At 41.9% G+C, this 144,179-nt stretch overlaps 1 protein-coding gene across 1 annotated transcript; it reads right to left on the bottom strand.

The window, feature by feature from the left end:
- Nucleotides 1-27,942: 27,942 nt before the first annotated feature.
- On the bottom strand, nt 27,943-141,819 carry SLC6A2 (solute carrier family 6 member 2). Its single transcript, XM_014572550.3, has 14 exons — nt 140,969-141,819; nt 113,156-113,287; nt 106,333-106,570; nt 96,879-97,017; nt 95,185-95,319; nt 89,756-89,859; nt 82,493-82,617; nt 79,195-79,307; nt 75,986-76,114; nt 64,191-64,290; nt 51,799-51,899; nt 38,510-38,677; nt 31,590-31,661; nt 27,943-29,588 (listed from the first exon to the last, which is right to left on the bottom strand). Exons 1-14 carry the CDS (start codon nt 141,420-141,422, stop codon nt 29,565-29,567), a joined length of 2,034 nt encoding a protein of 677 aa, XP_014428036.2. The 5' UTR covers nt 141,423-141,819; the 3' UTR covers nt 27,943-29,564.
- Between the last annotated feature and the right edge of the window lie 2,360 nt (nt 141,820-144,179).

Genomic DNA, 144,179 nt, shown 5'->3' with positions numbered 1-144,179 from the left:
TGACCCCAGAAAGGTTCCTCAGTCCTGCCTTAGACAGATTTGTGCCTTTCTCACTCTTACAGTGCTTCTAGTGTTGACATTCTCATCTGGCATGTAGATTTTCAGCAATAATTTCTTCATTCCTCAGATTCCTTTCTATTATTTGCGGCCTGTTACTAGTTTCTTTGTCATTGTGCAGCTTATTAATAACAGGAGATAACTTTCTCTGTGTCTCCTTTTACCTTGGGGGATGATGAGCCATTACTTATTGTCTAGTAATTGACAGCAAGGTGGAGGCTTGCTTATAATATCTCAGCACTTCTGGTTCTCATGCATGGAAAAGTACGAGGATGAAAAATAACTGGGATCTTTTTTAAAAAAGTTTTCTTAACATTAACTTTTTTAAAAAGGTCCACTGTTCTTTCCATACTAGGAAACACAGAAGTTGCCAATATAGAACAATTGGAAGAAGGAAATTCAGAAAAGAAAGGAATTTGCACTTTTGCGGGGGAGCAGAATGTAAATTGAGAGCAGTGTGAAGCACAGTAATAAAATGAAGGATGAGTTGTGACTTGCAGTTATTCTTATGGTCCTTATTATATGGTGTGATGTGGTTGTAGTGACTCAGTGGTTAGGATCTTACACTGGGACTTTGAAGACATAAGATCTATTCTCTGCTCCATCGCTACCATCATTGGACATGTTAGTCAGTCTCTCTGTGCTTCATCTGTAAAATGAAGATAACACTACTTCTTTGAGTTATGAGGGTGTTATGAGAAGAAATACATTTAAAAGAGATTGTGAGGGTGCTCAGATACTATGGTAGTAGTGACCATATAACTATCAAAGATCAGAGATACTATTTAGGTAGAATGAGGGGTGAAGTCACCCCCCCCCCAAAGTTTGAACCCCTAAATTTCACACATGAGGTTTGCTTAAAATGCACCTACTAGCTCCAGAGGCAGCTCTTAACTGCAACAGAGCTTGTGCTACTCCCAGCTTTGCCTTTGGGGCAGGGAGTTTGTTTATGAATGGAGGAAGGAAGAGAGATTAAGATAACAAAAGGCTTGTCATTAAATTAATTGAAGGATTGTTAGATGATCATGAAAACATTGCCAGCAGTCCACTTTAAAGATAGGAAACAAAAGGGAGGAATGAATGGAGAGAGTTAAATAGTGGCGTGCTCCACCTGCAATCTGTGTTATTTAACTTGTTCATAAATGATCTGGAAAAGGGTAAACAGTGAGGTGGCAAAATGTGCAGAAGATACAAAATTATTCAAAATAGTTAAGTCAAAAGCTGACTGCAAAGAGCTATAAAGGGATCTCACAAGCCTAGGTGATTGGCCAACAATGGCAAATGGAATTCAGTGTTGATAAATGCAAAGTAATGCATATGGCAAAATATAATACTATGCATACAAGATTTGTGAGGTCTTATTTAGCTGTTACCACGGAAGAACGAGATCTTGGAATCATTGTAGACCATTTCCTGTAAACATCTGCTCATTGTGTAAATGACCTTCTAAAAAGCTAACAGAATTTTGTCACAGAAATATCATATTGCCTCTCTATATATTCGTGGCATGCCCACATCTTGAACACTGCATGCAGACCTGTTTGCCCCATCTAAAAAAGATGTATCGGATTTGCAAAAGGTACAGAGAATGGAAACAGAAATGGTTAGGGGTAGGACACAGCTTCCATCTGAGGAGAGAGTAAAAAGACTGGGACATTTCATCTTGGGAAAAAAAAGATGACTAAAGGGAGGGGAGAATATGTTAGGTCTATAAAATGGTGTGGAAAAATTGAACAAGGAAATGTTATTTACTCCATCACATAACACAAGAAGGTTACCCAATGAAATTTATAAGCAGTAGATTTAAAACAAACAAAATAAATGATTTCTTCAGTCAGCCTGTGAAACTCTTTGCCAGGGGATAATGGAAGTCCCAAACTACAAAAGGGTTCCAATAAAAACTAAGTAAGTTTACTTGATGATTGCCTCTTCTATTCATTCCTTCTGAAGCACTTGGCATTAGCCACTGTTGGAAGACAGGGTACTAGGCGAAATGGACCATTGGTCTGACCCAGTATGGCCATTCTGATCTTATCTAGAACCCAGATGTATCTGCCTCCTGCTGTAACCCACTAGACCCCACTCCCCTCCCAGAGCTAAGATAGAGCCCAGGAGTCCTGACGGGGTCTGTCCGCAGTTAGTAACAAAATGTAAGAATATACATTAAAATTTTAAGCCTAACCAATGTCCCTTAAGTGGCTTGCCACAAGACATCAGAACATGCTAATTTTAGAGCTGAGTGGATCCAATACTTATTTAATTTTCTGTCTTTTACATGGGAATTAGATACAGTGGTTCTGCCAGCTAATATCTAGGTTATCTGCCAAAAACACTTAAGTTTCAAGTGCCTTAGTAGCCTCTAGAAAGAGGTGAGGTGTGTGTATGGGGGCAGCCAGGGTCAGTTTCCTCCAGATTTGCCGCTTGGCTTGTACTAAGCATGCTCAGTAACACTGCTGAAGCATTTGCCCTCACTCTACTCCCCTCTGTCCCCTCCCCCCACATCACGGCATGCCTGAGTCTCCCCTCCCCCAAATCTAAAATGGTGCTGCTGCCTAATATAAATCAATTGTTTTAGAAATAGTGCTCCAGGGAGAGCTAGAAGATCTGAGGGCCGTGGGCTTGTGGCAGAGGAAGGAGCAGAGGGCCTGAGGAAGGAGGGTGAGATTCCTTCATGAAAGAGTCTCTGGCCTAGGTTTTTGCACAGATTGTTGTTTTAGAGACCTAGGCTGCATTTTCTGAGCAGACAAACTCAGGCCCTTCAAAGTCTCTGTTCTGCCTCCTCTGTATGGCTTATAGTTTAATGCCTTTGAGAAAATGTCCTTCTCTTTTAATTGCAGACTGCATTTTCATTTCAAATGTAAGGAAAGGTTCAGTTTGAGGCTATGTGTACACTATTCCACATCTTAAGAGCAAGCCTATTATATTGAAATATATCAGGCTCGCTATTCCGACGGCCCTGTAGACCTCATTGTATGAGGGTTAAGGAACATTTTGGAATCGTGCCTTATTTCGAAAGCTGGTGTTGTGTAGACAGCACTACATTTCAAAATGAGCTATTTGGAAATTACCTCAAAATAAGCTACACAATTTGCTTAGCACAAATTGCAAAGTTTATTTTGAGGTAAGGGTGCTGTGTAGACGCACCCTCTGAGTGCTGTGGCCTCCCAGTCCCTCCAGGTACCGCATGTTTGCAGGCAAGTGCAGCAGATGCTCTAACCATGGCAGGCCTCAAGCTATCAACTCAGGAATCCGACCACACATTTCTCCAGCTGCCACAAATGTTTCAGTGCCCCTGGTGTCGTATATATGTGACTCGCTCTACATCAATTTTCCCGCCTCTTCCTGACTTGTTGCCTCGCTCTCCTCCTCCTTGCTCCCTGAGCAGGACAAGCAGAGCAGCACATCTCACTCCTCATATCAGGGCTTGTAAAACTCAGACATTTAGTATCGAGCATTTGGAATAGAGGCCACTTCAGTATGCATATGTCAGACATTAGTACTGTTTCCATTAAAAATGTGCTACAGCAAAATAGTACAAAGTGGGCTTTGAAAATGGTCTTTTTCTATAGTTTTCACAAAATTAAGCTTAGAATCATAGACTCATAGGGACCTCGAGTTAGTATACTTTGTATACGACCTTGTTAGTATACTGTGGAAGTAGAAGCAGAACAAGTTATCTCTCCTGCCGAGAGCTAAAATCTGGAGAATGTTGGTCTGCATTAAAGTGAATTAGAGAGCACACAGGCACATAAAAACATTAAAGGAGATTTGAAAGGTGATTTCAGTGTCACCGCCTTGGGGCACTAGGAAAGCGTGACCAGGTAATTTGTTCCCAGTGGTTAGATTGCACTAATAAAAACTCTCTCACAAACAAGAAAGATTTTGATGGAAAAGCGCCTTAAACTTATATAACACAAACTTGTGCAGCCATCTCTCTGACTGTTCTTGCTGTGTGTTGTCAATAGACTCCGGTATATGATACGGGGGTGATCTCCTTTGTCAAGGCCCAGTGCTATTAGATCATAATTGTCACATTCTCCCTCCCTGATTTTCACATAATCTCAAATGTGGGTGTATGTGGCAGCTAACACAATTGCCCCCGGGCACAGTAGAGATGGCCCCAGCTCTGTGCTACTGGAAGGGGCAGGGCTTTGGGTGGAAAGGGTGAGGCTGAAGCTAAGGCTCCAGGGGCAATTTAAAGAGCATGGAGCTCCGGCCACCACCACTGTCATAGTAGTGGTGGTGGCAGTCGGGACCCCCAAGCCCTTTTGAATCACTGGGGCCCAGGGCAGTCATGCCATCAGCAGGCCTGATATACAAGTGTGATATAGCGGGCATTGGATGCTTTGTTGTGCTTTGTGTGATCCCTACTGTCCTGGGTGCTGCAACTAGGGTGGACAGATTATTTAACCAAAAATACCGAACTCCCCCCCCCCAAAAAAAACAGGGAAACAATTTTGTTGAAAGAAGGGCGGGGGAGGTGGAAGGGGAGGAGACAACCAAAGTTGTTGAGCAAAAAAACCCAAAAGGACCGAGAGAGTTATTAAGCAAAAAAATTACAAAATTAAAAAAAACAGCATGGCCCCTTTAAGAACAGGAAGGGCTGGGCTCTGCCTCTCCTAACAGGCTGGCCATCTCGCCTCCCTCCCTGCTCTGGGCCAGACAGCTCCCCAGCAGAACCCAGTAAGCAGTATGGGAGGGGGGGGGGCGCTGAGCCCAATTGCTGAGTGTGTCGTAGGGTTACCAGGTGTCAGGTATTGACCCAGACAGTCTGGTATTTTTGCCCCCTGGCTGGGAAAAAAATCAGAAGATACTGGACATTTTAAGTGTCCAGTATTTTCTGAATTTTTTTTACCGGACAGGAGCCTAAAATACCAGACTGTCCGGGTCCATACTAGACAACCCTACTGCAACACTGTCTGGAGAAGTGTATTGGGCCTCTTAAGGCCAGACGTAGGGGATAACAACTCCTACCTAAGAAGGAGAACAAAGGGTAGGCGGGCTGCCACCAGCTGGGGACTAGGGCCTGAAGGATGGGTCAGTCTTGGCTGGGTTAGGATGGGAGAACATGCTTAGAGCTGGAAGGGGGGAGAAGGGCTGGGGAGACACTCTCCCCAAGAGGAATAATAGTGCCTGCTCTTGGTCCCTGTGTTAACATCGATCCTGTGCTAGGCTGTGTCCCTGTCAATGAACAAACCCTCCATTCTACCTGGTGGCTGAGAGTCAAGTCTGACTGTGGATGGGGGTGCAGGGCCTGGGGACTCCCCCACACTCTGGCTCCGTCTAGACTGCAAGCCTCTTTCAAAAGAGGCTTTTTCAAAAGATACTTTCGAAAAAGCCTCTTTCGAAAAAGAGCGTCTAGACTGCAAGCAGTACTTTCAGAAAAGCCAGCCGCTTTTTCGAAAGAAAGCACCCAGGCAGTCTGGATGCTCTCTTTCGAAAAAGCACAGTTTGCATTCAAGAATGCCTTTTTTCGAAAGAGCACTTTTGAAAAAAGGCGCTCTTCCTCGTGAAATGAGGTTTACCGCCGTCGAAAGAAAAGCCGCGTTCTTTCGATTTCATTTCGAAAGAATGCAGCTGTAGTCTAGACGCAGATGAAGTTTTTTTTGAAAAAAGGCTCCTTTTTTCGAAAAAGCCCTTGAGTCTGGACACAGCCTCTGTGACAACACGCATGGGAACTTGTTACTTTGCATCAAATTCAAGGGCCTGCTCTCGGTTTGTATAATGTTTACAGCCAACACAAAGGGTGGAAAGCTGCATGTAAGTCGATCACTCAATTGAATTCCAGCTCTTATTCGTGCCATCCTAAGGTTCTGCTATTAACAGCCCTGCTAGATACCTGAACGTTTTGCCAATACCATTCTCTTGCTAACGTTGATCGCAATGGATGGTTTATACAGTTTTGTGCAAGCACATTCAAACGCAATAGATCAGTCGTGGCTTAGACTTGCAGTGGCTCTGTGCTGAAAAACCAAGCACCAACCCCTGGGGTCGAAGCCAAAGCTTGAAGGGCTTGGGTGGGCTTAGTTTTAGTTGAGGGCTGACAGAACTACCCAGTTCTATTGCCATCTCACAGTTAATACTGCTAACTTTTCTTTAGAAACATATGTGAATAATCAATGCAGTGGCCAATTTCAAAATCTCGATCTGGTGTTCCTATCAATATTTGTAACAACTGCATCTTGTCTTTAAACTCGCCATGAAATGTACCCCTACTGCCATACATATTAACCACATTTATTTAGAACTAGCTAGACTGGTGGCAAGCTGGGGCGCCTTGTCTACAAAGCTGTTTCTTTTATTGTTAACTTTTCTTGCCTCTTCATCTGCCCATTGCATCTGGGCAACTAGATCCCAATCCTGTAAAACCACTTAGGCACACACCCCATTTTATGTTCATCAGTAGTTCTATCAAAGCCAAAGAATTTACAGGAATGGGGGGGGGGGGGGGGGGGGGTCCTAAAATGTGAGTTCTGTAGGGTAGGGGGCTGTATTTTTTGTTATGTGTCTATATAAAACTTTGCAAAATAGGGCCCTGCCTTTTTATTACAATGCCCAGGAAGTACTGTTATATACATACACAACAAATGCATGTTTTTAAGCATATTGGGAAATACCCTAGTGGTGTAGCAGGAAGCAAATACATTTTAAACTAATAATTACTGTTGGTTGTATTAAATAATTAATGGTGGCAGGTAATGCAAATGGCATGTTTAATTTAAAAACTGAAACAAGGAAATATTGATTAACCTTCTATGTAATATAAATATTTTAAACCACAGCCCTAAACAGATTAAAAAAGGTGACGATAGAACCACCAAAAACAATCAAAATTTGTAAGCAATCCTGGACAAGTCTCACTGGAGAACAGGTGAAGGCGAGTAAACATTTTTTTGTAATAAAATAATCTATGCTGGGGCTTTTGTTGAGGAAATCACAGCTGTGACAAACATACAGCCTTACTCAGAATCAATGATATATTTAGCATTGGTATAAATGTTTAGCAATCTCCTTCCACGTTACATCTGTGTATATTTCATTTTCTCTGCCAGACGATGTTACTTTGGGCATGTTTTTGTTGTTGTTTATAAAGGCCTTCAAAAAGCTCTTGGAACTCCTTCCTGCAGAAAAATGGCACAACCCAGCTCCCACAGTGTGCTTACTGGCTACCACACACATTATTTCTGATCGTATGGAAGCAATCCTATCAAGGGCTGGAGTGCACTGCATAGCTGGTTGGGTTTTTTTCCTCTTTTAACCAACTTCCTCATACAGGAGACTACTTGTTATTTTCATTTAGTGCAGGGGTGGGCTGTAATTTTTGATGGGGGCACTCCAAGAATTTGGAAAGTGGTCAAGGGCTGCACTCTTCCATGATATTAATGGCGGTCGGCCCAGCCAAAGAGTTTGTGGGGCCCAAGGTGGCATGTTGTGGTTGGCTGCACTGCAAGGCCAGGCGGCTCCCAGCCAGGGCAGTGAGCAACCAGCTGGGTGGGCGGGCACTGGGCAGTGCAGGGCCCTGAAGGGGTGGGCCCCAAGGCAACCACTTGGCTTCCCTTGCCCTAAGGCTGGGCATGAGTGGAAGGAGTGCGGGGTCTGGGATGGAGGTTGGGTTCAGAAGGCAGGTTAGGGTAAAGGATTGGGGTTCAGAAGGGGTGTGGGATCTGTGGGGGAGTTTGGGTAAAGGAAGCAGTTGTGCCTGGGACAGGAGCCTGGGATGCAGGGTCTGGGAGGAGGTGCAGGGCTTTGGGTTGCGATGTAGGGCAGAATGGGTTTTGACCTGGGGCAGGAGATTGGGCTGCAGGGTCTGGGAGGGGATATGGGTACAGGTTGGGGGAGGTGCAGGGGTTTGGGCTGTGACTTAGGGCAGGAGAGGATTGTAACCTGGAGCAGGAGACTGGGGAGCAGGAGTGGGTGGGCAGAGCGTTGGGGGGAGGGAAGGGCTAGGGTGCCAGAGTCAGGATCTGGCCAGAAGACTTACCTGGATGACTCCTGGTCAGCAGCTCAGCACATTTGTCAGGCAGGCTCCCTGCCTGCCCCTCCCCCCACCGGCTGCAGGGGCTCTGGTGCATCTGTGAATAGCTGTGTGCTGGAGGAGAGAGGGGAGGGGTGCTCCATGTGCTGCCTGTTTTTCAAACGAGGCAGCTCCCATTGCCTGGAAACCAGCCAATGGGGAGGCAGGGGTAGTACATGAAACCTCTTCCCTTCTCCCGCAGGCTTGCAGCTGTTCAAAGCCAAACAGTCCCCCGGTGTGCAGGATCAGGGCAGGGTGGATTCAGATAAATGATAGGGATTAAATCTAAGGGTCACAGTGATTCATACATTTTAAAAGAGGCCAAGAGAAATAAAACTGCTCCTTCAAAATGCAATAAACACCATATAGTGTTACCATTATCAAGTCTTCAACTTGGGAAAGACAAGGCATTTTAATTAATTAATTGTAGATTTAGCTTCTCTAACAGAAAAGACACAACATAATTGGCCAGAAAACTGAGGAGAAATAGTTACTTCTCTCACATCTTTAGGAGGACACACAAACTGGACTTGCTTCAGTCTATCTGGGATCACTGCAGTAGTAGTAGCTATTAATAATGCTGAGTTTAGAGGCTTTAAAACAATGTACAGAAGTCTGACACAGAAATTAATATGGCAAATAGACATTTTGGACAGCAAGAGAAGTGTGGCCTGAAAACAGATCGACTAAGCGAAATAACGAATATCAACAACTGGTACCTGCAACTCTGCTACCTAACTAGCTGCAAAAACACTGGAGGAAGGAGTTTTCCTAGCTAGGCTTACTAGAAATGCTTGATGCCATAGTATTTGACTTAAGAGAGATAATCTCTCTGGTTCAGAGCATTTTAATGAAATTCCAAGGAGGGAAATCAACTTCTACAAAAAGGGTCAGCTTTTGAGTTGCCATATTTAATACACCACAGGGGAGAAAATATTCTTCCCTTCTTGTAAATTCCCATCAACACACAAATTCTGGGCTCACTTACATTTCTGCCATCTCCCTGAAAAGGAGAAGGTAATTGGGCAGGATTGATGGCAGAATTTGTACCTGTAAACTAGAACAACACCATAATCAGACAGTTCGGGCCAGTTATGTATCTAGAAGTAGACAGACGTTTGTGAAAGGGTAAAAATAAGAATTTTTTTCTCTTTGTTTTGTTAAGTCAACTCTCTAGTGAAGGTTCCCTTGCTCTGGGCTGCGTCTAGACTGGAATGATTTTGCGCAAATACTTTTAATGGAAAAGTTTTTCCGTTAAAAGTATTTGTGCAAGAGAGCGTCTATACTGGCATGTTCCTTTGCGCAAAGATTTGCTTTTGCGCAAAAGCATCCGTTCCAGTGTAGACGCTCTCTTGCACAAGAAAGCTCCCATGGCCATTTTAGCCATCGGGCTTTCTTGCACAAGAAATTAACTTGGCTGTCTACACTGGTCCTCTTGCGCAAGAATACTTGTGCAAGAGGGCTTATCCCTAAGCGGGAGCATCAGAGTAGTTGCGCAAGAACCACTGATTTTGTACAGTACAAAGTCAGTGTTCTTGTGCAAATACTTGCAGCCAGTGTAGACAGGTGGCAAGATTTTGCGCAAAAGCGGTCTAGACGCAGCCCTGTTTTTACCGTGGAAAGCCCCCAAAACGATCAGTTATAAAGGCATCCAACACTTGACATGTTAGCTAGTGATTAAGAAGCTATTTCCTCATCTGCAGACTGAAAGAGACAGTTCATTTTTTCAATCATAAAATTGATCTCAGCAATGTAAACTAATTGCAGTGGCATAGCAGTGGGTTCATTCCCCCTGCAGACTGCTGTAGTGCTTCAGCATGTAGTAGGGCAGAAGGTGAGGTTTGAGAAATAAGGCTGCAGTTCAGCAAAGCACTTAAGTAAGTGATTAAGTTCCATGGGATTTAAACAAATACTTATTTAAAGCCAAGCTAGTGCTTAGGTGCTCTGCTGAATAGGGCCTGGATCTGCAAAGTATGTGAGCAATCATTCCATTCAGTAAGGAATACAAACAAATGGAATGTGATTTGTATTTGTTTATATAAACTTATATAAAATAAACTCAGTTCATTGTTAACTTTTCCTGTAGCATTTTTATTATCATACAACTTTATACACGATTGTTAGCAACATAGAGAATAACTCCAATATTTAGAGCAGCTTAGAGCTCTATAATTATTGCCACAGTATTTCTCACCTTGACAGGGAAAGTTAGATCTCTCAAAATCTCAATGTATTCTCTCAGCCCTGGCTGGTTATATTTTGGGCTGTGATCCTCATCTTGAGGCATAAATGCACATAGCACATTCCTATCCCACATCAGTGCATTGATTGTCAAGGACAAGGTCAAATGTTCCTTTTTGTAGGAGAAACATCAAGGCTGTGTCTACACTGGGCCACTTATTCCGGAAAATCAGCCGCTTTTCCGGAATAAGCTGCGAGCTGTCCCTTGAATTTCCGGAAAAGCAACGATGCTCTACTGTACAAAATCAGCCGCTATTCCGGAAAAACTATTCTGTTCCCGCTCTGGCATAAGTCCTTATTCCGGACACTGTTCCGGAAAAGGGCCAGTGTAGACAGCCCAGTAGTCTTTTCCGGAAAAAAGCCCCGATCGCGAAAATGGAGATCGGGGCTCTTTTCCGGAAAAGTGCATCTACATTGGACACAGACGCTTTTCCGGAAAAAGGGCTTTTCCGGAAAAGCAGCCTGCCAATGTAGACGCTCCTTTTTTGGAAAAACTGAAAACGGAATAGTATTCCGTTTTAAGCATTTCCGGTAATTCATGCCAGTGTAGACACAGCCCAACAGTAAACTCAGCACAGTTTTGACTGAGTTGTATTGTTGCTCCCTAATCTTGGGAAAATGCAATTTCTCTCCTTCATGCTGCCTTCACCAGAATTCATTTCCATTTGACTCTCAAAGCTCACCGTTTCTTAGGCCTCATTATCAGTCTTGAACATGGGTGGTGGTGAGTTATGAAGAATTTCATAGCACAGAGGTCTGCGGACAATAGTGTGAGTGAATGCAAGATGGGTGATATACTACGGAGAGTTTAAAAGCTTTAACGTGGCTGACTTGCCATATCTAGCCAGTCATTCAGTACTAGAGACCAGATATGTTTTTACTGAGCATATTTTAGCCTTTATGCACAAGCCAAGATATTTGTGCATCTTGCTGCATTTTGGCATTCAAATATCCCTACATTGCAGATGTGTGCTGTTATGTGTAACTTCTCTACCACTGAAATGCACTGTGATCTCTTAAATATCTATGCTGCAATACATCCAGAATGAATCACTCGCTAAAATCAGATAAAAGCCTCCCCCATCTACATTTCTGCATTTAAGTGCTTACAAAAGTATGATTCTATAAATTGACCCAAAATATTGTATTTTCTTTATTAGTTGAGGCTCTGGTCTTATATAAACTCCACACAAAAAGACATCCATCCAGAGCCTTAGGCACCCTTCCCTTTCATATATGCTTATACAAGCAAGAACAGAAGAGATACAACATTAAAACTAGTCCAAAGCCACTGCACTTCTTTTCACATTTCATAGAATCATAGAATACTAGAACTGGAAGGGACCTTGAGAGGTCATCGAATCTGAGTCCAGTCCCCTGCCCTCATGGCAGGACCCAGTACCATCTAGACCATCCCTGAGAGGTGTCTATCTAACCGGCTCTTAAATATCTCCAGAGATGGAGATTCCACAACCGCCCTAGACAACTTATTCCAGTGATTAACTACTGACAGGAAGTTTTTTCTAATGTCCAACCTTTCATTTGACCACCATTCAGATGACAATTTCTGTTTCTTGACCATCTCTACTAAAGACACAGACATTTTGACAACAAAATGAATATACAACCCACTTGAAGATCCAGCCTTCAACCAACATTTCATGACTCTGGCTGGAGTGGACTATCCATTAGTAATTTAGATTGTAAGATTCTTGGAGAAAGAACATTTTCTCCTTTGTACCGCACCAAGCACAATAAATTCACTTTCAGTAAGTAGTACTCTGGAAGTGGGCAACTTTATGACATGGTACATCAAGAAGTGGTTAAACTAACTTCAACGTTGCAAAATCCATCAGAAATGTGGTATCTTTTCCCTAATGATTTTACCCAACCTTGAACTTTTGTAGTAGCTATGTATATGCTGTATCTATCTAGCACTATTTATTTGTCATGCTATTCCCAAGTGTTCACCATAACAACATGAAATGTGTGATAGTAGACTGAAGAGTGTGCTGTAATGTGACACATGATATATGTATACACACACACCTACAGTCTATTTGTGTCTAGCAGTTCACTTTTACCATGTGTAAAATGGTGTTGCTCTAATTGTAATGTCTTCTCTGGATGTAGTTGCATTAATGCCTGAAATATTACTTCATCTAGTCAAAATATCCTTTACTTTGGATCTGAATGAAACAATGAATGGAAGAAAGTTTAAAAGCCTAAGAGCTGTGGAAGTTTTGTGATGGTTTTGCAAATCATTTGGCATTCAGCATAAATACTTCACTAAACATTTCATAACTTCTGGACCGACCCTTTTGACTATACATCCTCATTAAACAGAAACCACATGTTGTTGCAAATATTTATCATGTACACTAATCCTCTCAGCTATAGATAGAAACAATGGTGAGAATATTGGAAATATTGTAGTATCAAAGTTACAGTAGTGAAATGAATAACAGCTTTTTTCTCTTCTGAAAAATATAATTAACATTTTTTTCTGTACAATGTGATTATTGCACATTTGTGTCCTTTCTTGAGCACTAGTATTGGAATCCTATATTCTGCTAATTAAATGACAGCTTATTAAAATACACTCAGTTTAAGCTTCTTGTTTTACATGCCTTACAATAAATCTGGAAAAGGAGCGATAGGCCCTCTAGAGTAAGCACTAGTGTCCTGTCGCCCTGCTCCTGACTGAGGTAGTGCAGGGAGGCAACCTGCCTCACACAAGAGAGGCCCTTGGGTGTATAGGGGGAGCCATTTATGGGGTTCAGTTTGTTCTTCCTGTGCATGACCATACTGCAGACTTATGGCTCCACTTTGTCTGACTTTCTGGGGCTCCATATAAAGCTGGTTGGAACAACGAGGAACTAATAGGGAAAGTGGAGGTGGGTGACAACCTGGGAAGCAGTGATCATGAGATGGTAAATTTCAGGATCCTGACCAAAGGAAGAAAAGAAAGTAGTAAAATACACACCTTGGACTTCAGAAAAGCAGACTTTGACTCCCTCAGAGATCTGATGGGCAGAATCCCCTGGGATGCTATGCTAACATGAAGGGGAAAGGAGTCCAGGACAGCGGGCAGTATTTTAAAGAAGCCTTACTGAAGGCTCAGGAAGAAACCATCATGATGCGCAGCAAGAGAAGCAAATATGATAGGAGACCGGATTGGCTTACCGGGGAAATCCTTGGTGAACTTAAGCACAAAAAGGAAGCTTACAAAAAGTGGAAAATTGGACAGATGACTAGGGAGGGGTATAAATGTATAGCTCGAGAATGCAGGGGAGTAATCAGGAAGGCAAAAGTGCAATCAGAATTGCAACTAGCAAGGGATGTGAAGGGTAACAAGAAAGGTTTCTACAGGCATGTTAGCAATAAGAGTGTGATCAGAGAGGGTGTGGGGCCCTTACTGGATGAGGGAGGTAACTCAAATGTCATTGAGTTGGCAAATGTCATTGAGGAGCCTTTGGCCATTATCTCTGAGAAGTTGTGGCGATCAGGAGAGGGCCCGGATGATTGGAAAAAAGGCAAATGTAGTGCCCATCTTTTAAAAAGGGAAGAAGGACAATCCAGGGAACTATAGACCAGTCAGTCTTACCTCAGTCCCTGGAAAAATCATGGGCTATGTCTACACTGGCGGGTTCTTGCACAAGAACCCGCGAACATCCACACGGCCTGCCTGCTCTTGTGCAAGAAGTTTTACAGTAAAGTGTGGGAAGAGAAGGCTTCTTGCGCAAGAGCTATACTCTTTTCTAACAAGTGTAAGCCCTTTTGCACAAGAGCTTTTGAAGCCAGAGGGCAATGTGGCCGCGCAGCAGGGATTTCTTGCACAAGAAAGCCCTGAGGCGAAAATGGCCATCAGAGCTTTCCTTCAGAAGAGCGCGTCTACACTGCCATGGATGCTCTTGCGCAAAAGCTCATGGCCATGTGGATGTGTTCTTGCGCAAGCATGCTCTTGTGAAAGAACCTGCCAGTGTAGACATAGCCCTGGAGGGGATCCTCAAGGAATCCATTTTGAGGCACTTGGAATAGGGGGAAGTTATCAGGAATAGTCAGCAGGGCTTCACAAAGGGCAAGTCATGCCCGACCAATCTTATTAGCTTCTATGATGAGGTAACTGGCTGTGTGGATATGAGAAAGTCAATGGATGTGATATACTGTGACTTTAGAAAAGGTTTTGATATGGTCTCCCACAATATTCTTGCCAGCAAGCTAAGGGAATATGGATTGGATAAACGGACTGTAAGATGGATAGAAAGCTGGCTAGAAGGTTGGGCCTACTGGGTAGTGATTGTAGTAAGTTGAGGGTCAATAACATGACTGACATGGAGTCAGCAGGCCTAAGGCCTGCAACATGGAAACAGCAACAGGCTTGCAATCTAGTGAGCAAGACTTCAGTTCAGTAACAGGAGCCAAGAAAGAGGCCCTATTGATAACTGTGTGATTGTGTAAGTTAGGTCGAGCATGGAAGGACATAGGGAGGCACTAGGTACAGACTATAAGCCAAAGGGGAGTAACGGAACATCTTAATAAGAAATGTCTTGGTACAAAAACTCCCTAAAAACTAATGCACATACCGACCTAGGTTCAGGACCAGGTCGAAATTGACAGCATGAAGGATAGTAACTAAGCCCCCCCCTTCCATAAGGTGAGGGGTGGTAACTAGGCAACAGAGGGTGGTAACCTGATATGTAAAGAAATGATGTAAGTTGTTTGTACCTGTCTATAAAAGGACACCACAGAGGGTGCTCTCCGGCCGACCTGGGGGGGGGAGGGGCACTAGGCGCCTTAACGGCAGGTGTCATTGCCTAAACTTACAGAGTGCACAGTAGCTTAACTTTGACTAACTGCTGTTAATATCTGTTATATGGCAATAGGCCTGCCCGGTGTTGGTACCTTGTCAACGCGGGCCATAGTGCCCAGTGGTGTAACATTGTACTGATCTCTGTTACCAACTGGTAGAGCTTCGCATTTGACAATAAACCTACTCGATTGATTTCAAACCTTGCCTGCATCTGTCGTTTCCAGGGCCTCTCAGAGATCTCTTGTGTTGACCCAAGTGCACGGGGTCTAACACTCTAGATAAAGGGAGTACCGATTGTTACGCACGCAGCCGTGAGTTTATTATCACCGATGGAGTAGAGGTCCTGTCAGGAGCGCGCCAGGACAACCCTGACCAGACGACGCTGACACTGACAGTACAGACCACCGAAGGTACCGAGGTACGAAAACACTGAGGTACGACAGTGATCAATGGAACGATGTCAGGTTAGCAGTCAGTTTCTAACAGTGCCCCAAGGATCAGTTCTAGGACCAGTTTTGTTCAACATCTTTATTAATGATGTGGATGAGGGGATGGATTGCACCCTCTGCAAGTTTGCAGATGACACTAAGCTAGGGGGAAGAGGAAGCTATGCTGGAGGGCAGGGATAGGGTCCAGAGTGACCTAGACAAATTGGAGGATTGGGCCAAAAGAAATTTGATGAGGTTCAACAAGGACAAGTGAAGAGTCCTGCACGTGGGATGGAAGAATCCCAGGCATTGTTACAGGCTGGGGACTGAATAGCTAAGTAGCAGTTCTGCAGAAAGGGACCTAGGGATTACAGTGGACGAGAAGCTGGATATGAGGCAACAGTGTGCCCATGTAGCCAAAAAGGCTAATGGCATATTAGGTTGCATTAAGAGGAGCATTGCCAGCAGATCTAGAGAAGTGATTATTCCCCTTTATTCAACTCTGGTGAGGCCCCATCTGGAGTATTGTGTCCAATTCTGGGCTCCCAACTACAGGAAGGATGTGGACGCATTGGAGAGGGTCCAGCGGAGGTCGACCAAAATGATTAGGGGGCATATGACCTATGAGGAGAGGCTGAGGGATTTGGGTTTGTTTAGTCTGCAGAAGAGAAGAGTGAGGGGGGATTTGATAGCAGCCTTCAACTTCCTGAAGGGAGGTTCCAAAGAGCCTGGAGAAAGGCTGTTCACAGTAGTGACGGATGGCCAAACAAGGAGCAATGGTCTCAAGTTACAGTGAGAGAGGTCTAGGTGGGTGGTCACTAGGAGGGTGGTGAAGCACTGGAATGGGTTACCTATGGAAGTGTTGTAATCTCCATCCCTAGAGGTTTTTAAGTCTCAGCTTGACAAAGCCCTGGCTGGGTTGATTTTAGTTGGGATTGGTCCTGCCTTGGGCAAGGGGCTGGACTTGATGACCTCCTGAGAGCACTTCCAACTCTATGATTCTATGAATTGCCACTAAATTACATTTCATTTCAATATGTTGTTTTACCAAGAGATCTGTTTTGACTAAATTTTTTATTAGAAAAGTGCTATGAGTCTGGGACTCTCTGGTCACTTCTGACCAGATAGAGCAAGAAAAAAACTCTTACACTGTATAACCTAATGATCCAGAGATTGGCCTGGATGAAAACCTACTCTGATTAAGGTAGAGCAGCACCGTCAACCGTGTTCTCCTACGCTGATGCCCTGACACCCTACAAATCACCAGATTTTGATTTGAAAATAAACATTTCAACATAATTTCATTTTTTTTGTGAAATGTTCAGAAAGGGTTGCTTTCATACCAATGCAGAATACATTTTAGGACCCTCAAAAGTTGCCACAAAACTGAATTGTTTTCTGGCAGCTTGCTTTAGTTCTACACACCCTGGAAGCTAAAACACCTGGTGACTTCCTCAGTTCTCCGGGGCTTCAAGTCTGTGTGGCCATTACAGAGGCTAGGAGGGAAAACTCCTTGTACCTTATCTCCCTCCCTCATGGCACAACCCAGTCTGTGATTGTCAGAGACACTTTGGATGAACATTATGTATTTACATAGGCCAGACCCTGAAGACTGTATTTTTGTGCATCTAACCCCCATTTAAATTCATGGGAAGTAATTACACAGAATGCAGCCCTGGATGATAGTGGACATGTTTAATTACGAACTAACATCTCTGCTTTGGCTTTCAGAACAACGTCCATACTGTGGAGGATGGGGGGGGGGGCAAAAGGGTATGGGTGCAGATGTAGCATCATTCTGCCTCTAGAAAACAAGGAAGCTAGAATGCTCCTGGGCTGTGTCTAGACTGGCCAGTTTTTCTGGAAAATTAGCTGCTTTTCCGGAAAAACTTGCCAGCTGTCTACACTGGCCGCTTGAATTTCCGCAAAAGCACTGACTTCCTACTATAAGAAATCAGTGCTTTGGCGGAAATATTATGCTGCTCCTATTCGGGCAAAAGTCCCTTTTGCGAAAAAGGGCCAGTACATACAGCTGAGATTTGTTTTGCGCAAGGAAGCCCCGATGGCGAAAATGGCGATCGGGGCTTTTTTGCGCAAAAGCGAGTCTAGATTGGCATGGACGCTTTTCCACAAAAAGTGCTTTTGCAGAAAAGCATCCGTGCCAATCTAGACGCTGTTTTCCGAAAATGCTTTTAACGGAAAACTTTTCTATTAAAAGCATTTCCGGAAAATCATGCCAGTGTAGACGTAGCCCTGGGGTTTGGGAGGAGCATGCTTGAAAACAGGCACAATACTCATCTCTTAAGTGACTCCCACAACCAACCTCTTGCTGCAGTGCAATGAGCCATGGCTGTGCCCACCATGCCCCATTTTCAGTGTGAACTGGCTTTGACTTCTCTCTGGGGTTATTTATCTCCATTTCCCAGCTGAGGCAGCAATCACATGAGCTTTATATTCTTGATGAACACATCTGACATTCTGATTTAAGAGAGGAACAGTTTTTCACAGACATTTATATTGTTGAAATAATTCTATCACGTCATTTTAAACTTTGAGTAGAAAAGATATTTTGTATCCCTCTATTGAGCCATTACCCTATTAATGACTGCCTTGTTGATCACATAATCATAGAAGATTAGGGTTGGTTTAGTCCAACCCCCTGCTCAAAGCTGCAATTGAGAAAGGTTGTCATCTTCTATATTCCTCCAATAGCTGCGTTGGTCAAAAAAGTGTGGGAAACATTTCACAGCATTTAAATTGGACCCACTTTGTGTCGGCTTTAAATTATTTGAAACATTTAAAATATTTTTCAATAATATATTTGATTTTTTGCCTGTAGCTGAAACCAGCAAACTATACTCCATTCCCTCTTCCCCACCCCCACCTCCTTTATGTTTTTTCCCTAAGTGATGACAATTGAGGGAAAAACAAAGTAAATAAAGTTTTCTTCCTGGTTAATCCATCGATAAAGTTTTTTTTGGCATATTTTATAAGCAGAAGATAAATGACATCAAATAAAAGGTTAACCACGTGGACGTCAGGAAACTGAACATCTAGCCTGTATTTTGAGAGATTTTTAAATCATTTGATTTTCACACAATGTGTATTTAGAATGAGAGCTTTACAGAGTTACTTGGATTATGTTCACTCTAGGAATTAAAAATCACTTTACTCTTGCTAATCCATTGATTAGCCGAACGGTAAAAGGATGTGGGATATAACTGAGCAAAGATAAGCATTGTGGGCAGTTTCTGCTTTTGGTCTGCTATTTTTAACTGGCTACTAGCCTGGAGGATCAGCTGGAGACAATTTTTGATAAATTGGCTAGTTTGCATACTTTTGTAGGACTGGTGTTTCTGTACCCCACCTCACATCACCGTGCAGTTTCTACCTGTCTGGAGAATGTTGCAGGATTACCCATTCAGAAAAGTTTAGACATCTTAACTCAGTTTTCATGTTAACATCTTCAACATCCTGCATGTAATAATACCATGACTAAATTGTTGATACAGAAGATACTCTTTATTGTTTATACTTTGTTTTTGTATGTGCATATTTGTCAGATTTTTTTATTCATTTAAATAATACTTTGTACATAATATTGAAATAATCTATTACATTTATGGTGCACAGCTTAAAACAGATCTTATTTACACTGATCACAGAAGGACAGAAAAATGAGGACAATTACTTTACATTCATCAACTTTATCAACATTTTGAACATAGTTAACCAGTGCAGCTATCACACGTACATCCATATTTATAAGAAATGTCGCTGTTTCTTATTACATACATATGTAGCTCTGTCTCTCTTTTTTGAAAAATGAAATTGAAATACAGTTTCTTCCCAGACAATGAAAGGGGTTAATGTATGATTTACAGAAATGAAATTGTTGACGAAGGTCTCTGCGGGTTGCACAAACTCATGGAAATAAATGTGAAAGTCTTGTGGCATTATTCAAATATTTGTGGCCACTGGGATGCTTTGGAGGATGTTCAATTACTGGAAAATTGTCAACTACTATGATTTAAAAAAAAACCCGAAATAGCATTTCTTGATTTGGATTATGAACCTAGGTTAGAAACTAAATTATTTTTATTTAAAGTGCAGTTCTCCATAACAAAACAAAATTACAGACAAAATATGCTCTAAGCGGTTCTTCAGACTATAGACTACAAAAGCATGATTTTCTTTTATGAAATTAAGGCAATTTTGGAGAATATTGTTCTACAGTACACTTTAGCTGTAGAGAAAAATGCTTTATTCTCCTTTATCATGTTTACGTTTATAATCAAAAGGCCAACATACCTTAGAACTAGACGAGCTGATTACACAGACTTACAATGGAGAGACAGATTCTATGTGATATCATGACTACACAAGAGCTCAATTCCTCGCCTTACGATATACATTTACATTTTGTTAAAAATAAAAAAAGATAAAAATATTAAAATATTAATATACAGAGGTACCCTTATTTAAGATAAATTCTAATCACTGCTATAAAAAGGCATTACAAATTAAGTAAAACATTTGTGTAAACCAAGTAAACACTCACTATAAAGCTTTCATTGTAAGGCAAACCTTGATAAGTTACTTTTAAAACGCAGTATTTGGAAAAGCTCCCTAAATAATATTTTCCCTACATGCACAAATATTAAACTAGCACAAATAGGCTCAAAGAGAGGGTGCAACATACTAAATGATAGATGCAGGTCACCTGCAAATTTAACGCTGTCTTGGCAGTGATCAAGAAATAACATGACACATTTACCCAGAGACAACTTAATGCTTAGGGATTTTCTGAGTTCACTGTGTTTTTTGCATGTTTCCCTGCTAAAGAAATCTAGCACTTTAAAGAACCATTTGAAATTGTAGTAAAAGAGGAATGTAAGCACCTTTTACCAAAGGAAAACAAACATCCAAGTAATACAGTCTTGCAGTCAGTACTTAATAGGTCAGTTGATCTCAACATCAAAGCTGATGCCGATATAAACTTTACCTATGTAAAACTGTAGGGTAGCACTGAAAGACTTTAAAATGTTACACATATGGTCTGATCCAAAACCTACTGGCTTTGAATCAGTCCCATTAAAATGATCTAGCTCAGGTGTAGCAGTTTTCTTCAGTAGCTCTCAAAGCACTTTACAAAGAAGTTGAGTATAACTGAAAACATTATTTTACACTACATTTGGTTATTTCTGTCTTCTCTGTCACTGCCTGCTTCTCTCCTCTACATCAATTTCTTTAAATAGTGATTGCTATGTGACTAAATAAGATTGCTTTTTGCCACTGGTGGTAAGGACCAAACAAACAAAGAGACCTCCTATCATTGTAAGTTGCCACTTAACTGAAACTCAAGGAAAATTCTTATGCTTGTTGAAATTTATTTATCTCACCTTGTTCTCTCCAGTAGCCCAATGTTTGATGGACATAAAGAAAGAATTTCAATTGGCTGAATCCAGCGGTGTTCTAATTCTGATAGTATAGATCCTTAGGTGTTGAACAATGGACCGCTGCAGATTTACATCTAATTGAGGATATGGCCCTATGGTTCAATGAACGTGTCATTCTTAGTCATTAGTGTGTGCTTGGCGAATAATTTGAAAATGATCTGAGCGCATAAAACCCACAGGTTCTGTCCCTAGTGCTCATACTTCACATGTTTTTCCTGCATAAATTCTAGGCATCAAAAGATGTGCACTGGGCTATGTAGTTATCCACATTTGAAATGTTTTCAGGAATTAATGAAATTTGGGGCAGAGACTAAAAGAGAAGCAGAGATGATTCACATTTTTGGTCCTACAAAAGGAACCACATCTTCCTGACAAGTGAATGTTATACAACAAGCAGCAAGTAACACTCACAAGAGCGCAGCATGCACAAATTGGTTCACTTCATATTGTGGTAACATAAGAACTAGCTAAAAAACTGCTACAGATTCCTTTTGGTGTTGGTGTCACTACATGATCCTATGTGATGATGACACTAAAAGGCACAAATCATTTTAGCCCATCAGAGGCTAAAATGAGAAAAATCCCTGTCAATATCCAAAAGTTTGGGTTACTAATGGAGAAGACAGGCCTCATCTTAGTGGTGCTGAAAAACAAGTGAATACATGCAGCACCAAAGTGGACAGGATACTTGCAGATACAAGAATCCTGTTGGCTGTGTCTCACACAAAATGCTACTGATGTCTCCAATACTGCTCCCAAACGGCGCTGCCCAGATTTAAAATAGAGCTACACCACTTCTTTCACACAGTGCAAACTTTGTACACCAGCAGAGTTGATGAAGTATCCTCTTTTTGTTAGTATGATACAGAATGGCTAAGTCTACACTGGCCCCTTCTTCGGAAGAGGCATGCTAATTTCTAACTTTGGAATAGGGAAATCCGTGGGGGATTTAAATATCCCCCACGGGATTTAAATAAACATGGCCGCCGCTTTTTTTCCGGCTTGGGGAAAAGCCGGAAAAGAGCGTCTAGACTGGCGCGATCCTCCGGAATAAAGCCATTTTCCGGAGGATCTCTTATTCCTACAAGTAGGAATCTCTTATTCCTTGAAAGTAGGAATAAGAGATCCTCCGGAATAGGGCTTTATTCTGGAGGATCGCGCCAGTTTAGACGCTCTTTTCCGGCTTTTCCCCAAGCCGGAAAAAAAGCGGCGGCCATGTTTATTTAAATCCTGCGGGGGATATTTAAATCCCCTGAGGATTTCCCTATTCCAAAGTTAGAAATTAGCATGCCTCTTCCGAAGAAGGGGCCAGTGTAGACGTAGCCAATATGTCTTTCTGCTGAAATACTTTGCCAGACAATAGGTACTAGACTATTTCTCCTTAACAGTGATATTTTTGGAAGTGGAAATGAATAATAATGAAATGAAAGATAATACTCTTTGGCTACGTCTAGACTGGCATGATTTTCCGGAAATGCTTTTAACGGAAAAGTTTTCTGTTAAAAGCGTTTTCGGAAAAGTGTGTCTAGATTGGCACGGATGCTTTTCCACAAAAGCACTTTTTGCAGAAAAGCATCCATGCCAATCTAGACGCGCTTTTCTGCAAAAAAGCCCCGATTTTTCCATTTTCGCGATCGGGGCTTTTTTGCGGAAAACAAATCTGAGCTGTCTACACTGGCCCTTTTGCGCAAAAGTTTTGTGGAAAAGGACTTTTGCCTGAATGGGAGCAGCATAATATTTCTGCAAGAAGCACTGATTTCTTACAGTAGGAAGTCAGTGCTTTTGCGGAAATTCAAGTGGCCAGTGTAGGCAGCTGGAACATTTTTCTGGAAAAGCGGCTGATTTTCCAGAAAAACTGGCCAGTCTAGACACAGCCTTTATGCCTAATAGATTGAAAAGTTGCCAGGTAAAAATCTACTCATTAATGTTGACATCCACAGATTTGGATTGGTTGGGATTGGTTCTGCCTTGGGCAGGAGGCTGGACTTGATGACCTCCTGAGGTCTCTTCCAGCTCTATGATTCTATGATTTCTTGAATCACAACTTGGTTTTAGTGCCAGTGTAAAAAAGTAAGTCAACTTCCGTTCACAAAAGTCCAGAGGTTCAGATGAAGGAAGTGCCTGTTCTTGAGCCAGATAGTCTACCTTTTCCCCCATTCCTTATCAGATCCATATAGTCAATCAAGTGTGATATACAAAGAGCAAAAGTCCTAGGTGTTCACTCCCATTATGTGACCTTCATGCACTGTAAGTGGGCGAACCAGGTTCAGAAACATTTTTATCTAAATAATAATTTTAGCAAATCAGCTATACATGCACCACGTTCCCTCTCAGAATAGGCCATTAGGCCACCTGCAAAAACAGGTTCATTTCATTTTTCATTAAAGCTAAAGAACAAGTGCACACGTGGTTAGTCTTATTTACTAATATTATCCCTACCTCAGCCTTCAAAGATTCTTAGAAAACAACAAACCAAAACAACTCACTGTAGTGCAGTCCAAGGCGCTGCATTCCAATACCTTGATTGAAATAAAAAACATGACTGCAAAAGTATGTCGAGTTCTCAGTTCTAGAGCACAGAAACCCCCCCCAATGGACTTTTTTAGATTCATTTCTTTTCATTAAAATACGCTCCTTTGTCAAAGAAAGAGAAATGGGGATGGGGGAGAGGAGGGATCAGAGGACTGAGTTTAAAACTAGGTGGGTTGTTTTTATTTGCCACAAATTAAATGCCGAAGAATCAGGTTTTGCAACTACTTTGCACTTCTCTCCTGACATAATCTGGTGCAGCCAATACTTGGCTCCTCATCTCTGTATAAAGATGACTCTGACACAGAGCACAGGTAGGTAGGAGTGTTTATACCATTCCTAAGCTCTCTCTTTACAGTGTGACAGATAAAAGGGGCCATGGCCTGATGCTCAAGCACTGTACGGATCCTCTCCTTGGAGCTATTAGCCCTGTTATAAAACAGGCCTCATGCTGTTGAAGCAGCTCTTAATGCAGACAGACCAGCTCTGCAGAAGCAGCTCTAGAAGGTGTAGGTCATTTTTACCCCTCCTTCTTCTGAACTGTGTGTATTCCAACAGCAAGAATGTCATTCTACAGTTCACAGTTGCTTGATGTCTAACTGAATAGCTGTCACAGTTACAGAATGAGTCATGCCAATCAATACAGAATGCAAAGACATTTCCCTTTGGATGAAAATCTCCAAGGATTTTATTAGAAAATCTGCTTGTGTCTGTGCTGTGGCCAAGAGTCACAAAATCAATGATTCTGGGAGCCCAATTTGAGACACTTTATCGAGTCCTATCTTAGGATCCTTTTTAAATGTCTGAACTCAAAGGAGAGCAATAATCACAAGTGAAATCAGAAATTCTTGGTCTATGTTTCTGAGTTGATTCACTAAATCTATTCACTGTGTTTAAGGAAATGTTTGACAAGGCTTAAAAACACACAATAAGACAACATTTTAAACACCCACCAATTGAATCCAGTCCCTCAAAAACAACTGTAATTTATCTGTCTATCTTATTCATCCCATTTGAATCCAAATTAATGTTAAATGAACAACTTTTTGTTTGAGAAATTAGATCATTTTCTATGTGCCATTTCTCCTATTAAATTGTGGAAAAAATAATTTAAACTCGTCTCTAAACAACAATGTAAGAAGAGAAATGTATATGTTAGATGTTTGAATTTGGCTGTTTTATCGCTGTTTCATCTTACTGTGGAAAGGTCAACTGAGGGAGCTTCCTCTGGGAAAATTACATACGACATGCATTACACGGGCAATTGCAGAACACTTACAATAGCAATGACCAAGTGTTTCTATCCCTTCACTTTATATTTATCCTAGATTTCCTGCAAAATCTCTCACTAGGGCAAAATACCTTTCAAGTGTTGCCAATGTGTATGCCCCAAAACATGAGAGAAGGCAAGATACAGCTTTGTGTGGTTCAAACAAAGGCTAAGCATTCAATCATACTGGTAATTTATAGACTGCTAACTTAAACAGCTCACTGGGTTTCCATTAGAAATCCAGATTTTGAGGGGTTTAACAATGGTGTGGTGGAAAATAGCAGATATTTGCCAAACTCACAGTGCTGCTAAACTACAATAGGAGAATAAGAAGGAAAAGCAAGTTCTCTTCTTACCTGCTAGGTGTTTTTACAGCTTGTTGAGCCAGTGTGGATCCTGACTAGATCCTAACTCACAGTTAGAACTGGGAAAATAATGCTGAGGGGAAGAGAGGTTGATGGTAATTCCAAAAATTGGAAGAAACGAGTTTAGTGTCATATGAAACGTCAACAAAGCTGAATATTCAATGTTGATTTTGACCATTTAATAGTGTTTAAAAACAAGAAATAAAAATAAAAAATTAAATGAAAAGTAGTTATGAACCAAAAAATTGAATTATTTTGTTTCATAAAAGCCAAAATGAATTTCAGAATATTTTCTTAAATCAAAATATTTCAGGGAAACTGAGATTAATTTGCTAAATGTTCTGGTGTCATCAAATTTGTATTTTTCCCAGAAAAGGTTTTGTATGAAAAATTTTGCTCATCTCTAATTTCAGTCAGACAGTGAAGAACTATCCAGGAGCATGAGACATGGCACTGAGCTCCTCACCTAGCTAGCCCTGAAAGAAGCATTTCTAAAAACAAGTCACAGAGCACAAATAGAAAAAAAGTGTGATTTTTTTTAAGTTGGATTAGCTAACACATGTTAGCTAACTTGGGTTCAAATAGCAATGTACATAGCCAATTGGTTTGTAACTCAATTTAGCAGCTCAAGTTGATGGCTATATGGGATCAGGAGTTGAATCTGGGCTAACTTAAAAGCTGAGCAGCAATAATTTTCACTGAGATTTTAACTTTAGTTAGCTGATGCAGTAATCCAGGTCATGTGATACATGACTTTATGTGCTCCCATTTAATGTAAAATCAGGGACAACATTTTCTGTCTCTGGGACAGAACAAATCCGTATATTCATTGTGAAAAAATCCTTCTGGCTGACACACTGAAATAAGGATCAATCATGCAATCACTTATTACCCTGAGTAGAGCCATTAGTAATAGAATTGCTTTCTCTCTCTCAGCTCTGCCTATTATCTTTTAATACTTAGGCCTAGTCTACTCTAAAAGGTTAGGTCAATCCAACTGTGTCACTCGGAGATGTGAAAAAGCCACACTTATATGCAACATAGTTAAACTGAGCTAACCCCCAGTATAGATAGTGCTAGGTAGATGACCAACCAAGCTACCATTCCAGGAGGTAGATTACTATGCTCAGGGGAGAACCCCTCTTGCCAACATAGGGAATGTCTACACTGAAAATCTACGGCAGTGCAGTTATATCACTGTAACATGTCAAGTTTAGGCAAGCCCTTAAATTGTAACATCTTTAGACAGGAAGTGTTTTCTTGTTCTGTTTGTATGGTGCCTAGTCTGCTCCATAAATGGAGTCAGAATATGACACCACAATACAAATCAATAATAATTTCCACCAATGGAGATTATTCACAACAGTAGTAAGAACTACCATTATTAAAATAATAAGAACCCAGTATTTGCAAAATCAGGCCCTAACATGCTGGTTGGAGCCAATATCCCTCATGTAGAAAAAAGGAAAATTACACTAGCTTTAGCTGCATGTTCATTATATGTGTAGCCATTTCACTGTATATTGATAGATTTTCACAAATAAACTTTTCTGCAGGTTGTTAGCATGGAAGTTTAACACTTATGTGCAGATCCAAAGGAATATGATGTGATGACATATTAAGATCTGTGCATTTAGAAATGCCTCAATATTTCTCAATTTGATAGCCATAAGCCTGCTCTGAGAAGCTTTTCAGTCCCCTCAGAACAACGATTGTGCAAGCAACTTACGATTTCTATCTACAAAATAAGGACCCCAGCATAATTTTTAGAAGCAATGTTAGAGTGACTAAATGATGACTATTTGAAAAAGAATCCTTAATTAATTTTCCTCTTTATAGAAGGTATCATTTAGACTCTTCAGTACTTACAGAACTTTTAATTTTAGCATTTTAAACTCCTTGATTTTTGTATATAAGTTATTTATCCTACCAGATTATTGTCCATTTGTTTGGGTAAAAAGCTGGCAATGGTTTTAAAACCCTGTATTTTCAGGGTGTTTTCAGGGTGACACAATGTCAACACTTTGTCACTTAGACACTGAAAATAGAAGAGAAGCTTTTTTTAAGAACGGTTAAATATTTTTGGCTTTTCAATCATAAATGATAAAGTAAAAAGAGAAGCAGATATATTTCAAGTCTATTAAAACATTGGGTGTTTGAAGGAAGTCAGCGATTGTTAAATGGAAAAAGACAAAAAGGAAAAGTTTTATTTTCAGACTTCCAGGATGGTATTATAAAAATGAAGAATTAAAAAAATATAAATAACCATTGAAAAAGAAAACACTTCATATATTTAAAAAGCCATTAAACTGAACTGAACATATAAAGATAAAGAAATTCAGCATTACGGTGCTAACTCCAGACTAGATTCAACCGAGAACCTGCTTTCTTTAAAATTTAGAATAGCTTTTGTAATAAGTAATTTACAGTTACTGCAATCTACGGTATGTCTAGACTGCACCCCTCTGTCGCAGAGGGATGCAGATTAGACAAGTTGAAATTGCTAATGAAGCGGGGATTTAAATATCCTGTGCTTCATTAGCATAAAAATGGCTGCCACTTTTTTTGGCTCGGAGCTTTGTTGGAGAAAAGCGGCAGTCTAGAGGCTGACCTTTTGCTAAAGAAAGCCTTTTCCAACAGATCCTGTATACCTCGTTTTACGAGGCCTAAGGGATCTATCGGAAAAGGCTTTCTTTAGCGAAAGATCAGTCTCTAGACTGCCACTTTTCTCTGACAAAGATCTGTGAGAGGAAAAACCGGCATCCATTTTTATGGTAATGAAGCACAGGATATTTAAATCCCCACTCGATAAGCAATTTCAACCTGCCTAATCTGCATCCCTCTGCCGGCAGAAGGGTGCAGTCTAGACATACCCCTAGTGATCACCGGGAAGATATAACTTTAAAACATTGACCATTCAAAACAGCACCCAATCATACTAAGTTTGCTCTGTATTTTCTAGCTTGCATAAAACTACTTGAAACAGACAAGCGAGGGAGTATGCCTAGATAATAGAGTTATGCCTAGAAGACCCCTCCATCCAAGATGTTTTACGCAATCTGACAACATTTTGGAAGTTGAACATTTGGAAGAGGACATTTATTATAAATAATGCACTCTCACATAGCCACATCTGACATTTTGGTGCCATTAGATAGAGTGGCTTATTCTAAAAATCATGGTCTCTGTTCCGATATATTTATATATACTATACATTCTTTATCACACAATATAACAGAATGTAGAAGGAAAATCTGACAAGTAAATATTTTTGGCGCTTAATTCAGAATCTATAGAATATGGATCATCTGATAAAGCCATTTTAATAGTTGGCATATGGGAATATGCTTGAACTGTAAAAGTAAACTCTGTTGTTAAAACTACGGATTGAAGATCTCTAGTCCGGGACCCTGGGGACCTGACCTATGCTGAACTTGAGAATTTGCCGAACCACGGGAGGACCATATTGTTTAACTGAAAAACCAACATTTCCACTGCTTACTGAGATCTCAGAAGACATTTAGGGATAAATTAGAGCTAAATAACAGCACAAAACAGTGAGAGCCAGGACTGGTGGCTATAAACAAACTCTATGGGACCAAGGGAAACTTGGCCACACCCATGATAAGCGGACATTGGCAAATCAGGTCAGACCACAGATGTTGCTTGACCCGAGAGTACCAGACTAGAGAAGTTCAACCTGTATTTTCTGCACTCAGTAACCATAACAATAGGAATTTAATTCCATACCTGTTACTTTTCAGTATGTATAGTTCAACTGCACGGAAAATGCCACACACATATACAGTAAAGACAACCTTCTTCACTAAGAGAAGAGACTAATAACAAACCACTGAAAGTGAAGCACTGATTCTTCACTTCAGATGGATGCAAAATTATATCCAAAAGGATAGTATTGAAAGAAAGCAAATGACATGATTGTGCACTTAAAGTCACTCTTGTCTCATAACTGAGATGCATCCACCTCCATGTATATAGTTGGTCTAAACAAGGCTATGGCAGGAATATTTAAAGGAACTCGGTTATTTATTTATTTCTCCAAGACAAGAGTTTCTTTAATTAATGCTCATTTTTCTGCTCCCTTCTCCACTTCTATTTCTGTCTAAGTTCACAAATTTGGTCAAGTATAGATCTCATGGCACTGAAAGGTCTAAGGAAATGGAGAACCAGCCTGTAAGTTCATGTGAAACCAAGTAAGAGAAAGGAGGCATGGGAAACAGAGAGCAGAAGCTGCTTTCCCTCAAAGGAATCAGTAGATGACTCTAAGCCAGACTGGTCCAAGCACAATCAGGAGAGCTTTGAACTTGACTTTTCATTTACCCCTAGTTTCGTTTAATGCATTGGCTTTTTCCTCAGTCAGTCAGTAGTCAGATTGCTAGCCAGTGCTGAAGCTGAAAGGAAACAGAAGCAATTATTTATTTGATAATGTTATTATTGAGCTAAATTATATTGATAAGAGCAGGTATAAAATAAGGGAGATGACAAATCTTGAATTGGGGAAAAACCAGGACAAGGTGACTACCAGGACTATCAACAAAAAGAATCCCAGTTTCTGTTAATAACCAGCTTGTCTCATACATTGATCATTTAATAATCAGACAGTTTAAAATGGACAACAGTTGGACATTAGAGAAACATAACCATGATACTAGTTGCATCATAAGGTGGGCACACTGCTTAATGTTTTGTTAAGATGCTTAAACAAGGTTAATGTTCAAACAACCATGACTATTTTTCTGCTATTGGTGGTGGTAGCAATGTGGGAATCAATAACTCAGGCCTCAGTGATTGACACATCATCCAAGAACTCTGCTGTCAGAACCCCATTCCTGTTCTGTTCAAATTTACCTCTAGTTTTTGTATATTTCCCCAAACTCTGTAATTTAAATCCAAAATTGATGAAAATGTACTTTTAACTATGATATATTTGGGTTCAAATTTTCAGAACTGTGCACATAACACATGTGTGCATGTATGTGTGCAATAAATACAGAGAAAGTATCAAAACACACATTTGAAAACTTGAGTCAAAATCACTGACAGAGGCATTAAAATATATAGGAAGATATTTATATTATAACTCTCTACAATATATAGAAAGAATTCTCATTCACATATAACAGGTATTTTGCATGTTCCATTTCTTACTTTTGTTTCAAACAAAGCCAAATTTTCACATTATATTTATAGATCAGGTCAGGTTTTGACTCACTGTGCATAATTCCATGCAAATGAAGGAACATGTTAAATCTATAAGCATATACAGAAAACCTGTTCTCTCTCAGAATCAGGTCATCTCAGCACGACCATTTTGTAAGTGAGATCTTATCATAGAATCTCTGCTCACTTCTTTGTCATATTTGGAGTTTGAGGTAGAAACCATCAATCTAGATCCCTATGAAAAAAATTCTGGGAGGGGAGAATCGTCTCAAAACCTTTTTTAAACTGCATGATGGTCTGGAATCAGTCATTGCAAAATGTCCTTTGATGAGATTTCACCATGATCACATATGACCAAAAATGCTTAAAACTAGATCGCTGGTGGGTTCTAGAAGGTTATATTGTTACAATGGTAAAAGACAGGTATCAGAAGTCGTACTAGGCCAGGAGTGGGCAAAAGGGCCTCCACACGCTGGATCCGGCCCACCAAGTGGGTTGATCCAGCCTGCAGAGGCCCCAACGCTCTCCCAGCCCCAGGCCAATTAGGACCTGGGGGCAAAGGAAGCGCATGAAGTTTCCTCTGCCCTACCAGGAGCCTGATTGACCTGGGGGTGGGAGGAGCAAGTGAAGTTTCCTCTGCCCTACCCCCGCGCACTCCTGGCAGGGCAGGAGGAGGCTACACACTCTCCCCTACACCCCAAGGCCAATCAGGGCCTGGGGACGGGTGGAGCGGGCAAAGTTTCCTGTGCCCTGCCAGGAGCGTGCGGCACTTAGAAGCACTGCACGCTCCTGGCAAGGCGGGAGGAGACTTCATGTGCTCCCCGGTCCCTAAGCCCTGATTGACCGGGGGTGGGGGAAGTCTCCTCCCACTGCCAGGGACATGGGTGCCTAGGGGGAACCTTGTGGGGGGCAAAGAGGCTCCCCTACCTCCAGATCAATCATTGTCTGTGGGGGGAGAAGCCCGGAAACATCCTGGCCCTGCCCATCTGTTGAGGCCCCGCCTGCTCCAGTGTGGCCCGGGTCCATCTCAAAAATTTTTTAAGTGGCTCCTGGCAAAAAATTATTGCCCACCCCTGTATTAGGCCAACAGACTTGGAATTTTCTCAGCAACAAAGCAACATACTGACAAAAAGGCAGAAAAGAAACAGACCGATTTTCATTTGCTAGTCAAATTTGCTAAGCATGCAAAAGGTAGCAAAGCAGGGAAGGAGGTATGGAGAAGGAATACATACCTTAAACTGCCTCACGTTCCCTTGTGCCACAAGATGGTGTTCGTTCTCAGGTGTGATGCAGTAAGCTAGCCTCTAAACAGGGAGGAGGCAGAGGGAAAAATTAGCCACATTTAATGAGTTAGAGCTGCGGATCATGGCAGATTTACAGGGAAGTAGTGAGAGTTTTATATACATCGGTGACATAATTTTTAATATTATTGAATCCGGAAAAGACCTAATAATTGAGAGAACACAGTGTACCCTAAGCTTCTTGATGGCAGTCCTAATCTCACAGCAGTAGCAAAATGTTTATGCAAGTACTTAAGGCTAAATTTTAGCTCACCCGCCCTCCCAACCTGGGAAAAGGGCTCTAGGAGCTCCCCCTGTAGTGAGCCTCTTTGCTCCCACTATTGCAAGCTGCATAGCTGAAATATAGCTCTTTCTATCTTACAGTAAACAGTTTGGGCATAGCTTTATCATCAGCCCTCTTATTTCTTTAATTGGTAAGGTTCAATCTTTGTGAGCAAACCTGAGTTTGACTTATGGTTTTGTGTCATCCGCTAGTGCAAGCAGGCAAAACTCAGTGGGCAAGAGTGAATTCTGCTTTGAGGTTTTGGTATTGCTTGAAAGGGATTTGCAAACTCAAGAGATTTGCACAAAAGAAAGGGTGTGCACAAACCCTTGTGAAATGAAAGTCAAGGTTTTGCACAACATTGACTGTAAGGGAGAAGACTGTAGCCCTGCAAAAGCAGTGGAAATAAAGGGCAGTGCAGGAATCAGATTGGAACTCAGGGCTTCAGTCTGGTTCCTGGCTCCCTATCTGCCCTAGTTCTGCTAAATAACCTGGTGTGTGTTGGGGTGGAGTCAAGTGTTCATCTGCTCCCTGCCCATTCTCATCCCCCCTGAGCCGGAGAAGGAATTGAGGACCAGCAGCGACTGCTGTCTTCTCCATGCATGTAGTATAGTAGCCTGCACAGCGGTGTAAGAAGGATCCTGCTTCTTCTTACTCCCCTGTGCATGCAAGTTGCACTTATGGCATTGTATCTCTTACTTTTCTTTTGTCCTAACATAGGCTCTCTCACAACTCTACTTGCACCATAGGTTTAAAAGAGAATTACATTCTATCTGAGCTACAGGGCCTGATTCAAAACCTTTTGAAATCAATTGGCACCTTTCCATTGGTTTCACCAAGCTTTGCATAAAACCCATAGTGCATTTGCTATACTTGTTCTACACACAGATCTTCTGCTGATGTCAATAGAACCACTACAAGCAGAACACGTGAAAAATGAGAATGGTTTGTGTTATTTGCTGAGAAGAAAGGAAAAACTGTTGCAAGATAAATGGTTATCATCATTTTTTTCCCTGAGAAATCATAAAATGCTTCTTTGTGGCAGTCTGAATTTTGACAAACCAAGGGGCAGTTTTTCAGATTATGGATAGATACTATGATTGGAATCCTACTGTTTGCAATAAACCAGATCTTATTCAAACTGTGTTGGACTGGATGGAAGATAAAACAATCAATATTACATTTCAATGGCTTAGTAGTATGTTTGGTATTTTTAAAGAGCTGAAAACAGATCTAAAGGTGGCTTTACTTTCTAAGCCCTATTTGTGGATTCCTTTGGAGCATGAATAAGAATTTTCAGTGACAGTGATAAGAAAATTCATATGATCAGAGAATCTTAATCTTGTGTCATTTTGAACTAGTAATTTGAGGAAAGTACAGAGCAGTGAAATTGTAATGAAAAATAATTAGATATTTTTTTCACCATAGAAACCAGGTTCCTCTTAAACAGAACAATAATACATTAGATTAACATTACACACAATAACACTATGTTAAAAGAACATTTTTAAGGTAGCAAAGTTAGGCTTGCCTATGGAACCTTTTTTCAGGTCCTTTCTGTGTTAGTATTGTGATAGTCTTTCCTTACTAGTTTTGCCAAAAGATGCCTGCCTCAGTCAACGCATAGGACAAATGAGGTTTAATATACGAGCAGCTATTCAGTATTCTCCTCAGTGTGTTGCCTTATACCTTATTTACTGCATGTTATTCAAACCCTACTCTGAAGACAGAACTATTAATTTCCCTGTGAGCTTATAGTATCTGAGCAGCAGACAAACATTAATTTATTTTTCTGCGCCCCTGTTAAATGCAGAGGTGTTTCTCTCATCGGGATGCTGGGGAACTCAGGCACCCAGAGTGAAAAGTATTCACTAATAGTAAGTGCCCATTTTGAGATGCCAGGGATCGAATTTTTCAGCACACTTAGCATTACATAGCACTTCACCATGTATATTCAAAGCAATGCTCCCATTGGCTCCAGTTGCTGCTCTAAGTGTTCAGCACATCTGCAAATCAAGCCCCAGGGTCTTAAGTCAGGCCCCAGTAAAATGAGGACCAATTAATGATCACCTGGTAAAGTTTGTTTTAAGTGACTTGGCCAGCATCACAAAGGCCCTTCGTGGCAGAGGTGGAGTAGAATCCAATCCCCCAGGACAACATTCAATTGTCTTAACCACAAGACCCTCTTTTTCCTTCCTGCAGTCCCCTGTCTTGTTTATTACTAACGCTAAATGGAAAACCAGAATTCCATTTCATAACAACTTTAAACAAAATAGAGAACTTTCACCAAAGTGTGTGTGCGTGCGTGTGAGAGAGAGTGAGAGCTTGAATTGCTCCCCTCAAGATTTTAGTGATCTAGGGCACTCACCTGTGATGGGTAAAACTTAGGTCAATTACCTACTGCAAATCAGGCAGCACAATCACCCCTCTGGATTCCCCATACCAATTTCCTGGCCCAGGAATCCCTTCCTTCCCAGCATATCTGTCCATGTTTCCCATTCTCACAGAATCTCAGATATGTCTACACTGCTTTATTTACGTCCACACTGCAATTGCGTTCTTTCGAGAAAAAAAAAAATCGAAAGAACAGAGGGGTTTTTCCGATATTGGTAAACCTCTTTCTATGAGGAAGAAGCCTTTTGTGAAGGAGCTCTTTCAGAAAAAGGAGTGTGTGGACGGGGAAGAGGAAGTTCTTTCGAAAGAAGAGGAAAGAGGAAAAAGCACAGGTGCCCTGGTGGCCATTCCATCCATAGTAATCACAGCTTACATGCAAGATAGTGTCCATTCAGTGTGAACGCTCTCTTCTGAAAAAGCAGATCGCTTTTTCATTGCGCTTTGGCAGTGTGGACGCTCTCTTTTGGAAGACGTTTTTTCAGAAGAGCTCTTCCAGAAAAGCTTCTTCCAAGAGAAGCCTGTAGTCTAGACATAGCCTCAGTCCCAGTCTGCCTCCCAGTGCTCCTCATCAGGTCTTAGTGTCCTCCAGTTCTCCCCGCTCCCCCGCCACTGTTCATTTTTACACACCCACTGGTACTGGTATCCCTCCATTTCCCTTCCTACCTCTGAGCCCTCAGCTTCTTACCTAGCCACTCCCAGCCTCCATACCAACTTAACTCTCCATCCCAGTGTCCCGTCCCTACCCCCCACAGACTTGCACTACTCCCTTGTCCATGTCCCAATCCACTCCCCCTTTCTCCCTCACAAGTCCTGCTTTTTCCAATCAGGGGGCTGCCTAAGCCCAGCATGGGGTGTCACTGAGAGCATAGCTGAGATAGTTTCACTGCTCTCAGTTTAGGTGCCTGGCAGAACCTGCAGGAGCCCAGAACTGCAATTGTAGGGAATGATATGCTCAGTCTGAGGCTCAAGCACCCCTGTGTGGACTGAATCTTTGGGGAATCTAATGGCAAACTCTAACAACTTACCTACATGAAAGTTAATTTGGATTAAGGTATAGAGTGTTTTTATAGCTTAAACGACGAGGAGTCCTGTGGCACCTTATAGACTAACTGAAGTGTAGGAGCATAAGCTTTCGTGGGCAAAGACCCACTTCGTCAGATGCATGTAGTGGAAATTTCCAGAGGCAGGAATAAATATGCAGGCCAGGATCAGGCTGGAGATGACCAGGTGGATCCAATCAAGGAGGATGAGGCCCACTTCTAGCAGCTGATCTGGAGGTGTGAATTCCAAGAGAATAGAAGCTGCTTTTGTAGTTAGCAAGCCATTCACAGTCTTTGTTTAATCCAGAGTTGATTGTGTCAAACTTAAAGATGAACTGTAGCTCAGCAGTTTCTCTTTGAAGTCTGGTCCTGAAGTTTTTTTGCTGCAGGATGGCTACTTTTAGATCTGCAATTGTGTGTCCAGGCAGATTGAAGTGTTCCCCTACAGGTTTTTGTATGTTGCCATTCCTAATATCAGATTTGTGTCCATTGATTCTTTTATGTAGGGACTGTCCTGTTTGGCCGATGTATATAGCAGTGGGGCATTGTTGGCACATGATGGCATATATTACGTTGGTGGATGTGCAGGAGAATGTACAACCGCATATGCTCCAACACCTCAGACAGAGACCTACACCTACAAGACCTTCAACAAGCATTCTGTAAACTGCGATACCCACACGAGGAAGTGAGGAGACAGATTGACAGAGCCAGACGTGTACCCAGAAGCCTCCTGCTACAGGACAAGCCCAAGAAAGAAACCAACAGAACACCACTGGCCATCACCTATAGTCCCCAGCTAAAACCTCTCCAACGCATCATTAGTGATCTTCAGCCCATCCTGGACAATGATCCCTCGCTCTCACAGGCCTTGGGAGGTAGGCCGGTCCTTGCCCACAGACAACCCGCCAACCTGAAGCATATTCTCACCAGCAACTACACACCGCACCATAATAACTCGAACTCGAACTCAGGAACCAATCCTTGCAACAAACCTCGGTGCCAACTCTGCCCACATATATACACCAGCAACACCATCACAGGACCTAACCAGATCAGCCATACTGTCACTGGTACATTCTCCTGCACATCCACCAACGTAATATATGCCATCATGTGCCAACAATGCCCCACTGCTATATACATCGGCCAAACAGGACAGTCCCTACGTAAAAGAATCAATGGACACAAATCTGATATTAGGAATGGCAACATACAAAAACCTGTAGGGGAACACTTCAATCTGCCTGGACACACAATTGCAGATCTAAAAGTAGCCATCCTGCAGCAAAAAAACTTCAGGACCAGACTTCAAAGAGAAACTGCTGAGCTACAGTTCATCTTTAAGTTTGACACAATCAACTCTGGATTAAACAAAGACTGGGAATGGCTTGCTAACTACAAAAGCAGCTTCTATTCTCTTGGAATTCACACCTCCAGATCAGCTGCTAGAAGTGGGCCTCATCCTCCTTGATTGGATCCACCTGGTCATCTCCAGCCTGATCCTGGCCTGCATATTTATTCCTGCCTCTGGAAATTTCCACTACATGCATCTGACGAAGTGGGTCTTTGCCCACGAAAGCTTATGCTCCTACACTTCAGTTAGTCTATAAGGTGCCACAGGACTCCTCGTCGCTTTTGCAGATTCAGACTAACACGGCTACCCCTCTGATATTTATAGCTTAAGTATTCCTAAATACCTTCATAACTCTATGTGCAAGCAAGCCTTAAAAAGTCTTTACTGAGCCCTTGTGAACTGCAATCTTTCGAAGCTTATCACCTGACCACATTTCAGCAGATTTTCATAGGAACAGCAAAAGGCCCATTCCTGACACAAAGTCTACTCCTGCCAAATTCCAAGTTCCAAACGAGGGTCTAGAACAGGGGTGTCCAAACTTTTTTCCAAAAAGGGCCAGATTTAATGAAGTGAACATGCGTGAGGGCCGACCATTTTGCCTGACATTCTTTGAACCATTAAAATTAAATGCAAATTAACTATTTTATGCAAAGTTTATTGCAAACAGCATACTTTTCATTTCGTCACATGGATGACAAATCTAAACAGGTGTTAAATCACTCTGCCTTTCATATCTGAAGGCCAGATGAAAAAAAAAATCCAGGAAGCTGAAATATATGTCAGGAACATTGTAAAGTACATTACATATTATTGGTAATAAAGGTTGTCTGTCAACTTTTAAGTTCAAAAAATATGAACAGGAACATAACACCAAGTATACATGTTGTGTCCAAATATATTTATAACTGATTTAGACCAACTGACATTAACTGAGATTTTACAATGTATTCATCTCAATACATATGGATTCGTTGGGGGCCATAAAAGATATTGCCAAATTACCTGTGGGGCCGTATTAAAGCAGAACACGGGCCACAATTGGCCCGCGGGCCGGACTTTGGACATGCCTGGTCTAGAACTAATAAAACTTTTCCCCGAGTTTTGTCAATGCAGCAAATAGAATGTATTTTTCACAACTTCATTTTTGGTAATGGCTCTTCTATTTTGCCTAAAGTTTCCCCAAAATATTCAGCTTATGGTAGACACCCAGCATTTGAAAACATGTTCTATAAATGGAAAATGTCAGGCCATCTTCTAAATAAATGATTCCACTAGCTCAATCTATAATTACCCTCCTTCCTACTTTTTTTCTAATATCAACCGTATAATAAACATTTGAAGCCTTATTTTCAGATGAGTGGCTTAATCTCTTTTAATCACCTCAGTGAAGTGCCCAGATTTTCAGAGGGGCACAGCACTCCTGATGAGAATCATGGGCCAAATTTCTGTCTAGGGAAAGCATTTGGAGTCTGTCTCGTGTTCTGTACTTGAAGGCATTCATTTATATATATTTCTACAGTTGAAAAAAAATCTATTAATTCAACTTTAAAAAGCGCACACATCAAAAATATCCTTTTATGAATGACAGTAGGGCATATTGGCAGACTAATTTCTTTCTAGAAACTGGAATAGGGTGTATTAAATTCAGTTTATAATTCCAACCAGTTGGGAAGCTGGATCTGAAAGGTCACATAACAAGTAATGTCTCTGGGGAGCTAGAGAAGCAAACTGTTAGCTCAAATCCAGCACATTCATTTCATAATAACATTTCATGACATTTTATTAGCACGCTACTTACTTCTTTAAAGGTCCCACGCACGCTTAGAAATTTATAGATAATGTAGGCAGGCACCAGGATCATTGAAGATAATGCTATCCCCCAGCCAATGCGATTTGCCCAGAGAGGGAACGTGTAGTCATCGTAGGTCAGAGGTTTGAAGTTTATAATACTGACTATTACCACGAACTATGGAAGGAAAAATAGAAATAACCCCAATGTTAGTCCTTGGGAAAAACTCCAAGTGGAAAACAAGCCTGATCTGTGAGATCAGACAAGCTGCCCAGTGTAAAAAGGATGGCTAGATTCATGGAATAAGCCCTACTTTCAGTCTCTTTACAATGCCTCCCATGTAAATAAAAGTGTGGAACCACTTAGGTCATTTATCAACGATGTTAATGATCAGAAAAATCACACAATTCTAGCCAGGCTATTTGCATCTACACCGTGTACTAGTGAATGTCACCGGCAGACCACACGCCGCTCGGGGAAGGGGATTTCTTCCCCTTCTTCTGAGGCAGACAAGGGAGAGTCACTTGTTGTTCTGGCATTTGAACGAGAGCTAGAAATGGGCAAGTTTTCAAGGCTGAAGTCACAGTACACAACCACAAGCAGAGATTTTCAAAGGGTCCCTATCCCGTTTTGTCCTTTCCCCCAGGGTTTTAGTAATACTTGCTAAGGACTGAACTGTCTCAATATACCTTTCTCTGCTAGACTGAAGAGCCCATTATTATTAAATATTTGCTCCCCAAGTAGATACTTCTTGTAATTCAACCCTTAAACTTCTCCTTGTTAAAATAAATAGATTAAGCTTTCTTTTAGTCTATCACTAGAAGGCATATTTTCCAATCATTCCTGTGGCTCATCTCTGAGCCCTCTCCAATTCATCAACAGCTTTCTTAAAATTGTGGACATCAGAACTGGGCACAATTCCAGCAGTAATTGAACCACTGTCAAATATTACTTTTCTGCTCCGACTTGAGATTCCTCTGTTTATTCACCCAAGGATTGCATTAGCTCTTTTGGCCACAGTGTCCCATTGGGAGCTCATGTAGACCCTGAGTCACAATTTTTTTTTTATTGAATCCCCTTATCCTACAAGTGTAGTCTCCATACTTTGTTCCTACATGTTTACATTTACCCATATTAAAATGCATATTGTTTTCTTGCACCCAGTTTACCAAGTAATCTAGATCATTCTGAATCAGCAACCTGTCCTCTTCATTATTCCCTCCCCCCCATTTTTGTTGCATCTGCAAAATTTTATCTGTGATGATTTTATGTTTTCTTATTGGACATTGATAAAAATGTTAAACAATGTTGGGCCAAGAGCTGAGTCCTATGGAGATCCACTGGAAACAAACCATTCAATCGTTCCCCATTTACAGTTACATTGTGAGACCTTCAGAGGGTAGCTGAGTTAGTCTGTACAGGATAAATTTAAAAGACAACAAATGGTCTGGTAGCACTTTTGTTAGTCTATAAACACGTGGATGGTATCATGAGCTTTCGTGGGCACAGCTCACTTCTTCAGATGTAGCCTGTGCCCACGAAAACTCATGATACCATGTACATGTTTTGTTAGTCTTTAAAGTACTACCAGACCATTTGTTGTTTTTTAAGTTTATTGTGAGACTTCTCAATTAGGCAGCTTTTAACCCATTTAATGTATGTCCTTTTCATTTTATCACTTTAGAAAGGTTTCTCAAGTGTGTGTGTCCGTCTGTCTTCAGACTAGCCATTAGCCTAGCGGTTAAAGCATGGATGTGGGAAATCCAGATTCAAGTCCCTGCGTCAAACCAGGCAGAGCAGCAACATGACCTTGGGACACCTACACCATATGGGCACGTCTATACTTACAAGAATAGTAACGCTGTGGAGGACAATCTTCTAGCATTCGATTTAGCAGACCTAGTAGAGACCTGCTCAACTGAATGCTGAGGGCAGCTCCCACCAGTGTCAGTACTCCTCCTTTTGTGAGGCGTAAGGGAACCGATGGGAACCTTTGCTCCCATCAGCTTCCCACTGTGTGGATGCTGCCATGGCTCTGCTTAAGGTAAGCCAACTCCAGCTATCCATTTTGCGTAGACCTTCCTGGCTTAGTATAGACCAGGACTAGGCGTGCTCTTATCCCCAGGCTATTTGCCATTATTGACTAGTCTGAGGTTGGTGTGTGGGGTGCGCGTGTGTGTATATGTGTTGGTTTATTTGGTGACAAAAACATGAAGGCTGTGTCTACACTGGGCCACTTATTCTGGAAAAGTAGCTGCTTTTCCGGAATAAGCTGCGAGCTGTCTACACTGGCCCCTTGAATTTCCGGAAAAGCAACGATGCTCTACTGTACAAAATCAGCCGCTATTCCGGAAAAACTATTCTGCTCCCGCTCGGGCATAAGTCCTTATTCCGGACACTGTTCCGGAAAAGGGCCAGTGTAGACAGCCCAGTAGTCTTTTCCGGAAAAAAGCCCCAATCGTGAAAATGGCGATCGGGGCTCTTTTCCGGAAAAGCGCGTCTACATTGGCCACAGACGCTTTTCCGGAAAAAGGGCTTTTCCAGAAAAGCAGTCTGCCAATGTAGACGCTCCTTTTCCGGAAAAACTGAAAACAGAATAGTATTCCGTTTTAAGCATTTCCAGAAATTCATGCCAGTGTAAACACAGCTGAAGGTTTTTAGTTTCATCCAGCTGTGGAATGGCAGTTTTTGAAATTTTGAAAATGTTTGTGGGTCAAGAAGACCACTGCTTGGCCAGCTCTAGGAAAAATGTAAAGGGTGGAGAGGGCAGCGCTCCGTATAGCTTGGCCAGGTGTCTTACTCTCTGTGTACAGCAGCACTTTCTGTCCCACTTAAGCAAAGGAGAAACTCAAGGATATTTTTTTTCTAGCTACTGCTCCATGTTGGACATAAGCTACTGAAAACTGTTACTCTTATGCCCATCAAAATGTATCTTCTTTGGATTATGTGTCCTATTGTAAGAAAGTCAGATTTATTCTACAATACAGGCTAGAAACATTCTGAATCACTTATTGATTCAGCATAACATATTTCAGTTTTGTTAGAGATACTGTTGTACAATACTAATAGACTCAGTCACCAGAAATGTTTTTAAATATTGTACTTGTCAGAAGACAGATTGGATGATTAACAGTACATGTATATAATCCTAATGTGCAAAGTACATTGGAAATTTCTTTTTGTTCCTTAGGCTATTACACCTTGGGTAGTATAACCTCTCCAGATTAATATGTTCAGACCCGGGGAGAGAGGTCTCTATGCATGAAAGGCTACAGAAGCACTTCAGAGTATAGACATTACCGTTACTGACAGGAGGGGTTCAACCACCAGCATAGGTAATCTACTTCCCCAAGAGTTGGTAGCTAAGTCAACAGAAGAATACTTCTATCAATCTAATGCTATCTACAGGGAAACTTAGGTTGATTTAATGGTTTTTCACACTCCTGCGCAATGAAGTTAAGATGACCTAATTTTCTTGTGAAGACCAGGCCTAGAATGAAAATATCTACTGAAATAGGGTTTTTTTAATTAGTAAGAATGCCAGCAATGCTATTATATACTCACAAATATTGGTTCATCTAGTGATTTTTGACAGACATTCGATAGCAGCTATGAGAAACATGGGGCTTAATGCTTCAACAAGACACATCCTAATGCTAACATATAAATATGTCAATATCAAAAATTTCTAAGACAAATGTTTGGTTCCATATCCTATGGAAAGACCAATTTATATGTAGAAATATAGGACTTGCTATAGTAAATTAGAACAGTGAGACTTCTATTTTAGATAGTGGTCACCACCAGATGATTCTGAGGAAAGTGAAGAACCTCTGCATTGGGCAGTTATAAATGTAGAGATTATGGACTCTGATCAATGGCTGCAACCTTCGGAGCTAAAGCCTTGTTTCTCAACTGCATGAGCTAAAAGATAAGTGACTCTCAGCTAAGACTGTAATACACACTTCACTCTCTCTTGTCAGATTACATGGAGTAACCTATCCCCAACTAAAATTTTCTCTTAACAACCATTTTATAGAGGCCAGTTTATGCTGTGAAGCATAAATATTTAACTATTATAATTAGTTATTTTTTGACCAATCCTTTTATGAATCATATGCATTTCTTAGCCTCATTGATCTCATGTTGAGTTCCACAAAGTAAGTCATGGCGAAAACTATTTCCTTAATTAGTTGTATATTTGTCGTCTTGTTCTTGCATTGTCCTGATCTACCTTCTCTGTGCCTTTTGTTATACTGTATAATTTATGCCTCCTCTTAATAATATTGTGTAAATTAGACACTCTCACTCTTTTATCACGGTTTCTTAACTCACTCTATTTCTGCTATGTCTTTTAAACTCAGGTTTGCCCTCTGGCTTAAAACCAGAATAAAAAAAAGCATTTCCATTGCTTTATTTTCACAGTTTATTCTATGATGTAGACAAAATATTGGTAATAAAAATTATATGGACTATTTTTCCCCCTAAATAAAACTTGCTTACAGTGTCTATATAACCTTTTAAGACATCTGAAAAAATCCTGAGCTACCAATAATTTTCTCAAATGTATGTATTATCCCCTCAGGCATTATAGAGTATCAATATATAACAGTTACACTCGGTCAATGATTGACAGTATTGGACCTTAAGTCTGGAAGTCTTCTAGGGTTGTATGCATGGCTAAATGCAGCATTCACTGATCCAGTAAGATGCTTATGTCTTATCATGGTTTACTGTAGATATTAAAGCATATACTTTAGAAAGATTGGCAAGTTATTTTAATTCATTGTCCAATTACCTCCTGCCTACACTGAAGTGGGTAGTTTTCTAACTCTGACCATGCAATGCATAGTCCTATGGCACCTTAGCCCTGGTTTACACTAGGGAGTTATTTCAAAATAACCCTGCTTAGGTTGAATGGAGTGGAGCATCCATACTACCAAGCTTGTTATTTCAAAATAACAGGCCACCTATTTAAAAATCTGTACTCCTGCTTTCTCTGGGGAATAATGCTAAGTTTGAAATAGTTATTTTGAAAGAACATCAATGTGGATGCTCTGATGCTGCTATTTCAAAATAACTGCTTGCCAGAGTAATTCGAACTAATTACTCCCCAGTACTTTCTGGGGCTCTAAGTTGAGGTAGCGTGTCCACATTAAGGGAGCCTGCCTTGGACTAATTTTGAGGCATCCCCGTAGTGGGGACACACTAGTTCAGTTTTGTAAAATTGGGAGTTACAAAATTGAATTTAGTTATTTTGAAATAATTTCCTAGTGTAGACATGCCCTTCGGACTAACAAAAATATATATAGTATTATGAGCTTTTGTGGAAAACCCACTTCATCAGATGAGCTGGAAGTTCACCAAGTAATTTAGGCTATATCTACACAGCAGTGTTATTTCAGAATAACATCAGTTATAACTGACATTATTCTGAAATACCAAAGAGTGCATCTACATTGCAAGCCATTATTTTGAAATAATGGCAAGCTAGAGGACTTCTTACTCTCACTCGTGTAACTCTCATTTCGCAAGGAGTAAGGGAAGTCAAAGGAAGAGTGATCTTCCTTCGACTTCCTGCTGTGTAAACAGTGCCAAAAACTGAATTCAGTTATTTCAACTTCAGCAATGCAATTGACGTAGCTGAAGTTGGGTAGCTTAATTTGACTGTAGTCTTGCTGTGTAGACGTGCCCTTAGAGAACAACTGGTAACATATTTCTATCAGAGTGAGTTTATTTGGAAAGACAGTGACTATTATTCTACATCCTACATCCAAACATCTGCGAGTAATTGTGTGATTGAAAATAGAACTAAGGTTTTAACCTAAATACCAAAAATTGGCATGGAGTCTGGTATCCAGGAAAACAGCATTTAAACATCTGTCCTTTACTTCTTTAGAGCTAGGTTCATGCTGTAAAATTAAATTCAGAGCTTGGCTTCCCATTCTCAAAAGTTTGGTAAGAATAAATGTGGTACACAGGAAAGCTAAATCCAGAATTTTCATTCAAACGATAAAGAATTGGAGGTTAATCTGGATAGAGTCTAGATATAAAAATGTGTGTAGATTTGGTTGCAGGATTTATAAAGTCATAATTTATACTAAATTTATATTTATAACTAATGTTTAAAGGGTTACTAAATGGTTAATCAATTGATATCGAGTTGAGTTTTAAGAGATTAATTGGTTGTTTATATAACAATGATTTATAACTATCTCTCTTTCTATAGATATAAATATGCTTAGAATGATCATCAATATACAGTCCACATGTCTTTAATATGCTTATAACATCTTTTGATAATGTATTAGCATTTTATAAAACACCATCAAATGGAACATAAATATAAAGTATGACTGACTAACTTTAATGTATACTTCATTGTCTCATTACTAATCAGATGCTATCAGAGTCTAGGAATTATATTAAAATGATTTTCCTTTAAAAACATACCAGTGTATCTTATAATAAATATGTCTGGATAATATGTCATCAGCTGGCTGATAGCTAGTTTTGAACTTTGAGATGATCTGATCCAGATTTGATGTAGCTAATTGGCAGATCACTACTGCTTTAAATGTTAAATTGAAAACATAAACTTTAATGCAATGGAAAATATCCTAGATCACAATGATGTCAAAATCTCCATATATTCACCTTGACCTTTTGATCTACAAATAAACTAGAATGAATGTATAAATACCCAATATAAAATTGAAGTTTAGTTCTGATCCTAACCTTTACATAAAACTACCAAATGCTACCTTCACATTTCAGTGGGAAAAAAAAAATCTCCAATGTAATGAAACATCTATTTATTTTCCTTAATACATGTCAGAAGGATTACAAGCTATATTTAATGTGTCTCTTTCCTTTCAGTGTCACACAGCTAACCACTTGGAGTAATTGCACTCTATATATTCTAATACATTGGTCTACATTTGTGATCTCAATACTCTCCAAATGAAAAATAAACTAATCACCGAATGATGTGATTTAGTGCTCATATAACAAATAGTTACTAACACGTAAACATCTGCTATATAGTCACATTTGTGTGCATATTGTTGTGGTATTACAATTAAAAATGAAGCACATACATAAATGGTAATGCTTCTTGAAGTTATGTGCTTAGCGGACACAAATTCATATAATGATGGCTTAGTGAAATTTAGCACTGAATTAAAACCCCAAAATATTTTGATTTGCCAAAAGCATTAGGTTAACAAAAATCACTCTATACTGAGTTATTTACCTTACATTTTGCATACGGATCTGAACTGGCAGTATGTTATTTCTATTGAGAGTAAGTTGATTAGAAGACAGCCTTTATACATTTTCCTCAATGTTATAAACCTAATAGTTTCAGTGGTATAATCAATAAATAGTTTCACTTTGTACTGTATATACTATACTTTTTGAACTCCATTAATAAAGTATCAGTAGGAAACTCCTGAGTCCCAGCAGCTGCAAAAAAAAAAACCAACAACCACATTTCTTCCATTGGATATGTTGCAAAATTGTATTTCTGGGATTTTACATCTTCCACTGAAGCATCTGATATTGACCATTGTTTGAGATAGAATATTGGATTCTAGTGGTTCTCAACGTGAGGTCCGGGATTCCCTGGGATGCCATGAGACTCATTAGGCTGAAAACCAAAGCCATGCTGTGCTGGATTTCAGCCCAGAGTCCCAAGCCCCCACCACTCAGGGCTAAAGCTGAAGCTGGAGCAACTTAGTCTTACGATGCCCCTGTGGCCTGGGGGCCCAGCAGTTGTCCTGTGCGCTATCCCCTAATGCTGGTCCTGGGTTTTATTTGCAGAAAAAAACCTTGTTTTTGTGGCACAGTTGGGCCATAGAGTTTTTATAGCATGTTGGGGGGTTCAGGAAAAAAAAAAGGTTTAGACCCTCTGTGCTAGATGGACCACTGGTTTGCTCCAGCATGACTATTCCTGTGTTTGATTCCTTATGGAAGGAAATCTGCAGTTCTGTATAACGCTGGCAACATCTGGAATCATATACCTGTTTACCCTATGGATTTCTTTGTGGGGAGGAAAGAATTGTTCTTTTGGTTACTTTTTTAACCAACTTGTTTGACATATACTGAGCATCACTGAGGTCATAATGAAACATACGTATCCTTGAGTGGAAGCATGAAACCACAGCCAATGATAGGAAGAGGAGCCAGAATACGGAAAGGTAGATTGGGTTCAATTTCCACGTGTAATCCTAAAATCCCTTCCACGCAGCATTTTCTTTAATATTCAGTAATATAGGTCACTTTAGTTTGGTTTTGGGAAGTGGTGGAGAACCTGCAGCCCAGACGCTGCACATGGCTCATAAGGGTAAGCCACTGGCAAGCCACCAGACAGGTTGTTTACCTTCCATCCGCAGGTACGGCTGCTCACAGCTCCCATTGGCCACGGTTCACCATTGTCCGCCAATGGGAGTTGCATGAAGTAGAGTGGGCCACAGAGACTTGCTGGTTGCTATTTCCTGCAGCTACTAGTGGCTGCAAATAGTGAACTATGGCCAATGGGAGCTGCAGGTGGCCATATCTACAGACACAAAGTAAACAGCTGTCTAGTGGCCCACCAGTGGCTTACCCTAATGAGCTGTGGGCAGCCCCCAGGCTACAAATTTCCCACCGCTGGTTTGGATAGTTGGTTTTGTTTTGGTAACATCCCTCGCTTTTTTCATAATAAAGTGTCCCTCAAACATTTGTTTCAGTCACACTGATTAAGAGTAGCATTTTCACTTTTAAATGAATGATATTGTAGCCAAAAATTGGAGAATGAGAGTCATGAGATTTTGGTTCTCTTCTAGGCTTTATCATAGACATTTTCTGAGATCCAGTGGATGTGATGTGAACACTCTCTGACTCCACAGCCCTATGTGGATAACAAAGATAATATGCACTTGTGTCAAGCATGTTTTGAGAGTCTTATTTAATTGTTTGTAAAGAGCTTTGTGATCCTTGGATGGAAAGTGGTCCATAAGATGTGCACAGTATTATCACAGTTAATGGTTTTGATCAAAATTGGGTAAAATTGGTGGCATCTCTTTCAGAAAGTTTCTCTCTGGGTTTTTATGTAGGCATTTTATGTAGTCCTTAGGTCCTCAGAATTGAACTTCTCTGCCATTGCAAATGCCCCAAACATAATATGACCAGTTTGCAAAAAACACTTACAAATCTGAAGCCATCTCTTTACACATTCAATTTTTGGCACAAATATTCTACCACAATTACCATCTTGGGTTGTGAAGAGAAGAAAGGGGGAAAAAGTCCCCACATATACTTTTACTCTCACATCAAATGTGCTCAGAGAGGCACAACTAGTCAGGATGGGGTAGAAATGCAGCATGGGTCTGATGAAGGCAGACTAAGTGCAGCTCATTTCAGTGCCTCAAATCTTACTGAACACTTACAAAAGCATGGCTGGAAACCAGCCTTGCTTACCTGTGGGTTGCCATTATTAGAATAGATATTAGATATTAAGGTGATACGAATGTGTCTCGTGTTTGGACTTATAAAATATTTGTAGGATGCTGCATTATTGATTCACTTATAACCTATATAGCCCATGGCATAAAGTTATATTGAGTATTTGTGTTACAAACCTCTGTAATTGTGTAACTCATCAAACAGGAAAATAAATATTAATTAAGGTAAAGTCCCCATCCTGAATACAATAAAATGACCCATTGAAGGAAATGAGGTGGTGTGCAGCATCAAAGGACAGAGGCTATGCTGACTACATTCCTAACTCCCCGAGGGAGGGAAGGAGAGACCTGCTTCCTATCTGTTGTAGCATTTCTGGGGAAGATGTTCCAACATGATCGGCAAAGAGCTCTCCTGCCAACACAGCACTGTCTACCCTGGTGTTTAAGATGGTATAATTTACATCACACTAGGATATAGATTATTCACACTCCTGAGTAGCATGAATTATACCACATTAATGTGTAGTGTACACATTGTCTCAATCTCTTTTATGCTGTCTAGATTCTGAGGGATGAGGATTCCTAAATATGAATATTGATATTCCCATTCTTGACATGGGATAACCTTGAATGACACTTTGATTTGACAGATTTCTATAGTTCTGCCGCCTTTTGCATCACAGATTGAAACTCATTTACAGGCAGTCCCCGGGTTACATACAAGATAGGGACTGTAGGTTTGTTCTTAAGTTGAATCTGTATGTAAGTCGGAACTGGCATCAGCCGCGGCTGAAACTGATCAGTTTCAACCACGGCTGAATCTGGACGCCAGTTCTGACTTACATACAGATTCAACTTAAGAACCTCAGGCGTCCCCAAGTCAGCTGCTGCTGAAACTGATCAGCGGCTGATTCCAGGAAGCCTGGGGCAGAGCAACTCTGCCTCGGGCTTCCTGTAGTCAGCCGCTGGTCAGTTTCAGCAGTGGCTGACTTGGGGATGCCTGGGGCAGAGCAGCTGGGGTGCTGCTGGGTTGCTCCAGTAGCGCGGCTCCTCGGCGCTACTGGATCAACCCAGCAGCACCCCACCTGCTCTGCCTCAGGCGTCCTGATTCAGCCACTGCTGAAACTGACCAGCAGCGGCTGAATCAGGACTCCTGGGGCAGAGCAGCTGGGGTGCTGCCGGGTTGGTCCGGAGCAGCGCTGCGGGACCAACCCGGCAGCCCCCAGCTGCTCTACCCCAGGGGTAGGCAAGAAAAGCCTGGTCTGCTGGGGGGGGGGCACTAGCTGCACCCACCCCAACAGACCAGGGAGACGGAGGTGGAGACGCTCAAGTCCTCCACGGCTTTGCTCCGTCTCCCTGGTCTGCTGACCTGGGAGAAACGGAGCAAAGCCGCAGAGCACGCGGGCAGCGGGAGAGCCCAGGCGCGCTGCGCTGTCCCACTGCTGGCGTGCTCCGAGGCTTTGCTCCCCATCTCCCTGGTCTGCTGGTCAGACCAGAGAGACGGGGAGCAAAGCCTTGGAGCATGCCCGCAGCGGGACAGCCCGGGCGTGCTTGAGCTGTCCCCCTGCGGGCGTGCTCCGCGGCTTTGCTCCCCGTCTCCCTGGTCTGCAGGGAGACGGGGAGCAAAGCCTTGGAGCATGCCTGCAGCGGGACAGCCCAGGCGCCCCTGGGCTGCCCGGCTGCCCGAGCCCCTCCGCGGCTTTGCTCCGTGTCTTCCTGGTCTGCAGACCAGGGAGACGCGGAGCAGCTTTTCTTGCCCTGGAGTACACGGGCCGTGGGACCGCGAGGTCCCGCAGTCCGTGTCCTCCGGGGCGAGAAAAGCCGTGTTTGTAACTGCGGATCTGACGTAAGTCGGATCCGCGTAAGTCGGGGACTGCCTGTATATGTATATGCTTTCCTGTGGTAACTGGGAACAGATGAGATAGTAGCCCCATATCCTGTTGCTGTGGAGTTTCTGACTCTATGGGCTGAGATGTGGAGGACTGTACGAAAGGATTTTACAACCAGAAACTTTGGTTATGCTGTACAAGAAGATGATCTGTCTGCGGTACAGCCACGGGCTGATATCTTGTGCCATTCATACACCCAAGAAGGAAGTCATAAGAACATAGGAATGGTAATGCTGGGTCAGACCAAAGGTCCACCTAGCCTACTATCCTGTTTTCTAACAGTGGACAGTGCCAGGTGCCCCAGGAGAAGCGAGCAGAAAAAGCAATCATCAAAGGACCCTTCCACCATCACCCATTCCTAGCTTCTGACAATAGAGTCTATGGGCACCATTCTTATCAATCCTGGCTAATAGTCATTGATTGACCTATCCGCCATGAATTTATCTACAGGCTGAACCTCACTAATACTGCACTCTCTGGTCTGGCACCATCCGTGGTCTGGCATGACTTTAGCTAGCTGGATAAGTGTGGCTAAGTTTCCTATGGTCCCATAAAATTTGTTTACAGATGCCAGTCCTGGATCTATTCTGAATTGTTTAGTTCTAATTGACCCCTAACTCTCTTCTACAAACCCAGTAAGCAGTGAAAGGGTTGGTAATGCTGGTAGGCAATATTGACCTCCTGTTGTTTGGCAAATTCTCTGATTCAGCACTGTTCAGGTCCAGAGGGTGCTGGACTAGAGAGGTTCTACCTGTAGTTCTTTTTTGGTCTTCACAACATCCTCTGGCAAGGAGTTCCACCAGTTGACTGTGCATTGTGTGAAGAAATGTTTCTTTTTTTGTTTTAAACTTGCTACCTATTAATTTAACTTGGTGTTCCCTCATTTTTGTGTGACGAGAGCAAGTAAATAATTTTGCCTTATCTACTTTCTCCCCATCAGTCATGATTTCATAGACCTCTATCATATTTCCTCTTAGTCTTGATTGTAAAATGGAATTCATAGCAGCCTAAATGAGGGAAGTGAATTTGAAGCTGGGGGCATAATAGCTGGTTTTGGTAAGACAAAACATGAACTTGGCCTATAGCCTAATAAGATTCTAAAACATTTATGAGTCTTATAGTCGGTGATCAGAGAAACAGGAGACAGGTGTGATCCTTTGTGTTAATATACACAAGGACCATTACACACTCAGCAGTTTTTCAAGCCAATTACAATGTAGCCAACAGGTCTACATACAAATCTGATGATGGAGGAACCTCAAAAGATTTAAATGTTTAGCTGAACCTACTGAGAACCCTTCAAGTCCAAATGGCCTTTAAATCCTATATCTCTACTTCCGACATCTTACTGCAAAAAAAGAAATTGAGGAGCACTACCATCTTTCCTTCAACTCACACACATTCACATGTCTTAAATTATGGAGAACACTCTCACCATCTGAATTTCTGGTGGGTTACCAAGCTGAGGCACTAACTCCTAAACCAATTTGGAGAGATGAAGCTGTAATTAACACCCATACCTGCCTTAGGTAATCTTGACCACTAACCATTCTTTCCTGGCTGACAAATTTCACCCAAAATGCAGCCATTCCACATGTGAGTCAAAATGGCTTCTGCTATTCCAACTGACAGCTTTGGGGATATCAGTGAGTTAAAAAGCCAGCCTTTGAGTCCAGTAATCAGAGCAGGTGCTCAGGACACCAGCTGCTGTGGGTACCAAATTAATATCCGGGGCACGTGTATGCACCAAATTTGGGTGGGTGGAATATTTGTTTTATTCTGTTCATATGTGTGGGGGCACTGAAAAGCTATACTGCCTTGGGCAACAAAACATGTAGCATGTGAATAATGTTATGAGGTTTGCATAAGGTTTGCATAATGTCTTGCTTTTAGTATAAATAAGTTGATAGAAAACATCCTCTTAGTGTTCTTTCCAGGACAAAATCAATCACTTGCCTCTTACCAATAAAAAAGCTGGGCTAACAAATTTCCAACACAGTCTCCAATAGAGGCCCGGTTTGAAACCCATCATTTGTTGTATGTCGTCACTGAATCTGTCCACACCTGCAGGTAAAAAACACAATCAGAAGACACACAGCTTTAAGTTGGCAAAACATTTTAAGATAGTAGCAAAAACCCCCAAACATATTTGTTATTTTTAGTGACAGAAAAATATAAGTGAGTTACTTCCAAACCAGAAATAGTATAAGGATGAATGAAATCCGGACTCCATTTTGTTTGCAGGAATTTCACAACTGAGTTCAAAAGGGCCAGGGTTACTCTTTCATTGTCTGTTCACATGAGACTCTAATTGTAAATCACATGACCACTGGGAAAGTTATGCTGACCTTCATGTTCAGTTAAGCTACAAAAACATTTCCAACATTTAAGTGGAAAAATGAATACAGATGCTTTTAAATTTATGGCTGTAAGCTATTGTACGTGTAGTAAAATTACACAATTCACTCATACTCATATAAAACTTCACATGCAAATAAGGTGCTGATTGTAAAGTAAATCCATATGTTTCTATGTTTCCACAGGAAACTCCTCTAGAGTCCTCCTACCAGATCCACTTTTTTCAGTGCAGTGTGAAGAAATAAGTTTTGTTTTTTTAATGTATGGAATTTTATCAACCTAGAATCTGCCTCAGGGCTTATCTTTTAATTTAGATGTATGCCACAACACACGAATATGAGCCTCCCATACTGAATCAAACCATGGTCCATCTTTCCCAATATCCCATCTCCAACAGTGGCCCATGCCAGTGCTTCAGAAGGAATGTAGAGACAAGAGCAATTATGGAGTGACCTATTCCTGTCTTCCAGTCCCAACATGTGGTAGTCGGAAGTTTAGAGTAGAACCTACCCAGGACTAGTGTAGAGTAGGACTGGGATTCTGTGGGTCTCACAAGACCCACTGCCATAACAACAGACATATATGGTAGCAGGATTTAATAGTGTCGACAGAGAAGATTCCACAGTCAACCTGTGGAACTCCTTGCCAGAGGATGTTGTGAAGGCCAGGACTTGAACAGGGTTCAAAAAGATCTAGATAAATTCATGGATCCATCAATGCTATTAGCCAGGAGAGGCAAGAATGGAGCCCCTAGTTTCTGGCTATTAGAAGCTGAGAATGGGCAACAGGGGATGGATCATTTGATGATTACATGTTCTATTCACTCCCTCTGGGGCACCTGGTATTGATCACCGTTGGAAGACAGGATACTGGGCTAGATGGACCTTTGGTATGATCCAGTATGTCCGTTCTTATAAGAAAATAAGTGACCCATCCACATGTATTAAAAAAGTGAGGCTACAACTATAAGAAATTGTGGGAGTTTTGATTGTTGAACTCATTGGGCAGTTGGGGGCAGAGGGTTTGTCTGATGAGACTCAAAGCTCAGATACTAAATAATTACAATCAGGCTTGTTAAATTAATGATGCAAAACATGTGTTTGTAAATGTGATAGACTCACCTTGGTCACTTGATTAGCAATTATAAATTTGTGCTAGCAATTGCAAATAGATGGCATATTGCTTTCATTGTGAGCAAAACCTTATTTAAGCAATCACCACTTAAAAATTGTAGCTGAAAGATCCAACGGTTTTTTACTGTGCTCTGTGGAAACACTCAAGACATGCATGGAAATGAGCAGAGGAGACTTATATGCACCTGACTTTGACTAGAGAGGAGGAAAGAGACAGACTCTCCTTAACCAAAATACAAAAGCGGCGAGGAGTCCTGTGGCACCTTATAGCAGACCCAGAATCTGACAAAGTGGGTCTTTGCCCACAAAAGCTTATGCTCCAACACTTCAGTTAGTCTATAAGGTGCCACAGGACTCCTCGCCGCTTTTGCAGATTCAGACTAACACGGCTACCCCTCTGATACTTAACCAAACTATCGTTGAAGTGTTTAGATGCCCCTCAAAACTAACAGATAACTCAGGTCCTTATTCATTCAACACCTTATTCATTGTTTCTTCTTCTTCTTCTTGTAAGTGTGTGGATAGCACATGTAAAAGGTGTTTTGTTTACAATACTAAAAGCTAGAACCCTCTGTGTCACCACAGTACACACAGTGGCAGTATACATTTCTTTTCATTGTCCTGTCAGTGAACTGAAGGAAGCCCCTGGGTTAAAAATCATGCTAAGTCATATTCATCGGGCCTTTCTGGAACTTTATACCTGACTGGAAATACTTTACTATTCTGCAGGATACATTCTATCCATAATATTTTATTAGAACAGAAATGTGTGTATTAATTGGGAGTTTTAATTTGTTACTCAAAATAATTGTAAAATGTCCTCTTCCCTATGGTTGAAATGCTAATTTCTCTCACCCCCCCCCCCCCCCCCCCCACACACACACTTTATCTGTTGTTGAAATCCTCGAATTAAATTTCTCCTGGTAGCATTTCCCAATGGCAAATATTACCTTGCAAAATCTTAATTCGTGCCATGGCTATTTTTCCACATCAGTTTATAATCAAATTACATGGTCACTACTTCTGTGAAAGGCTGGAAAAAATTTCATAATCAGAACCATTGTAAAATAAATTTTAAAAAGATTCTTTGCTTTTAAGTCCAGAGACAACACAAATAAAGTAATTAAAGAAATCCCCAAGAGAAAAAAAGGGTTTTTCATCAGTGCTCAATATTACTTTTTGACCAGTATCACATGCATGTAGATGTACTGAACTGCCAAGTGCTCACATACTGGAGAAATATGTTGCAGCTTGCAGGTTTGTTTTTCATCCCAAGAATAATGGGCAAAGAACTGTAAATCTGAAGTCTTTGTCCCATAGGAGCTTGTTTACCAGAGTTCAAAGGTGTGGTAAGCCACTCATTACAATACTAATGTCTATTTTAGGGAACAATTCAAAGGGAACCAGTCGACTTACATAAATTAGCTTCAGTAACCACATTTAACTCATTCTTTCCCACCTAGAATGCCTTTTGTAGTTAAAGTCTTTTTGATCATGAGCTATATGACTATGCCACTCTGAAAATAAAGGGTCTTTGATCCCCACAACCTGCAGTTCAATTTCAATATAGCAGTCCAGTTCTGTCCATTCACTGTCAATGTGAACATACCTTGATATCCTGAATGTGCAAATCTTGACATTATATATAAGGACTTTTCTTCTATGTCATATTTCTGTGTAGCTATAATATTCTGCCCACCCATTTGCATTGTTTCTCATATTTTACTAAAAACTTTAACCGTCCTGGACAGTCAGTAATGGATTTGAAAGTAGCCATCTTTCTACAAAAAAATTTCAAAACCCGATTACAAAAGGAAACAGCTGAACTGGAATTCATGTCCAAATTCAGCATGATCAACTAAGGACTGAGTAAGGATCTCAACTGGTTAGCACATTACAAAGGCAATTTAACCTCTCTGGATACTCACACATCTCCACAACAAGTGCTGTGAATGACCTACTTCCACCCTGACTTGATTAGCTTCATCAACACAAGCAACTCTTCCTTATATATAGACATTTCTATAACTTCACTGCAATTCATCTGATAAAGTGGGTTTTATCCTCAAAAGCTTATGCCTTTTGCGTAGCTCGATTCGGCTTACCTTAAGCCAAGCTGCTGCAATGTCTACACTGTGGGAGGCTGATGGGAGCACATGCTTCCCTTGGCTTCCCTTACTCCTCACAGAATAAGAAGTATAGGACACTAGTAGGGGCTGCTCCAGCATTTGATTTGGGGGTCTACGCTAGACCCACTAAATAGAATGCTAGAAGATCAACCTATACAGAGTCGATCTTCTCTATAGTGTAGACATGCTCTCAGTCTCTAAGGTGCCATGGGACTCCTTGTTTTTGCAGATACGGACTAACATGGTTACCCTATGAGATTTGTTTGACTCTGATATGCTCGCTTTAAAATTCTGTAGAAGTGGATTCTCATTTACTTCAATGTCTCTTCACATTGTCAGAGGAGAACAGAGGGTGTGTCTACACTAGCCCCCTAGTTCGAACTAGGGAGGCTAATGAGGGCGATCGAAATTGCAAATGAAGTGCGGGATTTAAATATCCCACGCTTCATTAGCATGTGCCCGAGCATTTTGGAAATTGACTAGCCCGCAATAACTGCCCGTGTCTACAAGCAGCAGAGAAGGGCAATTCAAGAATAAACCCCTTACTTCGAATTATCAGTTAAACCCCCATGGAATGAGGGTATCCCAAAATAGGTATTTTGCATCTTTTAAGCAAGCCGATTATTTTGAAATATAATGGGCTCGCTATTCCGATGTCCCTGTAAACCTTGTTCCATGAGGATTAAGGGACATTTTGGAATAGCACTTGATTTTAAAATTTGCTGCTATACAAACAGCATCAAATTTCCAAATATTTCAAAACTGACTTGAAATAAGCTATGCAATTTTCGTAGCACAAATTGCGTAACTTGTTTCAAGCTAAGGGTGTAGTGTAGACGCACCCACTGGCAGCAGTGACAAGCCTCCCACTAACTAGTTTTTGGGCCATATGGAGATTGGGATCATCATCAACAACCACCATGGGCTCAGCGCCCGTTGGTGTCTGATACTTCCCTCACTATTTCCTTCCATCTTTCCCTGTCCAGTGTGGAGTGGCTTAGTTTCAGGATCTTTCTATAACAACTCCTCTTGAACTCCAATATCCTTCTCTTCAAATCTTTCATCATCACCAATATTTCACTTCTGTACAACATGCTGCTAAATACATACATTTTCAAGATGCTCAGCTTTGTTCCTAAGCTAATCACTTTACTTTTCCAGATCTTATCCATTGCCTTCAAACTCGCTCTTGCTTTCACTATTCTAGTCACTATTTCCTTCATATAGTCATGTTGCTTCCCAAATACATGAACTTCTCTATGTTCTTTAGCTCAATCCCATCTACGCTGATCTTCCTTCCTATTTCCTTATCTCCAAATACCATTGTCTTCATTGTATTGATATTCATAATCAGTCCATACCGTTTCCCTTCCTCATTTAGCACCTGCACCATTCTCGCTAACTTCTCTTCTTCTTCCTTGATGATAACTATGTCATCCACGAATCTCTAGTTGTTAATTCTCATCCTGTGCACTGATATCCCTTCTATCTCTTTCTTGAACTTGTCCATTGCTCTCTCTACGTGCGTGATGAAGATACTCGGCAATATCGGATCTCCGGGTCTCGTACCTCTACTCATTCTAAACCAACTTCCCAACTCTCCGCATGTTCTCACCGCTGCCTCTGCATTATCGCTGATATCCTTCAACAACTGTATCAGTCTGTATCCACTCCCTACGACTCCAATACAACCCAAGTCACTTTCTGATCTATACTGTTAAATGCCTTCTGAAAATCGATGAAGCAATTGTAGATATTCTTGTTCTTTTGTCGCGCTTTCTCCGTTATCAATCTTAGTGCCAATACCCGCTGTATTGAACTTCTATCTTTCCTGAATCCCTCTTGCTCATCCACTAGATGTTCTTCTATCTGCGATCTCAATCTCTCTGTCAGTATAATCATGAGCACCTTGCCTAGATGACTCATTAAGGCAATTGTTCTGTAGTTCTTGCACTCCAACGTGCTTCCTTTCTTGTGTATTGTCACTAGCACAGATCTTGCCCATTCCTTAAGTGCCTTCTCTTCTTTCCATGCTATATTACATAGTCGATGTATTTCCTGAATCATACTTTCTCTGCCATATTTGATCATCTCTCCTGTGATCTTATTTCCAGGGCTCTTGTTCTTTAATTGTTTCACTGCTCTTTCTACTTCCTCCTTCAGAATATCGGTCTTGCTCTCGATACTCTTTCAATTGCTCTCTTTCAATTCTTCTATCAGTTTCTCTCAGGTCCAACCGTGCTTTGTACAGATCGGTACAATATCTCATCCATTGCTGCACAATCTGCTCTTAGTTCATGAGCAGAGCCAGTATAAATCATGGCATACACAAGTCTCTTACCAGAAAAAAGTGACAACTGAGTAGGATTGGGAGAACCAAAGTGTGGTTTGAATTTGGTGTAAAACTGAGTTCTAAGGACTATTCCTTCATTTAATTTGAAGGGAATTATTTTTAGAAGAAAATTCAATTTAGTCTCCATTTAATTTTAATTAATTTAGTTAACTATAACAAATTGTTAGCGTCTGGCATGCTAACAAGGGTGGTGAATACACAACAACCTGTAGACACAATATTCATACAAGAGTGCAAGTGACTTCTTTAAATGGATCAAGTCTTTAAAAGGTGTTGAAAGGGACACCTTCTTACTAATCTTCTCCCTGCTTTATTTCTCTGTTTCTGTTTATTATTGGGCATTTGGTTCAAGTTCTGACCAAAAACAGGAAGCCGAGAAAAAGTTGATAAAGAGGCTTTTTTTGGAAACAGAAAAGTTTGATTCTCAATGTTTAAAATAACTTTTTGCACATGACCTCCTCGTTTCCAGGGACAAAACTGAAGCAAAAGTGAGAGCACTGCAGAAAGCCACATAAAATGGAAGTGATGCTGTTGACATGAGTATTGTTGGTTCAGCAAGTGGAAAGCTCAGGAAATCTAACGAGTGCGCCTGTAAATATGAGATTTTCATTCCTGTCTTTCAGACCCAGGATGCTCAGAAGCATTTGAATTTTTTGGCTGCTTATCTCAACAGACCCTCAGAACAGCTCTGAGGCTCAACTTTCCCTAACCATAATTCAGAAACATGGTGAAAATCACTCAGAACAATGTATACCATCATGCTCTCTGCAGTGGGATGAATTTCACCCTTAGATTAATCATGCTAATAAAAATCTGGCACTTTAACATTCTCAGAAAGCATCAGGCATACAAGGAAATTGAATTCAAAAGAGTATGTGTGGACACTCTCTTTCACTAGCCATTCAGTCCAAGCATGATATTTGTGACTGCGATATATCCATTAAAAACTGTTCAGAAAGAATATTTTAAAAACCTTGACGCTTACCACTCTCTGAGGGCATGTCTACACAGCAGGGCTTAACTCAAAATAATCAATGCAAATTGAGCTACGTCAATTGCGTAGCTTATTTCAAAATAGCTTATTTCAAGTTTTGGTGCTCCCTATACAGCACTTATTTTGAAATAGAGCAGTCTTCCTCTGACATCCCTTACTCCTCAGAAAATTTGGGTTACAGGAGTTGAAGTAAAAAATCCTCCAGCTCGATAGTATTTTGACATTATGTCGAAATAACTGCTGGCTGTATAGATGTGGACTATGTTATTTCAAAATAATGCTGTGTAAACATAGCCTTAGAGTCCTCTAAAAGTAGCTTTCAAACTACAGCTCAGAAAAGGACCCTCTATAGCAAGTGTGTAAATATATCAATAAGTATTGCTTGCTTTCTCCATATTTCTTGAAAACCAATGTCCCAATTTTATTTTTGCTTCTATAGATATCTCATGGAAATAAAAAACAATCCTACAAAGTGATGGCTAATCCCAGCATGAGAAGGAATTGGTATAATAAACTCAATATTTGATGTAAGCACCAGCTGAGAGAATCACATTTTAATCACCACTGCCAGTGAGCTTCATCTCTTTTTCTCACTGGGAAAACAGTTAAATTACACTTATGTTTTATGAGCAGACACCCTAGATAAATATATTAGTGCTAAAGAGAATTTCAGTGCAATTGCTGATCTACATAAACAGTGAAGCCATTTTATCAATGTGTCCATGCTAATTTTTTGCTACTCCACCTATAACAGTTGGCACAGTTCTTGCATAGTAATTGCTCTAGACATAGCAATCAAATTAATATGGATAAAAGAATAACTTAAAAATATGACAAATTATACCAGGTGTAACTGAAAATTACTCTTTAACATAACAGCAATATCCTTTCATCTCATCTGCAGGAAGGCCACTGTATTTTAATCAGGATGAATGAAAGTTCACCCATTGCAGATGCCCCAACATCTGCTGTATGAGTTGTTTAAGACTTCATTAAGGATTTAGGCAGGGAATAAGTCATCCTTGTGCCAAGGGCTAGCATGAGTACCATAGATCACTTAAATCCTACACAAAACCATTGGCCCTGGAGAGAAACACTTTTTTTCTTTTTGATGGGTCTCTCTCAAAGTATATAGAGAAGGGTCTGCAAAATCAGGATGATTATTCCAGTTCTCGGTATCTGGGATCATAATCACACACACACACACACACACACACACGTCTTCTATTGACTTTTGCCAGGTTGAGTATGTCATGTTTCATACTCTTTTAACTTTGCATTTAATACAAATTAAAGTTATTTTGAATTGCAAAGAGGATGTGTGTCAATTACACTTTAAGTGGTATATCTGATTAAATGACGGCAGGAAAATGAAATCTTTAAAGTAGGGGTAGGAGATATATTACGGACAAAGTTCCAATATTGGACCCTGATTTAATTCAAGCATGTTTACCCTCTTTGTGCATTTTTCCATGAATGTGTATTCATAGGTTTTGTTTGGAAAAATATTTGGAGAGGTTTTATTTGCATAGATATGGGCAGCATTGTGAGGACACGTGTATTTGCATGTGAAAAAATCTGAGTCATGTCTGAAGTGCTTCAATCTGACAGTTGAGCCACCAAATAAACCTGAGCAACAATGAGGAAAGGATGGTGGAGAAGGATGTTACAGCAGCACTTGCTTAAAATTGTTCTATGGAAGGAACTGCACAGACCTTGGTGCTGCAGCGTTGTGGTCGCCCAGGAGCACAACACTGCAGGACTACTGACATTAGGGGACACCCTCATGAAGTCTGCAAGAAGCAGTAAAGAGCATGCATGGCCTGTGTCATGCTGAGAGGTTTGGAGGACACTACAATTCAGGTCCTCATCCTCTTAGTCTCTGACCAGAGGGGGATGGTGTAATGTCAGATTCCCTCCCTGCTGGTAGAATGCAAGGGTGGCTGGGTCAGATTTGAGTAGCATTATGACCAGGCACATGGGATTACAATGGTGCTCAAATTTGGCCCATTTTGATCACTTCAGCCCCCTTTTGCAATCTAGTCAGGGTACCCCTGTATGTGTGTGTGAACAGATTGAGCATGAACAAAAGTCAGTTCCTGGCTAATATTTGTCTCTCTCTCTCTCATGTAAATGGCTCAACCCATTTAACTCAAATATTCCAAACAAATTCACCCATGGATTGAGCCCAGGAAAGTTTCAGTCCAAACGGATTTTATTTGAGAAGATTCTGAGCAACTGAAAACGTGAGGCTAAAATGAGAACAAGAATTCATTGTTCACAAATATTAAGCTTATTCCTTTACAGAAACATGCCATGACAAGGTTTGTGACTTGTAAACCCTATGACACGGAGCTTTTCCTGGCAACGATGCTAATTAACAGATTTTAATTTGGAGTGGTAGGGGCTTTTCTAAGAATGCATACCCTTGTTAAGTTACTGGTATTAAGACAGAATGCCAATTAAAATATCATTGCTTGCTAAAACAAACCAGATCCCCGTCCCCCGCAAAAATCTTTGGAACAAAAGCTTTGCAGTTAATGGACACATGTATTATGTGAACTAAATATTTCCACAGTTTTGGTCTGTGCCAAAATGTCAGGTTTGCCTTTGGGATAAGCTAATGTTCCTGCAGGGTCACTAAGGCAACTGAGGCCCATCAGAAAACAAGAGGTGGTCAAGATCATGCCAGATTTAATCAGTCAGTGATATATAAATAGCACCTGGGGCTGCAATAAATTGTTCTTTATAGAGAAGCAGGTTTTATTGTGTCAGTGAAAACATTTATCATCTGCTTGAAACAAATGAATAGTTATTTTCCCAATTATGGAGGGAGGAAAAGAGGTGATGAGCAGAGAGAAGTTCTAACAAATAAGTGAATTCTGATTGAGCTTGCGTAATTCACTTTGTGGACTTTATCCAAGTCTAGCCATTGTGAAGCACAGTAAATCCCATTTTAATAACAGAAGATAACTCTTCATCACTAAAGAAACAAGGCTATTTTTATGCTGCAGCTACCAAACTAAGGCATCTTTCTCTTTGACATACACTCTAATATTTACCTCTCTCAAAAAGCCGTTTTCTCTAAAATCTAGTGCCTTTAATTGTTTTAGAAGAAAGCAGCATTATAAGCTGTGATATGATATGTATGATTCCTCTGATGGACAGAATTACCATTGCAAAGATTCTTTGCTTTCCTTAGATGTACCAGTTGTGGCTGTCACCCCTTCAAATCACTCGCTTGCCAAAAGTTTCCATGTGGGAGTTTAACTAGAAAAATAAAGTGAGGCGAGCAGGTGGAATACAATAAATGGTCAAGAGAGGTAAATTGCAATAGGAGCAAGCATGCCCGAGAACTTTATAACTCGCCCAATGACAGCTGTACAGCACTCTCTCTAAAAAGACAGTAAGACAACTGTTAGAAAAAGAAGAATCATTTCACCAGAAATCAGGACAGCTAGCACAGTACACATTTGGATGAGTCACATAAAGTCTAAGGGATAATGTAAGTTTGAATGCTGGCCAAGACAGAAGAGGTGATTGGAGAGGGAAGAAAGCATGAGTGGTTGATTAATGTTACTGACTTGTTAATGCCAACTATCTTAAGGTACAATAGAGGGTTTGAACTGTTTTTGTCAAAGCAGGAGTACTTGCTGTGAGTAAGAATTATTTTCTCCAACCCAGATTATTATTATGGGACCCTTAGGACATTCAATATATTCCTGAAATTATGTGGTAGTGCAAAAGAGAAAGGTTTGTGTTGCTCAGATGCTTATCATTTGAGTGGTCTACTGAATTGCCAAAATATTTAGAATGTCTTTGACAGAACTGACAAGGAGTCCTGTAGTACCTTAGGGTATGTCTACACTACCACCCTAATTCAAACTAGGGTGGTTAATGTAGGCAACCGAGTTGCAAATGAAGCCCAGGATTTAAATATCCCGGGCTTCATTTGCATCTTGCCGGGCGCCGCCATTTTTAAAGCCCCGGTAGTTCGGACTCCGTGCCCGTGGCTACACGCAGCACGGAGTAGGTAGTTCATCTTAGGCTCTCTAATCCGAACTACCGTTACTTCTCGTGGAACGAGATGTACCAGTAGTTCAGATTAGAGAGCCTAATCCGAACTACCTACTCCGTGCCGCATGTAGCCGCGGGCACAGAGTCTGAACTACCGGGGCTTTAAAAATGGTGGCGCCCGGCAAGATGCAAATGAAGCCCGGGATATTTAAATATCCCGGGCTTCATTTGCAACTTCGGTTGCCTACATTAACCACCCTAGTTCGAACTAGGGTGGTAGTGTAGACATACCCTTATAGACTAACAGATGTATTGGAGCATAAGCTTTCATGGGCAAAGTCTTTGCCCATGAAAGCTTATGCTCCAATACATCTGTTAGTCTATAAGGTGCTACAGGACTCCTTGTCACTTTTGCAGATCCCGACTAACATGGCTACCCCTCTGATATTTGACAGAATTGTCTTCGTAGATGGTGTCCTCAATAACTGGGACACAACTGCTTCAAAGCAGAATAGAAATTAAAAATAAACAAAATAACCCAATTACTAAGTCATCAAAGGAGGAGTCTGAATGCTGCATGTATTTTTGAAAGAATGGAAGTGGAACGGTTACATGCACTTTGTATCTGAGATCAATTCTGAGCTGCATTTGTTTATAGAATAATCATTGAGGAAGTAATTGGAAAGCAAGTTTTCAATGTATATGATGTCTGAAAAGTTGGCTGGAAACATGACATTACAAATATGGCAAATTATAGTTGTAGTCAGAGCTTTGATCCACATTTGGGGCATTAGCTTATTTCGATGAGAACATTGAAAAATCCACAACAATACACCAGGTAATTTGGGAATAGCTGATTGGGAATGAGAACAGGCCATTATACTGTATTTTGTATTTTGATTTAACCAGAAGAACTGCTCACAAAGAACTGATTACAAGACTATTGGGTCACGCCATCATGTGTCTGTTATATAGGTTATGGAGAAACTACAAAAGATTACATGCTCCCTGAGAGTAGCAAAGAGGTTCTGCAGGAAAAAGTGTCAGTGGCTTTGCAACTAAGCTAACCTATTGACCTGAAATTCTGCATGGTTTAGAGGTGTGATTCCAACTCACAGGGGTGTGTTAACAGCTACAACACATGGGCAAGAATGGAAGGATTCTGTCCCCAGTGATCTTCTGCCTGATACAGTTTGTTTTGGCTTTGCGCAAGGCTCCATATGTATTCTTGTCTCCGCATAAATAAGATGAAAAAAACTGCTCTTCTGGTTTCTGCCACACAACACACTCCCATCATTACTTACAGCTCTGGGGATAGCCAACAGTTTACAAGACTTTTGGTCATAAGAAAAGAAAAGAAAAGCCACTTACCATAAAACCAGGACACTCCAATTGCCTCCATTAAAACAGCAAACAAGATTGAAGTCCCCGCTGCAAATGTGTCCAGTAGTGTGAGCACATAAATTCCACCCTGTGGCATAAAAAAATCCAAAAAGTATCATAAATTCATAGATTCCAAGGCCTAAAGAGAACACTGTGCTCATTCAATCGGACTTCCTACATAACAAGGGCTAGAAAATGTTCCTTGACAAGATCTTTTAGAAAAACCTCCAGTCTCCTGTGAGGAAGAATGCACGATGACCAATGTTCCCTCTAATTTTCACCATCCATGTGTTGAGTAAATTTTATTATGTGCACTGAAGCATGTGCACATGCCTGCTGATGAGTGCATGGGGGAAGTAAAGGGGACAATTACCCCAGGCCTGGCAATTCAAAAGGACCCAGGGACCCGGCCACTGCTGCTACTGCCCTTTAAATCACCACCAGAGCACTGCATCAGTGCACTATGGGTATCTGTGAGGCTGCTGTGGGGGAAGGGGGAGAGAGGGAAAACACAGCATGCTCCAGGTGGCACTGAAGGCTAGCTGCCCCCAGCTCTGCTGAGACCCTCTCTCTTCCGGCAGCATGGAGTTGAGCCTCCTTCCACCTTGCCCACTGGCCTGATGAGGCTGTTGGTCCCACTGCATGTACTGATGTGCATCGCCAATAGAAACATGTGCAGCAGGCTGTAGACGCTCTGCCAATCAGCTGGGAGGCATTTGAATCTCTCCTGGGTTGCTGCCTGAGTGCACAGCTTACAGGGAACACTGATCATGGTGCTTGGTGCAAAGTTCAAATGGTTAATTATTCTCAACATTAAAATCACTGTAATCAAATCACTCCTTAAGATTTTCTTTGTTAAACTAAATAGATTAAGGTAATTGAGTCTGTTACTAGAAAAGAGTTTTACTAATCCTTTAATCATTCCTGTGGCTCTTCTCTGAACCCTCTCAATTCCCCTGTGTAGGCAGTAAGTCCTTTTCATTATTTACCACTCCTCCAGTTTTTGTATCATCTGCAGCCTTTATCAGTGTTGATTTTGTTTTATTTCAGGTCACTGAAAAAAATATTAAATAGAACACATCCCTGCGGGACTCCATTTGAAATGCACACAATTGACAGCGGGCCCTCATTTAGAAGGCCTATAATTATCTGGGTTATCCCATTTACCATTTTTAACTACTGGCAAGACACTGACAATTAACATTAACAGCACTGTGAGTTCCTTAGCCAGCTCTTTAAAACTTTTGGTTACATGTCATCTGAACTTGGCTGATTTACAAGGGTTTAACTGTAGTAGCTTCTGATCACCATCCTCCAAAGATACTCTTAGAATGGAAACAGTGTTATCATCAGTTTTTTCTCCAAAATACAGAGCAGATATATTTACTGAACACTTGCCTTTCTGCATTGTTACTGATAATTCTTCCATTTCCACATAGTAAAGGGCCAATATGAATGTCAGGATTGTTCTACTTCCCAGTAGAACTAAGTCTCCTTATTGTTGCTAACTCTGATGTTCATATATTTCACCTTGTGTTCCCATATTTATAGCTTTCTATAGTTCATAACTTAGGATAGATATTAATTACTATCAGTTTCCCTTTTCTTTGATCATTATATATTTTTTATCTTTTATATATGCCTTCACTTCCCCTCCACACCTATTTTTAGCCTTCCTCAATTGTGATTTTTGGGCATTAATAAAGTATTCTTAAACAATTTCCAACAATCATTCAGATTTTTATGATTAAATTCTTCTTCCTAGCTGATATAGCTCATAATTGTTTTCAGCTTTGTGAAATTGGCCTTGTTAAAGCCAATATATATTATTGGTATAGACTTTATTTTGCTTCCATATTGTAAATACAATCAAGCTACAATTACTTGTACTTAAGCTACAATTAATTTTTAGTTCTGTAATCAGTTCCTCTTTATCTGTCAAGACTCAATCTAATATAGAATTCTCCCATGTTGGATGTATCACTTTTTGACTTAGCAATTGTCATACAGAGAATACTAGAAGATTCACCCAGCATTGCTCAACTCCTTACCTCAATTATTGTTTGAATAATAAAATGGAAATATACATGCTTAATTTAAATAATTGCTCTGGAGTGGCGTTGGGGATGAGAGGTTCAGTATGTAGGCTGCTCTGGGGAGAAAGAATTACCCCAGCCCTCTCTCACCACAGCAACTTGCAGCTGAGTAAGAAGCACCTCTCCGTGGCCACTGTAGCCTCAGTGGGCACAACCATGTTCACTAGCTGGGCCAGGTCCAGGCTCATCTGTCCTCTGTGCTCCCCAGCCAGAATGAAGAATACAGCAAACAGTGCACTTTCCCCTCACTCCCTGACTAAGGTGAACAGCCAGCAATATCCCCATAAGAATCGGGAAGGGAGGAGCTTCAACCCCTCTTTCCTTAAAGGGCACCTGGGGGTATGGGAGGTTTAGGACTAAGTCAGTCCTGGATGAGGAGGGGGCACCCCCAGTCAGCCCTTTTCACCTGCCTGATGATTCTGTGTCTCTTTTTGGTATGGGTTTATGAGAAGCAATTCCAGGCATATCTCATTTTCCTGGCACAACATTGCTTCACATTATGATAAGAGGAAACTGTATAGCAAATTTGGTGGGCCTAGTGCTTACCATTTAGTTCTTGAATAAACAAACTCTCTAAAATATATAGTAGACTAGAGGACTTACCCGGCATTACCCGGGTCCAGGTCCAGCCTGGGGTGGTGGGGGCTACGTGGCATAGTGCGCAGTTGCTCCTTGGGGACAATCTAGGGTAGCGGGGGCTCTGCTGCCAGCCAATGGATGCTCCCCAAGGTCATTTGTGAGTACAACTGTCCCCCATTCTTGCTGCCCCCCTGTGGTCATTCAGGAGTATAGCTGTCCCTGCTATCACATCCCTCCCTTTTCATTTGATGTGAAACGATCCCATTCCAGGCACATCCCATTGTTCTGGAAGAACAAAACCCTGAGCTTGCTTTAAGTTATAAAAGGAAGCTGCATACCAAATTTGGTGGTCCTAGCTTTTACCATTTAGGAGGAGGACTTTGAGCAAATGGACAGACACACAGACAGGCACACAGATGCACAAACTCTCTAAAATATATAATAGATTATTTTGAAATTACAAGAATATTTTAGTACTGGCAGCATAAGACCTCCAGCATATGTCATTCAAATTGAAGACCCCCTTGATCACCAGCACCTAGTAGTTAGAGGTGTAAGGATCTGGTCATCATGTTCTCTAGTGTGATATGGTGGTGTTTAGCTAACATCAATTAATACTCCCTCTTGTGCTTTATATGATTCATAAGTACACAAAATCATTTTATTCCAAATTGTAGTGGCTCCAAAACCAATAGTGCCATTTTTGACATAGAGCCCCATTCTCCTTTTGCCCACTCAGTCCTTCCTAAATAGGTTATAACCATTGATTTTAATATTGCAGTCTTACATATCACCACCAAGTTCCTGTAATACCTACTAGATAGAATTTGTATTCATACCTGAGCAATTCGAGTTCAGTTTTGTTTGTGATCCAGGCTCCTAGTATTGGTGCATAAGCAATTAAAGATTTTGTTCTCTTCATATCTTTTAGTTCTTTCATTAATTTTGTTTTTAATATCTTGATTCTGTGCTGAATGATCTCTCATATTTTCCCTGGTTTTACTCTCCTCTTTTGTTATTAGTTTAATGCTCGCCTGACTACTTGCACCAAACTGCTACAGAGGATTTTGGTTCCCCCTCTACTGGTGGAGGATATCCAAACTATACTGGCTCCTCTCCCTATAGGAGGTTGACCTATGTGCCACAAAACCAAAATCTTCCACCTTCCACCACTTAGCTAGTGGTTCATTTCCAGAATATTCTGCCTTCTGGGACAGGACAGATCTCAGAGAAGATTGTTTAGAGTTTCCTGGGAAATTGGAAGTGTCCTGAAGAAGAATCATCGATTATCTGTGAGCTTTCCCATGATTCAGTGTCATTATTTTCCATGTGAACCACCATGAATAGATCCTTGCCCACTGACTTCATTTGACTCTCCTATCTTAGAATGGAGTCTTTGTTCCAGGAAGATGGAGCACTGTCCTGTTGTCTCTCTGTTCCTTTGCAGAATGATCTTTTAATTCTTCTGAGTACAAAATCACCAACAAGTACCATCTGTTTTTTTTCAACAGGAGGAAAACTCTTTGTGGATAAGCTTGATTTTCTTACAGTTGGGCTTAGCTGTCATCCATTCATGTACATCTCTCCATTCCCTAGGACCAGCTGGATCTTGAGAGGAATCTTCCATAGTTTCCACACTGAGGATCTGGTGTTGACTGGAAACTTAGCTGTGTGGAAGTCCTCATGGTCTTCATCTCTTTGGTGGCCAGAGCCTATAGATCCTCATTTGTCTCTAGCCATTGTGATCTCTTGCCCTGTGGTGGTTATGAACCTGCCAGGCCTCCTCTTTGCTTTCCTGTCTTGTTGGTGGTCTGCTCCTATCTCCCTGGGGTACTGAGGTTTCCCAGGCCATGTCTACACTGAGAGATAAAGTCAAATGTATTAAGATATATTTTTAGCACCTGATTTTGTAATATATTTTTAGCACCTGATTTGCATGAGAATTTGACATAATTTGTAGTGCATCCCCAGTAGGGTGGCAACCATCAACTTTGGAACAATGCCCCCTTTGCATTCTGGATTATGCTCCCAGTGCACACTGGGAACAAAACTGTGATGCTGGTTGTCTGTGGCCCATAATGCACTCATTTCCTCCCTCTCCCCCTGCTTCAGACAATCAGTCCTTCACACACTTTTTTCTCTTGCTGGTTATTTGTGCAGATGCCAAAGCAGCATGAGCCTGGAACCCATTGTGGAGCTCATTGTGCATGAAAGCATTAGGATGATGATGTTAACTTTGGTGGGCCTAATGATGGAGTATGTCCAGAGCATATCCAGGGATATGCTTAAATGAGGAAGAATCCCAAGAGCCACGAACATACTCTCCTACGAAGCACTGGAGCTGAGAGAATTGAAGAAGTCACTGGCATTCAATCCTCTGGACACAGTGGAACACCAGTTCTGGTGCTGTCAGACAAGCACAAACTGGGTGGGATCACATTATGATGCAGGTATGTGACAATCAGCAGTGGCTGAAAAACTTCTGTATGTGTAAGGCCACTTCCATGGAAGTTTGTGAATTGCTTTCATCCATCCCGAGGTGCAAGATACAAGAATGAGATCTGCTCTGACAGTGGAGAAGCGTAGGGCAATAGCCCTGCGGAAGCTTGCAATGCCAAATAGCTACTGATCAGATTGGAATCAATTCAGAGTGGGGAAATCTATAGTGGAGGCTGTTGTGATCCAAGTAGCCAAATAATCAATACCCTTCTGCTATGGGGGGCAGTGATTCTGGGAAGCATGGAGGGCACACTGGAGGGCTTTTGCTGTGCTGGGGTTCCTTAACTGTGGTGGGGCGATAGATGGAATGTACATCCACATCTTGGTACCTGGTCACCTTGCCATGGAGTACATAAACCATAAGGGGTATTTCTTGATGATGCTGCAGGTGCTGATAGATCACAAGGACCATTTCACCAACATCAACATGGGATGGTTAGGAAAGGTGTCCGTTACATACTTCTTTAGGAACTCCTCCCTCTTCAGCAAGCTGCAAGCTGGAACTTTTTTCCAAACTGGAAAATTACCGTCAGAGACATTAAAATGCCAATAATGATCGTTGGTGACACAGCATACCCCTTGCTCCCGTGGCTCATGAAGCAATACATGGACAGCCTGGATCACAGTAAGGAGCAGTTCAACTACAAGTGCAGAATGGTGGTAGAATGTGCTTTGGGGCATTTAAAGGGAAGGTTTAAGAGTCTCCTGACTAGGCTGTAACTCAGTGAACCCAACATTCCTTTGTGGTGGCATCCTGTTGTGTGCTCCATAATCATTGTGAGAGCAAGGGGGAAGTTATCTGTCAGGGTAGAGGGCTGAGGCACAGCACCTAGCCAGGGATTTTGAGCAGCCAGATACCAGGACAATAAGGAGAGCACAGTGAAGGTCAGTGCAAATCAGAGAGGCTTTGAAAGACAGTTTTATGAATGGCCAATTTTAAACAGAGTTACGGCTGTTAAACTTTAAGGCTACGTCTACCCTGGCCACAATTTCCGGAAAAGCCATGCAAATCAGGTAAGTTAGGATAGGGAACCCCCCCGCGGATTTAAATAAACATGTCCGCCGCTTTTTTTCCGGCTTGGGGAAAAGCCGGAAAAAAAGCGTCTAGACTGGCGCGATCCTCCGGACTAAAGCCCTTTTCCGGAGGATCTCTTATTCCTTTGAAGTACATTCCACAATGAATACTTTGAAGTACTTTGAAGTACATTCCACAATGAGTAACGGTAGTTCGAACTAGGAAGCCTAGTTCGAACTACCTAGTTCGTGCCGCGTGTAGCCGCGCGGCACGGGGTTCGAACGAGCGGGGATTTAAAAATGGCGGCGCCCCGCTTATGCAAATGAAGCCCGGGAAATTCAAATCCCGGGCTTCATTTGAAATTGCGGTATGCCTACATTACCCCGCTAGTTTGAACTAGCGGGGTAGTGTAGACATACCCAAAAGGAATCCAGCATGGGAACTTTGAGGTGTGCATATGATCACAATTGTGAGAAAGGCAGCTTTTTGCTTCATGATGTATTACTGGGGATTGACTGGTAAGGCTGCCCTTGAGCCCCAACCCCCTTTTGTTCTAAGGCCTTCGGGAGAGGAGGCTATGGAACTTGGTGAGGAGGGAACGGTGGTCTGGTAGGGCTGGAGGGGGTGACTGTTCAGGTAAGCATTCTGGAAAGCCATCATGTGGTCCATCACATCTACTCTCTCCTGGTGCCTCAACTCTCACTCTCTGCACGCTCTCCTTTCCTCTGCTCACATCTCCTCCAGCAGCATATTCCTCCACTCCCTGATGTGCTCGCTGGCCAAGTGGGTGGATTGCATTTGCTCCTTGAACGTCTCTTCCCTAGTCCATTTTCATCTGCAGGTTTGTGCCAGGTGGACAGTTGGTGGGGCCAAAGGAGCATACAGCAGGCTGACTGCTGTTCCCGCTGTAACAAAAAGTGAAGGGCAGACTTTTCAGGAGATGCACTGTAGAATGTAAAGCCAAATCTGATCAAATAGAAGGAAGATTGGTCGAAAGACAATAGGGTTGTATTATGTATGAGGCCACAGTTATGCTTTTAGGTGGTCTCTTTGCAACAGGTACTCAGGGGAGCAGCTGGATTCGGTTTGGAGGCAAGCATGGTAAGGGACAGGCTGGGGCACAAGCCCTGCAGGAGGGAGGGGGTGGAGGCCCAGGCATGACAACAGAGCAGAGCAGGGGCTCACATGGTATCCAAGTGTTGGCACTCCCCATTTGTGAGGGGAGTGCGACTTTATTCAAGATGGGCAAATGGAGGTTTACTGCAGGGGGCATCAGCTAATAGCTTCCCTTGCTTCATCCAGGTTGCTAGGCATGATATCAGTCTTCTCTGAATCATACAGAGTGTTAGGGAGGAGATGCTGACTGAATGTGACCAGAAACGTGGCTTTGTGCTGCAATGATGCTAGACCACCTACTGCTGGCTTGGCGTGGAAAGGTATCCTGCTATGGAGGATGGAATAAGGCAGCCTCCTTAAAAAGTCTTGTGAGAAGGATGAAAGAGTTCCTCTACAAGAGCTGCATGGAGATGCACAGACACATTAATAAGCTGTTCCAGGAAGCCTACACTGTGTAGGCAAAGTGGCCACCACAAATCACATCCAATTGCCTTAACCAATTTTTAGCAAGATAAAAATGGTGAACTCAACAGACTGACATGACCTGGGAGGAAGGGATTAGCTCCAATGTTATAAAAGGTTCTTGGCTCTCAGTGACCTTTGGATGCCCCACTCACCTGCTGACCATTGCCCTCCTCCATCTTCTCCTCTACCATGTTGTCCTTCAGATTGTGGCCCAAGACTGCCTAAGGAATGTCTTGAGAGGAATCCACAGTCTGGCTAGTGAAGCTGGTTGGGTCCCCTGGCCCCCTCAAGGATCACATGCAGCTGCTTGTAGAAATGGCATATTTGTGGCGATGCTCCAGACCATCCATTTACCTCCTTTGTCTTTTGGTAAGACTGCCTCGGTTCCTTTATTTTTCACTCAGTTCTGCTGAGCATCCCTGGTGTATCCTTTCTCCTCCATGCCCTTTGTGATCTTGGCTTAGATATCGCTGTTCCTTTTGCTGCTTCATAATTCTGGGAGAACAGATTCCTCTTCCTACGCAGCAATGAGGTCCAGGATCTCCCGCACACTCCATGCTGGTACTCGTTGGCAACCCTGGGAACTCATGGAGCTCATGGTACTTGAACTCATGGTCAGGTGTGCTGCCTGCTTTGAGGTGTGCTCATCACCGGAATTACATTAAGTTTTTCTTGGGGCTTTTTCTGTTCACCTGGAGAACAGTAGAGTTCAAAGTCGTGGTCAGAGCGGTCACTGCAGGGCAGTGTGGGACACCTCCCAGAGGCCAAGAACATCAACTTTTACAGCTCCGTGGAAAGTTGACCATGCAAGATAGAATTAATTTTTTCCTGGGGCCCAGGGTAGACCAGGCCCCAGGGCTATCTAGGAATACTTCTCCTTCTCAGTAGCATTTCTATTTGCCCCTCTAACCGAAGAATACTTTCCTCTGATATGCCACCAACTTGCACTTCATGAACAGGGAAGTCCCTTCTTGTTGCAGACAGGAAAGAAAACATGGCACATCTGCTGCAGGTCACCACAACTGTTCCATCACTGGTCATCTTAAAATCACATGCAGAGCTGAACCTGGAAGGGAAGCCTCTCATTCTCCCTCTCTCAATTCTGTCCAAGACTCTCCTGTTAGCTACTTCTGTTTGCCTCACAAGTGACTTTTTATACCAGATCTCCTGTCTAGCTCAGCTCTGTGTTGTTCCCTCTACCAGGGAGTGATTAACCACTTAGACACTTCAAATAGCAGGGCTCATCAAAGCTCTTAAAACCATTGCAATTCTTCTGTCATGTTTATCCTCCAGGTACCAGAGGTCTGATATGTAGGAATATAATTTCAGTGTGTTTAATCAGGGAGTAGATACCTTGGATGACATGGAAAATGGTGCAATTGAATGCACAACCCTTGTAAATGGCTCACCTACAAAATGGGAGCTGGAAAATAGATGGTATCCTTACTCAGCTCCTCTAGAGCACTCAGCTAGTGAGCTCCCTCAGTTTCCAGTAACTTTATTGGGAGATGAGGTCCCTCAGAACCTTGAAGAACTTCTCAGCAACTTGCAGGATTGGGCCCAAATGATACCTAGCATAGAGTTGCTTCTCAAAGTATCTGCAAGGCATAGGTGTGTCACGGATACGAATGCTACCACACCAGGTGTGTGGTCCAACCAATCTGCAGTCATGAATCCAATATCCTGTCCCTGTGGTCCTGCAGAGTAGCCCAGTACATACAAGTGGCTGAGAAGTGTCCATTGCCTGCTCCCCTATATATCGGGATTGCCCTGGTTGTGCCGTGGTTTGTCTTTTTATGTGGCTGAAGTGTGGTAACAGGATTGCACCTTCCATAAACAGCCTCTCTCCTCTGAAATATAGGCATCTACATTCTCTTGAAATGCACTGATTTGGAACTCTATGTTGCATCTGTGAAATTTGTGCACAATCATTTTTCAGATACTCTTAGCTGCATTAGACTTTCTTTTATTTGACTGGTATTTGAGTAAACTATTGAATGTCTCATTTTTTAGTGTGGATTAAAGACAATGGGAGAGATTGTTAGCAGATGGTGCTCTCTATTGTTTTGAAATGAAGCAAAACAAAATACTTTAAGACATTCGTACTGTTTCATCCCATGCAAACAGTTGAGAAAACTTCCAGCCATGGTAGATACTAACAATCTTATTTATAAACAAACCCACTAGGAATATGTCTGTTCCTAGTAAGGATTTTGTTTTTAGTATCTCTAAATTTTTAAAATAGAAAATAAATATTGTTCATATTGTAGATCTGATGATGATTTTACTGTTTAATTAACAAAGACATAGTTTAGCTTTTCTCTTGTTATAACATACACAGATTTCATACCAGAGATGTGACTATTTACAGTAACCAATGGAGCCAGCTGTCTGGGCTTTGCTCAGTTACCATCTCTGGAGATATGCTATGGAGAGCTGGCCAAAGTTTGGATTAACAAGGGTTACCTAATGAACTGCATGGCAAATATCTGAACAAGCAAAAGAATGCTTATTGAATGGTGTTTCAGGTAAGAAATTTTGCTCCACCCTTGTTCATTATTTGAATGCCTTTATTTTAGAAATCCAGCAAGGAGACTGATGAAAGATGTACAAAAAACAGACTGCTTTGAAAATATACCCAAGGATTTTCAAGGAGAAATTCAGTGGACTGTTTTATCTTTATGGTCTCACGGGGGATTTGATTTCTTCTTTGTACATATTTGACATCAACTTTTTCTATTACATGAATTAATGTATTGGAATATGTCAGATAAATTCAGTGCAGTTTAGCTTATTTGAAAATTTAATGCCACAGAGGTGCCATAATGTAAACACTGAACTAGAGTCTCACATGGTCTGCATTGGCATCTCACAATTGAAGTCACACTAATTTAGATTAGCTAAAGATGTGACCCAGTATGCTTCTTCTAACCCATTGGTTCAAGCCTACTGTTAACCAAGATAAAACCTTGAGCAAGGAAATAGCCTGTCCATTGCATTAGATGACAAAGTTGAATAATGTAAAAAGGGTCAATATTTATTAGTAGTATAAATTATCTGTATTATTCATATACTACTATACTTACTTTCAGTCTTTGAAAATCCTTTTTAGCTAATGAAACACTGTAGCAAAAAACTATGAGGAAAATGCATTTTGTTAACTTTAAAACGTCTTTCTTTTTCAGTAATTGGTACCATTTTCATTACTTTCTGCTAATAGATTACACTTCATAAACAAAGCAGAAAAATAATGGCTATCTGCTCACCCCCACCTATTCCCAACTATACCTAAACAGGAAGTTTCCTTCATAGAAATGCATCCAACCCAATGTATTAGTAACTATGCTGTGCTGTCAAGCTATTCTCATGCTTGTGGAAAGGGTGATAGGATTATTATACTAAAGTGTAATTTTAATTTTCCTATTGATGAATTAACTTATGCCATTGTTAAAAGAGAATTTTCAGATGCCCAAGGGCTTGCTACTTCACTGTGCTGCAACTTTCTCATTCAGGAGTATGAAAAAACACTCCTAACAAGAGCAGCAAGTTACAGAGCTGTAAAGCACCAGAGCAAAAAGGCTGTAAACAGCACTGTTAGCTACTCCCCTCATGGAAGTGATTTACTACAGCGCTGGGAGAGGTCCCTCACCACCTTTACTGCTTTAAACTTAGAAGTGCAGACAAAGCCTAAGGGTGTTGTCCCCAAAACGCTTCCTCCCAGAAAAGTAAGTAGTGACCATAGTCCCATTTCAGGTGATGAAGCTACAGCAGAAGTAAGCATAATAGATGAGAATCATTGTGAGATCAATTGAGAGATAACTATCTTGTACAAAAGAGGAGTGGAGCAGTATCATTTAATATCATGTTCAGACTATCATGTGGGTATGTGGGTTAAAACTGAACTTTCCAGGTACACAAAGTTCAATTCCAGCCTGCGGTAGAATTTGGTGTCTTTAACAATATTAGTTGCATTGTTAAGTTAACTTGTTAATGGAAACCCTTGCAGTACTTACATTGGTGATACAAAAAAGAGCCACCAGGAGAGTGCCAAAGGAGACACCAAATGTGAAAAGCTTTCTATGCCGCTTCAGTATTTGGAAATCATCTGCTAAGCCAGTGATGACAGCTTCCATTCCACCCATCTAAGGAAAAGGAGTGGAATCTAGGTTAGGCAGTAATAATGAGAGACATTTTACCCGCAAACAGAAGGATATAAATAAGTTTGAGATTCATCTCTATTTCCTTTTGTGATTTCTAACAATGACCGAGTTTCTTCTTTTTATTTAAAACGTGTTATACCTTCTGAACCCAAGCATCCTTCTTAGGGGCCCAGGTGCTTTGCCCGCGGGGCCCCTCGCCTCAGACGTGGGTCACATTTGCTGCCCAGGTTCTTTGCTGCCAAGGGCAGAAATTATTTTTGGTATTTCCCAGTCATCTGAGCAGAAAATACAACAAATATATAGCCCAGCAGCATCCTCCCCAGCCCTGCCTGCTGTTTATTTGGTGATCCTGGAAGCCTTTGTCCAGGACAACCACCTGACTGCCCACCCCTAAGGCCAACCCTGTTCCTGCTAGGGAGGAACAAGCCAATGTATTTAAGAATCTGGTCATCAATTGTGGAGAAGCAATGGAAGAAATGTCCTACATATAGGAGAGAAATTTGGTAAATCCTTGGGGGTTGAGAGGAGAGGGGAAGGGCAGCAGGATGGGAACAACAACAGTTCTGTTTCAAATCAGCTGCTGAGAACAATCTCCATAGTATGAGAATGATTCACTTCTAAAACCAGAGGGCTGTAGAGGGGAGGGCAAACATTCTTTGAGTAAATCTGACACTGGATGGTAAAATGTTAAAGCATAGTGTAGAGTTGTATCCATCTGACTTCCACAAGCATTAATGGGAATTGTACAGTTAAACTTCAATGCGTTGCTTAATATTTTTCATATTCATAAAGTTTTACTACCCAGCTACTTTGAGAGAATCAAAGATGATAGAAAGGGAACATAGCCTTCAGATTCTCTGCTCCATCCTATCATTACAGAATTGCTTCCTAATTTGGTGCTTTGTTCATTCCAGTTGTTAATGCCCTATGTAGAGATGGTTGCATGCTGATAAAACACAATGTTACAGACATTCATTTTAATTCCTAACCCCTTTAGTTTACTATCCACTAATATGTCCACTAATATGTTCTCTTACCATAAACATTTGGGGGAGTTCCAGAAAACTGTCTCCATTTGTCATCAAGAGGATTTTGTGCATGAATAAGGAAATTAATACATCATTCCTCTTTTTTCTTGTTTTTTTTCCTGGTTTCAGTTATCTAACCAGGGATAACCAATAATATGTAATGTAGGTGATCGAGCTCTCATCATAGAGAGTGGGTAATCAAGAAAAGTGGTCTGCAAACAACACACAGTTACTTGCATAGAACCAGTAAATAATTATGAGCAGCAGGCAGACGTGGCTTTGATGTAGCTGTAGTGCACCGAATGGATTTCATCTTGAATGGTCCCCTGGAATACTTTTTCTTTTGGTAAGAGACAGGATGCTTGTGTGGTAGTGTGCCAACCCCACACAGAGTCTGACTAGAGATAAGGGCCAATTAACCAACCATGGGACAGGCTGCACCTGGAGAAGAGTCTGGGCTGATAAGCTTTTAACTGATGATGAAGCCCAGCTGGGCAAGGAGAAAGCTAAGCTGCTATGATCCCAGGAAACAGAGTAAGAAGGGGGCTGCACTATAGAAGACTTGCAGTTACTCTCTGGGCTTAGTGAGATGGTGCTCGGCCCAGCCATGAGTGCAAGGAACTGATTTGATAACCTTCATGGTCCCTTCCAATTCTAGTGCTCTATGATTCTATTAAAAGAGGAAGCCAAGGATAGGACATCCAAGGGAATGGCATGTCCAGAGAAGGGTGAAGAAGGAGCTTGATAGGAGACAAAATAGGAAGCAGCCCAGGGAAAAAGCAGCAGGTTTTGTAAAAGGGATGTAAATTAGACGTATCGCAATTGCTAATGAAGCGGGGATTTAAATCTCCCCCACTTCGTTAGCATAAAAATGGCTGCCTTTTTTTTTTGGCACGGAGCTTTGCCAGAAAAAAGCGCCAGTCTAGATGCTGATCTTGCGGAAAATAAAGCCTTGTCCAAAAGGACCTCTCATGGATTGATAACTGGCTAAAAGAGAGGAAACAAAAGGTAGGAATAAATGGTCAGTTTTCAGATTGGAGAGAGGTAACTAGTGGTGCCCCTATCTATAAGCTATCTATAAATGATCTGGAGAACGTGGCAAAATTTGCAGATGATACTAAACTGCTCAAGATAGTTAAGAGCAAAGCAGACTGTTCAGAGTTTTAAAACGATCTTACAAAACTAGTTAACTGGGCAACAAAATGGCAAATGAATTTTAATGTTGATCAATGCAAATTGGGAAAAAAATAATCCCTGCACTCCCCTCGCACATCACAGCCTAGGAAGGCCCAAAATAGCAGATTCTGTGTGCTCCAGCCCTATGGGTGGGGGCTGGAGGGGACTGGAGTGCCAGTGCCAGCTCCCTAATGCTGAACCTCAGGGGCTGGATCCAGGCAAGCCGAAGGCCGCATCCAGCCCCCGGCCTGAGGTTCCCCATCCCTGGTGTAAATGATATTGATTTTTTTTAAATGATCGTAACGGGACTATTGTAAAGAAAGAATCTTTCAAACAATTTCATATCTAGGTAATCAAAGATATAATTAATGCTGTTCTCAGTCGTTATCTCATGAGTATCATTTATGATGCTGTGGGAAATAAGAAGTGGAAATCACTGATACCAAACAGTACTGGACCATGGTAGGCCTTGCCGAAGTGCAGGTCAGCATCTTATTCCTGTGCATTTTCCAACTTCATTTTTGGGCCATGAATGTGCTGCTGTAGCAATGGTAACATTCTCATTAGTGTCAGTGATGCAGTATCCTATCCTTAAAGTGGCATCATTTTTTCTGCTTCAGCCCAACCCCAAATCATGTTTCATAAAGTACATGGCCCTTCCCAAGCCTTTTGTATCCTGTGAATCTGAGATTAAATAAACTGCTGAGTGTAATGCTATTTGATATACTGGCCTTAACTATGAAAACAGATACAGTGAGAGCACAGCTTCTAAAACCTAGTGGAATCAGACTGGTGCTGCCATCCTTATTAGCAAAGAACTTTATTAAAGGAAAAATGACAGGCATGGAAGATACTCACAGAACTGTCAATGCCCAGTGTGAGAAGCATTATGAAGAACACCACTGCCCAAAATGTTGATCCTGAAAGGGTTGAAATAGCTTCTGGGTAAAGAATGAAAACTAATCCAGCACCTGAAAAGCAAGAGGAAACTTATTGCATGAGGAACTTGATTAACTTATAAAAATGTTAATGAAAACATGATTTGACCTGTCTAGATTCTTCCATTCGTTTCTCTTTCCATAGTATCTGAATGACTTAGACTCATAGGGTATGTCGCCAGAGGCATGTAAATGAGACATACCGACATAGTGAAGTGGGGATTTAAATATCCCCCACTTCATTAGAATAAAAACGGCTGCTGCACTGTGCCGGCTCAGCTGTTTGGTGGCATGAACCGGCAGTGAAGACGGGGATCAGTCGGCAAGGAAAGCCTTTGCTGACTGATCCTGTAAACCTCATTGCATGAGGCATAAGAGATCGGTTGGCAAAGGCTTTCCTGGCCAACCGATCCCCGTCTTGACTGCCAGTTCGTACTGACAAACAGCTGAGCTGGCACAACATGGCGGCCATTTTTATTCTAATGAAGTGGGGGATATTTAAATCCCCGCTTCATGGACTATGTTGATATGTCTAATTTACGTGCCACTGGCGACAGAGGCATGTAGTCTAGATATACCCATAGACTTTATGGCCAAAAGCGAACATCATGATGACGTAGTCTGACCTCCTGCATTTTGGGGGTCACAAAAACTTACTCAAGTACTCCTGTAATAGACCATAACCTTAAAGTCCTCAAATGATGATTGAAAGATTTCAAGTTGCAGAGAATCCACCATTTACACTAATTTAAGTCTGTAAGTGACCCATGCCACATGCTGCAGAGGAAAAGTGTCTTTCAAAATTTCTTCCTGACCCTAAATATGCCAATCAGTTAGACCCAGAGCATGTGGGCAGGACGACCAGTCAGAGACCTAGGAAAGAATTCTCTATCGTAACTCAGAGCCCTCCCCATCCATTGTCCCATCATTGGCCTTTCACTTGCTATTAGCAGTCACAGATGGGAATGCCATTGTAAGCCAGTCTCATTCTACCAACCCTTCATAAACTTATCAAGGTCAGTCTTGAAGCCAGTTGTGATTTTTTGCCCCCACTTTTCACCTTGGAAGGCTATTCCAGAATTTCAGTTTTGTGGTGGTTAAAAACCTTTTTCTAATTTCAAGCCTAAACTTGTTTATGGCCAGTGGGTGAATATTGTGCACACAAACAGTTACAATTTTTTAACTCTGTCACTTTTTGACTCTGACCATTTTAGTGCAGTCATTTTTAAAAGCATATCCCATTCTTTTTATGGATGAGCTCCTAACATTTAATTTGCTAGGGCACCATGATCCTTATAAGAGTCCTGACTCTGTTGTGAGACAGAAGACTTTGTAGTACAGTAGCAAAAGTGGCATGTGCATGCCTGAATCCAAACAGCACCTGTGATATTGTAACAGGAAGAAGATTAAGAATCCCAAACTTAAGTGACAGGTGACCTGTTTTTAGGAAAAGCAAGAGACAAACTGAAGAGAGACTCAGGCCCAGATACACAATGGTACCATTGTGTTGCAACTAATAAGTTAGCTTAGCTCTTTATCTGGTCCAATTAATATTTATTTATTTATTAAAGTTCAAAATGGAATCTTTCTAAGCGAGACTGAAATAGACTCATCTCAATATATATTCCTTCCCCTCCCCAAGCAGAGGGAGGAACTGAATCATTTGAATACCTTAACTCCTGGACTAAATATTATAAGGGAAGCCACCTTCCACTCACTCCACTGCCATTTTATGTGGAGTTGGGTGTCTGGACTGGGCCCTGCAAGGGAACTAGGCAGGAAAATACCTATCTTCATCTGATCTGGGGATGGCACTAAGGCTTAGGCATCAGACTGGTGCCTGGATACCTGACTGAGGCAGCAGTGCACATACCCAGAGGTAGAAACTTAGGCCCCAAGGGAACTTTTTAATGAAAATTTAGGCACTGAGTGAATTTAGGAGCAGCCGAGCAGGGATTTATAAGAGTATAACAACAACCATACTGGGTCAGAACAAAGACCCATCTAGCCCAGAATCCAGTCTTCTGATAGTGGCCAATGCCAAGTGCCCCAGAAGGAATGAATAGAACAGGGACTTATCAGGTGATCCCTCCCCTGTCACTGTTTCCCAGCCCTGACAAACAAGGACTAGAAGCTAGGGATTATGGATCATAGTAGTGCCTAAATCTGGAGTTAGTAGCTTAAGTCCCTCAGTGGGACTGGGCCTCAAATCATAACCAGAACCCTGATTTTCTTACGTATTTACTTTGGATTTATGTATGAGTGAGTCATATTTGAACATTGTTTAGGCAGAAACCGTTGGAGCCAGCCAGTAGTCTTGTCTCAATAGTGTATGCATGAGTTCAGTACAGACCTGACCCTTTCAAGTGTTACGTGCTTCTAGAAAAGGTTTGAGCACCCTCAACTCACTAAAGTGTGGACCATTGAACATCCTGTATAGACTGTAATTCAATAGAATGCTTAAGCACGTGTAAGCCCTCAAGCACTGGAGTGGTCCCATTCAGGTCACTTCAATGAGGCAACTCACATGCTCAAAGTCTGCTGTTCTTCCCAGCGTGAACGGACAGACACACGACAGCTTTGCTTTGCACATTGAAGACTGAAGTGTTGCCAGGACTAGCACAGGCAGATCCCAAGGCAACTGGCCTGAATATAAACCCACCCAGACTAGCCCAAACTACCCCCTGTGCTCTATACAGCTACACTGCTCTTTTGAGAGTGATAGCTCAAGCAAAGGAGTGTGCGTGTCTGCTCACACTGAGAAACATGCTCCCAAATGCAGTGTCCGCATACCCTAAGTAGCTTGCTGAATCAGGTCCACAACTGGGTCTGTTGTAGGCAGAGGGGCCTACAGAGTTGCCAGGCCCCTGGTAAGATGAAGGGGGCATGGCTCTGTGCTCTCGGAAGGGGTAGGGACTTGGGTGGAAGGAGTGGGCTCGGTGCAGCACCACCTGGAATGCACCGTGCCTCCCTCCACAGCCAGCCCTCAGAGCAGCCCAGAGCGCACTGCATGGGGTTTTGGCAGCCATTTAAGGGGCCTGAGTAGCAGTGATAGTGGCCAGGAGCTCTGGGCCCTGACGCAGTTGCACCCTCCCCCCAGTCGGCAGCCTAATTGTAGATAGGCTTCTTTGTCTGGTTTCACATGAGATGAATATAAACAGGCTTGCAGGGCAGCAGTGGAAGAGGAGGTTAATTTGTTGGTAAAATGAACTTCCTACCTTCAGTGGCTACATCTTCAATTTTTACTTTGTGCTCATGAGCCATGTAGCCCAGTATAGAGAAAATTGCAAATCCTGAGATGAAACTTGTGACACAGTTGATTGTGCTGGTCAGCAAAGCATCCCTAATAGATGAGAGAGAGAGAGAGAACAATCGTGAAAAACACGTTAGGAAGTATGTAGGAATTGTATTATAATGTTAATAAGATTTTGGTGGAAAAGAGAAACATGCCAATCAAGTAATCATCCTGATGATCAAAGGCTCATACCAACATCTTGTGCTGAAGAGACCCACAGTTATTTCCTAATTGCTTTGAAATTAATCTGCGTTTAAAAATCTTAAAAATTATATTAAATTCTAGGATGGCCTGTGAGGCAGCAATAATGGAACAGGGAAGTAAGCAGAAGTGAAAGAAAGACTGGACTGTGAAGGGAATATTAGCAAATACCAATCCATATCTATAAACTCTTGTGAATGTTTTCAGGCAGTATCTGGTATACAATTTAGTGAACTTTGATGCCATTTTCAAGGTATGGCATAGAATCTGTCCATCAATTCTTCCAGTTAAGCAGACATTACAGCTAAGATGCATGGAAAGACCTTATCCAGCTCCCACTGAAATCCATGACAAAACTCCCATGGACCTCATTGAGATTGGAATATAACCTAACCAGCATCATTGTAGAATATAAAGAGGTAACCATCCCTTTAATCATGAATTTCACAAAAATGCTTATAACTTTACTATTAATCTATTATTGTTTTAGATCAGGGCTACTCAACACGTGGCCTGTGAGCCGCATGCAGCCCGCAGCCTGTTTCTTGTGGCCCGCAGTGAGGTTTAGGTTTACGTGGGGCTCAACAGGTGGCCCGCGGATGGGATCCTTTGAACATGGCCTAAACTGAGAACATGCTCCACAATGACAAGGCATGCTCCACAATGACAATGCTCAAGGGGTGAGCATTGAAAGAGGCAAATGGACGGAACAGATGGGTACAGGGTGTTGGTGTTTTTAGCCCCCAAGGAAGAGGTGCCGGAAGTGCCAGGGCATTGTGGAAAGTGCTTTGTATTCATGCTAATCAGTGTGCAAGAAGCTATTTGCATATATATTTTCAATGATAGGACCCACAAATCCATATGCCCAGCTTCAGCTCTAGAATAAGCAAACAACCCTCCTTTGAATCCAATAGTGTTATGCTCATTTATGTCAAGATTAAATCTGGCCATAGTTGTCAACATTAATTTGGAATGTCACCCCTGTCTTAATGCATGTATCACAACTGGTCACATGGTTTTGAAGTTCAAAATTTCATTGATAATTTTTATTGAAATTCCTAATGTTTACAGAAAAGGAGATTGGCCCTTCCCACCCTGCACCCCTTTTGTACTAGCTCTAGCATTTATTTGTGCTGCCTACTTTAATGATCATAACATTGATAATATGACAGTGGTCATAATTTGTTAGACATTTAATTAATAGTATGATGCAGGAGTCAGAGCCTAAGAATGTTTTCCCTCCTCTCCATTGTTAAATATCAATAACAGCAAGATTTTATATCACTCACTGCCTTTTGCAAAGCTGTCATCCTCATAATGACACCTGCAATATACCTCACAGGCTGTTTGCTGGAAACTGCTCTGTTCAATTTTTCTCTGACAAACGTGCCCTTCATAGGTATATTTTTTTTAAGTTTAGCCAGCTCTCCAATGCAAATGTACGGTAATTAATACAGCCTCTAGAGCATGGGAGAAAGTTCAACCTTAAACATAATTCCCCAATATTGTGAATGTTTGCAGCAGGTCAGTCTCCTAGCAACATGCTGGGCATAGCTGACCTTACCAGGAGCTGCCCTGCCTCATGGGCTGTACTTCCTGACTGCTGGGGGTAGCAGAGCTAATCTACATCTCGGCCCAGTAGTGGCCAGAACTTGCCAGCTTCTTTCCATGTGAGCTGTGCTGAACACAGTTTCCTGTGCCTTTTCTTTCTCCCCTCCAGCCTGTGCCTGCCCATGCCCAGCCTGATCTTGTTCCTACCTCAGTTCTTGCCTTTCCCCATCCTTAATGCCTTTGGCTCTGACCGCCAGCTCAGCTCTCCTGCTATGTCTCCTGCTAGTCCATTGTCTCTGGCATTCATCTTCTGACCCTTGTGTCTCACCCTTGGTCTTCTCCCATTTACACCCATGGCTGTCCTTTGGCTTTGATCCTTAACTTTAGCTTGGGTCTGCGTTAACCCCGAGGCCAGGCAATCCCTATGACTCTGACCAGTAGGCCCAACTGCCCAACTGGGCATTATCGTACAAGTGGCAATAACAACAAGCCTTATGAAAAATGTAATTAACATGTTTCATTGGCTTTTGCCATGACATGAACTCCATCCTAGAGAAGATTGTTCATAATGCTTTCATTATGCCCAAGTATGAAATATCCAGACTTCATGTTCACCCCCACCCCCAGATTAAAATCGAACAACTTACAACAGGGCTGTCAAAATAGATCTGTGTTAGAAGCAGATACAATGCAGTCTACTGTTGGACAAGGCCTTTAAAATTGGGGTTGTCAGTCATACCATAATGCTTTTGTTACTGATAGAGTTTGCCTTCACCAGAAATTTCTGCATCTGTTGCCATTGGTTAGCTCACTGCACCCATGACATGGCTGTATTCCTGTACTGGGGTGTGTATATAAGGCAGGAGTAGCTCAGGTCTACGTATTTTTAACGTTCTTAAGACTCCTTTCAGACAAAAGTTGCTAAGTTCATGTGAAATAGTATGACCAAGATCATTATCATTTTCCTCAATTCCAGAACATACACACGCAAGTAGCTTTTTCCATTTGCATGATCAACTGCACTCTTTACCTTATAAGTTACATTTTAAAACTGAAACAGTTACATGCAAAATACAGATGTTGACAACATGCTGCGTTGCACTCTGTGTTGCCTCTGTTTTATACTTGCATAACTATAGATTTCAATGGAGTTCATCTGACAAAAAACAGTTGGAGTAATGTAGTGATGAATCATGCCCTTTACCGGTATTTGGAAATACAATGCCAATTTACATTTGTTTAATTCTACTTCAATAAAGCCTTGCCAATGTAATAAAGATGTCACTGACATACTCCACAGTACTTTACCAAAGAATGGATTCACTGAAGTGTCAATTGTCTTTGAATTGAAGCTTGTTTACAGGATTAAAGATAAAACATAATATTTTAGAAACACTGCAGATCACTCTACAATACAGCAAGAGTGATTCTGGTAAACAACATAAGACAAGTGTAATAAATTTAGCACAGTGTAATGTAATTTTGGGTATTGCCGAAGGCATTTTTTTAAAGTTCCAGAGTATTTCTTTTTCTGTTTCATGGCAAATTTACTCAGGATCCAAAATAAAACAATTATGTCAGAAACATCTTAAAGGCAGGCTTCCTAGAAACCTATAAGATTAATGTTAATCTAATTGTAGAATGCTGCGATTGCCACTTTAGAGAACAGCTATTATTAAGGTGTCAGTTTTGCTACAACATTACCCATATTAATGTCACCTAACATGAACACACACGTGTGAATCTAAAGTCACAGTGGGCTTGGTCCAAAGTTCATTGAAATCCCTCCATGGACTTCAAGAGGCTTTGGATCAGGCCTTGTGTTCAGAGAATTGAACACATTCAACAGACTACCCCAGTGAACGAAAAATGATATAGTCTATTATAGAGGCTGCTATAGGCATGTTTGTTAAAGACACTGCAAGTGCCCATTTTCCTCTTAATGGTAATATGTATCACTACTCTATTCCAGCAAATATGAGGAAAGCTAAATATTTCTATACCAAGTTTAGCATTCAAGTGTCACAGCAGGTCTGTGCAAGCCTTTTTGGTGAGATCTGTGACTAGACTAAAGACCCAGGCAAGGACTAAGGATTCCTTATACCCTTACATGGGCTTCATATCCACTTTCTCCCCTTCTGGGCAGGCTGCTGGAGAAAAGTGGGGAATAGGAAGAGTGTTGGTTCTACCCTACTGCCCAGCCTATACCAGCGGCAAACTACTACACATCTACAGTAGGAGGAAGCAGTGTGGCACTATTACTGAGAAGTCTGTCTCCAACATGCTGCCTCCTGGGATGGCTCAGCTTATGCATCACTCAGGGCTGTTTCTACAGTCACCCCCAAGCCCTTTGCTTCCTAGCTTGTACCAACAGATATTTTAAAGGGAGCTACTGTAGGTAGTAGTTAATACCCAACCCAAGACTATCTAACATGCAGTGATTTCTTGGATGCTTTTCATTATAGGTATTTTCAGTCACTCCAGCATATTCCGCTGGTCGGGCTACACTACGGGAACTCCATTTTTATTCTTTTTCCAATAAAATATTCTGGATTCAAATCCAAATTTTTGAAAAACTGGGTGACAAGCCTAAACTGGGTTACAAGCAAAGAATTATTAAACCTAAAAGACATTTTAGAATGTACTTGTTGCTCTTTGAGATTTCTACACTTCTCTTAGCTTGGGCATTTCAAAGAGACTAGTCAGTTTGACTCACAAAAGTTTATACACTCACTAACACTAGGCAAATGAAATGTCTAAGAACATGAGTCCTTTAAAATCAAACAAGCCAAAGTAGCGGGAAGATACTTTATTTAACATTTGTACAAAAAAAGTATTCCTTTGGTAAAAATCTTTCAAAATCCCATTTTTTTTTCATTTAGCTCCATTCTGTAGATATTTTCAATCAGAGTGTAGCAGACAAGCATAGAACAGTTAGAACACACATTTAAATAACCTGCATTAATATGTAAAGTGACAGTATCTGTCTCTTGCTGTTTGTACAGTGTTTCCCACAATGGGACCTCCAACCCTGGTTGGGACCTGTGTGCACTATGGCCGTGGTTCAGCAAATCATGTGTACACTTGTTGAACTTGAACTATGTGTTTTGCTGAATCAAGGCCAACTGGAAAAAAAAAATCACAAATAGGTAATCTAAAACATAAGAGTCCTTTAGGATTTAATGCTAAAACTACCATATCTGTTAACCTTGAACATCTTCCTGCTGCTCTGGGATTGTGGACCAATCTGATTTCATTTCATATTCTCTCACTTCTAGTGCTACTTGTGAAAGACAAATTTAATGGCAGTTTACACAGCTATCTAAAGTCTAAAATTGATCTTGTACTTTTGTACAGGAGAGTCAATAACTTTATATGTTCTTAATGTTCAGTTTTTAGTAAAAGGTAATTTGGGTTTGTTTGGTTCCAGTTTTGGCTTAGGTCATATCCAAATCAGACTGCCCGTCAAAATTAAAAACCGTAATTAAGCAAAGTTTGATGCACATTAAATTGTATAATTTCTACGGCTAAATAATAATAATAATAATAATAATTAATAAATAGAATATATCAGTTACTTATGTAATATGCTATAACATAAAATTGATATATTTTATTATATTATAAAAATGCTGTATTAGAACTTAAGAACATAAGAATGGCCATACTGGGTCAGACCAAAGGTCCATCTAGCCCAGTATCCTGTCTGCTGACAGTGGCTAATACCAAGTGCGACAGAGGGAGGGAACACAACAGGTAAACATCATGTGATCCCTCTCCTGTCATCCATTTCTAAACAAACAGAGGCTAGGCACACCATTCCCACCAACCTTGATAATAGCCATTGATGAACCTAACCTCCATGAATCTAGCTAGCTCTTTTTTGAACCCTGTTAAAGTCCTAGTCTTCACAACATCCTCTGGCAAGTAGTTCCACAGGTAGACTATGCACTGAGTAAAGAAAAACTTCCTTTTGTTTGTTTTAAACCTATTGCCTATTAATGTCATTTGGTGACCCCTACTTCTTATATTGTGGGAATAAGTAAATAACTTTTCTTTATTCACTTTTTCCACACCAGTCATGACTTTATAGACCTCTATCATATCCCCTCTTAGTCTCCTCTTTACTAAACTGACAAGTACTGGAATGGGTTACCGAGGGAAGTGGTGGAATCTCCATTCCTAGAGGTTTTCAGTCCCATCTTGACACAGCTCAGGCTGGGATAATTTAATTAGGGTTGGTCCTGCTTTGGGGCAGAGGGCTGGACTCAATGACCTCCTGAGGTCTCTTTCAGCCCTAGGATTCTATGGTTCTTCATCCAAGTCTTTTTAGTCTCTTTTCATATGGGACCCGTTCCAAACCCCTCATCATTTTTGTTGACCTTTTCTGAGATGAGCCAACCACATCTGCACACAATAAGATATTCTCTGTCTTTTATATAGAGGCAATAAGATATTCTGTCTTATTCTCTACCCCTTTTTTAATGATTCCAAACATTCTATTTGCTTTTTTGATTGCCACTTCACATTGAGTAGACTTTTTCAGAGAACTAGCCACAATGACTCCACAATCTCTCTCAAGTAGTTGTAGTAAAATTAGTCCCCAACATATTGTATATATATATTTGGGATTATTTTTTCAAATGTGCTTTACTCTGTATTTATCAACATTACATTTCATTTGCCATTTTGTTGCACAATCACTTAGGGAACGTCTACACTGCACGCTTATTTCAAAATAAGCTATTCCGGAATAGTTATTCCAAAATATCTTATTTTGAAATAGCACATCTATACTGCAGGGAAGCCTCAAAATTAGTCTGAGGCAGGCTTCCCTAATGTTGATGTGCTGTCTTGATTTAAAGCCCGAGGAGGCACTGACGAGGAATAACTTCGAATGGCCCTGTTGAGAGGATATTTCAAAATAGCAGCAGTAGAGCATCTACACACACCTTATTCCTCATAGAACGAGGTTTACAGATTTCAGAATAAGCTGTCAGTTATTTCAAAATTATTTTGAAATAACAGAATGGCTGTGTAGACGCTCACATTGTTATTTCAAAATAATGCTAGTCATCTTGAAATAACGGTGCAGTGTAAACACACCCTTAGTTTGGTGAGATCTTTTTGAAGCTGTTCACAGTCTGCTTTGGTCTTAACTCTCTTGAGCAATTTGGTATAATCTGAAATATATTATATTGGCTAGCATTATATATATATATATGAAGAAAATCCAGTGTCAACATGGAAATAGAGTTCTTCAATTGTGAAATATGTATAAAGAAATAAATACATAAAATTAGATTACATTCCAAATTTCTCAGCTATTTTATTGGAATCATGGTATCAGAGTTCTAGTAAAATGAGTCTGAAATTAAAGCTTTTTAAAATCAATTGTCACTATCAAATGGCAATGAGAAATAGATTCTCTTACCTATAACAGTTGTTGTCGAACTTATTGTAACTAGCAAATGCAATTAAAACTCCAAAACCCGCTCCTAAAGAGTAAAATATCTGAGTGGCTGCATCAATCCATACCTGCATAAAGAGATGAGAATAATTAAATGGGTTAGCTCAGTTTAAAAGCAAGTCTAGTGATGTGACATGGATATCTGTTGAAATAATATTTGATCATTCTCCATTACTACAGAACCATCAATATTCTCCAGCCCATCAAGAAGCAAAGCCTGGGATCCAGCCACAGACTGGAGTGGTTCAACACAGTGGCAAACACTAAAGCAACTCCAAAACCTAACGTGTGCACAGAGTGGTACTACAGGGATGCTGATTGTTTATTGAACTTCCATAGGGTACAGAAATGACTGATCAATGTATTTGCTGTGTTGAGGCAATACATTTCTCACTTTCACTTAGTTAATTTGAATTGCACAGTCAGAAATAAAAGTCGTCAATAGATCAGGAGTTATGGAATGTTTTCCTTTCCCACAGAAGCACTTACTGCAGCGACTGTAATTGCAGTTTACATGATGCTTTCTTCCACCAGATGCCAAAGTCTGATACACATGCTTTAAATGTGACTTGTGCAAAATATTCCTTCTCAAATCCCATTCATTTGAAGGGCTAAGGGCTATGAGAGTCATGAAATCCCATCTACTCAGTGTATGTCTACTCTATGAGACAAGATCAAATTAAGATATACAACTTCAGCTACGGTAATTGCATAGCTGAAGTTGAAGTACCTTAACTCGACTTTTGGCGCTGTCCACACTGCAGGAAGTTGAAGTGAGAACACTCTCCCTTCGACTTCCCTTACTCCATGTGGAAACAGGACTACTAGCATTGACCAGAGTGCCCCTCTCAGTTCTATTTAGCTGTCTTCACTAGACCCACTAATTCAAAGCCTGGAAGATCAACAGCAACAGCTTCGATCATTCTCATAGTGTAGACGTATCCTTAGACTGCATTTAGGCCAGGTCTGAAGACAATGTCTGGACTTTTACAATAGAAGCTTGAATAGGCAGAGGAATTCTTCTGAATTGTTTTATGAAGGTTTTTAAATCTCTCTTCCCTTGAGTATCACTTTGAGAAATCAAAAGCTCATGGCTCGATCCCAAGAAATATTGAAGTTCAGGGTACTCAGTACATCTCAGACTCAGAACATTTGGGGTTAGCTGAATCTGCCAAATGTAGCCTCAGGCTAAAACACCCCCAAATTACATGTGTTCTCCATCCAAAATCATAAATTAGTCCAACTGCATTCACTTGGCTGTTGAAAGTTCCCTCTGACTCTGGAACTTATCAGCATTCTAGGCTACATCTGGTGTGTTGGGTCAATAGTGAACTCTCACCCAACACTCTCATTAACCTATTCCACCTGCCCAAGAGGAACATGATGATGAACTGCAGTAAAATGCAGCATACCTAAGGTGTGAGCTACAGCCCATTGAAACCTATGGAAGTCTTTTCTCTGATTCGAATTGGATTTGGATCATGAGGAATTTCCACAGAAGCAAGAAGTTGTTCTCTACAAATGGAGTTTACTCAGATTAGAGATGTGAAGAAAGGTTAGGGATGCAAAAAATTCATTTTTCCTAGCTCCCGTCCCCTAGCACCCATCCTCTACTTATGCTTCATTGATGACACCTTAATCATATGGACCCACGGGAAGAAAACTCTTGAAGAATTCCACAGGGATTTCAACAATTTCCACCCCACTATCAACTTCAGCTGAACCATTCTGAACAAGAGAATGGAATACATCCACCCTCCTTAATTAGCTTCATTAACACAGGCCCTACAATTGACAACTGCTTTTGCTGTTATATTTACCTTGGGTTCTGTATTTTCCACTACAACTCATCTGAATGAAGTAGGTGTTACCCACAAAATCTTATAAGCTAATAGTTTGTTAGTCTCATAATGTGCCACAGGACAATTCTTTTTTTTAAATATACAGAGTAACACAGCTACCCCTCTGAGACATTTTACCTAGAGTGTTTGTTGAGCAAAAAACTCTACGATGTATTGATATCAACTGCTGGTGCTAGTAGCACTCAGCATCTCACTTGCCGGAAAAGTTCAACAAAATCTAAACACAAGGGCTGTGTCTAGACTGCATCCCTTTTCCGTAAAAGGGATGCAAATTAGACATATCGCAATTGCAAATGAAGTGGGGATTTAAATAAAAATGGCTGCTGCTTTTTTCCGGTTCGGAGCTTTGCCGGAAAAAAGCGCCAGTCTAGACACGGATCTCTCGGAAAATAAAGCCTTTTCTGAAAGATCCCTTATCCCTCTTAAAATGAGTTTAGACTGGCGCTTTTTTCCGGCAAAGCTCCGAGCCAGAAAAAAGCAGCAGCCATTTTTATGCTAATGAAGCAGGGAGGATTTAAATCCCCGCTTCATTTGCAATTGCAATATGTCTAATTTGCATCCCTTTTACGGAAAAGGGATGCAGTCTAGACACAGCCTAGGAGATTTTAAAAGTAAACTATATTTGGGAATGGCATAATAACTCCACAAGGGACTTGTATTGCTTTATGATAGGTCACTGGCTCTTTATTACTTTGAATACATCCTATCATGGGATTTGTAGCTGCTTACACTTGTTCTGCTTTTTTGTTCCAATTAAAAAGCACTTAGCTTTAAGGTGACTGAGCACATGCTGTACAGGGATGGATTTAAGCATGGACGCAGAATTAAGCATGTGCTTTTGTGCCTTCCTAAATCTGAAACGTGGATTGAAATATTCCTGTGTTATCTCCATTAACTGCTGTGCAGACTGAGATAAGGAACAAGCAGGAGAAAACTGGAGTCACTAAAAAGTCAAGGTTCCATGCAAAATATTTCTTGTAATAACGAACAGGATGCAACAAAGAGACAATGGAGCTAGTTTCTTCCACAACTTACACTGATGTTATTTTTACTAATTTCAATAGTGTTACTTCTGACTCATGGCATGATCCAGTTTCACTGTATCCTATAGTATTTGAATTGGTACACACAAAGTATGTACCAATACAAAAAATTCTGAGAGGCTGCATCTTTCACTTCAAGATTCCTTCCTGTTTATATTATTATAACTTTTGTTTCTACACATTCTCATCCATGTCTGAACTTGCAATATTACTGCACAATACAGAGAGGAAGGGGAAGTAGTAAGAGAATCCCCAGACATGATGTAGTATTCAGGAAACATCTTATGACGTCCAGAAGAGCAAATGCCTCCTTCCTGGCCTAGAATACTTGATGACTCTGATTTTATTAATCACTCACCGATGTTCCTTTCGTGGGAAAGAAGTACAGCTGACATTTATACAGATTTTTAAATGAATCGCTTGCTTTTTGTGCAATGGAGCCAACAGAATCAAGCTTTGTGCTACTGAACTATCAGCAAGGAATTCATGTGGGCCCTATATTCCTTTAAGATTTCTTCTAAGCAATATTTCTATCTGTATTCTTGATGGGTCTGATCCTGCATAGTGCTGGTGTTTTGGCAATGGAAGTCTCCCAAGAGTAGCTGAACACTTTGCAGTAGTGAGCTCTGTATATTTTTGGTACGAGGGAACCTTATGCCTTTTACACAAAGGCTGTTGATTGCTTGGCAAAGCATATTACAGGCAGTCCCCGGGTTACGTACAAGATAGGGATTGTAAGTTTGTTCTTAAATTGAATTTGTACATAAGTCGGAACTGGTACATATTGTACCCCAGGTGTCCCCGATTCAGCCGCTGCTGACCAGCGGCTGACTACAGGAAGCCCGAGGCAGAGCTGCTTTGCCCCGGGCTTCCTGGAATCAGCCGCTGATTAGTTTCAGCAGCGGCTGACTTGGGGACACCTGGGGTAGAGCAGCTGGGGTGCTGCCGAGTTGGTCACCGCAGCGCCGAAGTGCGGCGCTGCGGGGACCAACCCGGCAGCGCCCCAGCTGCTCTGTCCCAGGCGTCCAGATTCAGCCGCTGTTGAAACTGACCAGCAGCGGCTGAATCAGACACGCCTGGGGCAGAGCAGCTGGAGTGCTGCTGGGTTGGTCTGGTAGCGCCGACCCTTGGCGCTGTGGGACCAACCTGGCAGCCCCCCAGGTGCTCTACCCCAGGTGTCCCCAAGTCAGCCGCTGCTGAAACTGATCAGCAGCTGATTCCAGGAAGCCCAGGGCAGAGCAGCTCTGCCTCGGGCTTCCTGTAGTCAGCCGCTGGTCAGTTTCAGCAGTGGCTGACTTGGGGACGCCTGGGGCAGAGCAGTTGGGGTGCTGCTGGGTTGGTCCAGTAGCGCCGCACCTCGGTGCTGTGGGGTCAACCCGGCAGCCCCCCAGGTGCTCTACCCCAGGCGTCAGCGAGAAAAGCCTGGTTTGCTGGGGGGTGGGGGAGCGCACTAGCTGTGCCTCCCCCCCCAGCAGACCAGGGAGACGCGGAGCAGCTTTTCTCGCCGTGGAGGACGCGGGCGGCGGGACCGCGGTGCATCTCGGCGGTCCCGCCACCCGCATCCTCCGTGGCGAGAAAAGCCGCTCCGCGTCTCCCTGGTCTGCTGGGGGGGGGGGGGGCGCTAGCTCTGCATCTCCCTGGTCTGCTGGGGGGAAGCGCCCAGCCGGTGCAGGGAAGGCGGCACCCCGCACTAGCTGCGCCCTCCCCCCCCCGTTCGTAACTAGGGGTCCGACTTAAGTCGGATTGATGTAACCTGGGAACTGCCTGTATAGAACGGCACCATTTATTTGTGACTATTATTTGTTGCTGTTCTTCACTAGGGAAAAATGTTAGTACTTCAAAGGCTCTTGCAGAAACACCCTGAATTGGTTCTTCGGCAGCCATCAAATCTCCCAGAGGCCCAGAAATAAGAATTAAGCGCACCAACATGTCAAACGAGACAGCATGGGATTGCAGAAAGAATTCTGCAGAACGAATAACACAACAGGTATCTTGGCCTTCCTTCCTCTTCCTTCTAAGGATACGTCTACACTGCAAGCTTATTTTGGAAAGCGCTATTTTGGATATCTTCATTCCCATCTGATCATTATTATCTACTAGCAACTGCTCAATGTAAAGGCCCAGAAAACAACCAGATTTGACCAACTATTTTCCCAACATGCAGTGGCTCTCCATCTGCAAACAGCTGATGCATCTTGTCTTTGCATCACCTCATGATAGAGTTGTACAGTTTCTTAGGGACCAGAGTTGTGTGGCTCCATCCTGATACAGCTCCCTGCTGCTCTCCTCCACTAGCAGAAAGTCAGGAACTGAGCACCCTGGAGTTACTACTATAATATTTATGTTCCAAGAAATATAAATACATCATTTTAAAAATGAACACTAACAATTTAATGACAGCTTCCATCTCTAACTCAGACAATCGTTAGGAGGTTCTGTGAGGGCTATTATTTCGTTATAGGAAGCGAAGATGGAAGAGAGAACTTACCGTGGCTTCTTTTAACCTTCTGAAATCTATGTGAAGGTAAGCATTTATTCCATTGTATGCACCAGGCAATGTGATTCCATGGATTAACAATACAAATAATACAACGTAAGGCAAAGTGGCTGTGATCCACACAACCTGCCAGGGACAAACAGACATCAAATGTCAAATAATCTACTTTTACACAAACAGGAAGTTTTATAAACATGTTGGAGAATACAACTGTCCCTTTGTTGCGTTTATCTCTTCTGTTCTCTGGAGGATATTTTGGTTGTTTATCATAAGGGTCATTGTCCTAGAAGAAAAGAATTGCTAGTAACAGTCACACAGACTAGGAAAAGCTAAAGTATGATATGGGTTAGGCAAGTAAGATACGTCAGCAGTGGAATGACTATGTTATGTTATTTTGTCCTTTTCATATGTGTTCATTTTTTTAATTGTATCCTTTGGTATATATGGTTGTGACTATTTTCTTCCACTATTTGATCTGAGGAAGTGGGTCTGGCCCACGAAAGCTCATCATCTAATAAACCATCTTGTTAGTCTTTAAAGTGCTACATTGTCCTGCATTTTGCTTCAGCTACCCCAGACTAACACGGCTACATTTCTATCACTATGTTATTAATGATTGTATTAAACTGAGCAAGCTCAGTTTGAATGATTTCCAGAAGCATAAGTAGATTCAAGAAAGATATTTGCTGTAAACACCATAGAAATATACATAGCAACCACAGACAGCAAGACTTCTCATATGTCTTCCTGGGCTAGGACTTCTGGAAGTTAACAATACACTGAGATTGATTCATCCATCATAAATTACCAAGAAAACTTCCATCAGGGAGGTTAAATATCAACGTGAAAATAAAGAAATGCTAGTATTCACTGAATATAAATGGCACAAATAATGGGTTAACCCTAATGTTATAATTAAAAAGCCAAATAAAGAGAGGCAGTGCATTGGACCACATCATTTAAGTTAAACCATGATGTGAACATTAACTGATGAAAACTGTTCAGGTGACAGCTAATTTATCAAAGTAAAAAATATTCTGAGGTTTGAAAACTAGACACTCCTTTTCAGCAAGTTAATAGAGTTTCATCAAGGTTCCAGGTCTTATTTCAAAATATCCAAATGGTGTTTAAGTAAATATCCCATGGTTTTATTTCAGATGTTGAAGTACTTCAAAGAATAGTTGCCAACATCTTTGGAACTGATAAAGCATTTAAATTAGAATGGATATTTGTTTAATAAAAGCAAAGGGCCCTTAAACAATACAATGAAAGCTTTAAACAGGATAAGCAGAAAACAAGAGACAATCTTTAACCTTTCGCCAAAGCAAACTAAAGTCAAAGGAAAGACTCACCCATTGACTTCAATGGGCTTTCTATCAATACTAAATACGTAACTTACATTAAATATTGATACTAAATGTAAAAAACTAAAAGATTTTGCATTACTGGATATCAATTGAGCAAAGATGACATAACTGCTGAGAGAGATAAAACAGGAACTGTATTTGAAATGTCCACTCTATAAAAACAGATATACAAAGATTTAACCTAAAACTTTGGTCCTGGTGGTATTGTAAGGTACAATGACTTACAATCTCTCTTCTTTCCCCCTTCACACACACAAAATCACTTTCTAAACAAGTATAAAGAACAATACTGAGATATAAGGGCAATATTAGCTCTACCTTTCCTGAAGTCTTCACTCCTTTCCACAGACTAAAGAAAAGAATAATTACTACCACCAAGAGGCATAGTGAGAGCTGCCATCGGGGTGAGCCAAGGTCATGGATTCCACTGCTTTCATGTAGATGCAGTACACCGCGTCTAGACACAAGAGGGGAAAAGACACCCAAAACAAATACACAAAAAGGTAAATATTTAGTGTTTCTTATCCTGTGGGCTACACATAGACATGAAAACTAAATGACAACATTAGTGGCTTCTCTGGTGGATTTAGTTTTATCTAAAGCTAGTCAATGTTTTGCATATTCAACTAACAAAAAAGTTATTTTTTTCTGTTTTAAATCAACCACAGTTTTTTAGAGATGTGATTTTATAATCTTCAGCAACACACTAATGAAATATTTTTAAAGCAAATTTTAAACGAAAGTCCTGTGAACTGACAGTGTATACCTGGGGTTGGCAAATGCCTGGTAAATGGCTTCATTATCATTTGAATGCCTCTTTTACAGGATCAAAGTTCTGCTATTTGGTCAGACAGGCTTTTTCACTTTTAAGTTAACTAGATCCTCTCCAGAGGAAGCAAAGTCACAGAACAGGGATAGATACAGCCAGGGGAGTGGACCTTAGGGATGTTAAAGACTAGTCGATTTTCCTGCCCCCCCCTTGCTGCCTCTATGAGATTGAGACAGCCAAAGGGGGTGGGAAAAAGGGGAACTTCAAAATGGCAGCCTGTGCGGCACTGCGCTTTGAAACCCCAAGGCGGCGTTTCAAAAAGGCAGCCGCTGCACAGCTGATCCACGTGTTTCAAATGGGCAGCCATGGAGCGTGGGGTCAGCTGGGGAGTCCACAGCTGATCCTGGGCTCTGCACAGCATTTCCCAAGAACCCACGGGCAGGGCGAAGGAAGCTTTGCACAGCTCCCCCGCCCCCAGACCCTGATTGGCCTGGGAGCAAAGGAGCACGCATAGCCTCCTCTGCTCTTCCCCCCTGCCCTGCGAGCAGCTCCTGGAGCTTCAAAGCACCACATGCTGCTGGCGGGGTGGGAAGAGGCTTCATGCACTCCCCTGACCCCAGGACAATTAAGGCTTGGGGGCAGGGGAGTACACGAAGCCTTTTCTGCTCTGTTCCATCCTGTGGTCATCTGAAGAAGTGGGTTGTGCCCACAAAAGCTTCAGGCTGAAGGATCTGCAAAAGCGGCGAGGAGTCCTGTGGCACCTTATAGACTAACAAAAGTATTGGAGCATAAGCTTTCGTGGGCAAAGACCCACTTCGTCAGATGCATAAGCTTTTATCAGGTGGGTCTTTGCCCACGAAAGCTTATGCTCCAATTCTTCTGTTAGTCTATAAGGTGCCACAGGACTCCTCGCTGCTTTTGCAGATACAGACTAACATGGCTACCCCTCTGAGGCTGAAGGATGTTACTATCAGAGACTTTGCAGTCTCGTTCTGGCAGATTTTATGTTTGACCTTTTACTGTTATTTTGGAAGAAGTACAGGTTTGGCTTTTCGGGTCTGGAAAGTAGCTCTCCCCATAGGCAGTTCCTCTGCCGTGCCCTACCCTGCCCAAAGTTTGTTGATGCAGCAGTGCTATGGCTGACTCTGCTAGTCCTTGCCCTAGATCACTCCTGGAAGTGTCCCCCCCGCAGCCCTTCGGTGGGGTACAGAAGGTGGCGGGGGGACCTCCATGCACTGCTCCCACCTCAGGCAACAACTCCACTGCTGGCAACTGTGGCCAATGGGAGCCGCGGGGCAGAGCCACTTGGCTCTTGTTAAGGGACCACAGAGATGGAGTGGAAGATTCTGGGAGCAATACGGGGGCAGGGTAGGCAGGGAGCCTGTCTTAGCCCCACTTCACCACAGACTGCAGCTCAGAGCTGCTTGAAGTAAGTGCCATCCAGCTGGAGCCTGCACCCTGACCCCTCCCACACTCCAACCCCCTATCCAATCCAGAGCTCCCTCCCCAACCTAAACTTCCTCTCTGAGCCAAAATCCCCTTCTACATCATAACCCTTGATCCAGCCATTATTCCTCTCCCTCATTTCACCAGGGCTGTCTCTAGACTGGCAAGTTTTTCCAGAAAATCAGCAGCTTTTCCAGAAAAACTTGCCAGCTGTCTACACTGGCCACTTGAATTTCCGGAAAAGCACTGACGATCTCATGTAAAATCATCAGTGCTTTTCCGGAAAAACTATGCTGCTCCCGTTCGGGCAAAAGTCTTTTTCTGAAAGACTTTTGCACATAAGGGCCAGTGTAGACAGCATAGTACTGTTTTCCGCAAAAAAGCCCCGATCGCGAAAATGGCAATCGGGGCTTTTTTGTGGAAAAGTGCGTCTAGATTGGCCACTGACGCTTTTCCGCAAAAAGTGCTTTTGGGGAAAAGCATCCTGCCAATCTAGACGTGCTTTTCCGAAAATGCTTTTAAAAGTTTTCCGTTAAAAGCATTTTCGGAAAATCATGCCAGTGTAGACGTAGCCCAGGAGTAAGGGAAGCTGAAGGAAAAGGGATCCCCCTTCGTCTCCCTGCTGTGTAGCCAAAAGCCAAATTAAGCTGTTTTGACTTCAGCTATGCATTTGATGCAGGTGAAGTTTCATAGTTTAACTTGACATTATCACTATGTGTAGACGTACCCATAGTTATTTATATTAGTTCACCTCTGATCTTGGTCCATCATATCCCCATTGTGAGGTATTTTACACAGGAGTCCTTTTTTGAACAGTTGAAGTGTCAAAGCTCAAAAAGGTAACCAGAGAAAAAGAAAGAACACTTCATATCCAGATGTGAAAGTCACGATATTGTCAATTCAAATATTTTTAACCCTAACCTGAGGGTTAGGCAGGGGGCTGGACTCGATGATCTCCTGAGGTCTCTTCCAGCCCTAGGATACTAGGATTCCACGAGACAAAATAAAAACTAAAGCTTTCAGACCAAAGCATGTGGCGAGATCCTCAGTAGCCTATTTGTGTGAGTACCTCCTATTGAGACATTCACAATGCTGTGTTATGCCAATAACTGCATTTACTGTGCAAGCAAATTGCCTTGAGTATATTAAAATGGAGGGTGGGGTTCCAGCCCCTGTCCAATGAGAATTGCAGATTCAATTAAACAGCTGGTTTTGCCATTGTGATGCAGATGGCAGATCCCACACAGAGACTAAGGGAATGAAGGAACAGCGCTGGATTAATAGGGGCCCGCCCTTCTGCAGCTGTAGAACACATGCCAAATGGATGATCTGCTTAGAAGGGGACTCCCACAGCCAAGCAGGAGGGAGAGGGAAGGAGAGGATGGCTGAAGAGAGGAAGGCAGTTTGCAGCCCTGGGGTCAGAACAATCCACAGGAGAAGAGTCTGGCTGTGGATAAGACCCCCAACTGAGGGGGTAAAGACCTGACCCTTTCCCCCTCCCTGCTGAAAGGTTCTCAACCTATTTACCTGCTGTGAGTAGCTCTTCTATGTTATGTGGGCTGCGTGCACACACACTCTCTTGGCATTCAGGATGTCACATGGGCTGCACGTATGTGTGGACTGGGCCACAGGCTGAGAACCACTGCTGTATGTAAACTACAGAAAATAGTGTTCCCTCTTAATTACACTTATTATTCAATTTAAAATATGCTTATTCCTGCAATTGGAAGAATCACTTAAATGTATTCATCAGGTTGTGGTCACAATTTTAATATAATTATTGGTGCTGCTTTCCTTGAACATGTAATGCACTGTGTTTACTATGAAGTACCTACAAAGACACAGGTAATTTATCCGAGGCTGGTATATTATAAACTTCTGGTTGATCTAAATGAAATGATATTAGATCTGATGACTGTTAATCCTGATCTGATAAATGGCCTCCTTGGGATTTAACTTTTCACAGAGAATATTAATCCCAAACCACTGAAGCTTGTGCTCTACTTCGTGTTGCCATTTAATTATTAATACTCCCTTGTTATGTGTACAGTGCTTAGGCACATTAAAGTTTACACTGCACTGTGAAGCACCTGCTTGTTAAATCTGATTCAAACACCAACTCTCTTGAGGCTTTCTAATAAAAATAGAACACCTTGATTTAACCCCTTGCTGCTCTAATGAATAGCAGATACAACAAGTGAGGCATGCAAGCTTATGTACAAGTTCTTTAGAAATAAGAAGCAAACCAGCAAGAGAATCTCAGGAAGCTTCATGTGCTCCCAAGTATGTAGCATTTCTGGCTGCTAATGGAGTATTCCTTGACTAAGGGTACGTCTAGACTACATGCCTCTGTTGCCAGGAAAATGAAAATGAAAATAGGAAAATGAAGCGGCGATTTAAATAATCGCCGCTTCATTTAAATTTACATGGCTGCTGCGCTGAGCCGACAAACAGCTGATCAGCTGTTTGTCGGCTCAGCGCAGTTGTCTGGACGCGCGGGTGTCGACATCAAAGGCATTTGTCGACCACCCAGGTATGCCTCCTGGGATGAGGTATACCTGGGTGGTCGACAAATGCCTTTGATGTTGAAACCCGCGCGTCCAGACTACCGTGCTGAGCCGACAAACAGCTGATCGGCTCAGTGCGGCAGCCATGTAAATTTAAATGAAGCTGTGATTATTTAAATCGCCGCTTCATTTTCCTATGCCTGGCAGCCTCATCTACATGCCTCTGGCGACAGAGGCATGTAGTCTAGACGTACCCTAAGAGTTTTGTAAACTCTTACCAGGCAGATCCTTAACCAAAATCCAAATCCTGCAATGAGCTCAAACCTACATCTATATGGAGATCCTGTGATTTCCATGAGGCTGCATTCAAGTCCAAGGATTGGGTAGGATAGAGCTCATTGTAGGGCCCAAATGTATGGGATGTATGATGAGGACATGAACACACACATCCTCCTCATGTTATGGCTAAAGTTTGCTGTAAAGCTAAACTGAGGAAAGGCCACATAGAGAGGTTCTGCCTAAAGTTCTCAATTTCAAACATAGGAAAAATCAACAGGAGCTCTAGAGCTGATCACAGAATCATAGAATACTAGGACTGGAAGGGACCCAGGAGGTCATTGAGTCCAGTCCACTGCCCTCATGTGATGCAGCTGTTGTAATCCTTTGTGGAATAAGAAGCAGTCACTCAGAAAGATACTCTCACCAAACCACATCAGGCTTTATTCCTGAAAATTAACACTTTGGATTGCTCCCAGAAGTTAATGGAAAATGAGTATAGTGGGTGCCAGACACGTGTCATCTACTGCTGTTAACTCTTTGCAATATACCATTGCTTAGAGTTCCTCTAGAAACTTAAAACTAGCACTGATGTAACCCCTGGTTTCAGGTTTTCCTATACATTCTAAATTCAGATTGGGTTTCCTAAGGCTCATGAACCCTTCAGATAGGAAATTGTCATAGTTGACCAGCTCTATGAACATGCATGATGAATGCACGTTTAAATGACATTGTTTGCTTTGTGCTCACCTTTCATTTATGTTCCCCTTGCTGTGAGTACGCATCAAACAAATTTTACTGATGTGAATTGTTGTGGAAAACAAATACCCAGTTGTGCATGAAAGTATTTGAGGGAAAGTGATTTTAAATTTCAACAAGTATTTGTACCACGAATGCTTGCACACTAATCAAACAAACAATTTGCTAAAATATTTCTGAATAGCTAATAAGCCTGAGGCAACTTGCCCTTCGAGTGACAGAAGACAGTGAGATGCACTGGATAAACAATTCAATATGAGGCCTGATCAAAAATCCACTGAAGTCAATGGGAAGCTTTTCATTGCATTCAGTGGATTTGGAAGACACGGGACAGGCACAAAAAGCTAGAACCAAGCACATTGTTTGCATGAGTCTCTCTGAAGGAAAAAGTCTCCACAGTTACCCAGCCATAACCTTTGTCAGAAACATATTGAAATCCCTCCTTTTCAGAGACCATTCCAAAGAGGTATGAGAGCCAGAAAAATCATCATGACCCTCTCTATTTCCTAGCTCCCATCAGATTGTATTTAGGATCTGGCTGTAACATGAGTTCGGGAAAACTCTTTGAGAGAATCAAAAATGAACAATGCCGAATGCACTTATGAACTAGGTCAGTCTTGTTACCGGCTAAACAGGGTATAACAGTTGCTGACAGCTGCTGACTCTTTAGCTTAACATGAGGTAGGATTTTTCTTCTCATGGAACATATTCAACAGAACATTTCACAGGGAGGGAGGGAGGGAGGGAGGGAGGGAGATTATATATATATATATATATATATATATATATATATATATATATATGCTGGGACTCAAGCAGTTTTTTTACTTTCACAATTGACACGACAAACCCAGGGCTATGAACTGGCAAACCTAGAGGTCCTGGCACAAGTTAAGCACTGTTGTTTTTTTTTGTGAGATTATTTTGGCTTTGTGTCATTTTATTTATGGCCAGAATTGCTGACACTTTTCCTCTTGAAACAATATTAAGCAAGATGCCTTATTCTGTTTTATTGAAAGGGTGGTTAGTCAACAAAGCAAGGCAAGACAACTTTAAACAATGCATACTCAAAAAGAGGCACCCGCAGGACCAAAAAATTGCAGAGAAAAATTCAAAAGGATTATAAAGAAAAGGGGATGTATGTATGTATATATGAAACATCTACTGTTAATTATGAGGATACAAAAATTAAAGCGATAAGCCCTCAAACTTAAGGGACTTATATAAGTTACTGAATTATGGAGGTTTGGAAAAAACTCTTCCCAATGCGCAGTTTACTCCATAACTTGTTTACCCTGGTATTTGCTGCACCTTCCTCTGAAGCATCTTGTACTGGCCTCTGGCAAAAGACAGTATATATTGCACTATGCATCCCCCTAGTCTGATCTGTTATGGAACTTCCTATTGGGAATTACAACTCAACTTTTTATTTCGCTAACTGCACAGTTAATAGCTTAAGTCATATCAATTGTGATTCCATTCTCACCTGAGGAGTTAGTTTTCTGCAGCACATTGTTTGTTCACACATCATAAACTTAAGCTCTTAAGTATTATAAATGTGGACTGTGTTGATTCAAGCTTGTTTGAACTTCCATGTGGTTACTTACATAGCCTTTTACAATTAATTACTCATATCTGGGCAAACTTGTATATATTTAGTTGCAAAACTTCACTGAATTTCCTCCACTGAATGAGGCATGGAAATTTGCTCATAAAACATGTTTTATTACTACACAGGAGGAAAGGATTACCATCCTGAGAAAGCAGTTATAATTCAATGCACTGCTGACAGTTTGGAAACAAAATCTTCCAAGAAGCAAGAACTGAGAGAACAAAGACACCTTTATGTCTACATTCAAATTAAATGTTTTGAATAAAGAAGTTTACTGGAAAGCATGGTTTAGGAATAATATTTTTCCAGTGAGACACTTTAAGTGGTAACTTTTATGACTTATTTCAACAAAATTAAAATGGCGGTTTGATTTCCAAACCAAAGGATAAGGAAAGAGTTATACGTGTCTCCAAAGTCATGTGGCGCTGACGTTTTATTCCTAGCTGAATTTCTCTCATGACTTATTATTCCCAGCAGAACAGCATAAGCTGTGAGCCATACCACTCTGCTACTGGCATGTCATAGGAAGAATAAAAGAAGCAGATTACATAACTTATCTTGCCTGATTTTTAAATGTACAAATAAGTTAGGATTTATTTCAACCATCTCTAATGAGGTACTACAGAAGTCCCATTCCCATAGAACACGTTCAGGCAAAGATCCCATTGACGTCAATGGGAATTTTGCCCAGGTGGAGACTGGAGGATTGGAACCAGAATTTGTCTAAGGAAATGTGGTATTAAGTAGAAATAAATGCACAGTTCAACCAAAATTATCTACTAACTTGTATTGCTGGAAAATCACAGCTTGGCTGCATCTAGACTGGAATGATTTTGCGCAAATACTTTTACCGGAAAAGTTTTTCTGTTAGAAGTATTTGCGCAAGAGAGCTTCTATACTGGCATGTGCCTTTGCGCAAAAGCATCCATGCCAGTGTAGACGCTCCCTTGCGCAAGAAAGCTCAGATGGCCATTTTAGCCATCAGGCTTTCTTGCGCAAGAAATTAACGTGGCTGTCTACACTGTCCCTCTTGCGCAAGAATACTTGCGCAAGAGGGCTTATCCCTGAGCGGGAGCGTCAGAATATTTGTGCAAGAACCACTGATTTTGTACATTACAAAGTCAGCATTCTTGCGCAAATACTCGCGGCCAGTGTAGACAGGCGGCAAGATTTTGCGCAAAAGCGTCCGCCAGTCTAGACCCAGCCCTCGTGTTTCTGTGCAAACCAATTAACTCTGTGAGCTTACCCCCACCAAACTATATTCTCAGGTTAATGAACATTGCTTCAGTTATGTCATGGTGCCTTCAGGCCCTGGAACTTGCACCCGTTAAAATAGAACTTTTTCTCTTCCCCTGCAGCCATTCTACCATCTCACTGGTGCTGGACTAGAGCAACCACTGGAATGTCCTAGGCTCAGAGGAGCGAAGAGTAAGATGTATATAGACAGCTCTGCCAGTCACATGATAGTAGGGATTCCAGATCTTCAGTTAATTGTTTAAACCAGCTTTGTTGCTAAGCATATGCGCACCACAAGTATGTAATGGCAACATTAGGATGGCCAAGGAACAAAATGAGATTAAACTAATTAGGGACCAAAAAAGGTAACAAAAAATATTCTACAAGTATGTTAGAAGCAAGAGGAAGACCAAGATAGGGTAGGCCCATTACTCCAGGAAAATAACTGGAAATGTTAAAATGGCAGAAATTCTATATGCCCTTTTTTGGGTGTTTTTTCAGCAAAATATTTAGCAGCAATTGGTGTCTGACACAGTGAAAATGAGGTTTAACCTGAGGCTAAAATAGGGAATGAACACACACAAAAATTATTTAGACAAATCAGATATCTTAAAGTCACCAGGACCTGAAGAAATGCACCCTAAAATATTCAATGAGTTGAGTGAGGAGATATTTGAGCCATTAGTGATAGACTTCAAATACTCAGAAGACAGGAGAGATTCTAGAGGGCAAGAAAAAGGGCAAACATAGTGCTAATCTATAACAAGGGGAATAAGGACAATCCAGGGAATTACAGACCAGTTAGCTTAATTTCAGTACCCTGAAAGATAATGAAGCAAATAAATAATCCATTTGAAAACACCTAGAAAGTAATAAGGTGAGAAGTAACAGTCAACATGGATTTGTCAAGAGTGCATTGTATCTAACCAATCGAATAGCTTTCTTGGATAAGTGGAAACTGCAGCATAGAGGGAACATGTGACTTGCCTAAAGTCACATTCATACCCGCGGTACAGCCAGGTGTATAACTCACGTCTCCTGACTTCTGGTCTAGGGTCCTGTCCCCTAGGCCATGTGCGCTCAAAGAGACGCTTTTAGAGAAATACGAACAAACACCTTAACTAAACTGGAACTTGCAAGGAACAGCAAAGGTGAATCGACACTTACTCATAAAATTCAGCAGCAGGGGTGAGTTTGTACTTGGAGTACTTGGTGCCATTGCCAAGCACTGAGGCATTGAAGAGTTTGGGATCTGTACAGTTTGGGCTATTCCAGCTGTTGCCGCAGTTTGTCCAGGGAAGCTCAAATGTGAATGATGAAAACAGATAATACAGAGACCAAGCTATGATAACGTTGTAGTAGAAACCCACGTAAAGAGCTATGAGTATCACTGCATAGCCTACACCTAAAGACAAAGGAAAACTAGATTATACATTGCATTTCACATACAACAATATTTCAACAGTATTGTCTGAAAGTGAAACCAGGCTTTTTTCTTGCCTAGAAGCTAGACCCAAAAACTGACCATTTAAATTTCAAATAATGATTCCATGAAAGCAGTTGTCTTTGCTGGAAACTAGATATTTTGCCACTAAAGGACAAAATTCAGCTGTGAGACAGCTCTGCTAGAGTCCACATTCTATATTCTTAGGGAAACTCACATAATGCAGAGAGCTGTAAGCCCTGTATTTCATAGACCCATTCATTTCACCAAACATTTAAGTTTAGTTTAATCCACCTGACTCCACATAAAGTTAAGGCCAGAGTACAGGGCTGAAGTAAAGTACCCCTACAGCTGCTGTTCCCATCTTTGGGCTTCAGTAGTGGCTGCTGTCCATCCCAATGTGCAAACAATATTGGGACCACTAGAGACTTTAAATTTCCTCTCCCTGTGTATCCCCATTGCCATGAAAACTTCATTCCAGATTATGCAAGAGTTGTGGAGATTATGGAGTCCCAAATGAGGGCATTCGGCTGGCCCTTTAAGCCATGGTGAATTTAACCCCCATGTTTCTGTATTTACTTCAGAGAGTTTGCAAAGTGTAACTGAGGCAGAACTTAACCAAGAATCTTCAAATAGTATGCATGGTCTTGTACGAGCCCTTTAGCCTGGGGTGAACTCTACCCTGCACTTCCCCTATTTACCCCTGCAGATCTGGGTTTCCTTTTGCAATACTCTGAGGTACGTCTGGAGGTTCAGTGCAGACGGTCTTCAGTGAGCATTTGTTCTCAGCATGAAAACAGACTTTTGCAAACAACTCATCACTGCCACATATTCTAAGAGGGCAATCTGGTACTAACAGCAGGTCAGACTGGAGGTTTGTTCCCAGACTTGTGCAAAAAAGCTCACTTTGTTTCAGCCAATGCATCCGTTTCTTCTATGGGCAGTAGTGTTTACCAAATGCTACATTTAAGACATTTGGGTAATCTAAATAGGTGAAGACTGAATAGTCTCACACTACCAGTGTCACTGTGGTATCTCGACACCTAAGTATAAGCCTTCATTTATACTTTTTGTCAGTTCCGAAATGTGTAATAATGGCATGAAATTCTTCCTAACAGTCACATGCCACCAGGTTTTTAGGCACGTTGATAAACCAAAGACGACACAGGTTGCAGTAGATTGAGTACCAGGGATTTATGGAGCTAGGCTGTGAAACTGTTATAATAATATCGTTCCATTATATAATAGAAAGAGGTTTTAAATTCATGTAAGGAGTGAATTGAGTCAAGAATGCCTATGTTCGTCAGGAGAGTGATTCCTATACAATTAATTAAATATGTTTATCTCTAAACTTTTAGCAAAAAGTAGTGAAAACAAATCTGAAATGGTCTAAAAGATCATGGGGCCTGGATGGCTTCTGCTTGCTGGTAGTGAACCACTTTAGATGATGTATGCTAGCAGGTACATACCCACTATAAAGACTGCATACTGCACTGAAATGGGGAGATTTCTTTAAGCTCTGCCCCCTCCCCCCTCAAGCTCCCACATATGCTGTATCCACAATTCTGGAGAGAAAATGTAAGTTCGAAGGCACTAGACCAAACTCAGATATGGTGTAACTCCACTGACAATATGTAGGCAGGGATTTGCTCCACTGTTTCTGGACATGGCCTTTTATGTATTTAACTTTGTCCCACCCAAGCTGGTAATATAAACCCTGAAAAGTCTTGTGATGCAAATGGGCTATGCTGTAAAGGTTACAATATACATTTTTGATCTCCTGCCTTCTGGGAACATTTCATTAATATTAGAGTCTTAGCTTTCATTGAAGTATTATTCATAGCTAAAATTAGTACTATATTGCTTTTTCATTGAGAGAAACTATTATAAATTTGAGGGCAGACTGTGTACATTTCATTTCAGGGATGGATGTGAGTTAACCCAGAGATATGTCCAAAGAACCCTGCTGTATTTAAAAAAGTACTATAATATTTATGCATCTTATCAGAAGCGGTGGTTGGAACTTTGCTGGAATTTAAAATAGAACATTTCTTATTCTTTTCTAATGCAATATTCGATGTCCTTTGTATTGTACTGATGTGATGAAGCGGGGGAGCAGTGGGAGATTAAAAGGATTTGCATGCAGAAGGGAGGCATTCAGTGTCCCTGGATGTTACAGATTTAACAAGGAGAGCAGGGAGAAAGTTTGTTGTTACAAGGAACAGCACAGAACTGGAGACCCCAGAGACTGGTGACTGAGACATCCAGCTTGGATGGCCCAGCCAGTTCCTGCCAGCTGGAGGACAATGGGCTGCAGACAGAAGACCTCGGTGACCTGACCAGCTGATTACAGACTGGGGAGAACAAAGGATGGAGGAGAGGAGAGGCAGAGACGAGGGGGGCCCAGGTAACCCTGTTTACCTGGACAGAAGACAATGGGCAGGGAGGGACTGCTGTAGGGGATATTGGAGGCTCAACTGGAAGATGGGGGTTTCTGGACTGGACAGTGAGAGAGCAGGCAGAGCCCTCCTGAGTGCAGGGGAGACTCAGACATGCTGGGCTAAGGGAGGCCAGGCCTATAGCGCTGAGAGATCCTTTGCTGCATTCAAAGCTGAATAAACCCTTCTGTTTTATGCTGCCTGAAAGTCGCTCTGGTCTGGAGAACAGGCTTGCATTACTCCCTCTGGCAGTGGAAGCTCCAGGGGTCCAGAGTAAGTGGACTCTGTTGGGAGACCAATACAGCAGTACAGACAATCCAGGAAGTTTTTGGAGAATATTGGGAATAACTTCTTGGTACAAGTACTGAAGGAACTGGCTAGGGACCATGTGCAGCTTGACTTGCTGCTCACAAACAGGAACAAACAAGTAGGGGAAGTAGAGACGGGTGACAACCTGGGCACCAGTGATTATGAGATGATAGATTTCAGGATTCTGACCAAAGGAAGAAAGGAGAGTAGCAAAATACACATCCTGGACTTCAGAAAAGCAGACTTTGACTCCCTCAGAGAATGGATGGGCGGGATTCCCTGAGATGTTTACATGAAGGGGAAAGGAGTCCAGAAGAGCTGGCACTATTTTAAAGAAGCCTTATTGGAGGCACAGGAAGAATCCATCCTGATACACAGCAAGAAAAGCAAATATGGTAGGTGACCAGATTGGCTTACCAAGGAAATCCTTGGTGAGCTTAAACACAAAAAGGAAGCTTACAAGAAGTGGAAACTTGGATAGATAACTAGAGAGGAGTATAAATATATTGCTCGAAAATGCAGGAGAGAGTTATCAGGAAACAGAAAGTGCAACTGGAATTGCAGCTAGCAAGGGATGTGAAGGGTAACAAGAAAGGTTTCTATAAGCATGTTAACAATAAGAGGGTGATCAGAGAGTGTGTGGGGCGCTTACTGGGATGAGGGAGGTAACCTAGTGACAGATGTGGAAAAAGCTGAAGTACTCAATGCTTTCTTTTCCTCTGTCTTCACAGACAAGGTCAGCTCCCAGACAAATGCACTGGGCAACACTGTATGGGAAGGAGGTGGGCAGCCCTTGGTGGGGAAAGAACAGGTTAGGAATTATTTAGAAAAGCTAGACATACACAAATTCATGGGTCCAGATTTATTGCAGCCGAGAGTTCTAAGGGAGTTGGCATATGTCATTGCAGAGCCTCTGGCTATTATCTTTGAAAACTCGAGGAGATCGGGAGAGTCCTGGGTGATTGGAAAAGGCAAATGTACTGTCCATCTTTAAAAAAGGGAAGAAAGATAATTCAGGGAACTACAGACCAGCTAGCCTTTCCTCAGTCCCCGAAAAAATCATGGAGGGGATCCTCAAGGAATCCATTTTGAAGTACTTGGAAGAGGGGAAAGTGATCAGGAATAGTCAACATGGATTCACAAAGGGCAAATCGTGCCTGACCAATCTGATTAGCTTCTATGATGACGTAACTGGCTCTGTGAATATGGGAAAGTCATTGGATATGAGATACCTTGACTTTAGCAAAGCTTTTGATACGGTCTCCCACAATTTTCTTGACAGCAAGTTAAGGGAGTATGGATTGGATAAATGGACTATAAGATGGATAGAAAGCTGGCTACAGTCTTAGGCCCAATGGGTAGTGATCTACGACTCGATGTTAGGTTGGCGGTCGGTTTCTAGTGGAGTACCCCAAGGATCGGTTCTAGGACCGGTTTTGTTCAACAACTTTATTAATGACCTGGATGAGGGGATGGATTGCACCCTCACCAAGTTTGCAGATGACACTAAGCTAGGAGGAGAGGTAGATATGCTGGAGGGCAGGGATGGGGTCCAGAGTGACCTAGACAGATTAGAGGATTGAGCCAAAAGAAATCTGTCCTTGTCAACAAGGACAAGTGCAGAGTCCTGCACTTGGGATGGAAGAATCCCAAGCATTGTTACAGGCTGGGGACCGACTGGCTAAATAGCAGTTCTGCAGAAAAGGACCTGGGGATTACAGCTTCTCATCCACTGGATATGAGTCAACAGTGTGCCCTTGTAGCCAAAAAGGCTAATGGCATATTTGGTTGCATTAGGAGGAGCATTGCCAGCAGATCTAGAGAAGTGATTATTCCCCTTTATTCAGCACTGGTGAGGCCACATCCAGTTCTGAGCCCCCCTCCCCCCCCACTACAAAACGAATGTGGACACATTGGAGAGGGTCCAACAAAGGGCAACCAAAATGATTAGGGGGCTGGAGCACATGACCTATGAGGACAGCCTGAGGGATTTGGGTTTGTTTAGTCTGCAGAAGAGAAGAGTGAGGGGGGATTTGATAGCAGCCTTCAACTTCCTGAAGGGAGGTTCCAAAGAGGACAGAGAAAGGCGGTTCACAGTAGTGACAGATGGCAGAAAAAGGAAAATTGTTTCAAGTTACGGTGGGGGAGGTCTAGGTTGGATATTAGGAAAAACTATTTCACTAGGAGGGTGGTGAAGCACTGGAATGGATTACCTAGGGAGGTTACCTAGGGAGGTGGAGGGGAGGTTTTTAAGTCTTGGCTTGACAGAGCCCTGGCTGGGTTGATTTAGTTGAGATTGGTCCTGCCTTGGGCAGGGGGCTGTACTTGGTGGCCTCCTGAGGTCTCTTCCAGTGCTAGGATTCTATGATTCCCCAAGGGAGACCACGGCAGAGACAGGCGTGCTTCAGGCCCCAAGAGGCATCGGACCATTTTGAAAGGTTTCATGCATACTTTTAATTAGATGTCCATCTATGCTTGTCTGTTCATCTTCAACTTCACTATGAGTTTTGGGAGTGACTGAAAGCAAGCTCTCAAAACAGAATGCAGTAAAATTAGTTTTCTCCTAGTTTTGAGTTCTAACCCTCACAAAAAGGAAAATGCTACGAGTTCAATACAAGTATGAAATTAGCTCAAGATAACCCACAGTCAAGCTCCAGTTCAGCCAAGAGGAGCTTCACACTGGCAATCTCATCACTCTTCACTCTTTTTACAAACATTGTCTGGATTTTATGCTTCTAAGAAAACTAAGAAACCTGGTCAGATTTGGGTTTGGGTTACTTTTCAGTCATTTCACACTGCTCTGAATTGAAGAACCGTTCACTTAGGGAGTCTGGATCATGTATGGGATGGTCGCTATCCAAAAATCATTGCCAGTTGGCACTTTTCTGATGGGTTCTTAGAAAGCATTTTATACTGGAAGCACATCACATTTTCTGATGCACTGAGCGATACCTCTCAACACCCGCACAAGTATCTACACATCCATGCAAGATGCTACTGGAACACAGCAACCTGTTTGACAGAGAAAATGAAAGCACCTTGTATACAGCGTGCAACGCAACAGTAGGGTAAACTATTTAAGCACCTAACTTCATTGGGAGTTAGAAACCAAGATACCTTCTGAGGATTTGGGCCATGGTCATTAGTTGGTGCTCTTAGAGTTTTCATCCTCTGGCCAAACCAGTAACATTTTTTCCTTAAGGGCTTCAAAAAGAAAACCTCAGAATAAACTGAGTGGAAAACCCAATTTATTTTCTTTAGAAGTGTGAGAAGGTTCATGGATCCCGCTGGCATTTGAATCTGGGAGTTTAACATCACAAGAAACTACAGCCACACTATATGGCTTTAATTAGCATGCTTGATGAAAGGTTCAACAAAGAGACAAAAACTACAATGAACAAGGAATCTAAACTATACTCTTCTCTTGTGTTCTGCTTCTTCCCATGTTGTGCTTGTTCTGGGATCGTAAGAAGACTTCAGACTGTGAGCTTATTGTGGTGTTTTAGATGATGCTTGTAATTATTAGACTTGGGAGCACTGGCTGTTGGGAGTCTGGAAGCACAGGAAATAGGAAGGAGGGAGGAGATGAGCCAGGGCTGAGTGAGAGCTACAGAGGGGAGCAGCAGCAGCTTTGTAAAGAGGTTTCACCTTTGTTAAATAAAGGCCTGTTGAATTTTGTTAGTATCTTGCTTGCGTGATACAACATTTATCGAATAGGCCGTCAACTTTTACGTAATCTATCAGACTTGTAGGGAAACTTTAACATCCTCCTCAAACCAAGGGGGGAGCTGGCACTTACCTTTGAAAACTGGACAGATTTTCCACACTGTAGCAGCTCCTTCCCGGTTGTACTGTCCCAGTGCTAACTCCATGTAAAACAAGGGCATTCCAGCAATGATTAGGAAGAGGATGTAGGGGATAAGAAAGGCACCTGGAAACACAGAATTACAAGCAGCCATTGAAATCTAAGCTTTTGTTATGGTTTACTAGTGTTATATTGTTACATTTATTACAAGTATTTCCACGGGGCTTAGGAGCCTTGGTGACAGACCAGGACCCCAGTGCTAGGTGCTGTACAAATACAGAACAGAAAACAGATTATAAGCCCTTTGAAGCAGAAACTAAATATGAGTCTATAGAGGCAAGACAAACACAGGGTGGGAGAAGAAATAGACCACATAATCAGAGTGAAAAATGTGATGGTAGAAAGTGTCACATTCAAGAATGTCTATATTGCAAAAACAAAAAACCACCACCCAACAGCCCAGCAGCCTCTCTCTAAAGGTTATGTCTACACTGCTTCTTTTTTGTGGAAGAGATAATGCAAATGAAGTGCTCATAAGCAATTTCTCATGCTTCGTTTGCATAATCTCTTCCAATGCTTTTTGCACAAGAGTTTTTTGCACAAAAACAAGTAGTGTAGACGCGTCCGTTTTGTGCAACTCTGCCCCTTTTGCGCAAGATCACTATACCTCCTTTTTTGAAGCATAAGGATCTTGCGCAAAAGGGTTTTTTTTCCTGCAAAATGGACCCGTCTACACTGCTTGTTTTTGCGCAAAAACCTCTTGTGCAAAAAGCATCGGAAGAGATTATGCAAATCAAGTGCGAAAAAGTTGCGTATGAGCGCTTCATTTTCATTGCCTCTTCCACAAAAAAGAGGCAGAGTAGACATAGCCTCAGAGCCCAGGTCAACTGTGTTGTGCTTGCTAGAGTCATGCTACAGCTTTAAGCAATTCACTTGGAATGGAACTCGGACTGAGAGACCCAGCTAGGAGAGAAGGTTATAGAGCCTGAACTGCAGCCAGAGTGGAAATGTCTACATTACTAATTTTCGCTCTGTAATGTGAGCCTGAGTCAGCTGACTCTCAGATTCATTGGTGTGAGTATTTTTATTGTGATGCTAGAGTCATAGTTCCATAGTTTATTTGTATTTGGGGTGAGATTAGTAGGGAGGGGATCAGCTAAATCGAAAGAAAAAAAATCAAAGACAAGGGAAACAGGTGGGGGGTGGGAGAAGAGAAGCTAGGTATACAGTGAAACTCTAGTGAGGAGATGAGGAGGCAGGGGATAGAGTTGTCATAAACAGCAAAGTGTAGAGAGTCAGAGACTGGTGTTCCTTGTAAGCTAGGCACTTGGGCAGATACCCAGAAGAAATTTAGGAGATACCTAGTTGATTAGCAGAGTGCCCATAGGTGGCAGTATGTGATTCTACTGGTGGTGCGAAATCACACATGCCTCTGTGCACATGGTAAAATTTATTCCACACATGGATGGAAAAAATTAGACGGAACATTGTTGGAGACCATTCAATAATTGTGTTGAATGTCCAGAGGTCCTTGTATTTTGCTTTCTTCTCTACCATTTTAAGGTATTTCTAGTTCTTTTACCTTTGCAGTGACAGCAAACTGTCTCAGTAATCAGCAAGGACAATATCAAGCTTTGTAACAAACTGGCTTGATCACTTCATTTGCTTCTTTGGGACCCAAAGATGGAACCCTATAGAAAAGTAGTTAGCACAGAACACATTTACCTCTAGTATTATAAAACTACTGGGCTACGTCTACACTGGCCCCTTTTCCGGAAGGGGCATGTAAATTTCAGCAGTCGTCGTAGGGAAATCCGCGGGGGATTTAAATATCCCCCGCGGCATTTAAATAAAAATGTCCGCCGCTTTTTTCCGGCTTTTAAAAAAGCCGGAAAAGAGCGTCTAGACTGGCCCCGATCCTCCGGAAAAAGTGCCCTTTTCCGGAGGCTCTTATTCCTACTTCAAAGTAGGAATAAGACCCTCCGGAAAAGGGCACTTTTTCCGGAGGATCGGGGCCAGTCTAGACGCTCTTTTCCGGCTTTTTTAAAAGCCGGAAAAAAGCGGCGGACATTTTTATTTAAATGCCGCGGGGGATATTTAAATCCCCCGCGGATTTCCCTACGACGACTAGTGAAATTTACATGCCCCTTCCGGAAAAGGGGCCAGTGTAGACGTAGCCCTGTAGTCTGGTTTCTGGGGTTAAAAAGCCAGCAAGCAGGCTCTTAGAAATTTACTCTTAATGGTATAACTGAGGCATGGTGCAAAGCCAAATTTCTCCTCTCAAAGAGAAAGAAAGCCTGTTACTGTTGCTTTACCAGAGTATGTTAGCACAGAGCAGTGTTTAGTTCCCTTTATAATGAATGTTTTTTCCACCTCTTAGTATTATAGGTCAGCAATAGGGTTCTAGGTACTGTATAAAGGCATTGGGAGATTACACGGGCAGCAGACTAAAGAAGTTATTTTACTTTTTTCAAGCAACTTTATAAAGGGTATGTGAATTATTGTGTCTGCTTGATATAATAAACATTCTCCCTTAAGAAATGGTTCCACTACTACAATGGGCAGGATCTCCTAGCTTCTTGTGATGCTTTGTCATTATGCAGTCGGTAGTCCATAACTGTCTTGCTTCCCTTTGTAAGTGGACTATCACTGCATTGCATCACAGCATGCCAAACCACATATTGCATCTTCTCGGGTTACCTAACCTGCCTTGATTTTGGTCACTGGTTCTCAAGTTCTCAGCACACAGAGGTCTTTAACAAATGGCAAATTCAACTGTAACAGGAAAAAATATATGTATATAAACCACAGAAACTAAAGACTCCCAAAGGAATGAATATGCTAATGTGAAGTCATAGAGCAATTAAATCCTTTCAATTCTATTTTTGCTGTGACTAATATATTAAATTTGCTTTTCCATTCATATTCTTCAATACAAATATAGCATATGTCATGTTAGATCTGTTAGATTATGGACTTGTGAGGTTATCAAAATGTGGTTTCTATTTTATTGTATAACTTGCTCTAGAAAACTTTAATTGTTTTATAATTTGTGAAAATAAAATACCTCTGGATTTCTGTACTAACTAGGTGCAGGCAGAGTAAATATATGTTTAGAATGTCTGAAATCTGCCTAAGAAAATAAATGTGTTCTCCAATTAGTATGTGGCCAATTTATATGCCTAAGTGTAATTAAAGTTAATGAGAGATACCTGTTTAAATGACCCATATAATCAAAGAAAACTTACATTTGTGAGGGTTTTAGACAAGATGCTCTAGGAAAAAAAATTGGGGAATAAAAAGGAAGGTGTAAGTCTGGTTAAATGCATCATGCTCTGCTGTATTGGTTTATGCATTTGAAAACTCATTTCCATTGCAAAGCAGAATATTAAGTCCATACTCAGGTTTAAAAATAAAAAAAAGTCTAGAAAAAATGGGTTTGTAATCTATCCCTATGATGTAGCTTCAAATGTTGGAGCCATTGTCCAAAACATGTAAATAAGTAAAGCTGATTGAATACCTGAAAAGATCTTCTGCAAATACTTTATTATAGTTAAAGTTTGCAGGATGTGTGCTAATCCTTCCTTTCATGACAAGTCTCGGAGGGGCAGTAGTGTTTGCCTATGTCTGCAAAAACAACAAGGTGTCCTGTGGCACCTTAAGAACTCACAGGTGTATTCAGGCATAAGTTTTGGGGGTAAAAACCACTGTGTCAGATACATGCCTATCTTTGGCATATCTTTTCCTCAAATAATCTAATAAAATAACTGCCAGGAGTGTTCAGAGAATGAATTTCAAGTGAACACTGAATGGAAAAGCAAACGTAATATTTTTGACAAAACAAATAGAATTCAAATGATTATGTAGCTCATCCAGTCAAGGAAAGGAAATCTTCCATGAAATCAAGAGTACGGTGTTTGAAAACTAAAATCTTGCAATGAATCAGCTAGACACCAAGAAATATTAACAGAATAAATGAATTTAAATGTGGCTTGCAGACAAATCATGAATAGACAAGAGCAGAAGCACATTATATCTTTCATCAAGTTTTTGTTGTGCTTAGCTCAATGGAATCCTGTTCAGTGAAAGGGCCCTAAATAATCTAATAGTTCTTTTCTAAGGTGGGTCTTGGGAAGAGAGGTTCAGTATGCAGGACTACCTCAGCCCTCTCTTACCACAGAAGTTTGGGGCCAGGAGAGAAGCACCTCTTTATGGCCACTGCAGCTCCAGTGGGCACAGCTTGGGAGGGTCACACAGCACAGTTGGGGCTGGTAAAGGTTCATTTGTAGATCATAGGCACTTTCCTAATAATAATGCTGTTGTGAGCAGTTACATTTTGCTAAGAATTTGGGGAGGAATTTGCAAAGGTATTTTGGTGCTCAACTCCCACTGATCTCTAAGTACTATGAATTGCAATAAGTGTTGAAACAGTCTCATTTAGAATACATTGTTCTGATTAAGACCAATATCTAACTAATTACATTGGGGGTTATACTTTCAGAGATCTTATGAGTCACTTGTCTGTCTTGGGTTGTATTGCAAATGTGTAAAACTGATTCACAAACCTAGCATGTTGCAGAGAGGCACTTCTTATAAAAAAAAAGTCAGCAGTGAGAGCTATTTGATTAACATTAATGTCAAGAGACCATAGAAAACACAACACTACATATTGAAAAGGGATGTTTTTGTTTGAAGCAATTAATAAAAAGGCTGTGTAATGCATACAAATATTAAATCATCATTAAAAATGTGTGTTTTTCAAGTGTGACTAATATGTTGATTGAAGTGTTTTGTACTTAAATGATACTTAAACAAGCAAGCATATTAGACTGCAAGTGAACCCAGGTTTAATGAGATTCTTGTGGAGAGGTTCACTATTTGTCAGTGTCATTTTCAATAAAAATTTGTTACAGGATATAGAATTCTCTATAGTCGTGACACTGGTGGAGATGCTGAGGCACCAGGGGAGAAAAGGCTGCAGTTAGATAGGAGTGGGAGTGGCCTGCGAAGCCCTAGGACGCTTGGGAATGCCTTAAGAATGATGTGTAAACCTTAAAGAATTAGTGTTTGATTTAGACTCTTCAGGGCCTGATTTTGGAAGGGTTTGATAATAAACTAGATCAAGTAAGGGTGTTATTGGCTATGAGAACACCTTTGTGCAGTCAATGCAGAGCCCTGAAGAGGGGGAGACTGAGGCAGGGAGGCTTCAAGGAGATCTCATACCATGAAGGCGTGTTCTGGAAATGGTGACCCTGTAGTACAGAGATAAATATAAGAAGAAGAAACTTAATCTAAATGACGAGCTAAGATGATGACAACATCTTTTTGAATGGGGATGTTAAGCAGATAGAAGTAGGTTATAATAGTCAAGACTAACAGATGTGAGCAAACTGTTTACAACACACTAACAAGTTAGTGTTGTACAGGCAGTCCCCGGGTTACATGGATCCGACTTACATCGGATCCCTACTTACAAACGGGGTGAGGCAACCCCGCAGTAGCTGCTTCCCCGCAGCAGACCAGGGAGACGTGGAGCGGCTTTTCTCAGCAGACACCTCAGCTTGAGAATAAAGGACTGAGGGAAGTGAGGTGTGGGAGAATAAAACTGAGCTGTGGAGAAATGTTTGGCTCGAGTTTCCCCTACAATATGTACCAGTTCCGACTTACATACAAATCCAACTTAAGAACAAACCTACAGTCCCTATCTTGTACGTAACCCGGGGACTGCCTGTACCTTACAAATTTCATCAATTCCTTTGTAATAGTTCTTTCTATCACACCTTCCAAGAACACTTTGCAAAGAGCGGAATTATATGGTAACAAGTAAAGTATATCATCTCTTAAAAAGCACTTTTAGTACTACTCTTTCTAATTCTGATTAGTTTTAGAAGGGAGTCGATTTATGCCCAAATTTTCAGTTTTGGTCAACACTTCTGATTTTTATGTAACTGCAGCTATTGTTGGTCTTTCACACTCATGAAAGGGAAGAATAAAGAGGTTGAAATCTGTTTTATTGAAATTCACTGACTGACCACCTTCAAAGTTATCTTGAGTTGTCTATTTTCAAGTTCTGATCACTGAGTAGTAACAGAAAGGGTTACCACATCTCCTCCGGACAAACTCCGTTATCTCTGCTTTCCGTTGCAAAAGTAATGAGCTAAAGAGACCCATTATAAGCTATTTTGAACAAATTAAAGAGAGTTAAATATATCTAGCCACTCAGAGCAGCATGATTCATTCATAAGTAATAGCTAAGTCATGGATTAAGACCCTATTTACATAAATTAATGACAAGATCACCTTTTACAATGGTATGCAATTTAAAGATAATCACAGGAAAAGCCAAAGGGCAGCAACGGCTCATTTGGTTCAACGAGAATTTAAAGAGTAATCAAAGCGAAAAAACACAAGAAAACACAGGCTAATCCAGGAACAGGATCAAGAGCCAGTAGGGATGACAGTGTAGTAAACTATTACTAAATAGTGCTGGTAGTTGGAGCTTCAGAGAGATCTTCAAATATACCTGCATGTAGGTCACACTCCAGTAGTATCTCTGTTAAGGAAAGGGAGCATGTCAAAAAACACAGATAACACCAGTATCAGAAGGAAGCAAGATTGTGGTCAAATCCAGTTACCTCCTTTGTCTGTCCAGTGGAAGAAAACAGAGAGCTGTCCAGAAATGGAAAATTCTCTCTAATTGCTGGACTAATTAGATCACTGAGGAGATGGTTTGTAGAAAGATGGAAAAGGCCTAAAATGAGAAATTATTTCTAGAGGGAGAGGGCAGTGGCTTTACTGGTAACTAACATATTCACGGAATATCTTGGAGGATAGCGTAGACTTCATAATGCTAGAAAGTAACTCCTAAAACAAATCTCTCTCTAATGACTGAACACAGGTCTTGAGTAATAGCTTTGTACCAATTCCGTTTTCCATAGTGCATCAACATGAAACATAATGCCTGGTACAGCCACCTTCCTCACAAAGTACAGCAGTTCCCATACTCGAATAGGTAATGACTATAGTTTGCCTGGCATTCTATTTATTCAGTGTAGATTCTTACACAATACTCACGCCATGTAGTATATTAGCACCTTTCAATAGTGTATAAAATCATACCATTATACACGATCACATCCAGCTACTGCTGCACACACCTTCCTCTTAAACATCAGATACAGTCCAGTGCCAGGGAGCTGGCAGTGGTCCAAATAGAATAGCTTGACCTTCTATAAATCATAGACCAAAGAATTTCTCCCAGTTACACATGTACTGAGGTCAACTTGTGTGTGTCTAAGGCATATCTTGTAGAAAGGCATTTACTCTACATATGAAGGCATCAAGTAATGTTGCAGGTTGCTGACACACACTGTCAGAAGTGTGAGCCTTGTTTCTGTTTTGGCTTTGTCTAGTTGGAACTTAGCATTTGGTTGTTTTTGTCCTAATTTCTGCTAAACTGAAGGGTCCTTCAGTACCTGCTTTTTTTTCCCTGTGCATGTACTGTTACACTGTATTCAAGTCACTTCTCGGTATTCTATTTCATAAACGATAAATTGACTAAATCAGTGGTCTCCAACGTGGTGCCCGTGGGTGGCATGGCGCCCACTGGGCCATTTATGTGCGCCCGCAGAACAGTCTGGGCTGGCTCTGCCCCCGACCGTGTGGCACATACCAGTGCCGGCCCCAGGCCAGCCCCTTGCCCTGGGGTCACGGCACGTGCCGGTGACAGCCTGGGTGGCCCCTGCCCAGGGTCGCAGCACATGCCGGTGCCGGCCCCAAGCACAGGGCGCATGCGTGGCCTCGCTCCTAGGCACGTGGCCTGTGAGCGGCCCCACCCCCAGACGCCTAGCAGCCCCAAAAGGTTGGGGACTGCTGGACTAAATTACAACACTGTAGTCCAGGGATGAGGAACCTACAGCTCATGGGCTGAATCTGGACCTGGCCCCCGCTTTTCTTGATCTGGGCCACGAGGCTCAGGACTTTTCCCTCCCCCACCACAGCGAAGAGTTGGCACTAAAGCCTCTGTGTGGCCAGCTCTGTGAAGCAGGGGGAAGACGCGACTCTGTGCACTGCTGTTTCCCCTCAGCCCCCATCTTGGAGAAGGGCAGTGCAGGAAAGTGCTTGCCTGCAAGCTCCATCCCTATCACGCTGGGAATTGCAACCAATGGGAATGGTGAGGGGCAGTGTCTACAAGCACGGGGGGGGGGGGGGGGGGGAGTGCAACTACCTATGTCCCCCCAGGAGATGTGCCAAGGAAGTGCCCCTGCCCCATTCTAACCTGTCTCCCTCCCAGACCTCTCATTCCAGCCCACTCCTTCACCTGGCCTTCTACCCAGACCCCACACTCCAGCCCACTCGTGCACCTTACTTTCCACCGAGATCCTACACCCTCACCCCCCATCCACTCCTCTTTCTAAACACTGAACTCATTTTTGGCCCTGAGCTGCATATCTCCTCCCCCCCCCCCCCCCCCCCACTTCTCAGTAAAGCACATTAGTGAGGGTTTGGGGGTTTTTTTAGGGGTGGGGGGGAAGGGGAGCTTCTGACTTGTGTATAGCCTCTGATTGATTTTTCTGGGGTTCAGTGGCTCCCAGCTCAAAAAAGGTTCCCCACCCTCACCATAGTCTGTCAGCTTTCCTCTTTTCTGCTGAAGTGCTCCATTTACTCAGGCTTTGTGTTCTAATTTCGTATGTGGGCACGATGAGGAAGGGAGAGATTGTGGTTCCTGGGTCCCTTTGGGCACGTCTACACAACAGCATTATTTCCAAAGTAACGTATTGTGCGTCTACTCAGCAAGCCCATTATTTCAAATTATTCAAAGTCAGAGGAAGATTATTTCGAAACAAGTGCTGTGTAGATATGCCCAAACTCAAAATAAGCAACACAATTGATGCAGTTCAACTTGTGTAGCTTATTTAGTGTTTAGCCCTGCTGTGTAGACATGCACTTTATGAGCTGCACAGTTACATGGGTAAGACTCTGCAACCTTATGAAAATTTGGTAGGAGGGGCATGAAGTGTAGTTGTCAATATTGCGTAACAGCCCTAAGTGGTGTTTTAGCTTTTTAAGTAGCATGAATTTGGACCAGAATATTACACTTTCAGAAAAACCAAAGCAGGCACAATAGGGTGCTTCTAGCCTTCAGAATGATGTTGTACAAAATATACATTTGTCATTAGATCAAGGATGAGTATTTCTGAAAACATTAATGCTTGCATTGATGTAGCTAGGAGCTTAAATCTTTACTTCCACAGGAGTTAAGTAAGATCAGCTTTGGATACGTGTGAAAGTCCCATCTTTGGTTATCTATGAAAAATGGATGGGACAGGTAAGTCACAAATAATACAAATGTATTCTGCCTTCTACTGGCTCTCTTACAGGAAAAAAGGTTCAACTAATGCTTCATTTGTTGGGTCAGAATAAAGTGTCATTATATTATATTTCTGGGATGGCTCCTGCTGGAACATTCAAACATAAGTGTGGTTCCTAGAAGCACAGGACAAAATACTGCAAACCTAAGGGTGCTATAGGAGTGGCGAAGAACCACACTGTAGTTGAAAAACTAACAAATGTATTAGGGCATAAGCTTTTATAAGATACAACTCACGTCTTCAAATGCTGAAAAGAAAAAAAGAAGGGATACAGAAATGGGTGTGTTACATCAGAGCTAATTAAATCAAAGTGGACGTGGCTCACCTCCAACAGTGATGAGCTGTACCTCTAAAGTGTATGCCCTAATAAATCTGTTACTCTTGAAATGACCAGCCTCCTTGTTATTGTTGCTGAAACAGACTAACACGGCTACCTCTGAAACCTGTCACAATGCAGCTGGAGGCCTGGGGGGAGAATTTAGTTTGAGTTACCTAGAGTTCATCTTGAGAAGGATCCTACATAGTTCAGCTTGCACCTACCCAGTTCTGGGAGCTGCTTTAGAGGATTTCCACATACTTCTCCATTCTTTAGACCACATTTAGCATCCATAAGGGCACTAGGATGGAGCAAGGGATGACATCCTACATATCACGGACCACTAAATTTCAGTTATCCTATATTGAGCCCCATTAACTTGTGTTTGGCTAAAGTTTATTGTTCAGTAAGGCATCCAGGTTTGATTTGAAGATAGCAAGAGATGGAGAATCTGCCTCTTGCCTTCGCAGTTTATTTCATTGATAATCACCCTGGTTGTTAAAAAAGGTCTTATTTCTCATTTGAATTTGTGTGGATTCAGCCTCCAGCCATTGATTCTTTTGCTTTTCTCTGCTAGAACAAGAGCTCTTCAATACCTGGTATTTTCTCCCTATGATGCACTGTAATCAAGTCACCTCTGCCTCCTTTAGATAAACTAAACAGATTGAGCTATTAAAGCCTGAGACTATAAGGCCCTTTTTAATGTCCTTAAATCATCTTTTGTCATTATTTTCTTGTTATTCTTCCTCTTCAATTTTTCAGCATCCTTTAGAAATGTGATTAGAGTGGAGCACAAAATTATATGCAGAGGTAAAGTCACCTCCCTGCTTCTAGTCTTCTGTTTATACTGTAAAGGATATTAGCCCTTTGTTACAACATTGCACTGGGACCTCATGTTGTTTGTCCACCTCAATCCCTAAATCATTTTCAGGATCATTGCATTCCAGATAGTTCGCATTCGTTGTTCCTAGGGGGTGACACTTTGGATTTTAAAAGGCATTTTGTTGGAATGGGCCCCGCTTATCAAGTGATCCTACCTGCTCTCTCTCAGTCATTATTTACTACACTGTCGATCTGTGTGTCAGCAGTGAAATTTGATGTACTTCCACATGATTGATAAAGGATGTTGGGCTTGATGCGCCTGAGCAGGGCACTCAAATTCTGTTGTAGAGTATCTGCTGCAGCAGATTCATAATTATTAGCGTACACTGCAAAATTATGCAGCTGAGAGAAGGTATTTTAATACTGTGCCACTCCGCCTGCTTAAAAGAATGATTAGTTTATTTTTTCCAATGCAACTTCACATGGAGGCAGCCACATTTAGAGACCTTTTTTTCCCAGGTTGTCATTAGTTACTTGACAAAAACAAAAAAACTACCCCAAGTGCAAACACCCTCAGGGGAACATGCAGTATCTATTTTTAGGCAGCAGGAGATTCATAACCATACCAAAGTGAGGCAAAGTGCTCAAGGTATCTTAAATCAGCCCTAGCCAAGTGCCAGACAGCTTTCAAGAGGATTAATGTACAAACCAATGGGAGGTAAATGATTCTTCTCTAGCAGAGTTTTAGAGCACATATAAACATCATGAGGTACACTTAATACTTGTCCCACTGTTCAGTGATTAATTCTACTTTAAATCCTAAGTCCAACTTTTGGACTGAATGACCAAGCTAAAACACCCCCAGTCCTTCCAGGTTTCATTCAAGGTCTATTTGAATTATCTTAATATTATCTTTGCACAGCAGAACCCTGCAAGTTCCTTCTATCAGCCCAGGAATACAACCGGTCTTGGTAGTGAAGGATGGTTATTTCCTACCTGTAAGAATCCCAGTAAACCAAGGGGCCATTTTGCACTCAGTCATTATAAGCAGAGTCCTCAGGACCAATGTTTTTGCTTTATGGGATACTGACAAAATACATGTTACCAGATATTGCACATGTTAATACCAGACTATATAGGAGAGGGAATTTATTCATTTTTAACTCAGTAGCCAAACAGAGGTATAAACAAACATTTTTCCCTACTTTTATTGATGACCAGCTATTTTGTCAACAATATTGAGAAACTTCTACAGTTTATTACTATTTTCTTATGTTATAAAGCTAAGAACCCATAAAAGGTAACATTGCATACCTCATACAACTGGAGATAAATAAAAATAAGCTAACTATAATCAATAGCTTATTAAAGAGAGACTAGCTAGGACATCATATAATATTTTAATTAATGTATAAATTATCTGGCTGTGGTGATTTAAATAGAGAATTATGCCGACCCATTTACCATTTCAGTATCAGCTGCTTTTGTCCAAGCTGCCAGGGAGAATACAAAAATATTCTTCCATTTATCTGTACTATTATCTCATATTACTATATGTTTTTTTAAAAATCACTGAATCTGAGTTACTCTCAGATGAATGTGGTTTCGTTATCTGATCAACCTTCAATTAAAGCTGTTTGGGAAACTAAAGACTCTCACTGGAATATTACTAATTGTTATTGAAAGCACTAACCATTGGAAAGCTTCAGGAAGGAGCCCCATTTATTTTGTATGATAGGGTACCAGTGGAAACATGCTAGATGCAGTGCACCCTTGCCTTGAGGAGCTAAGAATATTTGGGATAGATTGCACCTTGCTGCTCGGCTGTCAGCCAAAAGCCTTGGGTAAACAGCATCACCCCAATAGTTGCCACAGGAAGACCCAGACCCTGTTGCCCAGTTCGCTTGCCCCTGTCCTTTTCTCACATCCAAAGAGATTAAGGATAGTAATTTAGTTCTGGCTTACACCACAGCCTGTTGCAGTAATTCCTGCATTGGCTCACCTATTCTACCAGATACATTGGAATGACTAAGAACTAAGCTTGATCCTTTCTCTGCCCACTTCCTCTGTTAGGGGAGAAAGACATACTGGGTTTTAGGCTAGAAGCATAGGGAGTTTTTATTAAATGGATTATCATATTAGTCCATGAACAATAAAGAGATGCCTAGATCCCCCTCCATCCAAACTTGCCTATACTCACTCTGGCACTGTCAAGGGCCCCTTAGCTTGAAATTCCATCTAGAGGATGTGAAAGTGACCTCAGGGCCTATAATAATTCACTGATAAGATGAAATGGTGAGATGACCCAATATATTGCTTTCAAATTGTATTTCCAAACTAGTCGTTTACATGGAAAATGGAAGGCAAGTTTTATGCTATGACTGCACAGTACTCCCCAGGCAACACAGATTTTTGTTTAGTGTTTGGACTTTGTTGTACAGCAGAAAAAGAAAACCTCTTCTTGATAATTACTTCCAGATTCTTTAAGCCTCAGTATTGTAGTAGGGAAAAAGAAAATTAAGCTGGTCTAAGATATCCAGACCTGTTAATACAGACTCGGAGATTCCTTGTTCACCAGACCTTTGAGAAGCAATGTACAATTCTGAGTCCAGAACTAGATCAGGAGGAACCAAACTGTGACTCAGTCTGATCCTGGGCTTCCCCTACTTTCTTCAGGGGTCAAGTAATCTGTGCCAGCCACATGCCTAGTATTACCAGCATTTTAAAAAAAGTGAATCAGTTCCCAAAAAGCTGGGAGTTTGGCTTACCACTACATATGGAAAGTCAACCCACTACTGCAGTAGGCAGCACTGAAAGGTTCTAATTTGGGAAGTGAATCAGAAAATCCAAGAAGAGCGAGTTTTGAAAGACCATTTCCATTGCAGTATTGTACAGTTGTCTGAGCTCCAAGTCATCTGGCTGTATAAATACAATACATTGAATTTACATTAATTATCCAATTATAAGGTTTTATTGCTCCACCTTGTGGTCTGAAAAAAAATTGGCTTGCTAGTCTCATTCTATAAGAGAATGTATCAGTATCAGAGAAAAATGCCAGTGCTTTCTTTCCCCCTGCATTTAAAATGACCTTTTCTTCTTCAGTACCACATTTGACCCACTCTAAAAGTGTCCTATGCAAACCTTTGATTATTTTTTTAAATGGGCTCAGGATGCAAGCTTATTTCACTGGCTCATTGACAACTTAAATAGAGTACATTTTTCCACACCACTGATGGCCAGAAGACCAGCTGGTGAGCTCAAACAATTCTGCAGGCACACATGAGTGATATGCAGTTTTCTGCCAACTATACTCCCAGCACACCAGCGATATATAAAACTGTTATGCAACCTAAGGATGCATAAAAAGATGTGATTTTTTAATCATTTCGCTCATAATTTCAATGTGTGGAAATCAAGGGATATTCCAGCCAGATTCCCCAAGTATTGGTAATAAGAAAATTGCAAGAGAGAGTGAGAACTTGATCCTTCTAGCACTGAAATCTAAATTCCTACTGACTTCAGTGGAGCAGAATCAAACTAATAGGCTGCTCCTGTGATCCAAGGTTTCTTTGTTATACTGATGTAACAGACATGTTCTAAGGAAGGAGTTTATAACGTCAGAGGAAAAGGCTTTTTATATATATGTGTGCGTGTTTGTCTAATAGCTATCAGATAGTGAAGAATTCCTACTTTACATGCTTAAAAGGCATGAACTTGAAAAATTGTAATAACTAAACAATAGCAAACCAATTAATACACATCAGCAAGAGTCTATATTTTTGCAAGCAAAGGGTTGTGTTCATGATGATTAGATTTAGACAAAGATTGGGAGCATTGGAAATTAGCATCTGGCAAATCAACTGTGCACACATCTTTCTTCACCACTCCCACAACAGAGAACTCTGATCTTAAACAACAGCTTATGGAGTGGCAAAAGAGAACTATCCATTTCTGCATGACTTCTGAATTTTGTGTCACTTTGTTCCATGGAATTTCATCTATTGAAAACTTTGAATTGTTTTTGAAAGAAGATGAGTAAGACAGAAAATAGTAACTAATCAGTCCTCTGGCAAATAGGTTCAGAGTATTGTGCTGTCTCCTTTGTCATACTTCCATAGAGACACTACAAGGCACATTTAATTACAAGGTAGGGGAGAAAAGAGAAGGACAACAAGAAAAGAAAATAATGAATAGTGTTGATATGGTACATATAGTTGAGAGGTTCTCATCTATGCTCTTCCCAACAAACTACAAATAAATAAAAAACAAAACAACAACATATCATAAATACAGGCAATGCCTTCTTTTGTGGTTCTTTTGCTACTGCTAAAGGAATAAGACTAATCCTTCCAATAGGCTAAAGCTAGGCAGATAAGCCCCATATCACGTACATAAGTGGCCTAAGATGCTGAACAATTACAGCTAAATCAGCATAGTCTATCTAATGATTCATTGGGCATTATGGCTATTCAGCACCTCTACAAATAAAATTGTATCCCTAAAAGGAGGATGCAGGTGCCCGATTCTTTAAGCAGCCAAGTTTGGAAAACATAGGCATAATGCCTTTAGTGTGGAACATCCATTCTAAATTTGGGAACAACGCAGAAGCAGTAGGCATTTGGGATTAAATCCTTCCTGATCTGTCAGGAAGCTATGCAGTTTGTGCACCAAATTTTTCATGTAGGGAGGAGAGAAAGAAAAGGGAGGACTCAGGAGCTTCTTGGACATTGTAGGGGGGTTGGAGGCAGGTGGTCTTGTGGGTAGGCAAGATTTGGGAGTATGGATAATAGATATGTGGCCTGTATGGATCTTGTGTCCATAGACCCCCATATGGAAGGGGAGAGATGTAGGCAGCACTACAATTTTTGGGTCCACTGCTGGAGTCTTTCCTCAATCAATGTTCAGGTCAAGTGCATTTCAGTCAGATTATTTCCCCCTGAGCAGGGACTAAACATCCTGTCAGAGAAAGGTTTCAGATGTAGAACTCCCTATTCACAACCTGTTCCAAAAGAAACATGTAGTTCCTAAATGCAGGGCCAGCAAAATTCCAGACTCGTGACAGGTTAATGCTCCACTAACCCACCAGAGCTAGAAATTTGAGATTTGTATTACTGGGAAGGAAAGATTCTCAGCTTTTTAATTGGATGTGGCTCTTTTAGAAAGTTTTAAAATCTTGGATTAAAATCAATGTATTTGCATCTCTTCAATGTAAATCAGAGAGACTTTTTGTGCTAAAGTAAAGACTGACTGAACAAACAGCTTCACTGACTTGAAGAGGACATTTAGGGTGATCAAGATCTATCCCATCTTCTCCTCAGGTAACTTTTTGCTAACATTATTCACTGTCACTCAGGGTGCATCTACATGGCACCTTTAGCTCTAAATAAGTTATGCAATTTGCGCTATGCAAATCACATAGCTTATTTCAAGTGTATTTCAAAATAGCTTATTTTGTAATTTGATGCAGTCTACACAGTGCCAAATTTCAAAATAACTCACTATTCCAAAATGCCCTTTAACACTCACGAAACGAGTGTTACCGGGACATCTGAATAAGCTGCCTGTTATGTTAAAATCTATTTCAAAATAACGGGTTGCTTCAATAAATTCAGAATTGCTATTTCAGGATACTTCTGGTATCCTGAAAAAGCTCCGCAGTGTGGACGTACCCTCCGTGATCCAGTGACAAGGTTGCTATGAGTTGCAAAGTAACGGAAACTAGCTTTGACTTTGTTTTCAATGCAAGATTCCCTGAAAAAAAAAAAAAGTATGTTATTTTTGTATATGCTATGTGAATGATATGAACACTATGTAGGAGACAGAAAATTCTAGGAATCAGGAAGGACTATTCAACAGATTTGGACTTCTTCTATGTACAAGAAGATACTCATGCACAACTATAATTGAAAAATGTCTTCCAACAGACCTTGTTCCCTACAATGCAATATTTTACAATGACTCAGATGCCTCTCAAAGTATAGGAACGTGTATAAATGTGTGTTACAAACCATTCACTTCCCCCCCCCCCCCATGCTTTGGATCAAAAATAAGTCCATAACAACTATAGCTATGTAAATTAATGGAATCAAGAAGAAAAAAAACCAATCCTTAGACTCCTAAAAGTTCTCTACTCATTTTGATCAGTGAATTGGGGCAAAGCAGAAGAAGGATGAAGGAACATTCTATTTGAAATTTAAGAGTGATGCTTCTTAAAAGTATTCGTAATGCTCTGAAACATTTGCCCGCATTAACATTTGAAGTTATCATAAATTCTATCAGGGCTTATATAAGCAATTTAAAAATAGTACAACTTTCTCACTTCTTTGTGTGGATACAATTATTAGAGCCCTGCAAATCTACATATATTGTCTCTCTCACTAAGGATGTGGATATCTGTGAACCATTTTTGTGGGTCATGGATGGACCTGGATCCAAATTATGTATTTAAAGCCCTGCAACCCTTGGGATATCCATAGATCATCTTTGCGGATCATTGCAGAGGGTTGCCAGGTGTCTGGTTTTGAACCGGACAGTCCAATATTTGAGCTCTCTGTTCAGGAAACAAATTGAGAAAATATAAATAAGAAAATATAAATGTCTGGTATTTTTGTTGAAGCCATCTGGCAACCCTATTGATCGGATGCAAATACACATTTTGTATCTACAACGGGTTCTAACAACTGTATCAGTATAAAGACGCTTTATACTGATATAGATACACTATATGGAAAGCAGAATACCTTATCTAGTATAATCACCTCTCTGTGGATATTGATCCATCCACATTGTATTGATACAAGTATTTCACTTAGGGGTGTGACTTTTTTACTGAAATAATTCAACCTATCAAAAAAACCTCTGGGTAGACCAGGCTCCCACTGAACAGATCAGAATGAATTCCCTCCATCATCTGTCTCGCACAAATGTTTCACCAGGTGCAGTGAAACAGCAACTGTTGATTGTCTCTTTAGAGGGTTTTTCTGCTTTTCATTGCCTGTGTATCCCACTGAATTCAATAAAGGTGTGTCTACACAGCAGGACAAAAGTTGAATTAAGATATGCAACTTCAGCTATATCAGCTGCGTAGCTGAAATTGAAATAGATTAATCTGGCTTTTAGCACTGTCTACACAGTAGGAAGTTGAAGGAAGAACACTCTTCCCTCAGCTTCCCTTACTCATTAACTGAAGGTTACAGGAGACAGAGTAAGAAGTCCTCCATCTCAACATTACTCTGAAATAATGCCGCTGTGTAGATGTATCCTAAGAGTTTAAACTAAGACCAGTGACAGAATGGGTCTGGCATTTCAACTTGGATAAGAAATCCAAATAGAGTTGCCAGATGGTTGAACCAAAAATACCGAACACTCTTTTTTTTGGGGGGGGGGGGGGGGACAAACAAAAACAAAAATACAACACTGAGGAAAAAAATCTGTTAAGGAAAAGAAAAAGGGGGAAAACAAAGTTGTTGAGAGACGGGAAAAAAAGGGACCCCGAGAGTTAAGAAAAAGAATTAAAAAAAAAAACCCAGGATGGCCCCTTTAAGAAATGCCTTTGAGGTTTTTTGGCCCTAACAGGTTGCTAGCCATTGTCCACCATCTTGTCTTCCTGCTCCCGGCCAGACAGCTCCCCTGCGGAACCAGGTAAGCACCCGGTATTTTCACCTCCTGGCTGGGCGGGGGAGGGGGGGCAAACCCCAGAAAATACCAGACATTTTAGGTGTCCGGAATTTCTGAATTTTTTTACCTGACAGAAGACAAAAATACCCAACTGTCTGGGTCAATACCGGACACCTGGCAACCCTAAATCCAAAAGTTAGGAGTTTTAACCAAACTATACTGAGCTCCTAGTTCTTTTCCCCCTAGGCTTCTACACGTAAAAGGCTTTCTAATGTGGAACTCCCCTCTTCAAACAAACTAGAACTATGATGAGAACAGACTTTCTAGTGATACGTAAGCATTTCTGTTTCCAAATGGAACCAGGAGAACGACAAGTGGATGGAAATATGAACCAAGTCTGTTACACATTCAAAGGATACCTCCCTTCTATTGGAATTAGATACTATTTTGCCCACTTTTGCAGTAGATGCTATTGAAATTGTGTCAGTGGACTTCTAAGCCTTAATTATGCAGGAGTTGTTATTTTAGTCACATTCAGCATGGTAAAAAGAGGCACATATTCATTGTCAGTAGAACTGACTAATCTGCCAATGGTAACACTGGTCTTGTTTATTGCATGGCAAGCACTACATTAAGGAAAGGTGTGAAACACCTACTGTAGTTCCTATAAAACAATTTTATTTTTCTCTCTATGGGTTTTCTTTCTATGGGAAGTGTGGATTAGGGCTTTTCTCTGAACAAATCACAAAAAAAAAATGTATTAGTGGCAAATCTGGTTTGCTTTATTCACTCTCACTGACCTCAGGATAATCCTGAGCAGGATATAGCCGTAAGGCATTTCACTACAATTAACCTGCTCTCAAACCAAAACCACCAACCTACAGCCTGTTGGAAGTTCTTCAGAAAGGGAGATGCAAGTTTTCAGTTCAGATATGATTTAGCTTAAAGTCTGTACAGTCCCATATTGCCCACTCTCATGTATTTGTCACGAGACTCATGATAATTATTGTTTCCTTTAAGCTTTGGAATCAAGTGGCTGTATGATGATTTCAGCCTTTATTCAAAAAGAAAAAGTAAGCTTCTAGCCTTTGTGGCTGTGGAGAAAGCTTCAAAAATGTGACACCTCCTCTCCCCCCTCCCCCACTCGGGGCACCCTAAGAGCTCAAAAAGCAGAAACCCAATACAAAACACCAAATCTACTACTTTTACATCATCTCATGGTTTTAAAGCCAATCCCATGATTTTTTGTGAGCCCGCTTCATGCTTTTTGAGTATTTGGGGTTAGTAATATTACTGGGATCTTATTTATATGAGATTTCATACTACCCTGAACTCAAAAGTCAGAAACACAACTTAGATTAGGTAGGGATTTGATCTCTTAAAACGTGAAGAATAATTCCTTCTCAGGCTGTATCTAGACTGCAGGCTTCTTTCGGAAGAAGCTTTTCCAGAAGAGATCTTCCGAAAGAGAGCATCCACACTGCTGAAGTGCATCAAAAAAAGCTATCTTCTTTTTTGAAAGATAACGTCCATTCAGTGTGGACGCTATCTCGCATTTAAGCTGTGATTACTATGGACAGAGTGGCCACCAGAGCACCTGTTCTCTTTCCTCTTCTTTCAAAATAACTCCCTCTTCCCTGTCTACACACGCCTTTTTCCGAAAGAGCTCTTTCGGAAAAAGGCTTCTTCCTCATAGAAAGAGGTTTACCAATGTTGGAAAAACCCCTCTGTTCTTTCCATTTTTTTTTTTTTGCAAGAACGCAATTACAGGCAGTCCCCGGGTTACGTACAAGATAGGGACTGTAGGTTTGTTCTTAAGTTGAATCTGTATGTAAGTCGGAACTGGCGTCCAGATTCAGCCGCTGCTGAAACTGATCAGTTCCAACAGCGGCTGAATCTGGACGCCAGTTCTGACTTACATACAGATTCAACTTAAGAACCCCAGGCATCCCCAAGTCAGCTGCTGCTGAAACTGATCAGCGGCTGATTCCAGGAAGCCCGGGGCAGGGGCTTCCTGTAGTCAGCCACTCGTCAGTTTCAGCAGCGGCTGACTTGGGGACGCCTGGGGCAGAGCAGCTGGGGTGCTGCTGGGTTGGTCCAGTAGCGCCGCCGCTCTTCGGCGCTACTGGACCAACCCAGCAGCACCCAAGCTGCTCTGCCCCAGGCGTCCTGATTCAGCCGCTGCTGAATCTGACCAGCAGTGGCTGAATCAGGACGCCTGGGGCAGAACAGCTGGGGTGCTGCCCGGTTGGTCCAGTAGCGCCCAGAGCGGCGCTACGGGACCAACTGGCAGCGCCCCAGCTGCTGTACCACAGGTGTCCGGAGCAAAGCCATGGAGCATGGGGGCAGCAGGACAGCCCAGACGCGCCGTGGCTGTCCTGCTGCCCTCGGGCTCCGTGGCTTTGCTCTGCTTTGCTCCCCCGTCCCCCTGGTCTGCAGACCAGGGGGATGGGGGGGGGGGGGAGGACAAAGCAGAGCCAAGCCGCGGAGGATGCGGCCAGCTGACAGCTGTCAGCTGACCGTGAGCTCCGCAGCTTGGCTCTGCTTTGCCCCCCCCCCCCCGTCCCCTTGGTCTGCAGACCAGGGGGACAGCGGGGGGGGGGGGGCAAAGCAGAGCCAAGCCGCGGAGCGCCCGGCCAGCTGACAGCCCAGACGCATCTGGGCTGTCAGCTGATCGCGCGCGCCGCGGCTTGGCTCTGCTTTGCCCCCCCCCTCTGGTCTGCAGACCAGGGGGACGGGGGGCAAAGCAGAGCAAAGCAGAGCCAAGCCTCGGAGCGCGTGGGCAGCGGACAGCCCTGTCCGCTGCCCACGTGTTCCGCCGCTTTGCTTCCTCTCCCTGCTCTGCTGGAGACCAGGGAGAGGAACGGCCCCGTTCGTAACTGCGGATCCGACATAAGTCGGATCCGCGTAACTCGGGGACTGCCTGTACAGTGTGGATGTAAGTGAAGATTTTTCGGAAAAACAGCAGTTTTTCCAAAAGAATTCTGCAGTTTAGTCACTATCTGAGGGTATGTCAAAATCTATTGATACAAAGCAAGTAAGCAAGGCCACACTAACCTATAACCCAATGAGGCTTGGGGTTGGAACACTGCAGTTTTGGGGCACCTTACTAGTAAGTAGCAACACTGATGGTCAAGAGGAGAAGCAGCAACAGGGAGATCATGAGAAAATTACGACCAATATCCTGTTAGGTGCTGTGCTGGTGAGCTAGGAGAAGAATTGGCTTAGATGTATGCCAGAGTGCTGATAAGTTAGCTGGGAAGGGCTGAAGAAAGAAGTAACCATGTGGCTCTGAAAAGACAGGGATGTTGTCACATGGTGGGTACACAAATTATGGAATTGCAGTGTTCTTTTTTCAAATCTGCCATTTACATGATAAATTGGGAACAAATTGGGACCACATGGAGAGCAAAATCTCAGAGAAGAGAGATGAAAATATATCTGTTGTTAAAAATGTATTACAGTTCAGTGGATATCTGTGGCTTTTTTTGTGAATGTATGAAAAGCTTTATTTGAATCTTAAGGTATAATAAGGATCTGGTAATTAATCTGACAGTTGCATGCTTCCTAATGAAAAATTTGAACATGGTCAATCTTACCAAATAGTTTGGATCACAAAGAAAGTGCATAATAGTGCAACAATTCTTCTCTTAGAAATCTGAATTCAAAATATTCTAGATGGTGGGTCACATTTTATTTTGTTTACAAACTGTAGGACCACTTTAAATGACTGTTAATATTAAAAGTACAGGTTGTAAACGTTCTGTTAATTAATTATCAGAGGACACACTAATTAATCCTATCAGGCATTACTCGGGATGTAGTTGCTCAGCTTTCTTTGGCTACCTAATACAGTCAGATATCAGTTCTGGCTATTCGATAAATTATAAACTACTAATATAAATCCTATTCCAAGTTTATGAGAATCTAATTCTAAAGCAGTTAGACGTTCTAGAACAGTGGTCACCATCCAGTAGATCAGGATCCACAGGTAGATCTTGGAGCTTCTGACAGGGATGTCCAGGAAGCTATGGAACACTGGTTCTTAACTTGCTTCTCCACCCACTCTCCTGCTGCTCCTGCCCTCTGCTTTGGAGCTGCCTCCTGCTTTCTGTGCAGGGTATGGGAGGGAGAAGAGGGGGAGTGCTGATGTCAGGGTGTCACTCCTCCCCCCACTTCTGTACCCTATCTCCACACAGAGAGCCTGCTTTAACCCACTGCTCCACCACCCGGAAACCATCTCAGTTAAATGGTGCCCAGCCAGAGTCTGCTTCCCGAACCCGTCCCAGCCCTGAACCTCTTCCTACACCCAACCCCTGCCGCAGATGTGAATCCCCCTGCACCCAAACTCCTTACTAGAGTTTGCACCCTGAACCCCCTCCTGGACCCCAATCCTCTGCCCTGGGCTAAGCGTGGAGCCCCTCTCACACTCCAAACCCCTTGGCCCAAGACAAGAGCCTGCACCCAACCCCCTACCCCAGCATGGTGAAAGCGAGTGAGGATGGGGGAGAATGGGGGATGAAGTGAGCAGGGGGAAGCCTTGGAGAAGACGTAGAGCAGGGGCAGGGCCTCAAAGAAGGGGCGGGAAGGAAGTGGGGCAAGAGTATTTGGGTTTGAGGTAGATCTTACACTGCACTTAAATTGAAAGAGTGATCTTGTGGCTAAAAAGGTTGGAGACCACTGTTCTAGAAAACTCTTTGGTACTCTATTTGGCATTCCTCATCCAGTGAAAACATCCCACAGAATGCAGACTCACAAGAAATGTTTAACAGATCAAGCAGCAGACTTGATGTAAGTACAGTGATATTACCTGATTAAGGAAGGGGTAATCAGACCACTAGATAGACAAGCAAAGCCAGGAACTGCATAAAGAACCCTCATGTCAGAGGTTTATATTAGAAGTTAGTTCTAGTAAGGCTGAAGAACTTTGAGAGGAGGGAAATCAGGAAAAATGACATTCTTGATGGCAAGGCATTTCACACTTGACCTACTGAAAGCTGTAGTTTTCTTGTGTGGTGAAAGCTAGTCAAGTACAAATAATTCACAATAACAGCTCATAGCCCAAACCATTGTGGAAACATTCAAGGACCGCCTGGCTCTAGAATATCATCTTGTCTTCCTGCCAGAAGCTGCAGTAACCTACTATCTGCATACAATTTTCATTGTCACAGAGTAAATTATCTTAGAATATGCAGTGGCTTTAGTCCTACACTCACTAAAATCAATTAGATGGATCAGGACCAGTATATTTGTCCTAAAGGTTTCCTCTTAAATAAATCTTTGACCTGTTTGAAACTAACTCTGGCAGACACTGAATGCTGTCTTCTCCTTAAAGATAAGCAAAAGCAGTCACAGCTGGGAAGCAAAATAAAAATGAACACAAACTTTGTCAATCTTGCTAAAGTTGTTTTTAAACTTTTGATTTCCTTTTCGATGTATTTTCAAAGGATAGTTTGAAAGCTCACACAAGGTTACATTCTACACTTTATGTGCAGAAGTCCCATTGGAGTCAATCAGGAAGACATGCCAAAAACCACAGATGTTTCTAGCTATTCATTTAAGATTCTAATGCTACTGGGTTCTTCTTACTCTGTTGTAGGCTTTTTATTGAGAGCTGGTAAAAAGATTTTTTTAAATTTATTTTAACATCAGTGGTACAGTTTATGAACTTGCATACTAATTCAATTCTGTCACAAACACCATCCAGTGGTGTGGCCTTGCATTCCTTATATGGACACTACTCCAATTAAAACTAATGGAAATTCTCTGTGTGTGGAACTTCGGGTTCTAATCCCAAAGGGCCATATCTTCAGTTTTTACATATGAAAGGCCTTGGGGTTTTCCTGAAAATGGAAGCCAAAGGATTTGGCTAATAAGAGGTGAGTGTGTGTACATACATACGCATCCATACAACATTCAGCTTTGAATGAAGCGTGTCCACTTTGTATTGAGACTTCCTTCTTGTAAAAAGCATGTTGCTTCCTACAAATGTTCTCGCTTTGACATCATGAACAATTTCACAAGCTTGAAAAGGCTCTGTGCGCAGTGTTTTCATGGACAATATCTAACCTATTCAGACTAGCACAGGAACCCAGAGACCACTCACACTGCATTCCCATTCCCATTGTAAGAGGGAGTGTCTTCCACATAATGCTTTCAGGAAGGGACTTTCATATGCTCAGAAGTTCCCGTTTGCCGTGAGCCCCTAGTACTACCTTATTGGTTATAGATTTTGCAGTGGGAATATAATTCTGTTCACCAATACATCACACACTACTCTGAATCCAAAAATCACAACTTCAAGAAGAAAAACAGCGTAGCTTAGTTCTGTCTTTGGATTTGATAAAACTCACTTCTCCCAGCAATCCACTAGGAACATCAGCCTTAAAAGTACCAAGTTGGCTTGAAACTACATAAACCAAATTCTCCTCTGCCCAACTTCTTGTCGGAGGCTTCTACTTTGTCACCACAGAAACCCAGTGCCTAGAGCTGTCCTTACATATGTTCAGAATAAGCACTTGCGTAGGGCACCTGAAAATTTGGGGCACAGCTGGGTCTTAATGTCTGCTCACCTGCCTCTTTCTGTCCCTGTTCTGTGACTTTCTGTGGAGAGGATCTACTTAACTTAAAAGTGAAAAAGCCTGCCACACCTATTAACAGAACATCGAACCTGTGAAAGAGTCATTCAAGTTGTAACGAAGCCATGTAATAGACATTTGTCAACCCCGGTTATATATTGTCAGTTTCCGAATTTACTGTGCTGGTCTACAGGACCTTAGTTTAACATTTGTGTGCTGCAAAAGATTACAAAGTCACATCACTAAAAAACTGTCACCCTCCCACTGCCATTGGGTATAGGGGTACCAATTTAATAGTACTGCAAAGAGCCTCATAAATCCTAAGGACAGCTCTGCCAATGCCTATATCATACATGGTGGTGACAGACACCAGAGAGGTAATTGGAATTGTGCGAGACTAGCTAGAAGGTCATTGCCAAGCTCATTAGGTTGTCCTGTTTCCCATTTCCCAGACTTGATCTGTGCTAAGAAGCAGTGCCATGTCCAGTGTTAGCGGACACACTGCTGACCATGTTTGAGCAACCCTGGGGGTCCAGAACCCTGGGCCATTTAAATAACCACTGGAGTGCCACGTGGTCATTTTGGGAGGTTCTAGGGGCTGAGGTGGGGGCTAGAGCGGCATGCTCACTGCCCCGGGTTTGTTCCTTCCACCTGAGGTCATGCACATTCCAGGAGTGTGGAAACGCTTCCCTCTTCCCCCCCCCCCCCCACTTGCCCCATGGACCTGGCATAGCAGTTGGCTCCCCTGTCGATATGTAGCTGTGATTGTGCACTACAGATTTAACCAGTCACAGTGGAAAAAACACACTGATCCTCACCTTGGTACAGGCTCTGAAGCAGGCCCTCCCTGGTTATCTACCATGTTGAGAATACTCCATACAGAAAGCCATGGTTTAGTGACTGCCTCCCCCCCCCCCCAGAAGCTGACACTCCTGAGCATTAAGGACAGCCCATCCTTTCCCCCCCAATAAAATAAACCTGCTCAAAGGCTACGAGGAGCTCTCCTGCTACGAATGTGTTCAGGGAAAAGGGAAGGCTGATTGTGAGGGAGGAAGTTGGAGAAGCAGAGGCAGCAAAACAGTGTTTACAGTCTCCAAACCAATAAGCAGATAGGCTCTGAGTTTCTGAAGACTCTGTTAGCACAGAGGGGGCCCCCTTACTTTCAGAAGCTTCCTAGCAATAAACCTCATCTCACTTTTCTACTGGTAGGGAGAGTAAATGCTTTTTAGTGGCTGATTAGGGAGTAGCTGATTATGGGAGCATGCATCAGCTCCATCTTCCATGCATATTTCCAGGGAGTTCAACAGCAAGGTCATGGGTATGACTTTTTAAAATTGTATAACCTAAAAAGTAAATCAGCAGATCATGTAGGAATTTTGGTCCAATAGACAGAATCCTCTAAAAAGCCAGGAACACACCAGCTGCCATCTCACTTTTTCCCCCAGAGAAGCATGCTAGCCGTGACCTGGCTGAACTTACAATCAGCAGCTCACAGCACACAGAGGAACATACAGAATCCTGCAGCCCTGCACCTGAATGAGGAGCAGACTAATAAGGGAAAAGATGAAGAACCTGACTAGACAGGATTCAGAATCATGAGTAAATGTACAGAGTTTGACCACTGTAGACTTTACATCTTTCTATTACTCTACAGATAAATAGTGGATTATGTATCTCTCCCTGAAAAATCAAATATAATTTGATCACTGATTACCAAGTAAATAGTAGCTCTTCAAATGGAGCGTACAGGCAGAATAGCATGAAAAGCAATGTTTATACACCTTCAACAGACCTGCAGGGTTACCTACCTGATTCCTTATAAAGGGGCACTGCATGGTGCCATAGTATCTTGGAGTGTCTAAGCTATCTTGGACTGAATCAAAGTATATTTGGTGGTTATTTTCAGTTGCTAAATAGATGACACATCTGCATGGGAAGCAGGAGTATGGTTTACCTGATTCTCACCAAACATTTGATGGTATTAAGGCAGGCTAATTTTTTTTTTAAGTACACTCTCTGAAGTATCACATTAAGTTTTAAGGAGGAGATGGAGAAAGTGCAATGACCTGCAGTACAACTCAGTTTCAGTTTTCTACATGCAACAGGATTTTCCCGCACAGTGTATTTTTTCCATAAAAAAGACTTTATGCTACCAATGCAAAACCACTATTCTTTATCACCAAGCAACCACATCACTGAGACATAAATAGCTGTGTCTCACAGTACATACTTTCTATCCAGCCATCCCTCTACCATAGCATTGAGCATTCAGGCAAACAGTCTCCCATCTGGTAGATGTGATCTGTTCTGTGTGTGATTTGTAAGCTCCCACAGATGGTGTTACTCCACTGCAGTGTGTGTGGGGGAACAGGGGAGAGTCATCACCACCAATAGCACCTTAAATTTCACAGGGATGAAAGAGGCCCCATTGTGCTACAGATATGCTAGGTTAATTGAACTGAATGTAATTAAGGGTTGGGGGGTTAATTTTTTGCACCAGTAATGTGCAGATCTTTGACAAATCTTCTGCCATTGGAGACGAAACAAAATATTTCCTCACACTGAGTACTGGATAGTGGAAATCAAATCCCAAACAAAAGCTGTATTTCCCTCAAACTTTTCACTGGCCAACCTCCTACTTTTCCAGATGCTTTTTTACTGTTCACAGGCATTTTGCCTTTATACTCTGCTTGTTTTTCTAAGGATCTCAATCTGACATAAAACTAGCTCTAAAAGACTAAAGTGGTTGCTGAGGGTAGTAGCATCCATTCAAAACTTTTACTCAGAGGGGTTGGTGAGTGTTACCCTTATCTGATAGATTTCAGTGGAATAAACGGACTCATGTGTGGGGTGACATTCTGCACACTACTGGGAAGGGAACAGCGTGTCTAGGGTAGATTAAGGAGTGCTCCCTGCCCTAGTGCCTTATAGCGAGGGAAACTGACTACAGATCATTAAGAGGCTCGAGAGACACAGCGCTGCTGTCATTTCAGCTCGTCTGTAATGCCCCAAAAGGTGGAAACTCTGGGAAGTGAAACCACACTGTGCTCTGCAAAAGCTACCGCTCTGGGGATGGGAAAGACCCAGTAAATTGTACTCTTACCCCCTCCATTTTTGTAGCAGAGGTAGGGAAATCTCCAGACATTGGCCAGATCCACAGCAAACCCAATGACCGAGAGCAGGAAATCGATCTTCTTGCCCCAGGTCTCCCTGTCGGGCTGCCCCCCGGCGCGGTAGTGCAGGCTGGCGGGGGCAGGCAGGAGGCTGCTGCTGGTGTATTGCACTCCATTCTGCTCCTTCACCAGGATCAGCTCCACGTCCTTCTTGTGGGCCGGCTGGCCGGAGCCGTCCTGCAAGGGAGCCACCGCCGACACTCTGCGCTCCGGCTGGCTCTGTTTGCTCATCCTTGCCTGGCACACCAGCCCGGGCGCTCCGGAGGGGGAGCGCGGGCGCGGGGGGTGGGGGAGCCGCGGATAACGGAAGTGCACTTCCCACTGGAGGCGACTCTGTGCGCACCAGCCCGGCGGTGTTATAGCGGCGCGGCCGGAACGGGGCATGCAAATGAGCCGCGCGGGAGGGGGGGGGGGGGGGGGGATCCCGAGCGGCTGCACGCGGCCGGGGTGCACGAGACGCGGCGGCTCTTCCCCAGCTGGTCTCTATGCGGGGGGCGCCACAAACTCCCGCACCTCTGCCCGTGCGGCCGCTCCCCTGCCCAGGTCAGGCCTGCCGCGGGCGCGGGGGGGAGCCAGAGGGAGCCCGCTCCTGGCCCCGACACCCACATCGCGCTGGCTAAATAGGGACCGGCCCCGGCCACTCCCCTTGCACCTGAACCTGTCAGACCTTGATACGCCAGCGCCACCCCCGCCAATGCGGAGCCCGTGCCCGGCCGGGCGCTGCTTCTCCGCCCGCCGCCGCCTGGCCCAGAGCCGGCCAACTTGGGATGCTGCTCTCGGGTTTGCTCGCCGGGCTCGTCAGTCCGGCTGCGGCGCCGGGAGCCGAGCGAGGGGCTCCGGTGGGAGCGCGGGTAGCTCGCTGCATGCAGCGGGGACGCCAGAGCGGGCGGGGAAAGGGGGGGGCAGCACGATGCTTTGGGGGCTGGATCCCCGCGGCTCGTGAGATGGGCTCCCCGGTCAGCCGGCCCAATTTGCGGGCCCAGCACCTGCCTGCAGCTCGCCAGGTGCCAGGTCGGGTATAGCAGGCGTCGCCTTGGGTGGGGTGGGGTGGGGCACGGCCTGTTGGGAGAGAGGTCCCGTCTGCGCACGGAAAATCCCTCAGCCCGGCACGCACCGCCAGGCCTGGGCGCCTACACCTGCTCCAGGTAGAGCCTCGAACCTCGCGGGGACTCCCTGGCGCACCCTGGGGCCACCTGGCGCCCAGCTATTCCGGTCGCCTGCCTTCAGCTCGCAGCCACCCACAGAGGCATTGCCCCGCGCGGTGCCGTCCTGCCCAGGCTACCCTGTACGCGCGGCGTAGCGCGCACTCATTGAGCCTCCCTGCCAGTACTGCCTGGCCACAGCCACCCACGCGTCCCGCGCCCCATGACCGCGTAGTGCGCACTAATTCCTGGGATCCACCTCACCTCCCTGCCCTTCTCACACAAGCTACACGCCACAGCTGCAACCGCTCACTCATGCTCCGCTAGGAACAATCATCTTGTGTGGGCCCGTGGTTCTCAACCAGGGTAGGTACAGCCCTAGGAGGTAGGCAGAAGTCTCCCAGGGAGTATATGAGCTCATCCAGATATTTGCCTGTGTTTTACAGCAGGCTACATTTAAAAGCACCAGCAAAGTCAGTACAAACTAAAGTCTGTGCAAACTAAAATTTGACTTGTTTATACTGCTCCATTTACTACACATGGAAATGTAACTACAATATTGGTATTCTGGTTTACTGTATTATTATATAGTACAATTATAAATGAGTAATTTTTCCATAATAGTGTGCAGTGACAGGTTTGCATTTTTATGTTTGGTTTTATGAGCAAGTCATTTATAAACCTGAGGTGAATTGTAGGGGTATACAAGAGAAATCAGACTTCTGAAAGAGGCACAGTAATCTGAAAAGGCTGAGAGCCCTTGCTCTAGGTACACACACTCTCTCAAAAAACGGACAGAGCAAGTGCACAACTGCCACCCCTCTCAATTGGGGGGTGTTGGGATAAAACAACCCACTTCACAAAGACACAAAGAAATGGAAACCTCAACCCCACCTGAAGCAAACATGATGGCAACCTTAACAGATGACCCTGAGAATTCATGCCTGGAAGCTGGTGGAGAGGGGGCTAATCCGTAATGAAGGGGCGATGTCTCTGGGGTTTACCACACTAGCCCCTTCTTTTCTTTGGGACTGTAAATTCCTGTTGGAGCAGAAGCTGTAGACAGTTCACCAAGGAGCTTTTTAACTCTGGCTCCCCTCTCTCAATGTGATTGAATTACTGTTTTAATATTTCACCCAGACCTCCCTCCAGGAGCATCTGGCTAGTCCCTTCCGGTCAAACAAGATAAAATTTTGCTATGAGCAGACGGGAATACCTTTTTTCCCCCAAAGAGGAATTAGAATGGGGATTGATCTTGGTTCTTATTAGATGGAGTGGGTATACAGGAAGCTCCCACTTACTTACAATATATGTGATAATTGCTTTTAGGTGGAAAGTGTGGTCAATATAGCTAATGTAATATCTGCTGCACCCTGAAGGTAAGAAAGTCCTCAATTGGATTTGTAAAAAGTTACTTAATCCTGAATCTGTCTGGATTTTGTTATGCCTAATGGGGCTTGACAGCTGTTTGAGTTACAGGCAGGATAAGCGAATATTAAGTGTAGTAAGAAATTTCAGTGGGGCAAAGCAAAATGGCAGATATTTGCATGCCAATTTCAGTGGAAATGCCCTGAGAGTGATGATTTTTAAACATTATAGAATCATAGGGTTGGAAGAGACCTCAGGAAGTTTTCAAGTCTAACCCCCTGTCCCAAAGCAGGACAAACTCCAACTAAATCATCCCAACCAGCTCTTTGTCAAGCCAGGACTTAAAAATCTCTAAGGATGGAGATTCCACCATCTCCCTATATAACCCATTCCAGTGCTTCACCACCCTCCTAGTACAGTAGTTTTTCCTAATATCCAACCTTGACCTCCTCCGATAAAACTTGAGACTATTGCTCCTCATTCTGTCATCTGTCACTAATGAGAACAGCCTCTTTCCATCCTCTAGTTAGAGGCTGCTATCAAATCCCCCCTTACTCTTCTCTTCTGTAGACTAAATAAGCCCAAATCCCTCAACTGGGGCACTGGAGAAAACCCTCTTGCACGGGCATAA

Source organism: Pelodiscus sinensis, chromosome 12 (assembly GCF_049634645.1).
Source record: "Pelodiscus sinensis isolate JC-2024 chromosome 12, ASM4963464v1, whole genome shotgun sequence".
NCBI classification, from domain to species: Eukaryota; Metazoa; Chordata; order Testudines; family Trionychidae; genus Pelodiscus; species Pelodiscus sinensis.
The sequence above is the reverse complement of the archived record's forward strand: the minus strand, read 5'-3'. Positions and strand labels throughout refer to the sequence as shown.

Bases quoted from the DNA above. Each gene is read 5' to 3' on its own strand.
- SLC6A2 (XM_014572550.3), bottom strand. From the start codon at position 141,422: ATGCCCCGTTCCGGCCGCGCCGCTATAACACCGCCGGGCTGGTGCGCA. The intron at 64,291-75,985 runs GTAAGTACTGCA...TTTATGCCACAG, and splicing joins CTCTTTTTTGTATCACCAAT to GGTGGAATTTATGTGCTCAC. The intron at 29,589-31,589 runs GTATGTATTCCT...GTTTCCTTTCAG, and splicing joins GGAACGTGAGGCAGTTTAAG to CTTCAGCACTGGCTAGCAAT.